Below are 144179 nucleotides of genomic sequence, written 5' to 3'. Positions count from 1 at the left end.
AACTCGACATACATAGTAATTTCCGCGTACCACTCCCCCGCCACCACTATACTGCAACAGGACCTTCAGGCTCTGCTAGGTACTGGCGTTCGTGTAATTGTGGGAGGGGACCTCAACTCGAAGCATAGGGCCTTTGGCTGCCGCGCCGAGAACAGTAGTGGCGTGAGGTTGCACGGACTCGTCGAGCGGCGTGCCGCCCTCGGCGTCATCGCATCCGACGAGCCTGCGCACATCCCCGCAGACACGACAAGCAATCCAGACGTCCTGGATATTTTTGTCGCAAAAAAACTTTGCTCTCGATGCGACAGTCACTGTGCACCACGAGCTGAACTCCGATCATAATCCGGTCGTTCTGGACATAGCCAGTGTCGAAGACGATGCCGGGAGGATGGCAAGAACAGAAGTGATAACAAACTGGGACCGATATAAATACCTGGTGGGTGAGCACGTGGAGGAAATCCCGCAGATGGAGACAACAGGAGAAATAGACGACGCACTAGCGAGCTTCACAGACGTCTTCCACGCCTGTGCTCGCGCTACAAGCGTCAGGCTTACCACAGAGCCAGGCGCCAGGGACCTGCCCCCTGACATCTGGGACCTCATAGTCGCCAAACGCCGGCTGCGTAAGCAGTGGCAGCGTCACCGCGACCCCGCTGACCGCCGCCTGCTGCGGAGGCTTGAGGACCAGGTGAAACTCCGACTACAGGAGCCGCTGCTGGGAGGAGATGTTACGAACCGCCGAAACAGAGAACAGCAAACGCAAGATCCGGCAAGTAGCCCGGCAGCGGAAAGCCCCCACCAGAGAGAACAGGCCACTCCACGGCGACAACGGTCTAGCTTATGAAGACCAAGAAAAGGCGGGAATAATAGCAAAATCACGAGAGTCACAATTCCGAACTCACGTCATCGATAACGACGAGAGTGAGAGGCAGGAAAGAATAGTCATCGGACGAGTGACTCAGATAAGAAATTCGCGCCCAAACACAGAATTCGTGCCCGTTAACGAGCCGACAATAAGTGCACTCATCAAGCGTCAGGGAAACCACAAGGCTCCTGGCCCTGACCGCATCCGCACCCCACTCCTAAAGCACCTTCCGCCTCCCGCCATAACATTTCTGGCAAGCGCCTTTAACGCTTGCCTAAAACTCACCTACTTCCCCTCAGCGTGGAAAACTGCTAAGGTAATCACCCTCCCCAAACCTAACAAAAACCTTCTCCTACCCGAAAGTTACAGACCAATTTCCTTACTCACTGGCATGAGTAAAATCCTTGAGCTGCTAATACTCACAACCCTCCAGCAATTCCTTACTGACAACAACATCCTGTTGCCTGAACAGTTTGGATTCCGCGCTGAGCACTCCACAGTCCAACAATGCCTGCGCCTGGTTGAGCACGCTTGTCTGGTCAGGGCAAAGAGAGAATCCACAGGAGCAGTTTTCCTGTACATAGAGAAAGCATTCGACCGCGTCTGGCACGATGGCCTAATATTAAACTAGATCACATAGGGTTCCCAGAACATATCATAAAGGTCATTGACTCATTTCTTGCGGAGCGTCACTTCTTCGTAAGAAATGGGACAGGATCGAGCCAGATGCGACCGATTGCGGCCGGAGTTCCGCAAGGTTCGGTTTTAGGTCCCGTCCTATACTCCATTTACACGAACGACATACCGAAGCAGGTCGGCGGGGAGATCGCTCTCTACGCCGACGACACTGCCATCTACAGGAGCAGCCGCAACCTTGACTTCATACGACGAAAGCTGCAAGCTCACCTCGACTCTATAACGCAGTGGTGCAATTTATGGAAAATTAAAATTAATCCGAGTAAAACCCAGGCCATATACTTCACAACCAGGCTAAAACTCCCAGACCAACAACTAACAATTGGTGGTCGGGACCTAGCCTGGCGAAATTGTATCACATACCTCGGGATGGAGATCGACAACCGCCTCACATGGAGACAACACATTAAGAAAGCGGCAAACAAGGGGTGCGCGCTCCTGTCCCAACTATACCCTCTTCTGAAGGGTGAAGGACTCACCTGGAAATGCAAAATGCTTCTCTGGCGCCAACTCATGCTTCCGGTCATCTTGTATGGTTCGGAAGTGTGGTCAATGGCGTCAGACACCTCACTTTCAAGACTACAACGGCTACAAAATAAAACCTTCCGGGTTATCACAGGTGCTGACAGATACGTCCGCAACACACAAATCAGAGATTTCTTAGAACACCCCACCATCTATTCCCTCATAAAGGAAAAATCTGCCAAACTTTATGAGAGGACACAAACATCGCCCCATCACCTCATTCGAAATTTAGGCTGCGAACATCCAGACCTTCAACATAAGAGACCTAAATTAACCCTCACGCGCCACTTTAGGGACATTTAAAACACACAAACACACACACAGAACAAACATTTACTCAAAAACACGCACACAAACCAAACCACCATCTTCATGAACCCCCTAGCGCATTCCAAGAAGTCAGACGGGCACAGCCCAGTGGTACTTCATTACAAAAGTGCAAACAGAAGACCTGTCCTGAAACTCTGAACAACCTCTGGTTTAGTCAGTTTATCCAGGTCCCATCTCCTTAAATTCCGACCTTTTTGCAGTTTCTTCAGATTTAATCTACAGTTTATAACTAATAGATTGTGGTCGGAGTCCACATCTGCCCCTGGAAATGTCTTACAATTTAAAATCTGTTTCCTAAATCTCTGTCTTACCACTATATAATCTATCTGAAACCTGTCAGTATCTCCAGGCTTCTTCCATGTATGCAAATGAAAGAAACTAGTATTTCAATAAACTGAAATAATCAGAAGAGAATTTTAAAATTAGCTACTGTTATATTCTGTTCAAATAATAGCGGAGAAAATGCAGTAATTATAAATAAAATGCATTATTAACATTCAGTGCTCATTGTGTTTACAGACAGTGAATACCCATAACAGGGAACTGGAATATCCAGTGTTTTCACAAAATAATGGTGCGTTTTTTAAATTAAATAACAAACAAACCAAAAAAGGTACAACCAAAATATTTAGTTTATTGGAATCCCCACAGAAAACAGTTAAACTATCTCTTAAATAAACCAGATTGCACATTTGTTGTGAGTAAATTATCAGCTATTTCTATGTTAACAGGATATTTAAATTATCTTTGCTATGGAAAATTGCAATCTGTTTCTTTTAAGAGCAATAATGAGGCAGTTTCCTCAGTAACAAAAGTCATGTTGCACCATGTTTGCGGTGAACTAGACCGTCATTTAGATATTTGCACAGCTGTAAATGATGGGCACATTGAAATGTAGTAGTCTTGCATATACAATTGCATTTCATGAGGGTTTCGATAAAATAAATGTTTTTGTTGATCTTTTTTGGTTTATTCGTTATTTGATGTGAAAACTGTATCATTATTTTATGAAAACCGTATATAATGTTTCTAATGTCCTACGTCAGCTACAATACCAAGTTAAAAGAGAGAGAGAAAAAACATACGAAACTTCATCAAAGTAATTGTTAATCTATAAACATTATATTTAAAAATATGTAGAATAATACAGTACATAATGAAAGTGTGAAACTAGCCCTTCTAATTTATTGCTTTTACATAAGTTGGTCGCGTCCGGCCATCCTGATTTAGGTTTTCCGTGATTTCCCTAAATCGCTCCAGGCAAATGCCGGGATGGTTCCTTTCAAAGGGCTCGGCCGACTTCCTTCCCCGTCCTTCCCTAATCCGATGAGACCGATGACCTCGCTGTCTGGTCTTCTTTCCCAAAACAACCAACCAACCAACCATAACTTGATCTTGCCATGGCACTTCGCCCTCCTCAGAATTAAAGTAAGCCACAAACCCATCACGAAAGTTTTTTGCTTCGTCGGAGGCTTGCGATCCAAATCGAGACACAGGCTACCAGCAATTCTTGTAGGATTCTACGATGGCCTCTGAAGAGGCCGTAGGTACCGGGTCACCTCTGCTTTGAAGGTAGTTGTGCAGGACTGCTGTAGCTTTTATTATTTTGTTTACTGCATCAGTGCTACAAGTCAATGGTCGAAAGTACACTCGCCACGTTTGTGCCAGTACACCGAAAGCGTTTTCAACTACCCTCCTCAACGGCATATCCTGTGATTATACACACGTTTTTCAGATGTCATTCTTTTGTCACGTGGAAAAGGGCGCAGTAAAAGTCGCTTAAGAGGAAATCCCTCATCTCCCACAATTACATGTGGGAGACTGCTTCCTCCTTCAACAATAGGCTCATCAGGAGGTACTGCAATACTGTAACTGCAGATCCTTTGTCCAAGGGCGCTTTCCGTGAAGATACTTCCATCACACTCTTTACCATATGAACCAGCATCTATTGCTATAAATTTACAATCTGCATCAACTAGTCCCAGTAGTACAATTGAATAATACTGTCTGTAATTGTAAAATCTAGAACCAGAGTGAGGGGGTCTTTGGACGGCAACATGTTTCCCGTCAATGGCGCCAATACAGTTAGGGAAATTTCATTTTTCTTTAAATCCCCGCTCAGTCTTACGCCACATAGCTTCATCTGGTGTTGGCATGAACTCTGGCTGCAAGCGTTGCCATAATGCGTCACAGACGTCTTCCACGATGTTAGCAACTCTGCTTATTCCAACCTTGTAGCTGAAGCTGATCGTAGTATACGTATCACCAGTTGCCAAAAATCTGAAAATAAAAAGTGTTTCAGAAAACTCCGTAAGACATCAGTGGAAAAAGCTAAGGGACTGCCACCGCCGAGCTTTGAATAGAAGAAGAACTACGACTGGGCAGGCTGCAAACAAAATAAAAAAATGGAAGTACGAGGATGATATGAAGTTCTTACTTAAGACGGTGATGCATAGACCGTAATTATAATTTGTAAATTAGGTTTTATTACACTCTTTAATTTGATAAATATTTTATCTTAGTGATCTGAAACTACTAACAAGTACCCAGGTGTATAACAAAAAACATCAGATTTGTAAAACAGTTATTTTAACTAGGGATTTGATCTAATCCTGAAATATTTCTCTTCTCGCAGTTGTACGGTAGAAAACAAACTTTCATTGTACAAAGTGAACGCTATTTTTTTAACTTCATTTTTGGTGATGGAAGGTTTAGTTTTTAAAAAATTATTGCGGACATTTTCGAATTTAGTAAAAAATTGTTTTGTCATTACCGGTAATCAATCTGCAGCTACAAACCAGCATTTAATAATTTATCAAAGACAGTGTGGTATAAAGTAAGACAATTATTTCATCAAACATTAATTTTATGTTTGGTCCAACACATACCAGGATAGTACTATTTCGTTATTATACTTTCAAGAGTGACTCTAACATTCCCTTGCCGGATCGAAACGAGGAACAAGAATTAAGTATTGGGGAGCTGCACGAAAATGAGGAACATGATGATCTCGATGGTGATATCGAAAGTGATGCCGCTGATGTAAAAAAAGTGGACGAAATGGTAGCAATGGGGAAAGAACGTCGAAACCGATCTTCAAGAGGCATAGACAAAGTTATAAATTTCATGCATTGCAAAGAAAAAAAATAAGAATTCTCGTACAAAAAGTGTCCCTGATGAAATAGACTTATTTTTTGCCAGTGCAGCCCAGTCCGTTCGGAAATTACCGCGGCGGTTACAAAACAAAGTAAAAATTGAGGTGCTAAATAGCATTTGTAAAGCGGAAGACGAAAATGATCTGTACTACCATTCAGCTACTAGTCCTAACTCATCTTTATCTTTTGTACCGACTCCATCACCTACCACTTCACACAATCAGTCCTCTTGTTCTCCTCTGTCAACTATTTCTGGATCTTCATCTATCCCTTCCCCAGAGTGTATTGCTTCATCCCTTTCTACAACTGGGTATTTCCTTAAATCTGTCAATGAAAACACCTTTGAACTACTTTAAGATTTTTGTCAAGAAGGTTAATTTAAGTTATTTGACATGTAACATTTTCGTATGTCACTTGAAGGTACTCAATTTCTCATTTACTTTAGTTTTTTAAATATACACTAAAATAAGTGTAATAAAACATAATTTGTCTAAATGTTACTTTTTAATAAGTTACGTAGTAACATAAATATGTTTGTTAACTATTAAAGAATAAATAGATACAATAATACTGTCAAAATTGATTTTTTTTCTTACCTTAAACAAATGGCCAGTCGTTCCCTGCTACCAATTGCTTCCCTGTAGGTGGTGTCTTTTTTCCTGATGACACCGTCAACCATTGTCAGGACCTCATTGATCTGGTCACGACCTAACCTAAAATAGGTGCTGAATTTTTCGTTATCCGCCTCCAGATCACGCATCAAGTGGTGGTATTCGCCATGCTTCTTCCTTTTCCTATTGATTGGATGCACCCACTCGTTCCTTGAAGCCAAAGTATACAATAAAACCAGCTCATCGTCACTACTGTCGCTGCTGCTGATGTCTTCAAACCAAGGTAAGCCGCACGAAAATCCAGACTGACACCACGGAACTATCGGAGTTGACGTATTTCTGCATACTGGCATAAAATGAGGCCAGTATAGCATTGCAACTATCGCCGCCATGTGAACTGGTACGTGGCTAGCGTGGTCGGCGTGGCGTACGTCCAGACACGCACGCCGCGTGCAGTGTGGAATGGCCTTCAGCGAGAATTTTATGTTCTGTTTCGTTTATGAACCCTTCAACCACGTCAGTATACAGTTTTTGTTTCCGGACGCAGTTTTCCGCTAGGATAAAGTCGCTGTCAAAGCCGCCGGCCCCAGCTCTTTCATTTAATCTTTTTGCATCCTTGTTGATACTTTCGTACTCGGTTTTCAAAAACGTTTGTCCTAAAGTCTGAAAGCCCTTAGCTTTTGTACACCATTCGGTAAATATTCATACTCAGAATTCATTGATATGTTACAACTGTTGTTACCACTTGACTTAAGCTATGATGTGCGCTTTTTAAACTACCGTACACCGTTGCAGGTTGCTCAGCTTGACTTGCACTTTGATCTTGCTCTTCTCTCTTACTAGAAAGTTTTCTGTGTAGCTGATTGTACATATCAGTAAATTTTATATCTAGTTTATTGGTCACGACTGTCAACTGTGTGTTCACGTTAGTACGCAAATTTTCGAAATCGTTCGAAAGTGTCGTGAATTTTTGGTTTAAGATACTGAGACTTTGACCTAAATTGCTGAGTCCAGTGGACACGTTTGTGATTGTTGTACTCAGGTCTCTCCGAAACTCTGTATTGATTTGTATTAATTTCTGTAAGTATTGTTCTATGGTTGATACCTGCGCATGATGATTGTCTTATGTGCGTATGGTCTGAGTACGTGTGTGTCCATTCCCTTACTCAGTATCGAGCTCAGAAAATTTCCTAATTCTGTTGCACTGTTTCTACTCAAATTATTTTGAAAGGAGACATTTCCTATTGAGAATTGTGAATCAACATTATCGGCTGTTTGCCATGTGACATCATTTCGTCTTCATTGCTCTTGAGTTTAGTTGCATATTGTTTTCGACTGTGACATTGTCATCCTTTTGTGATGCGTTAGATAATGCATTAGACTTTGATTCAGTATTTTCGTGATCTCTATAGTCCGTATTGGTTTTCACACTGACGCTTGATTACATTTTCACCTACAGGAAAAGGTACAGACTGTAACTGAATTATTGAAATATAACAGAAACTCGATTGTTGTGGAAAATTTCACTCGTGATACACGTTCGCATCAAGATGGCGTCTCATTCAAATGGTTCAAATAGCTCTGAGCACTTTGCGACTTAACTGCTGTGGTCATCAGTCTCCTAGAACTTAGAACTACTTAAACCTAACTAACCTAAGGACATCACACACATCCATGCCCGAGGCAGGATTCGAACCTGCGACCGTAGCGGTCACGCGGTTCCAGACTGTAGCGCCTAGAACCGCTCGGCTACTCCAGCCGGCAGGCGTCTTATTATTGTCGCTGTTACGTATATGAAAATCGTGTGCTATTGCAATGAAAAATCAACTCTGCCATAAATATTGCTGCTCGCAAAAAGGTTTTAAGCCGGAACACCTCATTTGGAGGAAGTAATAGGAAGAGAAGTGCAAGTAGACGAAGATGACATTCTGCAAGAAGAATTTGACAGAGCTCTAAAAGAACTGCGGGACAGTAAAGCAACGGCTACTAATGACATCTCTGCATAACTAATAAAGAATGCTGGTGACAGCATGAAAATGATGCTGCTTAAACTTATTAGGTCCATCTATAACACAGGACAGATACCGACGGACTTCCAGAAATGTAACATTGCTCCTATAGCAAAGAAGGCAGCAGCTACAAAATGCGAACAGTACCGAACTCTAAGCCTAATGTCACATGCACCAAAAATTATCATAGAAATAGTTCTGAAGAGAATTGAAGAGAAGGTGGAGGATATGTTGAGTGAAGATCAGTTTGGTTTCAGAAGAGGATTGGGAACAAGAGAGGCGATTCTGTCACTGAGACTCGTTATCGAAAAGCAATTACAGAAAAATAGACCAACTTATATTGCCTTTGTAGACATGGTGTAGGCGGCGTGGGTGCTATTCTGTCATCTCCGCAACGGATTAATCTGAGATGTGCCCTTTACCCTGTGGCTCCTGCAAGATGCAATTTCCACCCCCACACTACTAAAGAAGTCAGACACACGCTCCTAACGTTCTAAAGAGAAATGCCTGAAAAAATTTCAGCAATAACCATCTTCTGGAGTTGTCGGCTGTAAGGAAATTACACAAAAATTCAAAAAATTTCTTACGTAACTAATGGGATACTTGGGTACTTGAGTTGTGCTAGTTAGTGTAAGAAAAACTAACGAAAATTATTATTTATTTTGCTAAAATTCTGAGAAATCACAATGGCACCTTTAGTTATGAACTGAACAAGTTATTTCCAGGTTCTTATCAGAATGTGAAGTTACTTCTCAAGGATAGGATTCGGTAATGAAATTTCTATACAAAGTTTAAGATTGTTGTTGACTTGGTAGAACGGCTGAAAGCTGCTCCTACTCAACTTGAATAATTATCCGTTAGAATGTTGCTAGGTACGGTCGAGGCTGTCGCGTATGAAATGCAGTGAAGTGTACTGTTGTGGAGGAAATATGGGGCTCGCAAGAGCTGTAGCGCACAATACTATAAGCTGCGATGACTGCTGTCTGCGCCGCTCGCTGCTGACAAATAAGATAACTCTCGTTCTATCTGGATTGACCTTCGCCAATCAAACTCTCCCTACGCCTTGATGAAGTCAAGGACTCCTATTCGCCCCTAGTCTAATTATTGGCGTGGTACACCGGTCAGATAACCAGTCCACCACGATGCCACTCAAAAATTCGCTCGCAGGTGTTCAACTATAACTCTGTCCGTTCACACAACACAATAAGTGTGTCAGCCAACACAGTGAACAATGCTTAATTGCAAGGACTCAGTATAGAGTCACACTCAGATTCGCTCTCGACAGAGGTGCTCTCCCAGTGAAGTACTGAGGAGAGACTTGTTCCTCGCTCTTTGAGTACACGTACGAGCGCGCACGCTCTCGTTACGTGTTCTCGCTCCAAGATCGACAATGGAACCACCCCTCTCCATGCCAGACATGAAGGGGTATATCTTTTGGTCTCTTCCATTACTCCTTCAGCTCAAGGCGTAAGGAATATCGTCTGCCAATCAGCATTGCTCTTCTAAAACGGGAGAATGATGTTTCGTTTAAGGCGACCAATCCGGAAATTTGTAGCATCGGCGTTTGGCGTTTGCTGTCTCACTGTGAAAATCTTTGAAACTGTGTGCTGTATTTGTAAAGAATGCGTAGGCTGGGTGCTCCCACACAATGTAACGGAATTTGCTTCTAAGCCAAACACGCGGTCATTCTTCCTTTCACTCGGGCAAATGCTGTCCGCTCCACAGGCAGCCGAGGTTGACTTGTCCCCTGAAGGGACTGGTCTCCTGGTGTGTGGTCTGCCTCTCTCGAACTAAAAGCTCCTTTGACCGTCGTGTCTGGAATGTACGTGTGTACGCCAGCCTCAAGTATTTCAACCACGGTGTGCTTACTTGTTATTTGCATATCGTTTATATGAATTCATACAACACTGACTTTATTTTATCGAGTTTGGGTTCGAATGAAGCGTCTTGATGTGCGGAATATGATTGTGAGGGCGGAATATGTAAGCAATGAAGGTCAGGAGACCATGATGTCTTACAATGGAAAAGGCATTTGATAACGTTATCTGGCAAGAGATGTTCAGGGTGCTGAGGAAAAGTGGAATAAGGTACAAAGACATCCGTGTGATACTCAGTTTCCATAAAAATGAGGTGGCAGTGATTAGGAACTGTCACCATGAACAAGAAGCAAATATTAGAAAAAGGGTAAGGCAAGGATGTGCTCTCTCTCCTCTTATATTCAATGCTTACATCCAAGTTCGAGAAACTACTGAGGTTGGAATCAAAATTAACGGGCGGAAGATAGACATGCTACGTTATGCAGATGATATTGCTATAGTCACGGAGACAAAAGAAGACCTAGAGGAAGTCCTCAGAACAATGGAAAAATTCTATGAAATCAGTATGGAATGAGGATAAATAAGAAAAAGACTAAAGTTATGGTATGCAGTACAGGAGCAGAAGATGAACCTCTGAGAATGAGAATTGGAAGAGAGGAGCTGGAAGTGATAGAGGAATTTACTTACCTGGGAAGCAAAATCACAAGAGATGGTAGAAGCCGGAAAGAAATTGCGACCAGAATACAAAAGGCCAAAATTGCATTTAATCGGAGAAGGAACTTACTCACCAGCAACAACATCAGTCTGAAAATAAGGAAACGTATCATGAAAGGTTTTGTTTGGAGTGTGGCCCTATACGGATGTGAAACTTGGACAGACAGAAGAGAAGAGAGAAGATGGCTAGAGGCCCTGGAGATGTGGTGCTATAGAAGGATGATGAAGATCATCTGGAGAGACAAAGTAACAAATGAAGAGGTGCTTAGAAGAGTAGAGGAAACCAGATCTCTGTGGAGGCACATCCAAACAGGAAGAGACAAACTTGTAGGGCATATCATACAACCTCATTGGATCAATAGCAAAAGGAGCTATTGAGGGAAGGAATCGGCGGGGGCGACCAAGGATATCATACAGGCAAAGATCATGAGTGACGTTGGGTGTAACACACGTGGAAATGGAGAGGTGGCAGACAGAAGAGAGGAATGGCGCTCTGCTGCAATCCAACCTCAGGGTTGAACACTAAAAGAAAAGAAAGAAGAAAGGATCAGGATACTGTGGCGAAATCGCTTTTGCGTGCTATGATCAATAGATTACTCTTGATCCTACCTTTGGTTGACATACTTCGTTTACGTTCCGTAAAGTTCAGTTACTTGTCTCTGGAGAAAATTTTCTTCAGTTTTCGTAATTTTATTCCGTCTCTCATTGTGTCCTCGTTGCTGAATGTATGGAAGAAAGAACACAAGTAATATCTCAACAATCACTGTTACAATTACATTAGCTTTTTACTTACAATTCGAAGACTGCGGGATCTGATCTCTGCTCGGTCGCCAGAGTATTATTTTCTATTTTTCCTACTGGCTGGATAATGAATAGAGCTTCTGAATTGGAAATATTTTATGATTTTTAACTGTGAAGTCATAAATGGAAGTTAATGAAGTGCTTTTATAGCCAGCTCCCGAACAGACACCACCAAACATATCTGAAATAAAGTTTCTTGGAAATATAATAGTAAACGTTCTTAGTTGCATTTTCTTGTCCGTGGGAAACTTTCCCTTTTCTTTCTACTGCGATTGGTCGTCTTGAATACAGTCGCCGTAGAAGTTGCTAATTGTTGATCGTGTCGCCTAATGTATATTAAGCTAAAATCCAATATTAAAACAAAACTGTTACAATAGAAGAACGAATAAAATGTTCACGTTCTCTCTTCATCAAGACACACTCGCTCATCTAACAGCATCTCTGCTGCAGCACATAGCTTCTTTTTTATCTTACATATACCTCTTTGGAAACATCTAGCAAGTGCCATTACAACTGTCATGAAGTGTTATCTCTATGGACATTCAGGCCACATACGAAGATGTCGTCGTCAAACTCAGTCCAAGAAATGTGGGAAGGTGGGACACCAACAATGAGATTGCAGTAGTAAATGGTATAATGGGAAAGGACGGAATCTGAATACTGTATCATCCGTTAATTGGTAATGGGAGCCCCAGGTCCATCAAGCAGTGCTTGCTGTGAATTTTAATGCTGCAAAAACGTATGCAAGGGTTGAATATTACTTGATGGACATATTACACCTGAGGGAACGTGGATTTTTGCTAGACGCAGGTATTCACGAGTCTATGACAAGTCTGGATCTCATGGGAAAGAAACTGTTAAACCCTTCACTGTATAGGCTACGTGTAATTGGGGGTAATGATGTATAGTTGCTAGATTCAGTGAAGTTTTGTGTAGAATCAAAATAGTTCTGGTAAAGTATGGAAGTTTTGCCCCATATAAGTGAAAGGCACTGCATGATCTGACGACAAGATTTCCTGTATTTGCATCATAATACAGCTGATCCTGGACAATGCATGTGATGGACCACGACCTAATCTGGAGTAATGAACAGCCTAACATCGATGCAGCAAAATGATGTTATAAGGGGAGAGGTGCTGTGATCCTGATTACCAGGCTCTATGGGGTAAAAAGACACATTCATAGTACAAGGACACTCATTCAGGACGTTAATGCTTCGAGTCTCTGAAGGCCAAATTGAGGCGTCTTACAGCAGCGGCAGGGCGTCCAGAAAAGCTGAGTGCACGGAAGGACCAGGCCAAAAGGAGTCATCACTGCCTAATGGTTACAGCCGAGCACTCCAGGTTGTTATGATTGCTCGGCTAAAGTGTAGCCACAGAGAAAACACTAGCTGGACTGGCTCTCGTCAGTACTTCCTCTCTCTCAAGTGTTCTCAGGTCCTTGCTGACGTTCTGTGTTAACACTATGCCGGTGTGTACCTGATGCCAAACACCATGGTCTACACCAGCTGTTAACTTCGAGACAGAGACGACTGTAATACCAGATGAAGTAGCGAGCCGCCTTCAACGCACTTTGACTCTAGTCTCTGTAGGCGTCCACCTGAAGTGGAATTCGTATACAGACAACTTGCGGCTTCACACGGCTGGGTGACTTCCTTCTGCCGGTAACTATCTTCGTGGTAGGTTGCATGATCGAGCCTGAATTAGAGGTTGCACTGTTACGCTGTTGTTGTTCTCTGGTCCCTGTGAAACTTCACTGTCGCTGACACTTCCCAGTACAGACACAGGCTTTCAACTTCAGACATTCTGTCTCTTCTGGGGTTGCACACAGTGAGCAAGAGGCAGCCAAGCTGCTCTGGGACTGCGCCTGTCACACATTGCCAGCAGTACACACTAGTCGTCAACCATGAGCTGCCTCACTGATGCCAATGCGCATCATTGCTGGCGAGTGCTGCTCCCATGGCAGACATTTACTAACACTGGCACACCACACACGTGTGGCCAACTATGTCATCAGGGAAACAGCTTTCTCACATGCTCTACCTAACATGAAAAAAGGACTATTAAATTCAGGGGTGTTTCACTAATGGTCCACCAAGTGATTCCAGTAATCAACATCTCCACAACCCACGTCCAGGCGAGGAAGCAACGCATCATCCTGACCTATGAACGTCCGAGTCCTCTGTCATCCTTGGGGTCACTGCCCAATCCCAACAAAGGGTAGGATTCTGAGAAACATTGTTCCTTCTGGGGAAAACTGTTGTCAGCGACATACCTCAGCAAGGTTCATTATTCGTGGAATATTAACCGATTAAACTACTGTGTTCAAGATCATTGAGGATCAGTTCATGTGATAAAGTACTGATAGGTACAGGGAAACTACTGTGGGTGAACATGTGGGCTGAACTACCTGTAAACGCATTATGTGTTGTGGAATCACTGGGAGAAAACAATGAGCTAGGTGAAGTGTGGTGTTTTGTGTGCAGGAGTATTGTACACATACAGGAAATAGACAGTTAGCTAGTAGTGCTTCTTAGTGTTGATGATTTTGGGACCAAAAATGTAAGTGTGACTATTGGATTATTGGTCATCAATTTAGATATCCTAGAGGAATATGATCTATACAGGGCAGGTTCGGTCCTAGTCATGAGCAAGCCACCAGTGTAACTACGTTACACTCAAAATCCTCATACGGTGTTACCAGGAACCCAGGTGATGCAGCTCTGAATCAGTCGCCTGCGTACTATATGCCGTATAGGATGCCCCATCGCCTACAACTGGTAATGGGCGAATTCATTAAGCAACAATTACAGGATGGCATCATTGAGGAAAGTACCAGCCCTTGGGCAGCACATGTGGCGGTACTTCACAAGAATATTTTGGTCATGACAGAGTATCGAGTATGTTGTAACTACAGATACCTCAGGAGCCATATGGTTACAAATGTGTATCTGATACCGAATATAACAGAAACCAAATTTCATGAGAAGATTCCATCGCAATGAGAAACGCCTTTCTTTTAATGAAGTCCAGCCCAAATCCTGTATCATTTCTGTGACATTCTCTCCCATATTTCGCGATAATACAAGACGTGCTCCCCTTCTTTGAACTTTTTCGATATACTCAGTTAGTCCTATCAGGTAAGGATCCCACACCGTGCAGCAGTATTCTAAAAGAGGACGGACAAGCGTAGTGTAGGCAGTCTCCTTAATAGATCTGTTACATTTTCTAAGTGTCCTGCCATAAAATGCAGTCTTTGGTTAGCCTTCCCCATGTCATTTTCCTTGTGTTCCTTCCAATTTAAGTTGTTCGTAATTGTAATTCCCAGGTATTTCGTTGAATTTATGGCCTTTAGATTTGATTGATTTATCGTGCAACCGAAGTTTAACGAATTCCTTTCAGCAGTCATGTGGATGACTTCACACTTTTCGTTATTTAGGGTCAACTGTCACTTTTCGCACCACTCAGATATCTTTTCTAAACCGTTTTGCAATTTTTTTGATCTTCTGATGACTTTATTAGTCGATAAACGACAGCGTCATCTGCAAACAACCTAAGACGACTGCTCAGATTATCTCCCAAATCGTTTATATAGATAACGAACAGCAAAGGGCCTATAACAGTCCCTTGGGGAACGCCAGAAATCACTTCTCTTTCACTCTATGACTTTCGGTCAATTACTACAAACTGTGACCTCTCTGACAGGAAATCACAAATCCAGTCACATAACTGAGACGATATTCCATAAGCACGCAATCTAGATGGTGTTACTGTGTTTGCTAGGGATTTGAAAAGGCATGTACTGTGACTAAGGGAAGATTTGAACAGATTATTCTCAGTACACACAACTCTTAGCATAGAGAATTGTACTCCAAGAAGTGAACTGAAGGCCTTGGTTGTAAACAATGGTAAAGTGCAAGTTAGTTGTTTTCATAAATTGGTCTGTAAAGTATCAATAAAATCTCAAAAATAAGATATTTCAAGTTTATTCATTATGTTTTTTTTATTCAGATGAGTCATTATCTTCAAATATTTCTAGAGTAACGACTTTTTTTTTTTAAAAAAATAGTATATTTTACCAACATTTTTTTCGTAAAAGTATGCCAATGAGTACTTAACATTATTTACTTGCAAACTAAGTGCACTTAATACCATGGACTAAGCACTGACTACTTTCTGAGTGATTTAACAAAACATTTCTGTGAAATGTATCAGAAATAAAAATTTGATAAGTCCGAATTGTTTCAGTTTATGTGACTAAGATTTGCATTACTACATTTTGAAATAATGAAGAACAACTAACTCATGAATTAATCTTCGATATTAAGGATGTCCCTTAACATTTCTGCCGTCTCACTGCCAAGTAAATTTACGTAAACTATAGCATGGGACACAACATTGTTTAATTGTTTAATGACCTACTCACATTTACCTGATTAGCAACAACTTTCGAAGCGTATCTGCATTCAGGATCATATTCAGGATCTTTGTCTGAATCGTAGTTATGCTCATAATCCTTGAATTCGTCTATCATGGCAACTGCACGCATTACTACTAGTAGCAGTCATGTTTTCGGCACTTACTGCTCTTTATATGCACACCTCTTGACAAATTTGCCATTAGTGAGAATCTGAAATTAGAGACAGAGCTGCCATTTCTTGGTTTCCTGTGGAACTATTAGCTAATACGAATGAAGTACATCATGTACAATGTTTTACATCCAATAACTCTATTTCTCGTCGAATCTCCCCAAGGGAGTCAGTCAGTTGTATCATGATGCTCTCAGCGAATAGGAATTATTTGAGGAGTGTGCTCTATAGCGAAAGGACTAGCAAGTCTATAGCGAAACGGTAATCTTTGTTTGGGTATTTATTTATAAACAACTAGCTGTTCCCAGCCATTTATTGCTGAGGTACAGACTGATTAAATGCAAAAGAAAGACAAAAGGAAGCCTATGTTTCTGTTATGAATGGGAAGTGGATGTACATCCTACTCTCCTTCTCCCCCCAGTCGCTGTCCATCTCCTCCTTCCCCACTCTTTGTCCATCTTCTTCACCTTCCTCCACTCTCTGCCCATCACCTCCTCGCCCCTCTTTTGGTCCTTCTCCTTTCCCCCATCCCTCTGTCTAGCTCCTATTCCCCCATCTCTGATCTGGAGCTTTATTTACTGTTATTGCAAATTCAGATTCTGTAGTAGTCCTAATAATACACCTATATATATATATATATATATATATATATATATATATATATATATATGTGCTCATACATCTGTTACAGCAATGTTTAAACTGGTCAAGTGCTTTTTGAGATATTTGTTAACAATGTTTCTCCTTTACAAATTACATGTACATTTATGAATTATATGCAGGGTGAATCACTTAAAACTTGCACCACATATACTGAGGAAATGGAAAATGCTATTGATGTATGGTCTTCAGGGAATGGGTTGGTACTCAGGGGCTCATAGTGTTAGCCAATCAACAGACTGTAATAATACTTAGAAGTGTATTTTTGTGCAAACATACACTTTTTCAGTGGAACAATGCCTACTGACATTAACAAACTAAAAGTGTTGTAATTGGAATGTCAGTGGTGCTTGTTGCAGGATTCTAGTCTTAGTCACTTATGATATATCATATTTTGAAAAGTTCCCACACCGACACGTGTACAATACCTGTGATAGCATGTACTAAAGAACAAAACAAGTGTGTACACTAGTTACGTAAATTACGACCAGTAACGAGACACTGTTGTGTTCAAAATGACTACTGGCAGTGGCTGTACATGATTCCAGTCTGACATGGAACGACTGCTGCACATTTTCCAGCATTTCAGCGGAGATGTTGGAGCAGGCTGTGCTAACAAATCATTGCGTATCATTGGATGTAGGTGGTGTATCCTCGTGGACAGCGTCTTTCAGTTTTCCCGCAAAAAAAAGTCTGCAGGCGTCAAACCTGGGAATGGGCCAGCCAAGGTACAGGTCCTCTGCGTCCAATCCAACAATTTGGAAACAATTCATGAAGACATGCTGTAGTAGTTCATGCACTATGGTTTGGACAGCCATCATGTTGGTACTATAGGTTCCTCGTCGTCTGCAGAGGAACATGTCATCCGTGGAAGATGGTCAGTTAGGAGACTGCAACACTTGTGCATGTCCAGTGTTCCATCTATGAAAAACAGGACTGTGAGCTGATGTTTCACTATCCCACACCACACATTTACACTGGATGGATGCTGGCGTTCCACCTGATAAAGTCACGAGAGATTGTAAAAGACCAAAAGTGCATGTTTCGGCAGTTTACCTGGTCAGGATTGGTAAATGTGGCTTCACTACCCAAGATGCATTATACATGTGGAGTATTCTCTCTTAATGCCCATGTATAGAAGTTAAAATGATTCTCATGATTGTTTCCATGCCACTCTTGATGTAGAGAGATGTGATACGGATGGAACCTACGTCAATGGAGCATGTGTAGGACACTTACCTGACTCATGCCACTTCCTTGGGCGATTGCATGAGAGCTAACGTGCAGATCAACTGCAAAAGCCACAAGAACATTAATTTTCCCCTCTTTTATCGTCACTTGTTTCCTTCTGTTACTTTTCCTAGATGTTACACTACTACTTTCACATAAATGGTTGAATAAGTTGACAAATAATTACTAAGATAGTTGACATCTATCTGGATATCTTGCCATATACACCACACAAGGATTGGCGAGCATTCTTCCTACACACTCTGTACAGCAAGAGCATGTCGGCTTTTCCTGCTTTGGTATATCCCATCGTCCACTCACGACCTCGTGCTTAGACTGTCAGACGCAAACTGACCAGCGAGTCACAATGCATTCAAGGAACATAAAAGCACATTGTAAGCAAACATAACAACATTGTACCTAGCAACTACGCAGATTGAATGGTACAAACAAGTGTCGATGTGGAAACTTTTCAAAGTACGATATCTCATAAATGAGTCGCACTAGAATCCTGCAACAAACACCAGTGACATTTTGATTTACCCTACTTTTAGTTTGCTAATGTCAGTACGCACTTTTCCATTTAAAAAAGTGTATGTTTCCACAAAAAATACACATTATAAGTATTATTACAATCTGTTGATTGACTAATAATATGAGCCCATGAATAAAAATCCTTTCTGTGAAAATTGCACATCAATATTACTTTCAATTTCCGCATTATCTGCGTTCCAAGTTTTAGGTGGTTCACCCTCTGTATTAAAAGTACAGGGTGTACATAAAGTCTGGGAACACTTTCAGTGATTTATTGCACAAGAACCAAACATTGTACAGATATCATACCTATGTCATTTTCAAGAGAAACCCTGAAAGTTTTTTTGTTTTTCATGTATACCGCCACAGTGCAGTTTGGTAATTTGCCGATAGTAAGCGCTAGTCGCAAACATGGCGAGTTCAGGTGCGGAGCGAGCTTTCTGTGTGTTGGAGTTTGATACAAACAAGTGTGCTACAGCTGCTCAACGGATGTTTAGAACCAAACACAGTAAAAAGCCACCAAGAAGGAAGGCCATTTAACACTGACACAACAAATTCGTTATGACGGGTTGCCTGTGCCTGGCAAAGAGAAGCGGGCATCCCAGTGTGAGTGAAAGTGAATGTGGAACGTGTACAAGAGACATTTATAAGGAGTCCAAAGAAATCGGTACATGTTGCATCTCGTGAACTCGAAATGGTTACAGTGACAGCGTGGAAAGTCCTGCGACAGAAGCTGTCTAGAAACCATTCAAATTGGAGCTATTGCAGAAGCTCAATGATGACGACAAAGACAAGCATTCTGAGTTTTGGTAACAGTTGCAACAATTAATTGAGGATGGGGATGACATCGTTCATCACTTAATTTTTAGTGACGAAACCACTTTTCACTCTAAAGGGAAAGTGAACAGGCATAACTGTCGAATATGGGGTACAAAGCATCCACATGGATGCATTGAATTTGCGCGTGATTCCCCAAAGGTAAATGTTTTTTGTACCTTGTCAAGTCGAAAACTGTATGGGCCATTCTTCTTTGCCGAGAGCACTGTTACTGGATATTGCTGTTTGGACATGTCGCAGCAATGGCTGATGCCTCGAATGCAGTCAGACTCTCCGTTCATCTTTCAGCAGGATGGGGCTCCACCCCATTTTCATTGTGAAGTTCGTGGGTACCTGAACATGGGCCAATGGATCCGCTGTGCTACAGAAGGGGAAGCTGTGTCATGAAATGGCCTCCCCAATCACCAGATCTCACTCGGTGTGACACTTTCTGTGGGGACACATGAAATATCTGGTGTACCTACCACCTCTACGATGCGATGTAGCAGAGCTCCGGGAGAGAATGTGGGAAGCGACTGCCATAGTCGACAATGCCATGCTGGGACGGGTATGGCAAGAATTCGATTGCCATATTGACATCGGCTGCATCATTCATGGTTCGCATATCGAATGTTTGTAAAAAAACTTTCATAGTTTCTCTTCAAAATGCAATATGTATGACATCTGTACAGTGTTTAGTTCTTGTGCAGTAAATAACTGAAAGTGCACCTGAACTTTATGTACATCCTGTGTGTAGCCTATGTCTGCCTGAACACTCATCAGAACATTAAAAATTTGAAGTAAATTTATCAAGAAATTTTCAAGATTTTTTATAGTAACATTTCCCCTTTATATATTAGATATTAATTTATATATTACACAATAAAAATAGGTATATAAAAACACTGTGTATTCAAATGCAATTTTGTGTAAAATTTCGATGCAGTCGGTGAAGAACATTCAGAGATTTAAACGTCTGAAGAAACAAACATTTACATTTTTATATAGATTTTCCCTACAATTATAATGTATATATTTACATATTATATGGATGCTCCAGTAGGCATATAAAACCGTACATGTATTTGAATGCAATGTCATGTTAAAATTTCAAAGCAGTCATCGTAGGACTTCCAGAGATTTAAGATTTTGAGCAAATGAACATTTAAATTTTTATTTATATAGATATTAAATCTATGTCGCCAATTACTTAAAATATTGACACAACATTGCAGTCAAATGTGCATACTTTTTTATGCACCTAATGGAGCGCCATTTGGTATGTGTGTGTTTGTGTGTGTGTGCGTGTGTGTGTGTGTGTGTGTGTGTGTGTGTGTATGTGTGTGTGTGTGTGTCTATATATGTATCTATATTTAGTGGGAATCAGTATAAAAGAACGGATATTTGTAGAAAAATTAACAATGTTAGTTATCCACAGTGTCTGTGCTATAGGATGAAATGCAGTATACCAACAGATGCAGTCAAATGGTATAGCATTTGATGTCAGTAGTACAGTGTATCACAAGACATCAATGATTCAGGTGGTAGAGGGTGGAACGCAATACAAAGGCAGTCAGCTCTGTGAATGTTAGTGTGTGTGTGTGTGTGTGTGTGTGTGTGTGTGTGTGTGTGTGTACATGCCTGTACTGCAGATAGGAGACAAACACTGTGAGTTAACGAGCACTGCGCTCTCATTTAAATATATGACCGAAACAGTCGGCCTTCTGGAATTGTGAGACGAACCGTGTCGTCCAGGACCAGATGCCACTGAGAGTGAAGATTCACCACGAGATGGGGAAACTCACAGGCGTCTGTAGTCGATTGAAGCCTAACCACTGTAGTGTGCGAGTGAGACAGACGAGAACCTACATCATAGGGAAACCAAGTAGAAGGCTTTTGTGGCCAAGGAGACGTAGCAGTGTTAAATATGGCGAACCTAAGATCAGCCATAAAGGGCAACATTAATGAAAACTATTTAATTCTGTAGTAGAGCTGGGAATCAAGCCACAGTAATTTTAATCTGCCGTCCTCCATAGATTTTCGTGGTGATCCTAATAAAACCTGAAAATTAATCATATCTATAATAGTTTAGGATTTATTGTTAAAGTGAAATTCACAAGTTTTGTGACAAAGACCAGAATGCTAAACTCTGAACGCTTTAGTCAATCTTAACGATCGACGTGTCATATACTCGTAGAAGCGCATCATTAAAATGACAAATGTTATAAATATCAACTCAGTAACTTCATTTGTTTAAAAGATATAGCACATGTGAATTATCAGTATTTTCATTTAAGCATCAGATCATCATTCGTCCACCCAAAGCACATTGAAAGATGACAGCATGACACCTTATTGAATTATTAGGTAATAGAATATTTGTTGTAAAGTTCAGTGCATAATAGTTACTTGTGTTCTTTATTTATTTATCAGAAAGCACATAGGTGCAAGGCTACTGGCCGTGGCATTCAAAGCTAAGAACGAAATTGTATTGGTTTTATGTAAAAGAATTTAACATTTATTATGTAATGGATATTATTGGTACTTCATTTAAAAAGTGAAAGTGGTCAAGCTTTGATTATTTAAATATGTTAAAATGCAAAATAATGTAGAATAAGCTGTAGGCAATCAGATGGACGGCTTCAGGAAAGGGAACTGCCCTAGTCAGTTGAGCGACGATGTTCGGCGCGCGGAAAACGCGGCCGGCGACCGGCAGAGAGAGAGTTCGACTGGAGACACCAAAGTGGACAGTTCTGGTCTAGACACCAAAGAGCACAGTTCGGCTGGAGATACCAAAGGGTACAGTCCGGATTCAGACGTGAAAGCAGACAGTCGGTCTTTAACCAGCTAGGAAGTGAAACGACTCAGAAAATGTCGCGTTATATGGAGTCGCGGGACTTAAGCTCTGAGCGGTGAGCAGCCGCCCGCCAGCTGTGAACTCTTAACTTAGCGCATAGTTAACGTGGTGGAGTGTCGGACTTGCAATTCGTTATGAGATTCCGCTCGAGTGTAACATTTAACTCTAAATACGACCACTTTCGCTATTAGTTTACTTTCTGAGTAAACAATATTCTAACAAAATCGCAACTGTGTGGCTTACATAATTTATGGGTCGTTAATTTAGTTCCCAATATTATTATCACTGTTATTATATGTTATGTTAACTTTGTATTTCGTAAACTTGTCATTAAAAAAATGGTTCAAATGGCTCTGAGAACTGTTGGACTTAACACCTGAGGTCATCAGTCCCCTTAGAACTACTTAAACCTAACTGACCTAAGGACATCACACACATCCATGCCCGAGGCAGGATTCGAACCTGCGAACGTAGCAGTCGCGCGGTTCCGGACTGAAGCGCCTACAGCCGCTCGGCCACCGAGGCCGGCAAACTTGCCACCAGCCAGACAATTTAACCACCTGTGCCTAATTTAGGGCGTGTAATGCGACATGCGCGGTTCAACCCCTAGACGAGTTTGAGCCAAGACATTTGCACTGCATGTGAACCCAAACATCTATGGGATGTTAGCTCGTAACACCTTTAATGATAGTGGATATTGTGTACATAAACCATGACTCTGGCAATGCCATGCAGGAAACAATTATCATGTGATGAAAAAGCAAAAATTGATGCGTACAAGGAAAGGGGACTCTCTAACCGTCAAATCGCCAAGAAGCTGAACTGTTCAAGTACAGTGGTTGATCATTTCGTTACATCGGGCATACAACATGCACAGATTGGAAAGAAATAGGCAAAGTAGAAAATTATCTGACGCATCAACACGGTTACTTTTGCGCAAAGCATGGGCCACAGACCGTTTTTCTTCTCAACTTGTTGCTGATTTACAGTTGCCACACATGTATGTGAAATATTGTCAAATCACAAACAACTTCCATTCAAGAAACGACTACAGACACGAGCTCTAACATTCAAACATAAACAGTCTCGGTTCGAGTTTGCTGAAAAACATATTTCATGAACTTCAGAATGGGATAATGTGATCTTCAGTGAAAAGAAGAAGTTTAATTCAGGTGGGTTGGATGGATTTCAGTATTACTGGCATGATCTGAGAACAGAGCAGCAGGTACTCGTAAGAATAAGCATAAATTTTCATGGTGCAAGTGTTGTGATTTGGACAGCCTTCTGCACTAAGGGTAAATCACGAATCGCTTGGGGAACACTAGAATGGAATGACCTCTTAACATGTATGCTGAGATGCTAGAGACAGAATTGATTAGAGGATCTGAGGACGAACTGGACGAAACTCTAATGTTTCAATAAGATAATGCATCTGTGCATGTTTCTACTGCTAACAAGGGAACCTCCCCATCGCATCCCCCTCAGATTTAGTTATAAGTTGGCACAGTGGATAGGCCTTGCAAAACTGAACACAGATCAATTGAGAAAACAGGAAGAAGTTGTGTTGAACTGTGAAAAAAATAAGCAAAATATACAAACTGAGTTGTTCATGGGCAGATAGGCAACATCATGGACTATATGAACTCAGGAGCGCCGTGGTCTCGCGGTAACGTGAGCAGCTGCGGAACGAAAGGTCCTTGGTTTAAATCTTCCATCGAGTGAAAAGTTTAATTTTTTATTTTCAGTTTATGTGACAAACTCTTATGTTTTCATCACTTTTTTGGGAGTGATTATCACATCCACAAGAAAACGTAAATCGGGCAAGGTAGAAGAATCTTTTTACCCATTCGCCAAGTGTACAAGTTAGGTGGGTCGACAACATATTCCTGTCATGTGACGCACATGCCGTCACCAGTGTCGTATAGAATATATCAGATGTGTTTTCCTGTGGAGGAATCGGTTGACCTATGACCTTGCGATCAAATGTTTACGGTTCCCATTGGAGAGGCACGTCCTTTCGTCTACTAATCGCACGGTTTTGCGATGCGGTCGCAAAACACAGACACTAAACTTATTACAGTGAACAGAGACGTCAGTGAACGAACGGACAGATAATAACTATGCAAAAATAAAGAAAGTAAAATTTTCATTCCAGAGAAGACTCGAACCAAGGACCTCTCGGTCTGCAGCTGCTCACGCTACCACGGGACCACGGCGCTCCTGAGTTCATATACTCCATGATGTCGCCTATGTGGCCCATGGACTACTCAGTTTGTATATTTTGCTTATTTTTTCACAGTTCCACACAACTTCTTCCTGTTTTCTCAATTGATCTGTGTTCAGTTTATCAAGGCCTATCCACTGCGCCAACTTATAACTAAATCTGAGGGGGGTGCGATGGGGAGGTTCCCTTGTAAGTTGTAAAGCCAAGCGCCGGCACGCCAGTCGGGAAGAAGAGAGCAGAGAGGGCTGTGAGAAGAGGTCAGCCAACTGCACGCTGACCGACCCCTCTCCAGGACGACAACGCGACACCAGCGGCCTCTGTGCAAAGACAACATTAGCGCCGCGCCCGACTGGCCGCGGTCCAGTTCTACGAGAAGCTTCAAGACCAGCGACCTGAATAGAAGTGTCAGAGCTCGTCACTTACTGGTACATTCTATGTAGCTCAATCTAGGAATTTTTATACTGCAGAACATTGATTATTTTGCAAGTCGCACTTTTCTTGCGACACATATGCGTAATATTCAAAGTACTGTCAATTACTTTTTGCAATAAAACTCATTAACAGGATCTGCTTGAATTGTTTGTCTAGCGATCCAAGAAAGCAGGTCTCCCAGACACCCCACATTGACGGCTTGGCAGGATTCAACATCTACTATAACCAGAATATGGTTTGAAGATAAAGATATTGATGACTTGCCCTTTCCTGACGAAGCAAAGAGTTCAACTCTGTAGGAAATCTTTGGGGAATACTTGCAGGGAGTGTTTATCGCAATGGAATGTAATTTGAGGCCGTGTGTCCTGAAAAATTTCACTGCAAGAACTACAAACCAAGCAAAAGTAAAGCCGAAGAGAATTTTTGAGGTAATTAGGAAGAATGGGGTTTGTAGAAAGTACTAACAATGCACTAACACAATGGTGCAGTGTGCACCTTTATGCCAATTTCCTTCCAGGAAATGCAAAGCCCTTATTTTGTTATGCATGCACACACATACACACACACACACACACACACACACACACACACACACATACACACATACACACACTGCATCACACTTCAGTAGCTATATAACAATAGCACATGTTCGAATCGAATGTTGTGTCAAACTTTCAAAGCAGTTGCTGGAGAGCCTTTGGAGACAGACGGATTTAAAAAAAATGAAAGTATACATTTTTGTTTATATAGATAAAATATATTGTTTATTAAAAATAACGTCTCAATATGTATTCTTTAGAGCACAATTCAAACCCATGTCTGGCCATTCTGATTTAGGTTTTCTTTGATTTCCCTAAATCACTTGGGGTTAATGCCGGGATTGTTCCTTTGAAAGGACGCAACTGAGTTCTTTCCCCATCCTTCCCCAATCCGAGCTTGTATTGCATCTCTAATGACCTTGTGGTCAATGGGAGAGTAAATACTAATCTCCTCCTCATGAGAGCAATTGCACAAATCTAGGGAGAAGATCAGATTCATTTGAGGACCATAATTAAATTAGCAAATTGGATGTAATAATTATGGGAAATTAGCAAATTGGCAGTAAATTGATAAAATCATCATAAAATTGGCAGGAAAACTGCAAATTGTCTGTAAAATTAGCCAATTGGTCCTAAACATTGGCATTAAATTAGTAGAATCGGTAGTATAGACCAAAATGGACAGGTGTGTAAATGCGTCTGTTCTTGCAGAATTGCAAATAGTTATCTACCTGATGTTAACATAACAAGTTAATTCCAACATCTCCTTTCACTGCATGTCACACAAATGTCATACTGACATCATACTGATGTTCTACCGACATTGTGCTGATGTCATATTCATTCGCCTTATGACACTTTATGCTGATATTTAAATGCATCCATTCTTGTAGGTAATACATGTGCTGTGCAAAATGTAAATAATTAGCTGCCTGACATTAAGGTAACAAATTAATTCTAATTCCTTCTCTTTAGCAACTGCATTTATATGCTGCAGAGATGGGATTAGATTCCTAAGTAAATAATAACAATGGTATGTAAGAAAATGAGACACTTTGGCGTTATAAGCTAATGATGTCAGAATATTCTGTAAAATATCAGTAAGGCAAGCCTTGAGAGGCCGCCGAAACTGAATGGGCTGCTGCCCAAGAGAGCAGGAGAGGAGAGCGTCTGGTGGGGTCGGCAGCTGCCAGCAGGAGAGAGCGGGCGGCGTGTCCGCTCCCAGCGGCTGGCTGCGGACCCACCCCCACGTGACCACCTCCAAACCTCCCTATTGGTCGGCCACATCGTAGACGCGCAGTTCGGAGCATTGCCTTGTCAGCAACACGAGAGTTTAGCTGCTGATGTTTCAACATGTGAGTTTTAAAGTGGTTCTGTCCGGTTTTGTGCAACGTGGCTGATATACTGCAACTAGCCACCAGGCAGAAGGCACTGACAGACATCAAGTGAAAAATAAAAATCAAATTTTATATTATTAAATACATTCAGTATCGGCCCCCACTGTACCTCCTTCTCCCCTCTGCAGGAGTGAACCATTGGAGGAGGGGGAGGGGGACAAATTGACAGTTACTATGGAGCTCCTGTGAAGGATGGTCTTAGATAATTATAACAATACATTTTGGATTTTTTTAAAATTTGCATTGAAAAATGACAATAATGTGGTAATGAAATATTGCATGACAAAATTTGGACGACGGCGGATGGTGCAACGGTGGTGTGAGGCGCTGCGAATGGCTGCGCAAGGTGCGATGATCAGCTGTTCATGGTGGCAGCGGCATAGGTCGCTGGCCACGGCAGGTAGTGGCGTGCAGTGGCGCACTGCAGCTTCCGCCAGAGCGTGTAAGTGGGGGTTCCGGAAGGGGCGATGCTCAGATCTCAAGGGGGGGGGGGAGGGGTGTAACATGTTGCATCACTTCACACGCGCACAAATGGCACAGTATCACTTACATCTAGAGGAGGGCCATGGCATTTTTTTGGGGGTATTTTAATTATTTACTATTTCTTCTCTATCCATATGGCACTCAGACCATGGCTATCTTTCTACAGTATGGGGCAACAAGAAACATTCCTGCTCCCATTGCAAGACTTAAGCGTGATATTCCCCAGGAGGTTTCTGTTCAGGGACAGCAGGAAGGGGCGACCGGGGTAAACCAATCAGAACAATTATTAAAGGGACACATACAGAACTAGTAATAACTATACGACTGAGATACTGGTGGTGGTGCCAAACCGTGATAGGCGCGGTGGCACGGTCTAGCGTAATCTGCCCTGACTCTTTCTTTACCAGATCAGTTAAAGATTGGACCAGCTGGGAATGTGAGTGACTGGAGAGAGATGACCAATTGTCAGGCGACGGTAGTACCATCGGTTGCTCTCGTAAATACCACAGGAGAGCGGGATTTGCATATTATGGGTGTAAGACAAGTGCGCAAACACCTCCTCAGTGGGGGTAGTGATATCACAGTGAGAGCTATTAAATAGTAAACTGCTGCCGTTGAGTAGCACACGGTGGTGCTTGGTTGCTCGAAAGTATTCATAACATACGATAGTGGCTGTTACTGGGTGGGGTACGCTGTATAAAATACTGTTGCCTATAGCAACGATCCAATCTTGTTAGCTCCAGCTGGTAGCTATGTCATGAAAAGGAAGTATCACAGTGGATGAAAAAGTAGTAAGTAATTACCTGATGTTGTAGTGGTAGGTGAAAAGTCGATGGTTAACTTAAATGTCAAATGCGCACTATGACACTGGACAATCTAAACTGGCAAGTCCAAAGAATGGCAGGTGTATAAGTTAGTAGCAACGGGGTGCTGGGTGAAGGAGGAGGGGGGGGGGGTATGGTCGTGCTGAAAAGAGGCTTACTCGTCATCTTGATCAGTATGAGTGCAAAAATGTGGGGTAGCATTAATTCATGCATGTAATCGATGTGTAGGTGGAATTCGCGGTATCTAGTGGTTTCGTAAGTGATTTGCTGTATCAGAAGCTTTATAAATGGATGTAGTGGCTTAGGAGGAAGCGGGATTTGACCAATGAGAAAATTGTGTTGCAGGTAATGCAGGGGTTTTTCTGGGCATATCCGTGGACAGCCGTCCGCGATCGCAACGCCATGGTAGCTCGACATATTGGCCATCTATGCCAAGCGGCCCACCCGTGGCGCACCAGAAGGGTGCTCACGTTAAACAATAAGGAATTGGGTGTGGTTGGGAACAAGTTCAGGTAACGGGTTTCAGAATAAGATTGATTTAGCAGTGATATATTCACTAGTCGCAGGGATTTCTCTTCCCCCTCCCTCTTGGGGGAGGCAATATGTCTCAGTAGCATTGGCTACCGACCAGGGAGCAGACGAAGGTGAGCCTCGTCGTGATGTGTCAATGATGCATAGACGGAAGAGATAGGTAGGCGATCAGTTTATGAAAGTGAAAACTGAAAGAATAACCTGATCAGCTGGGCGCTCTTCAGGCACTAACCGCATTGTGTAAGGCACATGGCCCTGGAGGTGGGAGGTACAAAGTAATGGTTGAGGTTGGAATGCATAGAGGGGCGATTCAGAGCAATGGTAGTAACCCAGTGCAGTGAATGAGCGAGGGAGGAACTGTTCTGTCTCCATAGGGGCGATTATGTCTCGTGGGGGTTAACTACTACAAAATTCCCAAAATCCATGAAATAACAGGATGAGCCACGAAAAAGAAGGGGGGCGCGAACTACTGCGACATTGTACAATGAAAACATTGATTCATTTTGGTGGAACTCTTTTGCTGACTATATTCCCAAAACGACAACGCATTACTGCGCTTGGCTGATGACGTCACGTCATGGGTGCTAATCATCAGCAATCTAGTGCTTATTTCAGCGGGTGCTTCAATCTTATTACGTCATGGGCGTGATTGTTTGAATAAACAACCGGGGTCTCTCACTTCCTAAACACACGGCGGAGCACTGTATGCAAATGGTAGCAGTACCGATTTCCGCGCTCGCTCATAATATCTTCACTTCATCACCAAATTACTTCATAAGAAGAAGGGTGAACAATAATGAAATTTGTGTTTGTCTGGGTGAATTCTTAAATGTGCAAAACACATATGCAATGCGAGCTACTATTTTTCACTTACTTTGGTAAAACATTACTTTTATCCTATCACGTCTGGCAAATAACGCCTTTCCTCGAATAACCAGGAGTGTTCTTCCAAGACGGAGGGCCGGCCGCTGTGGCCGAGCGGTTCTAGACACTTGAATCTGGAACCGCGCGACCGCTACGGTCGCAGGTTCGAATCCTGCCTCGCGCGTGGATGTGTGTGATGTCCTTAGCTTAGTTAGGTTTAAGTAGTTCTAGGTTCTAGGGGACTGATGACCTCAGATGTTATGTCCCATCCGCAGGTAGATGAGCTAACTTATCTTTGGATTTGTCTCTGAGCACAGGAGCAATATGACATATGCTACGTACCGGAATCCGTTGTTTTTGGTTAGGTTTTGGCTTCTCTTGTACAGGACGGTTTTCTTCAATCTCGTGGCACCTAGCTATAATGGTGCCCCTAGGAATTCCTACCTCTTTCGTTTCGAAATTGTGCAACAGACAGGAACATAAAACTTATTTCCCTGCCCTTCCGCTGTCGTTAAGCCACGTTTAACATGTACCTGCAATCTGTTGAGGACATCGTTTTGACGGCAAGGGTCCACCAATACGGCTGTTCTCGGCAGTTCACAGGGTTTTAACCCAAGCGAGAGAATGCGTCCCGTGCCATTGCTGATCCCAACAGTGGTTTGCACGGAAGGAACCTGTGGAAGCGGCTGCTTTTCACAAGTACCTTCCGACGGAACGTCGTGGGGGCCGCAGAAACGGTGGGTTCCCTCACCGAGACGGACATTTTGCGTTCTGTAATCTACTACACTCTGATAGTGGTGAAGGAAATCACTCCCCAGGATGACGTCAAAATCTCGACTTCGTTTTCGAATTACGTTCATGTCAAAAGGGTAGTGCATAGCTCCGATTTTCAACTGAACTTGGCAACACCCAGCAGGTATGATTATCTCGTCACTCGGACCGTCAGTGTGGTGACAGGGTGGTTTTAACACTCTTCTGTCCCCACGTCCTACAAACAATACGCTGGTTTGCGCTCCCGTGTCGACAAGCACTCTTACATTGTTTCCTGGAACTTTGCCGTTGAGGAGGGTGTTCGCTGCCTCATTTACGACACCGCGGCGTATTGGGGGCATGAATTTCACAGGGAGCGCGGTCTGGCAGCGTGACTTGGCCCCCGACCGTTTCCCGGCTGATTTTGGAGTCGTGGCGAATTGTTGGTGAATTGTTCCCTCTGCTGGTTGTGCGACGGGCCCCAGTTTCCCGGGTTCTGCGGGCAGTTTCTACTCATATGCCCTATGGTTCCACACCGAGAACAATAGGGTGCAGGGCACTGTGCGGCAGCACGGCCTGCCGCTCGGCAGTGTTGGCATGCCTGCTCGTATTTAAAAACTGGACGCGGTTGTTCGTTCGGACGCACCGAACTGGCAATAAAATGCGCTACCTCCTCTCACAACATCGCGAGTCGTGTGACATCATGCAACGAGGCGTGTGATGCTCTCTATACCTCTCCTCCAACATACGTGTCGATTCCACGTATAAATACGTCAATAGAGCGGGCTTCCGCCTGCTCAATTAACACCTCGTTACGAGAGTGGTCCAAACCCGGCGTGTAAGTGCGGCAAGCCACAGCACGGATTCGGTCAGCAAATGCCTCTACATCCTCCCCTTGCTTCTGACAGAGGGTGGACAACTTGTCTCTGTAAAAGCGGGCGTCACGTCTGTCCGAATATCTCTCTTTCAACCCAGCTTCTGACATGGCAAAAGAGGTGGTGTCCCTAAGGGTGTGAACTAATTCGATATAGGTACGGGCGTCACCTGACAATTTAAGGCGGATTACAGTTAATAGGAAATCGTTTGGCCAAGCACAAGCGCGGCCTACACTCGGACAGTTTGTAGAAAGGAATTTATTTGCTCATTAAGTTTTCCAGAAAACGTCGAAATGAAATCGACTGCAGGGAAACTGTTAGCCAAAGTTGCAATGGGTGGTTGGGGTACCATGCTACTTAAGGTGCTTGCAGCCGTCATTTGTGGCGCAGCAGGGTGTATTTCTGACATACTTAGATTGGGAGACTGGATTTTTGGCATTCTTCTGTCTTCCTTAACATTAACCTACCAATATCTGCTTGGAGGAAGCTACTGGATCTGACTTTTCCGTAGGTGGGGAGCAGCAATTTCGCGATACGATAAACCGCAATCACGATAGGCTACAATCCGACCTTTATCAAAGTCGGAAACGTGATGGTACGCATTTCTCCTCCTTACACAAGGCATCACAACAACGTTTCACTAGGCAACGTCGGTCAACTGCTGTTTGTGTATGAGAAATCGGTTGGAAACTTTCCTCATGTGAGCACGTTGTAGGTGTCTCCACCGGCGCCAGCCTTGTGTGAATGCTCTGAAAAGCTAATCATTTGCATATCACAGCATCTTCTTCCTGTCGGTTAAATTTCACGTATGTAGTTTGTCATCTTCTTGGTGTAGCAATTTTAATGGCCAGTAGTGTATATTTGGTAGTGGAGTGGGACTGAGAGGTCCATACAGTAAGCAGAAAATCAAACTATTACTATTTGCCAAAGAGTCAGTGCTCACATGCACACTGCGGTCGCAGTCATCAATGTCTGGCATAATGTCGAATACAGATGTACTGGGTGGCCATAGTTCAAATGCAGCTGCTCACAAAGATCCATTGCGGGTTGTAATGACTGTGTGGCAGCGACACTTGATAGATATTCTACTGCATTAATGTGGAACCAATTTATGTTGAAAAAAAAATAGTTCCAACGTTAGCCACCAGGTGCAAACCTGGCAACCTGGCGCTGTGAATGCAAGAAAGATGTATAGAAATGTTTTCATATGTAATGAATTAGGATTGGGACGTGGGCAGAATAGGTCAAACAAGTGAAAAAGGTATAACATTGGTTTTATTATTAGCTGCCACTTAACACGGTTTGTTCAGTGTGTGCACCAGAGACACTGACAGGATGATGCATCCATAAAACGACATGATGAACAGATACCCACAGCATTTCCAGTGGAATATGGGCAATGTCTTCCCCTATACTGGCCTTCAGTTCAGATTAGGTAGAGGCTGATGATGTGTATCTTTTAGATATCCCCAGAGCCTAAAGTCACATAGCTTCATATCAGGTATTTTACAGGCCAAGCAGGTGGAAAACCTCTGGAGATAACACGTTTTTGGAAGGTTGTATTAAGCAGATCTTTCACCGGGCGAGCGACATGAGGCGTTGCCCCATCTTGCATGAGAACTGTGGTTTCCACACAGTTGCACTCTTCAAAAGCAGAAATAAAGTGCTGTACAAGGATGTTCCGATAAAGTGCACATGTCACAGCACACCTGACAGGCCCATTCGGTGTATTCTCATCGAAGATGAATGGACCAAGAATAAAGGTGTTTGTAAACCCACACTACACAGACACATACGTCGAGTACAATAGCTCTTTGTGTACAACACGTGGTTTAACAGTACTCCAAAGTCGGCAGCACTGCACCCTGCAGTGTAAACTGTGCCTCATCATTCTAGAGAATACTGCCTAGCCACATGTCATCAACTTTGATCCGTGCCAGAAATCGAAGAGTAAATTCAAAATTTTGTTGCGGATCATGAGGTTTCAGTTGCTGCACTGTCTTGATCCTGTACAGGTACAAGTGTAAAAGAGACCACAAAATTTTTAGTACTGTTGACCATGGGATGGACAATTCTCATGACAGTGTATGAGCACTAACACTACCTGGGGCATGTGCTGCATGGTCAGTTACAGCAACAGCAACCTTGTCAACAACTTAACTGGAATTGCTACTGTTCACATAAAACAGTTCCACTAACAGTTTCTCTCCATTCTCGATAGCCATACTGTTCACTTATGTTGTACCTTGTTAAATGGGAGCCTGTATCACATACTGTCATACAAACTGTGTACAGAGACAGAATTGCACCTAGTGGGAAAAACTGGAACTAATTCTTTCCATGGCAAATTGGTACCGCATTAATGCATTAGCATATCTACCTAGTTTCGCTGCCATATGATAATTACAGCCCACAGTGGGCATCTGTAACTACCTGCACTTTAATTATAACCACCCAGTACCTGCCTACAAATTTAACACCTCGAGCTGCCTGCTGTGAACTCTCAGCACTCCTCGATGCAAGTCAGCCAACACGAGTGCAGCAGCACAAATGGATAGGAATGCAATCGGAAGAAATATGTATCTGTACTTAACTAATAATTTTTTTCTACTGGCTATCAAGTGCAGTACGTGTTAGAGTAGCTGCCATTGATCTAACACTAGGCAGTCCACTAGCCGGTTTACTTCAGTTGCCACTGGGTGCAAGATGCATTGCTGCTGTTAATCCAGCCCTAAGGTGTAGCCTTAGCCAGTGCAGGCAACAGCAGCTAAAGATGTGAGTGCTCCCTCAGCTAGAGTATCTACAAAGTGTGTACTTCTTCTAAATGTCTGTACCATAACCACATGTGGAGTAACACTAAATTACAGTCATGGGGCTCAGTTAGAAGGGGGGCTCATCACTGAAGACAGTTCCACTCCAGTCACTTTGGTTCCAAGTCGGAGACGTGTATGGGGACACCCTGGACAGCAGAGAGATACCAGCCTGACTCTCGCACACCTTACAGCCCGGCAGCAATTACTGATGCTCTGGGATGCCGTTTCTTTTTATAGCACGACCACATTGGTTGCCATTCGCAGCAGTGCATCGACCATATTCTGCGTCCCTCTTTTTGCCTATCATGGTAAGCCATCCTGTGCTTTTATTTCAGGAAGATAGTGCCAACCTGCACACAGTTTCTACTGCTTGTCTTAATGCCTGCCAAACCATACCTTGGCCAGCAATGTCGCTGGATCTCTCCCCAAGTGAGATCGTTTAGACCACTATAGGTAGGGCCCTCCAACCATTTCGGGATGTTGACGATCTGATGCACAGATTATACAGAATCTGGCATGACATCCATCAGGACGGCAACGAATAACTCTGTCAATCAGTGCCAAGCCAAATAACTGCTTGCGTAAGGGCCAGAGGTGCACCAGTGCACTATTGACTTGCTGAGTTTGTGAAGCTCTTTAATAAATCACCAAACTATTTTGAAATTGTAATCATTTGGTCGTACATGTGCATCACATCAACTGGTTTCCGTCCCATTCAGGTAAGTTCTTCATGAGCACCGTTTTACTTTTCTTTTTGTTTTGTCTTATAGTGTATTTACGTATGCACCGTGAGAGTCGGCCTCGATAATGTCGCTGTATGAAAAATTATTCGACAACCTGCTTCCACACAATCTTCATATATTATACTTATATGGTCCAAACATAATATCATATCTGTGAGTTGGACACGCCCGGGTTCCCGGGTTCGATTCCTGGCGGGGTCAGGGATTTTCTCTGCCTCGTGATGACTGGGTGTTGTGTGAGGTCCTTAAGTTAGTTAGACAAGCTGTGTTAGCGTAATGATTAAAGTGTATGGATGCAAAGTGAAAGATTCTGAGTTCAATACTTGATCGGTGCTTAATATTTTCCTTATTTAAAAACAATATCAAAGTGTCTTACTTCATGAATTTTATTCGTTTGAATGTAATTTTTTGAAATTTCTAGTGGCAACTAAAATCGACCATACGGAAAGTATACGCTATAGACTTTTACCTCTGCAAACTCTTCAAATTTTCGTGCAATGGTTTACTACATCTAATGCTGCACAATAACTGCGTTGAACATCGAAACAAAATTAAGTCATTTATGGGGGGAAGGTATCAGTCAAGAAGATGTGTAAAAATCAAATTTTTGTGAAATTAAATGATAAAGTGTGTCAAAACAGTCGAAACACCATGTATCTGCACAGGCGAGCAGTGCAATGATGTCAAAATCGCGCGCATCGCGGAATGCGGGGAGCACGTCTCTGTAGCAGCGAAAGGGTTAATGCGGCCGTGGCGGCTTTACTTCATAAACTGCGCGCTCCCCCCTAAACGTAAGTTTGCGAACTATACAATGGCGCTGCTTCTCTTGGCGCGTACAACTGGCAACGCAGCAATCTCCCGCGTCTGGGCGGGCATGCACGAACCGCTAAGATAAAAGAATTCAACTATAGCACTATACAGCATGTGAGCCGGCCGGGGTGGCCGAGCGGTTCTAGGCGCTACAGTCTGGGACCGCGCGACCGCTACGGTCGCAGGTTCGAATCCTGCCTCGGGGATGGAAGTGTGCGATGTCCTTAGGTTAGTTAGGTTTAAGTAGTTCTAAGCTCTATGGGACTGATGACCTTAGAAGTTGAGTCCCATAGTGCTCAGAGCCATTTGAACCATTTTGAACAGCATGTGATGCGTAACATTTTCCTTCCACAAGTCAAATGGTTCAAATGGCTCTGAGCACTATGGGACTTAACAGCTATGGTCATCAGTCCCCTAGAACTTAGAACTACTTAAACCTAACTAACCTAAGGACATCACACACATCCATGCCCGAGGCAGGATTCGAACCTGCGACCGTAGCAGCCACCCGGTTCCGGACTGAGCGCCTAGAACCGCGAGACCACCGCGGCCGGCTTCCACAAGTCACTAAAGCCTTTGTCTATTTAGGCTAATGTTACATACCCCCGATGGTTTTAGTTACCTGTGTTGCGCCATTTATTACATAATCATGATTCAACAGACTTTGATTATAATGCAGATTTATTAGAACTGGCTTTTGTTGCTGGTACATTCACTTACACGCCATTTTTATCCTATCTCTCGCTCATTTCTTCACCGACGACACATAACTCGCTTAAAAACAAGTTTTCCCAGTGCAGGTTGTGTGTGCAATCGAACAGCTATACTGAGCTGCTCTCGCAGCGAAAGGAACCAGATCCGCCTTTTCAGTAACGCCAGACAGGAAAGAATGCATTACGTGGTATTGGTGGCACTAGTGCTCAGTGAGTGGCATAAACCCTGAACACATCCAGAACAATCATTAGCAAGTGAACTTATACATAACTGACGACCTAATGAGCCCCATGTCGATTGTGGAGACAATGCATACACATGCATCAAAGAGCACTTATGTACCTCACACAAATGTACACACACACACACACAAAACAATGTAATAATGTAGATTTATGACTCATATTGCCGGCCGCGGTGGTCTCGCGGTTCTAGGCGCGCAGTCCGGAACCGTGGGACTGCTACGGTCGCAGGTTCGAATCCTGCCTCGGGCATGGATGTGTGTGATGTCCTTAGGTTAGTTAGGTTTAAGTAGTTCTAAGTTCTAGGGGACTGATAACCACAGCAGTTGAGTCCCATAGTGCTCAGAGGCATTTGAACCATTTTGACTCATATTAAAAGTAATGTGGGTAACATAGGACTTCAAGATAAACTCATACTATAATATTAATTTTTATTTAGTGTCATACACAAAAAAAATCGTTTGTAATGAAGAACGGCACTAGGGAAAGCCAATAAGGCTTGTTTCAAGTGGTAATGCACTGCAAAGCACCTGAGAATCACTTTAGGAAGGTGTGGGCAAGTGACTAGTAGTTTGGATGAGAAGGGACTATGTGCATACATAAAACAACTAGCTCACCTATTCGTTAGTGTGATGCTGCTATTCATGAGAACATTTTATTTTACCGGCTGTTTTTCGTAGTGTGTCAATGTAGGTATTTCATCAGACATTGAGTCTGAGGTGGTAGTTGAGATAGGGGATGTGGTATTTCGAAGGAAGGTTCAAATGGCTCTGAGCACTATGGGACTTAACTTCTGAGGTCATCAGTCCCCTAGAACTTAGAACTATTTAAACCTAACTAATCTAAGACATCACACACATCCATGCCCGAGGCAGGATTCGAACCTGCGACCGTAGCGGTCGCGCGGCTCCAGACTGTAGCGTCTAGAACCGCTCGGCTTCGAAGGAAGGTTCAGTTCACATAAATGCAATGGTATCTCTTGTGCGACAGACTATTGCACATTGAGAGCTAATTAAGCAATGAGTCCAGGCCAGAGACAATCACTATCAGTGGTTTCTCCAGCAGCAGTAACGCTAACACCAGCAGCTACCGTCTTACTGCCTTAATAGGAAGTGTTTTTGGTGGCACAGTGCCAGGTGACATCAAATAGTGTGTTGTTAAAACAATAATAACCCAGTAATACCACCAGGGTTTGAGAGAGAGGGCAAGAGAGAGAGAGAGAGAGAGAGAGAGAGAGAGAGGGAAGGGGGAGAAAGAGAGAGAGAGAGAGTTGAAACGTGCAGTAATTAGTGCTGAATTCTGATATAACATTCCAATGGACATGATGATAGATGGATAAGTATTTATTTATAGTGTGTATATGGAACTAAATAAATTTGATTTTTAACAGTAATCCAGCATACCAATAAGCTATCCATGTCAGCTATGTCTAAGTACCAAATTGGTTTGGATATGCAATACCGATATCATCCAGTCCATGAAAGAAAAAACTAGCTCTCCCTATACTCCCGCCATTAACAAATGTTCCAGCTTCCCCGTTCGATCTAACTTGTACGATTTCACCCTGAAATCCTTAAATGTGCTTGATGATGTAGTTACCCAGATGCTACACGTTCCATTGTGCTGTGTGGAGTCTGGGGCCATAAACTGCTGTGCCGTGTAATGTCGTTTCCACAGCAGATACAAGAAGCAAACTAACGATTTCCACGTTATTATTTACAAGACAGTGATGCCCTGTTTCCAATTCCCCTGCTTATAAAAGCAGTAATGGCTCTATGTTTTAAAGAAAGAAGGGCAGTTTGTAGCCATATTGTATGTTGTGAATGAACGTAATGGGTGGTATTATACAGAATCCTTGAACACATTCGCAGGTTGAATATAATAAATTTTCTTGAGACCAAGAGTCTTATGTATACGAATCAGCATGGTTTCAGGAAGCACTGCTCGGGCGAAACTAATCTCGCATTTTTCTCACGTGATATATTGTGATCTATGGATGAAGAGCAACAGGCAGATTCAATATTTTTAGATTTCTGGAAAGCGTTTGACATGGTGCCCCATTGCAGGTTGTCAAAGAAGGTACGAGCATATGGAATAGGTTCTCAGTTATGTGAGTGGCTCGAAGACTTCCTAAGCTATAGAACCCAGTACGTTGTTCTCGATGGCGAGCGTTCGTCAGAGACAAGAATATCGTCATAAGTGCCCAGGAAAGTGTGATAGAACCGCTGTTGTTCTCTCTATGCATAAATGATTTGGCAGACAGGGTGCGCAGCAATCTGTAGTTGCTTGCTGATGATGCTGTGGTTTACGGTAAGTGTCGATGTTGAGTGACTGTAGGTAGATACACAATGACTTAGACAAAACTTCTAGTTGGTGTGACGTATGGCAGCCGTATAAAAATGTATGTTAATGCAGATGAGTAGGAAAAACAAACCCATAATATTTGGGTACAGTATTAGTAGTGTCTTGCTTGACACAGTCATGTCACTTAAATATCTGGGCGTAACGTTGCAAAGTGATATGAAGTGGAATGAGCATGTGAGGAATGTGGTAGGGATAGTGAATGGTTGATTTTCGTTTATTGGAAGACTTCTAGGAAAGTGTGGTTCATATGTAAATGAAAGTGCATGTAGTACGCTAGGGCGACCTATTCTTGAGTTGTGCTATTCGTCCACGAGACTCAGAGGGCCATAGACACCGGTTCACAGGTAGATGCCGTGTTTCTTGAGTTCCGCAAGGCGTTCGATACAGTTCCCCGCAGTCGTATAATGAACAAAGCAAGAGCACATGGACTATCAGAGCAATTGTGTGATTGGATTGAAGAGTTCCTAGATAACAGAACGCAGCATGTCATTCTCAATGGAGAGAAGTCTTCCGAAGTAAGAGTGATTTCAGGTGTGCTGCAGGGGAGTGTCATAGGACCGTTGCTATTCACAATATACATAAATGACCTGGTGGATGACATCGGAAGTTCACTGAGGCTTTTTGCAGATGATGCTGTGGTATATCGAGAGGTTGTAACAATGAAAAATTGTACTGAAATGCAGGAGGATCTGCAGCGAAATGACGCATGGTGCAGGGAATGGCAATTGAATCTCAATGTAGACAAGTGTAATGTGCTGCGAATACATAGAAATATAGATCCCTTATCATTTATCTACAAAATAGCTGGTCAGCAACTGGAAGCAGTTAATTCCATAAATTATCTGGGAGTAGGCATTAGGAGTGATTTAAAATGGAAGGATCATATAAAGTTGATCGTCGGTAAAGCAGATACCAGACTGAGATTCATTGGAAGAATCCTAAGCAAATGCAATCCGAAAACAAAGGAAGTAGGTTACAGTACGCTTGTTCGCCCAGTGCTTGAATACTGCTCAGCAGTGTGGGATCCGTACCAGATAGGGTTGATAGAAGAGATAGAGAAGATCCAACGGAGAGCAGCGCGCTTCGTTACAGAATCGTTTAGTAAACTCCAGTGGAAGACTCTGCTGGCGAGACACTCAGTAGCTCGGTACGGGCTTTTGTTAAAGTTTTGAGAACATACCTTCACCGAAGAGTCAAACAGTATATTGCTCCCTCCTACGTATATCTAGCGAAGAGACCATGAGGATAAAATCAGAGAGATTAGAGCCCACACAGAAGCATACCGACAATCCTTCTTTCCACGAACAATACAAGACTGGAATAGAAGGGAGAACCGATGGAGGTACTCAAGGTAACCTCCACCACACACCGTCAGGTGGCTTGCGGAGTATGGATGTAGATGTAGATGTTTTGGATCCATACCATGTCAGATTAAAGGAAGACATCAAAGCAATTCAGAGGCGGACTGCTAGAAGCGCTTGATGTTCTAACTTAACGGTATAACAGTATTTTGCACCATTACTGCGAACAGAACAGAGCACTAGCTCACTTCAGCCTATTTCACAATAGCTCCAAAGCATGTGGTTAGCGAATTGTGGCCATTACACACTCAGACCAACGTAACACGATTCAACACTTGTATCACAGACACAGCCATCTTGCTGGAGGCAGGAACAGTTCTTTGTACTGGGCTACAAATGTGATGGAACAGGAACGACAGGATACGACAACGAAAATAAAAGGACAAGAGAAAATAACTGTAGCGTAGTTGTTCTGCAAGCACACTGACAAAAGGTCACATCCCTCTGTCATTATTAACGATTTTGTCGGTTCTCCCTCAGCATTCCTAATATTCACATGTAAACTATTAGCTCAGGGGACAAATGCTTAACAATCCTCGTCCGTACGTCTTTAGCGTGAAACATCATTCTAAGGTTGTCTTAGACTTAGGGACATCCATCAGATTTAAAGTGCTGGATGTCAAGAATTATATCGAATAATCCTACTTGTGTCTTTCGTATGTGTCATTAGAGCAGTAAAAGCTCCAAGTATGTTCCCTCCACGACAGTGTCATGTTAAGGTGATGTACAAATCAGTTGATATTCGAACCACAGAGTCCTATTCAATACACTCATCAAATAGGTGTTTCGTAATATTATCTACGGGAAAAACACTATTACTCAGACTCACACCATTGTTATTTTAAAACCAGATCTACCGAAAATGCCATCACTGCATCCTGATTGAAGCTATGAATGCAGTTGACAATAAAATGAATATTCCTGCATTTTTTATAGAGCTCTCAGAGGCATTTGACGTCGTAAATCAATATGCATTTCTCACAGAGCTGGAGTGTGGAGATAGTAGCGGACCAGCCCATGGATTTTAAACCCGTATGTGCAAAATAGAGAGAAGATTGTTGAACTTGCATTATAAGAAAGGAATGACATAAAATTCTGTATGCAGAAATACCGTGTATTATGTATGTTGTCCCCCACATGAGCCATGCACCTTGCCATTGGTGGGGAGGCTTGCGTGCCTCAGCGATACAGATAGCCATACCATAAGTGCAACCACAATGGAGGGTTATCTGTTGAGAGGCCAGACAAACGTGTGGTTCCTGAAGAGGGGCAGCAGTCTTTTCAGTAGTTGCAGGGGCAACAGTCAGGTTGATTGACTGATCTGGCCTTGTAACACTAACCAAAACGGCCTTGCTGTGCTGGTACTGCGAACAGCTGAAAGCAAGGGGAAACTACGCCCGTATTTTTTCCCGACGGCAGCAGGAGAAACAAAACTGGCATTCTACATGTTGGAGCGTAGAATGTCAGATCCCGTAATCGGACAGGTAGGTTAGAAAATTTAGAAAGGGAAATGGATAGGTTAAAGTTAGATATAGTGGGAATTAGTGAACTTCGGTGGCAGGAGCAACAAAACTTCTGGTCAGGTGAATACAGGGTTATAAATACCAAATCAAATAGGGTTAATGCACGTGTAGGTTTAATAATGAATAGAAAAACAGGAATGCGGGTAAGCTACTACAGACAGCATAGTGGAAGCATTATTGTGGCCAAGATAGATACAAAGCCCACGCCTACCACAGTGGTACAAGTTTATATGCCAACTAGCTCCGCAGATGACGACGAGATTAATGAAATGTATGATGAGATAAAAGAAATTATCTAGATAGTGAAGGGAGACGAAAATTTAATAGTCATGGGCGACTGGAACTCGATAGTAGGAAAAGGAAGAGAAGGAAACGTAGTAGGTGAATATGGAATGGGAGTAAGGAATGAAAGAGGAAGCCGCCTGGTAGAATTTTGCACAGAGCATAACTTAATCATAGCTAACACCTGGTTCAAGAATCATAAAAGAAGGTGGTGTACATGTAAGAGACCTGGAGATACTGGAAGGTCTCAGATAGATTATATAATGGTAAGACAGAGATTCAGGAGCCAGGTTTTAAACTGTAAGACATTCACTGAAGAAACTGCAAAAAGGTGGGAATTTGAGGGACCTGGATAAAGTGAAAGTACCAGAGGTTGTAGAGAGCTTCATGGAGAGCATTAGGGAACGATTAACAATAATGGGGGGAAGAAATACAGTAGAAGAAGAATGGGTAGCTTTGAGAGACGAAATAGTGAAGGCAGCAGAGGATCAAGTAGGTAAAAGGACGAGGGCTAATAGAAATCCTTGGGTAACAGAAGAGGTATTGAATTTAATTGATGAAAGAAGAAAATATAAAAATGCAGTAAATGAAGCAGGCAAAAAGGAATACAAACGTCTCAAAAATGAGATCGACAGGAAGTGCAAAATGGCTAAGCAGGTATGGCTAGAGGACAAATGTAAGGATGTAGAGGCGCATATCACTAGGGATAAGATAGATACTGTCTACAGGAAAATTAAAGAGACCTTTGGAGAAAAGAGAACCATTTACATGAATATCAAGAGCTCAGATGAAAACCCAGTTCTGAGCAAAGAAGGGAAAGGAGAAAGGTGGAAGGAGTATATAGAGGGTCTATACAAAGGCGATGTTCTTGAGGACAATATTATAGAAATGGAAGAGCATGTAGATGAAGATGAAATAGGAATATGGTACTGCGTGAAGAGTTTCATAGTGCACTGAAAGACCTAAGTCGAAGCAACATTCCATTAGAACTACTGAGAGCCTTGGGAGAGCCAGGCATAACAAAACTCTACCATCTAGTGAGCAAGATGTATGAGACCGGCGAAATACCCGCAGACTTCAAGAAGAATATAATAATTCCAATCCCAAAGAAAGCAGGTGTTGACAGATATGAAAGTTACCGAACTATCAGTTTAATAAGCGACGGCTGCAAAATACTAACACGAAATCTTTGCAGGCGAATGGAAAAACTGGTAGAAGCCGACCTCGGGTAAGACCAGTTTGGATTCCATAGAAACGTTGGAACATGTGAGGCAATACTGACCCTACGACGTATCTTAGAAAATAGATTAAGAAAAGGCAAACTTACGTTTCTAGCATTTGTAGACTTAGAGAAAGCTTTTGACAATGTTAACTGGAATGCTCTCTTTCAAGTTCTGAAGGTGGCAGGGGTAAAATAGAGGGAGCGAAAGGCTATTTACAATTTGTACAGAAACCAGATGGCAGTTATAAGAGTCGAGGGACATGAAAGGGAAATAGTGGCTGGGAAGGGAGTGAGACAGGGTTTTAGCCTATCCCCGATGTTATTCAATCTGTATATTGAGCAAGCAGTAAAGGAAACACAAGAAAAATTCGGAGTAGGAATTAAAATCCATGGAGAAGAGATAAAAATTTTGAGGTTCGCCCATGACATTGTAATTCTGTCAGAGACAGCAAAGGACCTAGAGGAACAGCTGAACGGAATGAACAGTGTCTCGAAAGGAGGATATAAGATGAACATCAACAAAAGCAAAATGAGGATAATGGAATGTAGTCGAATTAAATCGGATGATGCTGCGGGAATTAGATTAGGAAATGAGACACTTAAAGTAGTAAAGGAGTTTTGCTACTTGGGGAGCAAAATAACTGATGATGGTCGAAGTAGAGAGGGTATAAAATGTAGGCTGGCAATGGCAAGGAAAGCGTTTCTTAATATTTGTATGGAGTGTAGCCATGTATGGAAGTGAAACGTGGACGATTAATAGTTTAGACAAGAAGAGAATAGAAGCTTTCGAAATGTGGTGCTACAGAAGAATGCTGAAGATTAGATGGGTAGATCACATAACTAATGAGGAGGTACCGTATTGAATAGAATTGGAGAGTAGATACATTTGTGGTACAACTTGACTAGGAGAAGGGATAGGTTGGTAGGGCATATTCTGAGGCATAAAGGGAGCACCAATTTAGTATTGGAGGGCAGCGTGGAGGGTAAAAATCGTAGAGGGAGACCAAGAGATGAGTACACTAAACAGATTCAGAAGGATGTAGGTTGCCGTAGGTACTGGGAGATGAAGAAGCTTCTGCTGGATAGAGTAGCATGGAGAGCTGCATCAAACCAGTCTCTGGACTGAAGACCACACCAACAACAACATGTATGTTGTACCACACAGCACCATTCTTGCGCCTGATTTTGTTTTTGCTCCTCATAAACGACCGGGAACCAACCAGTCCACATCACAAGTACATTAAATTTACAGATGATACAGATATGTAGATAAATGGAACAAGGAAACAAGGGTAATGGAATTAAACCAAAACCTGCACCTCAGATGTTACAAGTTGGTTTTCTGGAAACAGTCTAAAAATAAATATCCAAAAAATAGTTACTATGAATATCCTCACAGATGAGAATTCGCAGTCATTTAGGTCACCTACATAGTTATTCGCCAGAAACCTGGAAAATGTAAGCACTATAAAGTTTCTTGGAGTATAGATGCAATAGCATCTGATATGTGTCCAAAATATAAAATATATAATCACTGAATTGGACACCATCTAATAATGCATAAAAATTCTTTCAAGCTGCACATAAAATAACGATAAAAATGTGTACTTCACCAAAGCAGAGTCTCTACTGTGTTGTGGTCTATTCTTCTGGGGAAACTCGAGTGCTGTCAACAGTCACTTAGCAGCTGAAACGAACGTTCTATGAACCATGGAAAGTGCAGCTCCCAGAGGCTCTTGCCTGCTTATATTTAAAGAACTTCAAGTACTTCCATTGCCTTGTTTGTATATTTTACATATAATAACTAACACCTTGTAGTTAAAAACCAGGGTATTCATTCACTTAACACAAGAAGAAATCAATATACTCACGACTTGTATTCAAATACACCACTAAAACAAAATGGACAATTCCTGGTAGGAAACAAGCTGTATAGCAAACTAGCTCGTGTCTGTAAAGTGACCAAACGTATTTCAGCTGTTTGTGCCTCCTTATTCCAGAAATGTTATTATGGTGTAACTCAATATCTAGCAAGTTAAAAATCTAAACGTGTACATTATTATTGTAATAAGATAATCACCATAGCAAATTTGTATAGGTTTTCTTATGTGTGAAATAGCTGATTGTGTTGCATCTTGTGTAAATAGAGTTAATTGAACAATTGTATGAATACTATTGACTGCTATAATGAATATTATTAAACATGAATCTTTTGGTAATGACTGTGATATATCAGTGTAATTACTTTTGGATGTTTAAAATGGGTATGTTTTTGTATTACAAAAATAGTTAAAAAGGTCTAATAAAGAATACAATGAAATACACAATAACAAAAAATCCATCCAGGCCCCTGTTGAAAAAAAATACAACATACAACACAAAGGAAAAAAAGGATCTATATACTGTCTATACAATTACAACCTTCAGGCAGAATGACCCACTCCATGCAGGAAGAAAATATATAATGTATTACCTAAGCATATAAAAACAATAAAACAGACAACAAAATTCAAAGTGTCTGCGCAAACCTACCTCCTCGGGAAATATTTATACAGCATACTTGAATATTTGTTAACATAAAGAAGTAGAGTATCATTTAACACATTTTCATCATGATGAAGTATAAACTGAAATGTCTTTTTATTTTCAAATTTGTGTCTTTTACACAAAAACTGAAGTTCTAAAAAATGGCCATGAAGATGCTGTTGAAATTTTAAACACGTTTGGCCACGTGGGATTAGCCAACCGGTCTAAGGCGCTGCAGTCATGGACTGTGCGGCTGGTCCTGGCGGACGTTCGAGTCCTCCCTCGGGCGTGGGTGTGTGTGTTTGTCCTTAGGATAATTTAGGTTAAGTAGTGTGTAAACTTAGGGGCTGATGACCTTAGCAGTTAAGTCCCATAAGATTTCACATAAATTTGAATATTTTTTTTTGTAAACACGTTTTTGCGTTTTTTATGTGGATTAACTATGATAAGTTGAGAAGAAGAGTATCATGATATATGGTAAACTATGATCGACATGATGGTGTTAGAACGGCAATTTTTTTTGCTTCTGTAACTAGAATAACTGTTATAAGTTCATAAGAAGGGTATAAGTGTAGTGGCCCATGCACGTAACTTTTTCTGAGAGCTAATCACAGTCTGAATTGAAATGATCTATGCTTACAGGTTTTATGTTTGTACTCTTCTATATATTTGTAATAATGTCTATGTAATGATAAGGATAGATTGTTTCTCACCATTTAGAGGACAAATTGAGTCACAGACAGTGCAGCAGCGCGGTTTCTTTCATCCTTTACCTGCACCTACCTGTGAATTCATTGCAGCAGATCGCCAGTAGGAAAAGCTGAGCAGAAACCTACTGTACTGCAACTCACACCAGGCTGCATACAACATAAATATTCCAAGAATGGCGAAAAGGTCTTAATTTTGAATGAAAGGTTTAAATACTGGCAAAACTTTGGTAGATTCAGAACCTTGATAATGTATACATTTACTGCCAAGCCCGTGCTAATCTTAACACAGTCATGCACAAACTGTTTCATTCACGTTAGCAAGTTTATGGTAACGTATTTCCCGAAATCTGAACAGCTACTAAGCATGGATTGTTCTTAAATAAAAATGGTCGCCATACTATTAAGTTTATCTATGTCCAATGCACTCAGTTTTTTAATCACCAGCCTGCTTAATATGCCACATGGGATTACTGTCTTTTCTACTACACAAAATTACTTAAAAAATATCGATTCTTTCTAAGAAACACACCGGAATAAATATGCCTTCACTTTAAACACTTTTGAAGCATGTATCACAACTAAAACCGGCAAATTATAACTTCCTTCAGCTCATAATACACACGACTGTATTATTGAAAGGCTGGGCTCCGACTCCTTAGACTGCTGTGAGCATTCTATATCTCCAAGAGAAAAGACGTGTGGCGAATACTCAGGTCTAATAGGTCAGTATTCTTTAAGACCAATAGAAAAACATTATTCTCCCATGTTAGTCTGCGCTTTTCATGACTAACCAATTAACAAATAACACAGTTTCGAACTGTAATTTTTCCCGAAATAAATATTTAACATTCTGATATTTTGTTTATATTTTACATTATTAACCATTTTTATCTACACTCGAATTAGCTTTCCTTTTACCAGAAACTTACTTAAAATATTATTATACAAAATTGCCCATCATCTGCATTCACACAGTCTTGAAACTTTCTCACACTAGTTCGTACAGCGTTTATCATTAGAGCAACGATCTACATATTTACTTTAGACCAAATTCACGCATCATTCACGCCACTAAAAGCATATACAAAACTGTACAAAAATAAATAAACGAAAAAGCCCTCAAGAAATAAGCAGAACTATTCACAAAAAATTCTCTTGGCCTGTTTCTTGAATGCACTACTGAACTCTGGTGGTCAAAACTCTTAAGTACATTATAGTTCTTTCTGTTTAGTTCGGTCAGCTACTGTCCTCTAGCAGATGAAAATTAGAACTACATACTCGACTGAACCCTCCTCAGACCATCTGTCACTGTGCACACGAGTCATTCTCCCAATACACAGGCTCTGGACAGGAGTGATATAAGGTGCCACACCTCACATCCCCTATGATTATAAAGTTTTTTTTCTAAAAATTTTAGAATTTTACAAATTATCGATCCTGGCTTCAAATTATAAATCTTTCAAAAAATTCTCATTCTGGTATACTAAAGTTACAAATTTATTTCTCTGGACTTGACAGTCTACAACTAACGTAGCCTAATCTTTTAATTTCTTTATGGGAATCATTTCTTACTTGGCAAAATTGATGCAGATTTTCAAAATAAAGTTTCAACTTTTTAATAACTTTTTCAACATTTTTGAATTCATTTTTTATGAAAGTCTTTTAAAGTTAACTATTTATTTACTTTTTTAATTAAAGGTACTATGATTGTTGCCTTCCATTTAATAATGATATTTTATCCTACCTTAGCTCCAGCACATCACTATCATCTTTTCTTCACAGATATTTCCCTGGTTTTTGTTTATGGCACCTTCGCATTGTAGAGTCCAGAACATTTCTCGATTCTCCAAATATCTGTCCTTCCAGGGTTTACATGCAATGTTGGCCCTGAAACTATACTTCCATCTAAGACTACTTTCTTTACATACATCCTAATACACAAACGCTTATTATTACAAGAAATTATATACAAATTTCGTATTTCGTTTGACTTTTACTTTAATGAGCAAGATCAAATCTACTACAAGATTTATTTCCTTTAGAAGTCTTAATGAGTTTTGTAAAAAAAAAAACTAGTTGGTATTGAAAGCAAAACTTAAACTTTTTCTGTACTTTAACTCAACTTGAGAACATTTAATTGTGAAAAACGCATTTAAGACAATTTATAATATATATTTACCACTTTTATGCATTCTCTCTTTGGAACACTTCTTCATAATTTTTACCGCTATTGAACAGAAATCAACATTTTATATTTATAATATATATATAAAACCTCCACATTCATTCATATTCCTTTCATAATAAATGTTCTTCAACTTTATCCATGTATAAATTGTCATATTTGTTAAACTTCCTATAATTATGTGGCAACTGTGTATCCCTTTTCATCATTACAACACATTTTTTGCTGACCACTACACTTTAGTGTTCATAGCCAAAATCTCCTTTATTAAATGCACTTGTCACATCTGGTTACTTTCATTTGCCTACATTTCCCTCAGCCTCCAATTTATTTTTACATATTCCAACAGGATATTCCTTCCTATCTGCCTTTGTTTAACTGATACAGTAATGTTTTGTAGACTGCCACACACCATGGAATAACTTCTCATATTACTAAAGTCAATCCTTACCATCAGATTTCAGCGGGATAATGCACCCTTTTTCTACTTTCCCTTTACATCATCACCATCGTACCTTAATTATTTTCCTATGTAAACATAATTATGTCCTCACTTCACTGCATTGCAATTGGGATCCCATTTCTCTCACCATGGAACTTATTCCATCATAAGACACCATATCGCCCTCTGAGGCTCTCAAACACTTTGCTTTCACTGATAGCGAAGAAAATTAAAGATGATAGATTCAGCTCAGAATGACAGAAGAGAAAAATTGCCAATACAAAAAGAAACTGAAATAGCATTTTCAATAACTCAAGCACCTGGAGTTTGTCAGACCTAGCACTACATAGATTGCAATGCCCTCTGAGGCGTCCAAGCTTAGCTCACATCTAACTCTGGACTGATTTTTTTTTTAGATCAATAACATTTCTTAAGCCCAATGGTTATTGTGCTCCGAATGCTGTAGTGCCTGCTTATTACTTAAAGTATTTCTATACTATCCATCTCCTATTAATGGCAACAGAAATAATGGTGTTTATATAGTTTCCATACAGCTACCAGGGACCGACTGCATGTTGGCAAACATCGTAGTTAAGGCAGAAGGCGCATTGCTATTTTCCTTGTTTGTGATTTAAATCCAATTTCTTTTAATGTGTGGTGTAGGATGACAAAGAAAATTCCCAGCTCTGTCTGGTCCCTTAGGTTTCTCTGCTTGTAGTTGCTATGTCTCATATCCGGTCATGATCGAACATGATCATGACACAAATAAATTAAGTGGCAATGTGAACTCTTCTTAATCTTGAGAACGCTACGCCTTCTGCAAACGATTTCAGGTGACATATAAACTATCACATACAGCACTTAAATTTTTGAAAAGTCTTTGCTCTTCCCGCTAAGAAGTGGTGGAAATTTCACAACAGACTTCTTAATTTTCACAAGAGAATAATAATTTAATCAAAATATAAATATTAAAAAAATAAAAACACCACAACCCATCCACCAACACGAAAACGTATTCACAGCATCTTATGACACAGGTAATGGACTGAAAATAACACAGGGCACAAGGTACAATTTACTTTGTGGCTCAACACTATAATTTTGGTCTTGAATTATTTTGTTATTTGACCTGACTTTTTGGCATCTGTCACAGATTTCAACCCTTGTTTTTACATGCCTCCACATATTATTAAAGATCACTGTTTCAGTAATTTTGGCTACGCATTTTATGGCCCCATAATGCCCAAATCTTTTGTGTATATAGTCATTTAGTAAGTTAACATGTACAAGGAAGCAAACCTTCCATTGACTATCCGCATTTTTTCTCCTACAGAATAAAATGCTCTGATACATCTTATAATAAATGGCAACTTTAGGGTAAGCTGGGTCACATAAATAACTTTTTACTAACTTCGTTTTATAATATATGGCAACTTTAGGGTAAGCTGGGTCACCTAAATAACTTTTTACTAACTTCAAATTCTCATCTTGGTTTTGTTCCCTTCTTGATTCTTTACTCACTTTTTTCAACTGTCCCTCTTCATCAGTTTTCATTATGGTTGCAAATATACGGACCCCTCCTTTGTCTGTCAACATATTTTCATTGTTCTCATTATCTTCTACCCACCCTCTATGGATAATGCATCAGCTAGCAAATTCTCAGATCCTTTTATGTATTTAATTTCCAGATCGTACTGTTGCAAATATAAAGACCACCTGGTTGATCTTGTGTGTTTCAGTTTGCATGTCTGCAAATATGTCAACGCCCTATGGTAGCTGAATACAATTACTTTGTGTCCCAACAGTTATTATTTAAGTTTTTCCAAGACAAAAATGATCGCTAGCGCCTCTTGTTCCGAAATGCAATAGTTTTTCTCAGATTGTTGCAATGATCGGCTTGCGAATGCAATACCTTTAGGAATCTCTTCAGCTCCTTCTTCATACATTTGAAACAGCTCTACTGCAATACCGTATCCACACACGTCTGCCATTAAGCAAAAAGGTTTGGAAAAATCGGGATGATGAAGTATTTGGCTTTCACATAAAGTGTTCTTTAGTTCCTCGAATGCAATTTGAGATTCATCGGTCCATTTGTATGGTACATTTTTCTTTCAACAGATTTCTTCAACATGGTGCATTAAATAATTGCCCTGGTACAAAACGCCTGTAAAATCCAAATAATCCAATCATCCCTTTGGTACGTCTCTGTGAAGTCGTTTCATAAGACGCTTGTCGAATCCGGTACAACTTATTCACTTTACTACATGATTTTAGCACAATTCTCGAACTCTTCCAGAAAGACTGAGCACTCAAATAAGGCCTATTGAATATTATATGTGTGTTTTAATGTGGGGTTTCGTTTTTGTTTTGTGGGAATCGCTGAATTGGTCATTGTCTGCTGGGAGCAGACGATGTTGCTTCTCGATCGAAGGAGAGCACAGGACGATCAACTTAGGTTTCCAATACCTGAACAGAGAGATTTACCCATCTTAGTCAAGGGCAGTGTCGAAGGCTGTTTTTGTGTGTGAGGTTGGTGACGGAGGGCTACCCCTCTGGTAGCTTCCGCTGCACGGGGAACTAGGTAATCTCGAAAGAGGAAGCGGCACTCTTTGGTGAACGCTTGGTGAGTACGGATCGTAGCTCTTAAAGGCTCTATTTTAACAGTTTGCTTGTTTAATGAGCTACAATTTCTGCAAGAATATCTGTTCTTTCGTGCGCTTTCTACAAAGCAGCACAACAGTTTGATACGGAATGCACCACGTGCTCTAATTCGGCCATTTGCAAGCACCAGAGGCAGTTAGTATGTTGAATAATTATCACACAAGCTCGTGCATTGGTTAAACCTCTGTCCAGAATAGTGCATGCATAGAATCGCATGACGAATCTCACTGAGATATTTTTATGATATGAGTGCAAAGGAGATGATAGTATCATTGTTCCCACCCCCATGTTCTGTGTTTCTTGTTGCTGTAGTTAAATTGTGCTCTGTTACATTCTCATGTAATTGTTACTTAAATATTTCTAGTCATGCACCAGTTATGTGTAGTTAGGATGTGCAACCAAATACTTAGATACAATAAATAATCTATGTGAAAGATAAATTCTGTGGTGCTGATCTTACCCAGTTACTCTGATTACCAACACTGAATTAATCAAGTTGCTTCATGCACGCCATGGAGTGCTATTTATCTGGCTACTTAAAGAAATTTGCATAATTGTAATTAAATTATTAAAGTAATTAAACTTATAATTTTCCAGTTCCTTTTTTTCTCTAAATGCTTAGGAAGGGCTTGGACTGGTGGCGACCCTGAGTTTCTGAATTTTTATCATTAATTGTGTGAGAGAAGCAGCTAGAAATGCGAGATAACGTATATGGCTTGATGAGCAACATCGTAAACATAGTAATAAGTTACACCTTTTAAATTCATTTTACTATTCGGAGCTTTGTACTCCTTAATAGCCTTCAATTTTTCTGGTTCTAGCATTATCCTTTTTCCACTAATGATATAACATAAAAATTTTAATTCTTTCTTAGCAAAATTTCAATTTTAACTCCCCTTTTTCAATAGCGTCATAAACTTTATTTAACAAAATACAATGTTCTCCACATGTGGCAGCCGAAATTAAATATCATCTACATACATTGTCATTTTCTTAAGTAGTTCAGAACTCTGACAAATACACACACACACACACACACACACACACACACACACATATATATATATATATATATATATATATATATATATATATATATATATAAAAGGGTACCACCTTATATTGATAACATCCGTCTTCAAATAAAGAAGCAGTATATTTTCTAGATTCATGGGCCAGTGGCAGATTCCAATAATGACTCGTCACATCCATGGATGTATAATAAGTAGATCCATTAAATTAACACTAATTTATTTAAAGCCATAGTGTCCAGCATTAATCTTATGGATCCATATTTTTTAGTTACTACAATCAGCAGATTGATATATACGCTGACAGCCTTTTCTACAATTCTCCATTTAATCATATTTTGTATCAGATCTCTGACTGCTTTCCTGTGTAGTTCAGCGATGACTATTGGTGTTTTGAAAAAAAGGAGTGTCGTCTTTTACATTTAAATAGCATTCATGTTCCTTGATTAAGCCAGGTTGATCAAAGATTCATTTCGAGTAGTACTTCTTTTAAATTGTCCCTTTGATGCTCCTCTAAGGCTGTCACCTCTTTTACTTTTTGTTCTATTTTTTCTTGTATCACTTTCATTTCCTCAGGGTCCACTCCCACATCATCCCCATACTAATTGTAGCCCTCTAAATCTTCCATCCTTCTACAATACCTAATTGGAATACTGGCTACCTCTTCTTTGGTCAAATTATTTTTTCGAAAAGTGGTTCAACCACATCATTCCCATTTATTTCAAAAATTAGTACAGTTTCATTAAAATTTAATCTCCCTTTGTACTGTTAAAGAAATCTATATCAATTAGCATTTTTATAAATAGATAAGAGATTATAAGGAAGTTACGGAGTACTTGCATACCATTCATTTTTACTGGTTAACAGAACTTTGTGTTTAACAGGTTTTTATCTTTTCTGGTAGCTACAATTATCTGCACCCTCATTACTGGTATTATTACAACTTTTACTCACAGCACATAAATCACTGCCACTATCTGCTAAATGCTGTACTTCTTCGTAACACACTTGCATATTAATTTGTGGCTGACTCAACACCTTCCTTTCACTGTTAGTGCCAGAACCCTCATACAACAAATCGTTCACAACTTCCCTTCTACCGAAACCTTCCCTGTTTCCAGGAACTACACAGATTTTTGAAGAACTGCCCTCATCACTTTTCTTCCCCATACCAACTATTCTGTCCACTGATAACAGCTCCAAATTTTTTTCTGGCGTTTCGCCATTCTCCCTTTTCTCTCTCTCTTCCTGGTTTTTCAATTACGTGACTGTACCCCATTTTGGCCACCATTTTCCTGCCTCTCCCTTATAGCCTCACATATGTCGTCATTTATGGACGCTAGTATTTCTTCTACATTGACATCACTAATCTCCCGTAATTCTGATGCTTCTGTACTTTCTTCTTCGCCAAAACATGACTCGACTTCCTCTTGGTTGCTAAAGCCTTTCTGGCAATGAGGTTCTGTCACATTTTCCGCTAATACGTCTCCAATTTCGTCAGTTCTTATTTTATGTCTGCCCAAAAAATCCCCTAAACCTCTGTTAAATGTACGGTACAGATTTTTATGTAACTCGTTTGGACTGCTGTTATTGCCTTTTTCCGCTCCTCACTTATAATACCTATCTGTTTAGTGCCAACACGTACAAAAGGTTTTGCTAGCGGGTTCCAATTACTACTTCCCGTTTGGTAAACTTCACTTTCACAGGCCGCATTTAGTTAGACGGATTCTGGGATTCTGCGCCATTTCTTACAAGGGAACCTCCCCATTGCACCCCCCTCAGATTTAGTTATAATTTGGCACAGTGGATAGGCCTTGAAAAACTGAACACAGATCAAGTTGTATGGAACTATGAAAAAATAAGCAAAATATACAAACTGAGTGGTCCATGCGCAAGATAGGCTACATCAAGCAGGGTGTCAGCTCAGGAGCGCCGTGGTCCCGTGGTTAGCGTGAGCAGCTGTAGAACGAGAGGTCCTTGGTTCGAGTCTTCCTTCGAGTGAAAAGTTTAATTTTTATTTTCAGACAATTATCAAAGTTCAGGCACTCACACATAATCAACTTCGCTCTCCAAAATTCCAGGACATATTCAGATTTGCTTGGACATATGCAGCATTTGACGGTCTACATAAGGAAAAATTTGAAAACGTTAAAAACATACGTTTTGACAGAGCACAGGGAAAACTGTGCGACTGTGAAACTGTTGCATTCATTTGTTGTAGTTTATGTGACAAACTCTTATGTTTTCATTACTTTTTTGGTAGTGATTATCACATCCACAAGAAAATCTAAATCGGGCAAGGTAGAAGAATCTTTTTACCCATTCGCGAACTGTACAAGTTAGGTGGGTCGACAACACAATCCTGTCATGTGACGGACATGCCGTCACCTGTGTCGTGTTTTCTTGTTGAGGAATCGGTTGACCTATGACCTTACGATCAAATATTTTCGGTTCCCATTGGAGAGGCATGTCCTTTCGTCTACTAATTGCACGGTTTTGCGGTACGGTCGCAAAACACAGACCCTAAACTTACAGTGAACAGAGACGTCAATGAACGAACGGACAGATCATAACTTCGCAAAAATAAAGAAAGTAAACTTTTCACTCGAGGGAAGACTGGAACCAAGGACCTCTCGTTCCACAACTGCTCACGCTAACCACGAGACCATGGCGCTTGTGGACTCACGTCATCCTTGATGTTGCCTATCTTGTTCTTCCTGTTTTCTCTATTGATCTGTGTTCAGTTTTTCAAGGCCTATCCACTGTGCCAACTTATAACTAAATCTGAGGGGGGTGCAAAGGGGAGGTTCCCTTGTTAAGTTTACCATCATTTGCTGTCGCTTTGGCGCATCATCATCCTCTCGCACCTGCTCCCCATTATTTCGCCTGTCTTTTGCTGGATAGCACCAACCCCCGGCACCTCTGCTCCTGCAGTTTCCATGGTACACTCCAATTCTGTTAACGTTTACATTCTGTTGCGGTTCTGCATTCTTTGGTGGTCTGATATTGCGATTTGCATGCTCCTCCTTATGCAACAACTTCTCAACTCTCTCCAAATAACTAATGAATTTATGATCGTCGTCCCTCAGAGCTGTAATAATTTTGTTTCGCCAGTTCATGGGCAGTTTACCTTCCAGGCCCATAACAATTTGTTCTACCTCGACTTTATCATTTAAATCTGACAAACTTGTCATCCATTTTAACGCGAACTTTCTTACGCTTTCCTTCCTGGGATTAAACTTTTCCCCCGCCCAGAAGCTACTTAACAAATCCATTTGTTTTTGCTTGTACCAATATTCTTTAGAAAACGCCTCTTAAAATTAATCTAGTGTATCGTACTGTTCAGTAGTGATAGCCCCCCCCCCTCCCCAACTTCTAGTCTCTCTCAAGAATTTGGATGTAATAAACCCTATTTTTTTGTCTGTCTAATCACAAACTAGCTAGAACACCTTCAAAATCATTCCAAAATTGTTTTGGATGTACATTTCCTGTCGTATAAAAACGTAAAAACTGCCTGTTAGTGACATATGATATTTCAGACGATTCTACCACAAAACTACAACCACTACTGTCAATTCCATGTCTGAAGCTAGTTTCAACTTGATGTAATCTATTGCTATGCTCATCCAACTGATTTTCAAACTCTTCTGCATGGTTAGTTAGCTGAAGAACATTTTCTACAGACACACCCACTTGGTCAGACACACTTTTTACTTCATTCATACATTTGGCATATTCAGAACCGATTTTACTGTCTATCAATTTGTGATCATTTACACATATAGACTCTACCACCACTACTTTGACCTCTGCATTTGTTGTTTCCAATAGCAACTTTTTCAAGGCATTTGATTCAGTAACGCTACCAACACTGTCATCACTCAATTGGTTGTTACCGATTTCATGCTTAATGTCACTTTCAGGATTTATATTATCCCCACTACTTACAATAACTGACATCCTCGAAGCGGATTCGACTCTACTGTCTGTAAATAACACAGTAATATCGTCAAAACCTCCTCTTTTTCTTTAACATGTACTCCTTCCCTCTGTTCTAGTGTGCAAGTTTGTGAAGCACTTACACTGAATGAGAGCTCTTCCTCTTTTATCGTATTTACAAAATCTCTATCACTTTCCATGTTACTCAGTCTTTCAGCACACACACTTAACAAATGTAACAAACTTAGTTTCAGGGTCCCAGTTCGTCGTGTAAGTTGGCAGAGCTGCCCTGCCATACTGGTGCTCGTTGATACCACTATGACGCCGTCTGCTGCTTCGATGCACCCTCGTTATGTTGACTGTTTAACATCTTCTTTCTTGTCAGTCTCTCCGGCGACGCGACGTGGGTTCCGTTCAAAATTCTACGTGTACTGATTTACTAAATTTTTCATTATCGCTCACTATACGGTCTTTCACATAATTTCTCTCAACCATGGATTCAATGTTCTACGGCTTTTTAACTGTTTTCCCGGCACCGATGCACCATGTGTGGCGGAGCAGTTTCTTTCGTCCTTTACCTGTACCTACCTGCGAACTCGTTGCAGCAGATCGCCAGTAGGAAAAACTGAGCAGAAACCTACTGTACTGCAACTCTTACCAGGCTGCATACAACGTAACTATTCCAAGAATCGTTAAAAGGTCTAAATTTTGAATGAAAGGTGAAAATACTGGCAAAACTTTGGTGGATTCTGAACCTTGATAATGTATGCATTCATTTCTAAGCCTGTGATAATCCTAACAAAGTCATGCACAAACCGTTTCATTCACGTTTGCACGTTTATGATAGGAAATTTCCCGAAATATGAACAGGTACTACGCACGGATTATTCTTAAATGAAAATGCTCGCCATACTATTAAGTTTATCGGTGCCTAATGCACTCAAGTTTTTAATCACCGATCTGCTTAATATGCCACGTGGAATTACTTTTCTCATACACAAAATTACTTAAAAAATCCGTACTTTCTAAAAAAACACACCGGAATAAATATGCATTCACTTTAAAATACTTTTGAAACATGTATCAGAATTAAAACCGGCAAATTACAACTTCCTTCAGAGCTCATACTACACACGACCGTATCATTGAAAGGACTCCTTAGAATGCTGTCAGCATTCTATATCTCCAAGAGAAAAGACGTGCGAAGAATACTCCGTTCTGGTTGGTCAATATTTTTTAACGCCAACAGAAAAACATTATCTTCCCGCGTTAGTCCGCGCTTTTCTTGACTAACCAATCAACAAATAACACGCTTTTGTATTGTAGTTTTTCCCCAAAAAATATTTAACATTCTGATATTTTGTTTATATTTTACATTATTAACTATTTTCATTTGCACTCGAATTGGCTTTCCTTTTACCATAAACTTACTTACTTACAAAAATCCCCATCATCTGCATTCTCACTGTCTTAAAACTTTCTCATGTAGTTCGTACAGCATTCATCAGTAGAACAATCATCTATATAATTAATTTAGACCACATTCACGCATCATTCACACTACTAAAAGCATATAAAACTGTACAAACATAAATAAACAAAAAAGCCTTCAAGAAATATACATAACGAGAACATTCTCTGGACCTGTCTTTTAAATGTCTCTGAGAACTACTGGACTCTGACGGTCGAAATTCTTAACTGCATTGTAGTTCTTTCTTTTTAGTCCTGTCCGCTACCGTCCTCTATCAGATGAAAATTAGAGCTATGTACTCAACTGAACCCGCTTCAGACCATCTATCACTGTGCACGCATGAGGCATTCTCCCAATACACAGGCTCTAGACAGGAGCGATATAAGGCACCACGTCTCAAGAGGAACAGTATAAAAGAGTACTAAATGTCTGAGCTTCTGGCCAAAAGGCTTCGTCTATAGTAGACAACACACATACATTTATGCAAGTACAACTCACACACAATCTGATGGCCAAAGAAAGTAGTTACATCTGTGGTGTGTATGTGTGTGTGTGTGTGTGTGTGAGAGAGAGAGAGAGAGAGAGAGAGATATGCATGCTTGCATGAATGTGCATGTGTTATCTACTTTAGGAGAAGCTTTTTTGCCAGAAGCTCACATGTTTAGCACCTTTTCTGTTGTGGCTATTTGCATCTCAATGTCTCCTCCTTATGATGAGTAGCAATTTATCATTTTCGTAATATTGTCATTGTTTCATCCTGGATTTTCCACTGTTTAATTTTGCCTAATGGATTTTCCTCCATCCCACGTCCAGTGCTGTTTTCCTAACTTATTATCTATCCTCTAATCAATTACTTTACTCTGTGTCTTTCCTTTTGTTTCTCTTTTTTCCTGTATTTTCCCTTTTACCTTCTTATATATGGCCTCAGTAGCCAGGGACAGTTTTCATATCTGTGTGAGCTCTGTGGTTGTGTGAATGTGTTTGTGTTGTCTGCTTTAGAAGAAGGACTTTTAGCTGAAAGCTTACGTGTTTAGCAGGACTTTTGCAGTGATTTTTGTGATTAAACATAGTGAGTAACAATCTATCCTTTTCGTAATATTGTCATGTACTTCTAATAGATATAGAGTTATATATCATCACATTAATTCATTTGGTTCGCCTTATCATCTCATAACAACTTAAATGTCCAGTATCAGTTTTTATTTGTGTCAGAAAATAATGAAGCGGATCAGTAGAACAATATAGTACTCTCTGACATCAATGTACAACTTTACATCATAGCTCCAAACAAAGTAGTGTTTTCATTAGAAGTGTAAAAATATATGGGACACTTCTTATAATGTATTTCATTGTAAATATACTGACATAATTTAACTTACTGCGTGTATTCAGACCACCATTGACCCATGTCATACTAAATATGTTAAATATTACAGGATTCGAGTTAGCTTCTTATTTCTGTTGAGAAAATATGGAGAAAGGGGGTGTTGCCACATTTGTCAGAAACTATTTTAATTTCAAGAATACTGATGTTAATAAATTTTGCTCAGAGCAGCACTTAGAAGCTTGTGGAACAGAAGAAGTGTTTCATAATAAGTCCTTTATAATAGTAAGTATACACAGGGCATCTTCAGGAAACTTTAGCCTCTTCATAAAGAAATCTCAAAGCTCTGTGGTCCCAAATCCAGTAAAAAACAAGGGAATAGTGGCTCCTGGTGATTTTAATGTGGATTTATAGAAAAGGATTGTCAGTGAACAATTATTGCAGTCAGTAACTCCGTCATTCAGTTTAATTCCAGCTGTGAACTTTGCTACCATTATAATATCTTTGTAGCAAAATCTACTGATAAAAGTCATATCATAAAACCAGTAGTAAGTGGGCTATCTGATTACGACACGTATCATGTTGTCTTCAATGTTGTAACTTATCAGGATAAAAAATCTATTAAATCTGAGTACAAGATGGTAATAAATCACTCAATAATTGACAATTTTAGGAGGTTGCTCAAAGACATAAGTTGAATAGATGTTTACAATATTTCTGACTCAAATGGGAAATACAAAGCACTCATTAATAAAGTTATTTCGTCTTTTGAAAATTGTTTACCCATAAATGTAACTCAAATCAAAAAGAATTCTAAAAATAAACTGTGGTGGTGGTGCATAGTGTTTAACGTCCCGTCGACAACGAGGTCATTAGAGACGGAGCGCAAGCTCGGGTTAGGGAAGGATTGGGAAGGAAATCGGCCTTGCCCTTTCAAAGGAACCATTCCGGCATTTGCCTGAAACGATTTAGGGAAATCACGGAAAACCTAAATCAGGATGGCCGGAGACAGGATTGAACCGTCATCCTCCCGAATGCGAGTCCAGTGTGCTAACCACTGCGCCATCTCGCTCGGTAATAAACTGTGGATTACAGAAGGAATAAAGATACCATGTGGGACGAAAAGGAAACTGTATCTAATATCAAAGAACTGCTCTGATGTTAGCACTGTAATGCATTACAAAGAAGACAGCAAAGTATCGAAGCAAGTAATCCATTATGAGAGAAAGATAGTTACGTCTCACAACAAATTAAAAACTATAAGGGATATAGTGAAGACAAAGACAGGTGGGTCCAAAGAGGAAGAGGAACAGATAGCTCTGAGAATAAAGAGGACGTTGGTAACAAGTGCATGTAATGTCGCAAACCTCTTAAATAATTACTTTGTTTCAGTTACTGACAGCTTGGGGTTTTCAGGTTCTGTGAACTGTGCAATGGACTATCTGAGACAAGTCTTTACAAATATCTTCAGTAAAATGGAAGTGACACTCACATCTCCCAAAGAAGTAGCATCTATCATAAAATCCTTAAAATCAAAGTATTCTAGAGTTTAAGATAACACATCAACAAAGTAAATCAAACAGTGTCCACGCGAGTTGAGTTTTATCTCAAGTCATTTGTGTACTCAATCTCTTATCAGCAGAACATTTCCAAGCTGGCTAAAATATGGTGAAGTTACGCCTCTTTACAAGAAGAGGGATAAAGAGATACTGTCAAACTATCGATCAATTTCACTCTTGCTGGCTTTTAAAAAGTGATTGGAAAAATTGTGTTCAAGCATCTCATTAAGCTCTGACTGCAAATAACATATTGTCCAAGTCACAGTTTGGATTCCGTAAGGGTTCTGATATGTTTTTGTTGTGGTCTTCAGTCCTGAGACTGGTTTGATGCAGCTCTCCATGCTACTCTATCCTGTGCAAGATTCTTCATCTCCCAGTACCTACTGCAGCCTACATCCTTCTGAATCTGCTTAGTGTATTCATCTCTTGGTCTCCCTCTACGATTTTTACCCTCTATGCAGCCCTCCAGTAGTAAATTGGTGATCCCTTGATGCCTCAGAACATGTCCTACCAACCGATCCCTTCTTCTAGTCAAGTTGTGTCACAAACTCCTCTTCTCCCCAATTCTATTCAATACCCCATCATTAGTTATGTGATCTACCCATCTAATCTTCAGCATTCTTCTGTAGCATCACATTTCGAAAGCTTCTATTCTCTTCTTGTCCAAACTATTTACCGTCCATGTTTCACTTCCATACATGGCTACACTCCATACAAATACTTTCAGAAACGACTTCCTGACACTTAAATCAATACTCGATGTTAACAAATTTCTCTTCTTCAGAAACGTTTTTCTTGCCATTGCCAGTCTACATTTTATACCCTCTCTACTTCGACCATCATGTCTTTTTGCTCCCCAAATAGCAAAACTCCTTTACTACTTTAAGTGTCTCATTTCCTAATCTAATTCCCTCAGCATCACCCGACTTAATTCGAATACATTCCATTATCCTTATTTTGCTTTTGTTGATGTTCATCTTATATCATCCTTTCAAGACACTGTCCATTCCGTTCAACTGCTCTTCCAAGTCCTTTGCTGTCTCTGACAGAATTACAATGTCATCGGCGAACCTCAAAGTTTTTATTTCTTCTCCATGGATTTTAATACTTACTCCGAACTTGTCTTTTGTTTCCTTTACTGCTTGCTCAATATACAGATTGAATAGCATCAGGGAGAGGCTACAAACCTGTGTCACTCCCTTCCCAACCACTGCTTCCCTTTCATGTCCCTCGACTCTTATAACAGCCATCTGATTTCTGTACAAATTGTAAATAGCATTTCGCTCCCTGTATTTTACCCCTGCCTCCTTCAGAATTTGAAAGAGAGTATTCCAGTCAACATTGTCAAAAGCTTTCTCTCAGTCTACAAATGCTAGAAACATAGGTTTGCCCTTCCTTAATCTTTCTTCTAAGATAAGTCGTAGGGTCAGTATTGCCTCACATGTTCCAACATTTCTACGGAAAAGTTCGAGGTCGGCTTCTACCAGTTTTTCCATTCGTCTGTAAAGAATTCGCGTTAGTAATTTGCAGCTGTGAGTTATTAAACTGATAGTTTGGTAATTTTCACATCTGTCAACACCTGCTTTCTTTGGGATTGGAATTATTATATTCTTCTTGAAGTCTGAGGGTTTTTCGCTGTCTCATACATCTTGCTCACTAGATGGTAGAGTTTTGTTAGGCCTGGCTCTCCCATGGCTGTCATTAGTTTTAATGGAATGTTGTCTATTCCTGGGGCCTTGTTTCGACTTAGGTCTTTCACTGCTCTATCAAACTCTTCACGCAGTATCGTATCTCCCATTTCATCTTCATCTACATCCTCTTTCATTCCCATAATATTGACCTCAAGTACATCACTCTAGTATAGACCGCTATATACTCCTTCCACCTTTCTGCTTTCCCTTCTTTGATTAGAACTGGGTTTCCATCTGAGCTCTTGATATTCATACAAGTGGTTCTCTTATCTCCAAAGGTCTCTTTAATTTTCCTGTAGGCAGTATCTATCTTACCCCTAGTGAGATAAGCCTCTACATCCTTACATTTGTCCTCTAGCCATCCCTGTTGAGCCATTTTGAACTTCCTGTCAATCTCATTTTTGAAACGTTCGTATTCCTTTTTCCCTGATTCATTTACTGCATTTTTATATTTTCTCCTTTCATCAATTAAATTCAATATTTCCTCTGTTACCGAAGGATTTTTACTAGCTGTCGTCTTTTTACCTACTTGATCCTCTGCTGCCTTCACTAATTGATCTCTCAAAGCTACCCCTTCTTCTTCTACTGTATTTGTTTCCCCCATTCCTGTCAATTGTTCCCTTATGCTCTCCCTGAAACTCTGTACAACCTCTGGTTTAGTCAGTTTATCCATGTCCCATCTCCTTAAATTCCCACCTTTTTGCAGTTTCTTCAGTTTTAATCTACAGTTCATAACCAATAGATTGTGGTCAGAGTCCACATCTGCCCCTGGAAATGTCTAACAATTTAAAATCTGGTTCCTAAATCTCTGTCTTACCATTGTATAATCTATCTGAAACCTTTTAGTATCTCCAGGATTCTTCCATGTATACAACCTTCTTTCATGATTCTTGTACCAAGTGTTAGCTATGGTTATGTTATGCTCTGTGCAAAATTCTACCAGGCGGCTTCCTCTTTCATTTCTTAGCCCCAATCCATATTCACCTGCTACGTTTCCTTCTCTTCCTCTTCCTACTGACGAATTCCAGTCAACCATGACTATCAAATTTTCGCCTCCCTTCACTACCTGAATAATTTCTTTTATCTCATCATACATTTCTTCATCATCTGCAGAGCTAGTTGACTTATAAACTTGTACTACTGTAGTAGCTTTGCTTTGTGTCTCTCTTGGCCACAATAATGCATTCACTATGCTGTTTGTAGTAGCTTACCCACACTCCTATTTTTTTATTCATTATTTAACCTACTCCTGCATTACCCCTATTTGGTTTTGCATTTATAACCCTGTATTCACCTGACCAAAAGTCTTACTCTTTCTGCCACCAAACTTCACTAATTCCCACTATATCTAACTTTACCCTATCCATTTCCCTTTTTAAATTTTCTAACCTACCTGCCAGATTAAGGGATCTGACATTCCAAGCTCCGACCCGTAGAACGCCTTCTGTTTGATGTTTTTTAAAAACTTTTGTCGAGACTGTTTCCCTTTTGTGCAATAAATACATGGACCTAAATTGATGGCTGTCCAATACAGTCAATTACCCATTTCTTGCATTAATAAAGTTGTACCCATGCGATTCAGGTGTCACATCTTCTTTCCTATAATGAATATTGTGAATTTCTACAGATTTTGCATGATGACAGACTTGATGCATCTGATACATTCCAGCCACTATACTGAAGCTTTAACCACAGTATTTTATAAATATGGGTGGATATGATTATGGAATTATGGTAATTTATGCTTTGGCTAGCATAAATTGTAATGGATGTAAAATAAGCATATGTATATTCATATATTTGCAATAATTCAATATTTAATTAAATATTTCAAACTAATTATCTCTTGAAATACTAGATTGACGAAATCTCAAGTTCTTATCATAATTCAGACAAATTAGTATTTTTGTGATTATCAAGCTGAATTTCTTCAACTTAATGTATCCCAATTATTATTGATTTTCATTTTTAAATATGAGCATGAGCCTGGTTATTTTTATTACTTAAATATCACACACAACATGTGATTAATTAGAGGTATCACTTCTTATTATTAACTAAAAGTAAATGAATTATTTCACACATGCCACTTTTTAGTTTTCAAAACAAAAATTATTTTTATCAGAAAATGCACACAATACTATCGAATGCATAAGATGATCACTTCACTTCTTAGTTTATTCTACTCTTTTTTACCTTTCGTTGCTTGAAGTAAAGTTCAGTAGACTTGTAGCATGCTGAAAGCGTTTAATTTGTATTTTTGTAATCTCAAGGAAATATCTAACTAGCTTCTCGCCTCACGAGAGATTCAGAATGATTTAATTTAATCTCGTGAGTATCATGTTGACATCGTAAGAAAAAAATGTAGTAAAAAAAAATCTATAACATTCATAAATTGGGAATTTGTGATTGCTACTACGAAATGAAAGTAGAAATTTTAAATTAAGCAATTATCATTTAGCAAAATAATGTTTTGTACTGAAATCTAGCATTTTGTGAATAATTCTCACAGTTTTGAACATAACAAAGAATTGTGCTGTATTTCGGCGAAATACTAGGAAATTACAATAATCTTAGCACAACTCTGGATCGAAAGAATAAAGTATTCATAACAGGAATACAAGTTTAGTTCATTTGAACATAATGGAAGAAATTAGGAGCCTGATAGCGTAAGATGCTGTCAGAAAGGCGCGTGGTTAAAGAAGAAGAAGAGAAAGAAAAGACGAGCGTGCATTCTTATGTAGAACAAAACACAGACATGCCGCTCACATTATTCTGGGCGTACATATTCGCTGACTTCCAGCTCATTTCATTGACTTAGTGCTTAAATTATATCGTTAAATCTTAATAGTACGATAGAAAAAGAAAATAGTATGTTATTACATCACGAGCAGGGCTCAATATTATACCACCTGAGCTGCAGTCGCTATATGTGGGTAACTGCATCTTGCCTATAGAATATAGCACCCTGTACATCACTGAAAAATATGCATAACCCACATTTTATTGGTTCACTAATTGTCAGTCACTAGATTCCAAATTCTGGAACATATAAAACCTTTGTTAATTGTTATCAGTTTGTTATTGTCACCACTAGAACTTAAAGATTAACATTACCCTTTCAAACCTACTCAATACTGCTACAATCTGCTACTGTAATTTTTGTAATTTTTATAACTTCTAAGCTGTTGAGAATCTCTCCTTTAGTCATTATGTGCTCTGTGCATGCAGCAATCACTTTGACATGAGGATGCAATAAGAGCCATCAAACATTGTCATTTTCAGCTTTATAAGGGATTATCTGAATTCTGTTTGTTTGGTTTCTTTCTAGTTCTGCACTTATTCGACTAATGACGAATTTTCTGATGTTTGTAGCATTTTATCGACTTGGAATTTAGATAATTGCAACTAATGTTTACAGTTTTGGTGTGCTTACCAGCTGACAGTGCGAAACCTGTGGTTTTATTTGTCTCGGAAAACTGGTGTTTCTGTTCTTTCTTGGATTAACCAATGACTAGTTAATTACCACTAATAGTGACATCTTCATTCCCCACATTCATAATGAAGATTGGAAACTTGCTGGAAGTACACTTAGCATGATCAACGCAGACAAATCATTGTCTATTTTCTTCTCAATACTTCTCAATTTGTTGGGCAAGTTGCATAATTTTCGTTAAATACATTTCCAGAGCTTTCACTAAGATCAGTTGTAGATTCTTCATGTACTGTAGCAATCCAATTAAATTAGATAAAGTATTCTCTCAAATGATGATTGTTAATTTTGCTGTGTTTCTTTAGCAGTTGTTGCTCGACATAGTTTTTTATGTGGATAAGGTTTCCAGTACATTCTTTGGATCATTATCAGTACCAGCGATTGTTTCTCGCAATGTCTCATGCTGTAGGTAAATTTTAATGGCAGATTTTCAGTCATTGTAGTTCACTATACCAGTCAACATATCAAAATTAACCAGTGAATGTTCATCCAAAGCAATCTTAGACAGAATCAGATAGTTCAATAAATAAATTTTCAATTCTTTTGATGTGGGTACTTCATTAATCTCTTCTACTAAATTATTTCTGGTGCTCATAAATTATTGGAATGTTGACTCCATTCAACCCTTTCAACAGAGTATAAAGTTGATTTAGTGATGAGTTATATTCAAATACACAGTAATGTCAAGAGCACAGACAATGAAACTGTTATTTTATTCTGTGATAATTACAAAATAAACCAAAGAAAAAAGCAGCAAATCATCCAATATAGATGTTGCCAACCATTGCAAATACATTCATTTATTTTGCAATGTCTAGGATTTGGTTTTTTCTGTTGTTTCCCTGTGCAGAATAAGACAAATACCATGATAATTGTTTGAAAAGTCCATGGCTGATTTTTCCTGTTCATTATATCAAAGAATATTAACCTTTTACTGAGCATGTATCATCATTTCTGTCCATGTGCATGATCCAATTTGTACAGCCTGTCATGTGCCATGTACCATTGTTAACATTTTCAGCACCTTTCCACTCTTCACTTCAGTAAGCCATTAGTGTATTTCCATCACCCTGCCAGTCACCATCTAATTGTTGTGAGCCATGCAAGACATTTCTTACCCTATGCTCCTTGGAATGCATCAGTTGATATGGAGGTAACCTGCTTTTTTGAACTGAATTTCTCTAGGAATATTGATATAAATGATATACTTATTAATGAAGTACAATGCAATAAATACTATCATTATTTTTCAATCCTTTATTTATATTTAGTCAAATTGACAACCTTGCAGGTGCTTCATTATCACTTTTGCCAATGTATGAATCCCAGTCATTATGTTTTCTGATGGCTGCATTCTGCACAGCCAAAGAAATATGGGAGAAATTTCGTAGGTGGAGAGGGATGAAGCAGATGTACATGTAGGAGGAACAGATATAGAAGATGAGGACTATGAGCAGGAAAGCAAGCATGCTTCTGACACAGAACAAGAAGGAAGTGGGTAGAGTGCTTGGAGGGCAGATTTTTTGTATGCAAAGACAAGTCTATGAAAGGGAAAAAGGAAATACCAGCTGGAACCATCGAAACTCAGAAACATAGTCTCATAACCTATTTATCTAGAAGAAAGGCGTACTCCAAAAGTGTAGTGTGTATCATTTATTCATTTTCTATTTTATTTGATGAACATATAGTGATATCAGCTGTAAATTGCACCAATGTATACAAAGAGTTGGAAAAAAAATAGTGATATCAGCTGTAAATTGCACCAATGTATACAAAGAGTAGGTAAAAAAATAAGTATTCCAGTGAGTGGGATGCCAAACATATGACAAGAGAAGAACTACTATTGTTTTTGAGGTTACTCTTTTTGGTTGGGCTTCACAAAGTCTCTCATGTGAATAATGAGGGTTTATAGGAAGACATAGAAGTCTTTACTGTTGCAATGTCATGCAGATGATTTTTGTTTTTACGTAGGGTTATCAGATTTAATGACATTCGCACCTGTGAAACTAGGAGTGAACATGATAAATTAGCACCTGTGAGGAACTTTAGCAGTGGTCTAAATAATAATTGTAAAAATGAATTCAGCCCAAGTAAATACTGTAAATAAACAAACAGCTTATACCTTTCAGGAGCAAATGTTTTCACATTAGTAGATGCCAGAATGAATTATTTGCCCAACTTTAAAATATATGTAGGCGCACACATCCAGAGGGACCGTTTCGTCAGGACAACGCTGTATTATCGATTTTGACCAGGTTGATTGAACCTGTTGTGGGTATCAACAGGACTATAACTTGTGACAACTGATATACGAGTCACCAACTCGCTCAGATACTCCTTATGAAAGTGTTAACAGTTGTGGGTACCCTACGAGAAAATAAGCGTGAAATTCCGCCATAATTTCAGCCTACTAAGCATAAAACACTGAATAGCAGTGTTTTTGGATTCACTAAAGATGAGACTTTGGTATCGTACGTTATTGCCGAAAATAGAGTGGTAATATTATTATCAACAATGCATCATGATGCTGCCATTGACATATGAACTGGTGTGAAAGCGTTTTGTAACCAATCCAAAAGTGGGGTTTATACATGCGATCAGTTGCGTGCAAATTTTAGTGTTGGTAGACAAGGAAGACGGTGGCCACTAGCCAAATTTTTCCGTTTTCTAAATGTAGTAGGTATAAATACGCATTTGCTGTATAACATTGGCCCAAAAACTGATTACCTGCTATTACGGAATACCAAAGGAAATTGAGACTCGTTGGTTGAAAAGCACACAAGAATGTGGCTGTGTATACAGTAGATAATGTCCGCCCCCGGTAGCTGAGTGGGCAGCACGACAGGCTGTCAATCCTAAGGGCCCGGGTTCGATTCCCGGCTGGGTCGGAGGTTTTCTCCGCTCAGGGACTGGGTGTTGTGTTGTCCTAATCATCACCATTTCATCCCCATCGACGCACAAGTCGCCGAAGTGGCGTCAAATCGAAAGACTTGCGCCAGGCGAGCAGTCTACCCGACGGGAGCCCCTCGTCACATGTGATTATTATTATTACAGTAGATAATATTCCCAAGCCCTTAAGAAAAAAATACATTTGGGAGAAGATATAAAACTGTCAGGAGTTGGTGCTGATACTCCTGGACCTTTTAGTGGGAGGTGCAAAATGTGCCCCAGAAAAGATGACAAAAAACCTTCACAGAAATGTTCAAGATGCAAATCCTTTACTTGCAAAGCTCATGAAAACATAGTATATCGAGAATGTATTGATGATTTAGAATGAACTGTATTATCAGTTTTAATACAAATTCACTATATTACGGTTGTGTTACTGTTATTTTCAACTGCATTCAATAAAACCATTCATGTTTGTAGTTTTCGAAATAACTTATTTGTTTCCCTTATCCTGGAAGAATATTTCAAAGACCATACAGCGAAGTTTATCATTACTGAAAGCACCAAAGGACATATTGTACATGATGACATAAATGATCCCCAATGCCCATAAGTGGACTTCCACAGCATGCACCTATCTAAGGTTTAAAAGGGGAGAGAGTGTGACACTTTTCATTCATTCATTCACACATCATGTTCCATACCATGAAGGAGCTTTCAGGGTTGTGACATATGTCGTATTACACATTAACAGACAGAAGCAACCACTGCTGGCTTTTTAAGTAAAGTATAGTAACAACAAAGAATGACTAGGCTAATCAGCACGAATTAGTTATGATAATACTTTATATGTGTGTATTAGGAGTCACAGAGCCTCCTCCTGCCTAATCAGCTACTGTTTTCATTCAATATTTTAAACAAAGCGTTTATGTAACTTTAAAAAGACCACTGTCAGGTGTCACAGCAGTGGACTGGGGTCAGGGGAAACAACTGTAGCAGGGCTTCACTGACATTAACTGTAAAAACATACTTTAACACTAGAACACCAGAACTCTTTCATTTGTCACTCACTTGCATTATTGCCTAGAGAGTTGAATTTCTGTGAATTTTTAAGAAATAAGATAATTAGCAACTACACTTAATTTTACATTTAATGGGGAAACCTTAAAAGAGAAATATGAAGATTGACCTAGCACCATGGATGGGTCAGCTGTGATCCCTCTGCTACAGGCGCTCTAACAATCACATTTTTCGTGTAGCTTCATGCTTATTGTTATATTGTGTTTGGTCAACAATCGCAAAACTCCCTTATTTCTCTCTTGCTGATGATGTTGCAATTTTCCAGGAGGAGAGAAGAAGAGCAGGTTGAAACATGTCTGACCATGCAAGTGTTGCACATCCAGTGCTTTGTTTAATCAAATATGGGTTTAGTATTGCATTCTGACTGTGTAAAACTGTAAATAGTGCTTGCAACATACAAATTTATTATGGGCAAACTTCTATGAACAGAAGAGAACATTATAAATGCGCTAAATGAGATTTTGGATCCTGAATGTGAGGGCGAGCTGCTGGAGTTGCATCTGAGGAAGAATTACCACCACCTTTAGTTCAAGATTCTTCATCAAAAGATGATGTTACTCTTCAGGATGTTCTACTGAATACCGATGAGGAAGCTATGCATTTTGTTTTTATAATAATTATTGTTTACATATATGCTGCAGAGACAACAATTTCAATTGCAACAATTATGTTTATACATTGTTGCTTCCTTGAGTTTTTAAAAGTCTTACATTACACTTATAAACATGTCCTTTAGTTACAATATTCCACAATACATTGAATGCCAATATATGTCATAATACTAATTACTACGATTACAGGAACAGCTGCCAAAAAGGTTAGGTCAACTCATGGCCCTGGGTGTCATGGACTACGAAATGATCAAGGTTGTGGACTATTTCAGTTCCCTTCAGGTAGAGATAGCGTAGCACGAAATGGAACGACCTGGGAAGTGAGAGTTATAGGTAACTATTCAGCTGACGGATATGGATAACAAAATGTTTTATAAGACCATGCAGGACCATCTCTGCGTGCAAAAGAAACGTGAATGAGATTTGCTACAGTGCTTGGCATCTTATGATAATGGACAAAATTTTGAGACACGCTGTAAAATGCACTGGGACTGAGGTATGTCGAGTACTGGGTTCAGATGATTGGACTATGAACGTTGAGGGACTGGAGGCTTGTGTATCTATGTTGTATGTCTGTGGTGCTGTAGGAGCAAAGAGCTCAGAACTAGGCAGATTGTGGTCAATGAAGTGGGAAAATATTTTTGTGAAGTCAACAATGGCTCATGAGACACATTCAGAGAGATACTGCATTATCTCAGATTAGACATTAGATCCACAAGATAAGAATGACTGAAAGAAGACAAGTTTGCTTTGATATCAGGAATCTGATATGAGTTCATTGCGAATTCACAGTGTAGCCACATACCAGTTCCATATAAAACAATTGATGAACCGCTTTTTCCTTCAAAGTGCCTCTGGAGATTCACTGGGTTCACGGCCTCAAAACCAGACAAATACGGGCAAAAGTATTGTATGACAGTAGAAAAAGACTACAAATGTACTGTGAATGCTTTCCCTTATCTAGGAGAGGATGATAGTATGCCAAGTGATGAGGGTCTTGGCGATGTTGTTGGGAAAAATTGACGCAACCTTGTCTCAATAAAGGAAGAAATGTCATATGGAACAATTTTTTCATCTCCTTGGCTCTCTCTGAAACCTCAGAAGAAATGGTACAATCTAAAGGGCACGTAAATCGATCTTGCAGGGAAATTCCAGTCTTTATCAAGAGGGCAAAAGAAATGTTATACAGCACAGTACTGTTGAAGAAAAATGATACCACACTGACAATTTACCAGGAAACAGCAACAAGAATGTCTTGATTCTCAGCACTATGCATCCTTATGTTAAAAATGAAGGTAGTTTGAAAAAGAAACCATATACAGTTACATTTTATAACGGATTTAAATGTGGTTGACCAAATGGCTCAAAAATACTGTGTCAAAGCGCAATCAAGTCGTTGGCCTGTTCATACGTTTTACAACTTCCTGGATTTGGTTGGGATAAATGCCTGGGTATTGTACAATGCTCTAAAGATGTAAAAGTTGAAACGCAGAGACTTCATACTGCAGCTGGGGGAGGAGTTTTCTAAGACATATGCAGCTACCAGATGTGGCAAATGAAGAACAGTTTTCTATTATCCTCGGTTAGGTATATGAAGGAGAGGTAAAAGAACGATTTTTGGGTTCAGTAATATACATATTGAAAAACATACCTATGTTACTATAGGCCTTATCTGACACTTAATAAGAATTTGGAAGAAACGAAAAATTGATTGCACCAACATTTGACGGTGCAGTGATTATGGCGACAATTCTGAATGAGGTTCAAGCATTTATCAAAGTTACACATTCTGAAACCATATTTTTTCACTTGTGTTCAAATACCAATTTAGTTTTGTGTCAAAGCAGCAGCCAAATACTGGAGTGTAAAACTTTTTTAATTTGCTTAATGGACTGAAGCTTTTTTCAGGGTCTCCTAAATATTTTACATTGTTGAATAAGTTTTTGCAACATTGTGTTCTACACATTGTTCCAATACATCAAGATCAGTGATGAACGTGTCCAGGAAAATACCTTAACTTTGTGATTTGTATAGTGTCATGCTAGAACATCCTCTAGACGTTTATTCAGATATTTTAGCAACATTTAATGGCTCTTTGGCACTTTTAGAAGATTTGAAATTTGGTTTTCTCTTGACCATATTTGACAAAATATTTACTTTCCACGATACATTATACAACATCGTATAGGAACAAGGAAATGATATTTTGTAGTATGAGAGAAAAAAAGTGATAAACTTGCTTGTATCTGATGGCTGTGAACAAGTTTTCCAAGAATCTATGTCTCAAGTCGGTTAAATATCAACTATAAATGTATCTGTTGTAAAGTGTGTGATAACTTGATGGCCACTTGGATTGAAGATTTGAATATTATTCTAAACTAAAATTTTTTGTCACATAATGAAACTGGATAATAATCTAAACAGTTCCTTGAAAACAGCTTCCAAAGTCCATTAAATGGATACTGAAAGTTCTTTGATACCATTTGACTGAAAAATGAGCCGACTAATGTACAGTGTTGAAGAATTTAGACATAAAACTATAGGTGAACTTGCAGAACTACAGGGCATCAATTCAGTGCTTGATAAAAGTTTTCACCAGTTTAATATGTTAATAACATTACTGCATAGAGTTCCTGGAATAAATCTTCGGTAGAAAAATTGTTTTCAGTAGCAAAGAAATTCAAAAGCTACTCTCAAAATTCTACTGGCAAAGAGAGACTATCTCATCTTGGAATTACTTCAATTAAAGCTCACCTACTAGAAGAATTCAGAAAGAAGGAACATTTATTTAAAGAGGTGCTTAAGAAATTTGCTTCCCAGGAGAGAAGAATGGAATTTCAATTTTGTGATGAGATGATCTACCAAAGTGTCAAGATGTGTCCAAGTCACAGTAACCTAGCAAGACGCAGTATTCAGAAATGAGCAGGAGGAAAGCTACAACTCAACTACACAAAAGCATGTTGGCACACAAAAACAAACTTTTCATAGCTCAGGAGTAGCAAAATGGTATGCTGTACTAATTTAGACCTGTGGTAGATTTTGATTGGCAGCCACAAGACACACACTTGAAATGTAAAATAAAAGAAAAAACCCACTGAGGATGTCACATCTGTGGTGAAACAAGTATGGGTGTGAAAACAAATTAGTGTACTTGCAAAAAGGAGAACCTATCCTTAATTCATTATTGTCAAAGGTGGTTTTAAGGCCAGAAAATGGTTACTTCATATACAAGTTTTCTTGTAGTAACACAGATTGATATTAGCTCTAACTATTTCAGTGTCCGTTATTTTAACATTAACTATCACTAGCTGTGATTTCAATCTTTAATATTGGTTTTTTAATGTAAAATATTACCCATTGTATGTGTTATCAAGCTGAGTCTGTCCCTTGATTTACTACTGTTTTCTTAAAATTATAACATTAAAATTACGAATTAATTAATTAATTAATAATATAATTTGAATTAATGTATAATAACATAATTAATAGTATAATAATATAATTTGAATATTCAGTGCTGCAGCTATCTGAATGGTCACCACACATCACTGATATACAGGAAATACAGTACCTTTCTCAGACCAAAATTAGAGTTACGCAAAATATACGTACCTGAGTTAGAGTATTGTGGCAAATTCTAGAAAGTGTAGCTACTTATTTTTAAAAAATTGAAAATTTTCAATTTCCAGTCTTATGTCTACTGGCAATCCGTTTTTGCACTAGATGTAAAACTTATTCTGAAACCTGGAGGGGACTGTGTTGTCTGAATGGAAATTATTTCTACTTCTTTTATTGTGGTTATGAATTGTTGAGTTCATCCTGAAAACACTCTTATTACTGTCCACAAATACCGTTAGGAAGTATAGCCTATGTATTGGGATGTATACATAAGTATTTCTGGATTCCTGTGGTGGTTTCTGGCAGATGATTGGTTATCAACTTTACACAACATTCCTGAGGAAAAGTGTGGTTGAATTAATGCATTCTTCATCTTTAGCTGTAACGTACACACAGTGAGAGGAATTTCTGTTGCCAAGCAAGCAGAACTGACATCTTCAGTTAAGAGACCCATAATGCAGTGCAACCACAGTTCACTATCGACATGGGTGTCTAGGATCTTCACACATGTAGCCCATCCAATGTACATCCATTGATATTTATTTCTGGCACTGTAAGACATTAATTTTTTTTCAAATTGCCTAATATGATTTTTTGTAGCATTAAGAGATAAGCTTTTGATTGTGAACCGCTTGTTAATCTGTTGTATTGTTCTCCAGGCTGTGGTGGCCAAACTAACATATGTATCCCCAACAAACTGTACAGTTTTTGAAGATTGCTTCAGTGTCATTTTATAGAGCACGAGAGGAGTGGGCTAAACACGGAATCTTGTGGTGCACCATAATTAACGTCCCTCCTGTCTCAATTTAATCTTATTTCTGTAGTTTCATTTCCTGAGGTGACCCTCTGTTTTCTGTTGTTAAGATATGACTTTCCCAGACAAGAAGAAGGCATTTAATGCCATACTATTTTAGTTTTCCTAGGAGAACTTTATAAAACACGAAATCAATGGCCATGACAAGATCACAGAAAATTCTAAGGGGTTAATTTATTTATTGTTTTGTTTCACTAGAAATGATTTCGTGAGTACATATAGGGTATTGCGTTCTCGGCAGAGTAGTCTATACGCAAACAAAACAGAGCTGTTGTTTAATAGTTGTCCTCAGAAAGATGTTTCAGTCCGTTATTCTGATGTAATGTAGTTTTTCAAATTTGTCTATGATTAGATGTCAGTTGCTTTTGTCAGTTTGTGGATATTTGTGTCACTACAGCGTATACATCAGTGTTGCAGACAATATCCCTGGGCTCGTCGACTGTTCATAAAGATAACTCAAATGTACGGCAACTAGCTCATCTAGTTGACGAAAAATTTGCTTTCAAGGTGCACCTCAAAATCCAGCTGACGTCCCTGACTAGGTATTAGTCCCATCCACGATCTAGTTTCACATTTAGAAACCACGTCGTTGACGTGCGTTGTACTAGAATAATTCTTTTTCTCAATTTTTTATGTGTCTAGTTTGTCGTCCTATCCTTTATCTTGTTTAAATATTTATTATTTTTTTTAAAAATGTAGTCCTCATTTGCTCAGTTTATGCTTGTACTCGTTTGCTTTTGGTTTATAAGTGGATTTCTCTAGATAACTAATTATATGAATAACTATCGCCGAGTAATGTGGAAACCTTTTTTCAAACTGTTGTAGACCTAAACTGAAGTAGAATTATTCACTTGTAATTGACAATCTTTAATCAGATGTTATTCAATAAACTTGACAATTAACGCGCGTTGAACTAGAACAGTAAATAGAGTATCTTATATTAGAAGGCTGTATTAGTGATTTCCTTAACTCCCTGTTAACCTTCATGTTTACGTAGCCCATAAATTTGTACCTGTTCTTAGGTCTCTGTCTTTCTTTCTTCATAACCAATTGCCAGTTTCGGCGGGAAAAGGAATACTTTGATTTGATTGGCGCCCGGTGTGTAGACAACGGATGCCCGCCATATTGCAAAGCGGCGTGTGCTGGAAAATGTCGGCCGAGAAAGAAAACGCGAAAACGGAAGATATGAAGGTATGTCACAGTTGCATGATAAATATGATTGTGTAGGTATTGCAAACGCATAATTAATTATGCTGTAGAAATATAAGCGTACAATCTGCTTGTAGTGCTTGATGTTTAATTTCGAGCTGAAAGTTCGTTCCTGTTAATATGGCGTAGGCGGGGACGGATTGTTTATATCCAAAAACGCGGGAAGTGATTTCCTGTGTTAAGATAACCTTCTCTGCGTTGTATAGGTTTCCATTGTAATGTAGGAACTCAATTTCCTTTATTGCGTGTTAAGAACATTTGAATTTAAGTAGCTTTAGTTTCTATGTACTGTTTAAGGTTAGAGTACGGTCTCAGGCTGTAAGTGTGTTTGACTCGTCTCCGGTTTACGCGGCTTGTGTGCAGTGAACATTCAGTAGAACTGGGCTTTGCTGTCGAAATAGAATTGAAATTGTGTTAAATCTTTGTGTTGCGTAATAGTTTTTCCGTGCTGCGCACCCTGTCATTATACGTATGTTTAACCAGGAATTTTGCAGGGATGTGTGTATGTACGCCGTAACTTCTGTGCTTGTTCTAGTCAGTACAATACCCCTGTTATGTTGTATGATTGGAATAGCTATATCTTATCCTCAAAAATCGGGAACTCCCTTATAGTCTTAGAATTTTTTCATTCTGTTTGCTTGAGTGATCACTGTGCTTTGCTGACTTCATTCTGCATCTTCATTTGCAGGATGATGTGAGTGTGAAAAGTGAAGAAAAGGTAGATACTAATGAAGTAAAAGTTTCAGAAGACTCGAAAGAGAAACCAGAAACTCCGAAGAAGAGAGCGGCAAAATTAAAAGATGTAAAGAAAAAGGAAGAAAGTGAAGAAGAAGAAGAAGAGGAGGATGATGGTGAGGATGACGAGGATGTTGACGGAGAAAACGACAAGTCGGGGGATGAAAAAGGTATTAATACAGAATGTGTTAATGGAACTATTGTGCAGTGAAATGTATTTATAGTGCAGAATCCTTCGTACAGGCTCTTTCCCTGTATTATTTGGTGAAATATAATCTATTTTGTAGTTCCATTGCTGGATCAACCCCTGGAAATATCAGGTGCAAGAGAGAGGAAGAAGGTGGAAAGATTCACAGAAGAATTCAATGAGCCGAAAGAAACGAAGGCAATTGAAATACCAAAAGGCAAAGGAACCCCCCTAGGTGAAATACCAAGAACTGAGGCGTTTCTCAAGGTTTGTGTTACTTGATTGAAACCCTTCATTAATTTATTCCTATGTGTTATCTTTTTGATAATTGGTATTTCATACTTTTACTGAGAATTTAGGCCAAAAGTATTCACAGAATTAGAGGCAAACTTTGGGTACATTTGTGTTCTGCTCACGACTTGCCTAAATCTTGAATTAGTTAGGGTAAGGTATGATTCTTCTGCACTACCCATAAGGAAAATGGAAACATGATAGACAGTTGGGCATAAAAGGTGGAAATGTTATCAGTTGCAGCAGCAATAGCTGTTGCAGTTCTGTGTGCAATTCATTGCCCATCAACTTGGATTACTGAATTTGCTTTGCAGGATGGCAAAGGCTGATGACTTACGTGCTCTTCTGCCATCAGCTTCTTTGGGCATTCTGTTGTGTGGTGTAATGAACCAGCACAGAGAAATATGCCACATGACATATAAAAACCACAACAGTAAAGTAACGAGATAATTTGTCTGCAGCTGATTGTAATAACAATAGTGGATAGTGCAGAAAGAGCAGCAAAGCTCATTTTGTGGTTGGCTTGTTGTGGTAACTCTCCTGTTAACACCTAGCTGTCAGTCACTTCACTTATTTATTTCTTATGTAGTCTAGCTTAACACCATTTGTCTTTCCTTTTTCCGTTGAAGAGACCACCAATTAGGATGTTTTTCTGACAATGCTTCTTACACCCAAACCTTCAGATGTCATTCAGATTGGTACCAATTGTTGTATGTTAATAGATTATGAACCAGAATGCCGATGTTGTTTTTACTTCTTGCTGTCGTCCAGTAGAATGTGTAAATGGGAATTAAAAGTATCACCAGAGCTATGGAGCCCAGGAAAGCATAATTGTGAGTAGCTGAATCATAGATCTTGCGTGGGTGAGAAGTTAGAGCTTTCGGTCATCGTACTACTGTTCTCATGTTCTAACCCCACTGGTGACAATTCTTTTTACCTATTTAAGCAAGGGAGAACATTTTCCTGACATGTAAAAGGTCTTTTCAGTCTAGCTATGTTCTGTTGGAAATCTGTTTTCGCTTTAACTGAACATTACGTACTTATTATTGATCTTATTAGTTCGTTCATTGTTTACTATTACTACTACTTCTGCACATATAGTGCAATTGTTTCTTTATTTTTCTGTTCTGATTGTACATTGTATGAAACTACACATACTCCATAGGTTTACTACTGTTAAAGAAATGAAACGAAAGCAGGCTGCCAAGAGAACATTGCTGTAAACTGCAAATGGCCCTTTTACATGTCAAATGAGTTTTACCTTATTGACACTTTCTCGCGTAACACAGTAAAAAAAATTGTCATTATTGAGATTTGAACCCAGTACCCATGGATCGAGGATCTAATGCCCTGCCAACTTCCCCATGGAAGCAATGTGTTAGTTACTCGAAGTTATGCTTTGATGAGCTCCTTAAGTCTGGTGGTGCTTTTAATTAATGCGCCCATTCTGCTGGATGACAGCACATAGTGTGATCTGAATCGAAGTTTTGGTTGATACTCTTATCAACACACAATGTTTGATGCCGATCCGAGTGTCTGACATCCAGAGGGTTGGGTTGGGTGTTAGAAATTGGTTTCTGTGACTACTAGCGGGCTTTCTGCAACTAGTGGGAAAATTTTCAGTTGAGGTGCCACATTATTTACATTTTACTAAACCGTCCAAAACTCGTTAATTTAAACTGATACTTAATCCTCAGAGGTGCACCATTTTTCATAAAGAGTCCGCGCACAATGTACTTTGTACGCATGTGAAGAGAAGCTGTCTGTTATCAAAAGTAAAAATGTGTGAATCTTTTTATTGTGCCTATCGTGACTCAGCATCTCCGCTATATTGTGAGTAGCAACTTTCCTTCTCTCGTATTAATAAATGAGCTAAGTCACACAGTTGTTTTACAGTAATGGAATGGTACAAAACCATGTTTTTATTAATTTTTGTTTTTTTTTGTTGGTTTATTTTGGGGAGTGGACCAAGACAGCAAGGTCATCTGCCCCAATAGATTAGGGAAGGGTGGGGAAGTAAGTCAGCCTTGCCCTTTCAAAGGAACCATCCTGGTATTTGCGTGAAGCAGTTTAGGGAGACAATGGAAAACCTGAATGAGAATGGCCGGAGGGGGGGGGGGGGTTGAACCATCGTCCTCCCGAATGTGAGTGCCACCACACTGTTTTGTGATTGATGCACTTTATACATAGGTAAAAGTTGTATTGTCACTAGAAGTAAAATTTTACTGTCCATAATGGCAAAAAAGAGAAGCAGTGGGTGGAAAAAGATAGAAAAATGGAAGAAAGGAAAAAGGTCAGAAAAAATGAGAAAATATGTATGAAAATTGTAAGACAAGGGTTATGAAGAAAGTAGTGAGTGGGTGAAAATTTTCTCACCAGGAAAGTGGCCTGTAAGACACAGGAAAAAAATTGTATAAGGAAAAAAATTGATAAGGAATGTTGTGAAAAAGAGAGAAAATTTTAAAAACTGGATGGACAGAAAGAAGTAGACATCAGAGAAAATTTATACCACTGTGTTCGGCAAATAGAGTATTGTAGGGGATAGTGGTGAATCAGAGCGGTTTGTCGAAAAACAAACACACAAAAAGTGAAAGAATTAAGTATAAATAAGTGGAGAGTGAGAGAGAAAATAGCTGTCAAATCTGCAAATAAATTAGTGAAATGTGACAGGGAGAAGGCCCTGCAGTAACGTGAACTAGACGAATTATCGGCAAATTTGTAAATACCAGTGGACCCATCTGTGTGAGCAAAAATCAGTACTAGAAAAGATTTCGTGCAAATTATTGGTTTATCTAGGTGGTACAAATAAGAGTGGACTAGCACATAACATAGGAAACAGATGACAGTTCGAACAAGACAGACGGCAAATAGTAATGAGGGTTATGTAAGAAGGAATGGTGCCCACAAGGACTAATATATCAACGAAAATAATCAGTTCTTGAAAATATAATTGTATAGATAAAAATTCTATTTATGGATTCTTCTTTTACTACTTCGTAGAAATTCCATTAAGGTTTGATAACAAGTACATTGTTTTTGTTCTACTGATAAAAATATGCTCACCAAGAGGTGGCAGGAGAACACGAACATAAGAGGTATTATGTATGCAAGCTTTCAGAGCCAGGGGCTTCTTGTGGCAGGAGGATTGAAGGGTAACGAAGAGGGGTGAAGGAAAAGGACAGGTGAGTTTCAGGAAAGTCGCCCAGAATGCTCGGTCGTGGGAGACTTTCAGGTCTCGATGAGAATGTAAGACCAATTGTTGGGGACTGCACTGGATGAGATTTTGAAACCTGAGAGCTTAATTTCGCCCAGTCTGATTCCCAACAATCAGTCTTTCCTTCTGATCCCATAAGTTAGTGTGGACCCAGTGATCTGGGTGACTTTTCCTAACTCTACCCCTTTCCCTAAACCTTGCCTGTCCTTTTCCTTTACCTCTCACCCTTCTCCTTCAACTTTCCTGCCAGAAGGAGCACCCACTGGCTTCAAAAAGCTTGCGTATGTAATACCTTTTATATGTGTATCCCCTGCTGACACTTGGTGAGTAAATTTTTTATCTGTACAGTTACATTATACTTTCAAAAATGGGTTATTTTTGTTGATATAATTTTGATAATTTTGTACACATAGGCCTAGTTACTTTATTGATGTGAAAAGACATGCTTGTGTACCTGCTGCGATTTTTACTTATTATAATTGTGGGTGAGAAAGGTAACATGTGGAAATAAAAAAAACAACCTTGGCATGTGTCGCACATGGTGGGGGTCGTAGTTTTACTTTTAGTAATTTGAAAGTCGATGCCTACATATAAAGTTGAACACAGATAACCAGTTTACCAAGGGATGAAAGTTGAAAAGTTGTAATACACAGTACAAAACAAATGTAAACAGATAGTTAGGCATTAATCCATTAAAGAAGTTTAGACATTAAGTGTGTAAGCAACAAAAAGTTAAGAAAGGGTTTGAAATTATGATTAAAGTTTGTTGGAAGTTGCTGAGTACTCACATTGTCAGACAATGAATTAGTGTAGTTTTGGTACTTAAAATGTTTTGATAATACTTAACCCGTAACTGGTACACCTGGGTCCCAGGGACCCGAGCGAAATTTCTTTTTTCCAGCTCCGTGATGTGTGTGGTAGCACTGACTTCCCTCTCCCTGTACTCTCCTAACAATCAACTGGCTACCAGCCCACAACATTGTTGCAGGCGTTTCTTTGTTAGTTTTGTTTCTATAAAGGTGATCGGGTCCCGTGGACCCAGGTGTACCGTTAGTGAAAGTTTTCTTTTCGTGGCATTATTTCCGGTATCTTGGATTTACGGTGTAGTGCTTCAGAAAAATGAGCGAGGAAGATACTACAGATAATCTGAACGAACCATTGGACAGTGATATTGAAGACATAAGTGGAAGCGACAGTGACTATGAAATTAGTGAACATGAAACTGGAAGTGATGAAAGTGATGATGGAGACAGTAACAACGAACAATCTGGAACTAATTATATCTATGGAAGAAACAGATTCAAGTGGTCAACAACACCCAGCATACGTGGAAGAACCTCTCAAACCAACATCATTGCTCCAATTCACTTTCCTGGCATACGTAATGCAGCTAGACAGGTAACAGAAAAGACCCCTCTAGCATTTTGGGAACTACTTTTCAGCAAAGAAATGATTGCAGAGGTAGTACTCAGAACCAATGAAAAGATTATGTCATTGCCACCTGAGTCAAAAAAGAATTCTTTTTCAAATCTAACAGACAGTACTGAAATAAAAGCTGTCATAGGTCTTTGTTATTTGTGGGGAGCCTTCAAGTCAAACAACGAAGATCTGAATGGTTTATATGCTACAAACGGCACTGGTAGACCAATTTTTAGGGCAACTATGCCCTTGAAACGTTTGCTGTTTTTATTACGTTGCCTTCGTTTTGATGATGCAGCAACCCGTGATGCAAGGAAACTCACAGATAAACTGTACCACATCTCTTGGCTCTTCAATTCATTGATAGAAGCTTGTCAAGAAAACTATTCAGTCGGAGAGTACGTCACTGTTGACGAAATGCTTGTAGGATTCCGTGGTAGATGTCCATTTAGGATGTACATTCCATCCAAGCCACGGAAATACGGTATAAAAATATTTATTCTAGCTGATGCCAAAATGCACTACTGTTTGAATGCAGAGATATATTCGGGAAAATCAGCTGTAGCCATCCCGCGCCGTGTCCTCTTACCAACAGCTGTTGTCATGCGGTTGGTTGAACCAATCAAGGGAAGTAACAGAAATGTGACAGGGGACAACTGGTTCTCAAGTGTGGAGTTGGTCAATGAGTTGTCGAACTGTAATTTGACTTATATTGGCACCATGAGAAAGAACAAGGCTGAGCTACCACCAAGCTTTTCAACAGCAAAGGGCAGAAATGTGTCTTCTTCAATCTACGGATACTCTGGTTCTGTAACAATACTTTCACACGTCCCCAAAAAGAACAAGGTTGTCAACCTGATATCGACAATGCACCATGGAGAATGTATGGTGGAAAATAAGCCTGAAATAATCCATGACTACAATAAAACAAAAGGTGGAGTTGACGCACTTGACGAAAAGACGCATAATTACACGACTTCTAGAAGAACAAGGCGGTGGCCTATGGCAGTCTTCTACACTATGCTAGATATAGCAGGTGTAAATGCTTTTGTTTTGTACCATGGGAAAGAAGATACTGATGATGTGACACGCAGAGAATTCCTCATTGAACTAGGTACACAACTCATAAGTGATTGTATGAAAAGAAGATTGGATTCTCCATTTTTGAGAAAAGATATCCGAAATTCCATTTGTGATATTCTAGGCATGACCCCCTCCAAGGCATCAGGAACATCCCAGGTTCACAGTGAAGCTGGTGCTACTAAATCGAAGAGGAAAAGATGCTCAGTGTGCCCATCTAAAAAAGACAGGAAAGCATCCCGGGCGTGTGCCAGATGTCGAACACCATTATGTTTGGAATGTTCCACTGCTTTATGTCCAAACTGTTTCGGTAGTCTGGATGAATGAAATAACTGAAATGGACTGGTGAAGATGCTGTATAATTGAAACCTAATATTTTGTCATAATTTCTGCTATTTTCAAAGATCACATAGTCATTTAGCTGAGAAATGTACTAAAATTTATCCAAAAGTTGTGCCTGCAGAAATTTTTATATTGATTTTGAACTTTTCTTCTGGCTTACTGTTGTGAAGCATAGTACATTTTGTGTTTAAACGTGAAGTTTCAGTTGTCTATCTTACTATTTGTAACTGATGTGCAGGACTTTCCAAAAGTATATTTTTCACATTTCGTATTTTATGCAGTTTATTGTCCTTTTTTGTAACATCTTTAAGGTATGACCATAAATGAGGAATGTGGTTTTAAAACATTAGTAACAAAACATTAATAAAAGTTTCATATTTAAATTTCATTTAAATGTGTTTTTTTTACCAAAATATACTCAAAACTTGGGTGGGTCCCGAGGACCCAGATGTACCTTATGTGTTACAATTTATAGGTGTACCAGTTACGGGTTAATAATAATACAAAATTATTTCCTTGTTGTAGGTCAGTCATTAATATTCTGAGAATTAAAATGTATTCATCCACTATAAAAGAAAGTGTCTTAAAATGCAAACATTTAATTCCAAAAAAATGAATAATGCATTTTTTGCTTAATCTGTGAATTATAACAACAGCTTTCCAATGCAGTGATACGTTTTTGTCAAACAGAAATTCAAGGCTGATGCTCTAAAGCCGCTTCACAGAGTACTGTTCAACAGAGTTGGGAAGGTAACTCTTGTGAGAAACAACATAAGGAAATTCTGTGGGTTTGACTTTGACAAAGGGTCAGATCAGTATGAAAAGAAGAAACATATACTGAGCAAGTAAGTTAGCTTGTATTAGAAAGCTGTCTTTGCAAAAGTAATATAAAAAAATCTTATTCTTGTTTGTTTGTGCTGATGTTTTCAGAAATATGCATACTTCTTTCTCTGCCTTTTAAAACCCACATTTATTGTTTTTCAGGATGGAAGTGAGTGTCTTGAAAACAATTTGTTGTATTTTAGATGTTGAGAAAAAAGGAAAACGTGATGAGCTTGTAGAGAGAATTTTAACATTTTTGTTAGAACCCAAAAGCTCTGGAGCCCCTGTTCCTGACAGTAGACCAAAGCGCTCTACAGCCCAAAAGGCCAACAACAAGGGATATTCAGAGTAAGTTACTGCTTGAATCTTGACAACAGATCAAAGCTTTTCAAAATGATATGAAACAGTATATGATAACTTCTCAATATTTCACTAACTGAAAGTTGTTGCAAACATACTGTTGTTGAAATACGGCAGATAAAAATTGATTATGTATCTTGATTTACGAAGTCTTCTACCACTGATGGCAGTGAAACATTTTTTATGTTGGTGTATCTGCAATAACACTAATCAAGTGTCACCATGATCTACAAAGGAGTTTTGTTTTTGTGGATTTTTAAAATTGTTGTTACAGGTATTCCATTCAAATTGCCAGACCAGTAACTTTGCCAGGGTATTTGCAGACAAAATTCAAACAGTTACTAACTAAACACGTCGGAACCACTGTGAACTAGTCACTGACGAGTACTCCTTTTATACATTTATTTTCTAACTGAGGTTCAGTGCCCAAAGTATGAGAGCATATCAGAAAGTCTTTGCCCCTGTTTATTAGCCAGTATAAGGTACATACAGACAATGACATACACATCCTATTCTTTGTACTTTACACTATTTTTCCACACACTCCCCACACAAGTGATGTCGTAAGCACTTTGTGGAATGAGAGGCAGCTGTTGAATTGGAGATATTGTTGGCAGTTGGTAGGTTTGATGTGGACAGAGGTACTGATCTTGCCATGAGGTGATAGAGGAAGGTAGTTTCTTGGGCTGAGAACCAGGTGAAGAAATAGGGCAGGTGTTTCAGGTTGTGGAAGAATGTGGAGAGAGTCTTACCTTGTCATCAGTCTATCTGAGCCACGTGAGAGGGTTTGGGGGACCTGAATGGTTAGAAAGGATTACTCTGGACGTCCCATGAATTGGTCAGCATAGGACAGTGACTTAGGTGCCCATTACTGTATCATGGATTTGCTTGTAGGTGATGCCTTCAGATGAAAGGCAGTTATGAGTGAGGATGTAGTTGATCATGATTACCAGGAATGATGTTTTAGGTTTATAGTCAGTTGTGTGTTGGAATGACAGTGTTCAATAATGTCCTGTAACATCAACCTTGAGTGTGTGGGTTGTGTGAATGTGAGAGTTCTACTGCAGGAGAATGATTATTTCAGAAAGCTGTAATGTTAAAAGAGTGTTTCATTGTACCGGTCGAAATACTCAGTGCCTCTCAATTTGTCCTCTTTGTGTTATTGTTCCATGATAACTTTCCATTGCTTCAATCATTATTATTATTATTATTATTATTATTATTATTATTATTAGGTGTGGTTGGACACTGTCAGATCACGTAACAGTATTGTTTCAAACTTAAGTTTCCAAGCAGCTCTAATTTTTTTCCCCTGTGCCTTCTTCTTATGCCTTCAATTCTTTGACACTGGTGTGGTGATGACTTCATTCTCTGGCAGTACTTCCACACATACTAATTTTTTGTCTGTATAAGCTTCTGTTGAAAGTGTCTGCTGGGCTTACTGAGCCTTTTATAAATCCTTTTCGACCTGCCTGATCCAGAGTATGGTTTTGACATGTTTTACATGTGTTGCAACTGTGTGCGCGTGTGCGGATATGCTCAAATAATCTTCTCTTTCATATATCTGCCACAGGATTGTAGTCTGTATCCATCTTTTCTTTTGTGCTGAATATATTTCTTAGAATTTAATTTCTGCTTTTGGATGTCTTCCAGATAACCTTTTCTGTGGAGTGTGTTACGCCAATGTACTAGACTTTAGGCTCGATAACGGTAAAAATTCCTGATTTTTTTGTGTAAGGACATATTGTCGTTGTTGTTGTTGCTGCAGATTTCACTGTAAGAACTTCAGTTTGTGAATACAAATTTTGTGTCATTTTCTGTTGCCAGTAGGTTCAAGGATTTTGCTCAAATGCTCGAAGTATGAACATCTTTTATTTGACCAATTTGGTGATCAGTTTTTGAGTAGGATATGTCAGCCGATGCAGTTTTTTTAAGGATGTTTGAAGGCCAATTCTTCCAGCGCATTTCTTGAGTTTATCTAATTGCTGTTGCCATATGTCTTTCCAGTAGTTTTGGTAGTTGCTTTTTCCCACCATTGGATGACTTTGTCCAAAACCAGATTCAGTAGGATAGGAGAGAGATCATCCCTCTGCCAAACACCAGTTTTCATCTGAAATGGTTTTGATAACCATGAACTTTACTATGGAGGTTGTATTGCTGTGAGTTTGTTGACGAGACTTAAGTTTTTCAGGTTGATTCCTTGTTCTTGGAGCACTTTTTTTTAATGTTTTTTAAATTGAATATTTGCTCTGTGCAGTTTTGACCAGTGCAGAAATCAACTTCTTATTCACCAGTTTTGTGATAATTGCTCCTGAATTCTTAGGAGCAGATGTGCTGACAGAATTTTGTATTTGAATTGCAGAAGGAAGATTCCCTGCAACTTATGAAAATCTATTTCATCGCCTTTCTTGTGTAGTGGATGAGTTAGGAAGCATGTCCAGTCTGCCAAATTTGTCATGATGTGAGCAAGCTCTTGAAGGAATTTTGTCCAAGGTCTTTCAGCAGTTCTGCAGTGATAGCAACTTCTCCCAAAGCTAGTAGAGTATTGCAGAGAATCTTCTGTTACACTTGAGTAATCATGTTATAGTTCTCCTATCTATGTGGGTATAGTTTGGATACTCATCTAATAGCTCTCCTGTGTGTGCTGGTATAGTTAATTCATATAAGATAGCAGGCTCAAGTGAGAAGTTGTCAGTTAAATTGGCCAGCAGTCGAGTCTTGCAAGCCGTGCCTCCGAGTGTGCGGAAATGGCGGCTTCAGAGATCACACTGTAAGACCCGCTGGTGAGCTTAAAGCAACTATACATAGCTAATTTCTGATCTCTACCAAATGCTTATTAGTGGGCTTCCATATGGGATGTGTCCAGCTTCACCTTCCCACTTCTCCTAAAGTGGTGTTTCATTACTAACCCAATCTCCATAACATACTACAGTTGAGTAGGTGTAGTTGATCACTGACAATTGCACTGGGTTGGACACAGCAGCTTTGTGGACCAACTTCAACCAATAATGTAGTACAGTTTTGTATGTCTGTAGATCCATGGCTCCCTGACTGCTCCCACCCCAGCCCCCGCCATCCCGTCTTCCCGGCAATGCACGTGGCATCCTTGTCCTGCTGCTGTTTAGTCTCCGTGCATTCCTCGAGAGAGTGCTCTTCTCTCCCTCCACCTGTACCCTCCTATCCCAACCCCACCCCACTCTGGATTGCTGCTTTTGTTAAATGTGAGACTCGTGTTCCTGCTGCAGTGGTCCGAGCTAGTAGTAATTTGAGCAAGAGTTCTCTCTCTCTCTCTCTCTCTCTCTCTCTCTCTCTGTGTGTGTGTGTGTGTGTGTGTGTGTGTGTGTGTGTGTGTGTGTGTGTGTGTGTGTGTGTGTGTTTCTGAAGAAGACTTCGGTGGAAAGCTCTGTGTGTAACAGTCTGTATCGTGCATGTCTGCAACTCAACATGAACATGTTAGCTGCATTTCGAGTAGCACTCTATCCTTTTTATAATGCTGGTCCCCTCTACAATGTTTATGTGCTGGGGACACTTTTTAGTGAGGTGTCTGAATGTTGATGGAGGAATGACAGCTTATTCTTCATAAAAAGCCGAAACCAGAGAAGGTAATTACATCGGATGCTGGGGCCTGGAGTGAAGTCAAGTGTTCTAACTTATTCCAAAGGCGTTCGGTTCAGGTTGGATGTCTGGGTAGGCCAGTACATTTCAGGAATGTTACGGGCTACAAACAGTTGCCTCACAGATGCTGTTGTGGCAGGATGAATTGTTATGCTGATGAAGTCTCTTGGGACTGTTCCTATGTTGTACACAATGCTGTAAAATGTCTTCGTATTCTTCCACATTTAGTGTTTCCGTAAGTGCAGCGAGGAGACCATCCTATCCACAAGAAACAGCTCCACAAAAAAACAGTACCATACTGTAACATCACCTTCTCCACACTTCAGTGTTGGCATTACATATGATAGCGGATAACGTTCTCCAATCATTTGGCAGACTTAAATTCCTTCATCAGATTGCCACAGTGTATAGTGACATTTACCACTCCAAATGGAGTTTTTAGTCATCTACTGTCCAATGGCATCACCCTTACACCATCTCAAGTGTAACTTTGTGTTGACTACTTCCGACCATTGTACCCTATGGTTTTTAACGCCTCACTCACAATCATTGTTCTAGCTGGAGTGCTGGTAGCAGTTTGTAACTAATTCCTTCCACTGATTTAAGTGCATTTTCTATGACGATTTTTCACAATGCTTGACTGTCAAAGTCCATCAGTACATTTAGTCCACCTGCTGTTGGTTTAGCTATGGTTGTTCCTCGTGTTGCTATACCAGCAGTTAACTTAGTCAGCTTTGGAAAGGTTTAAATGGCCATAATGGATTTGTTACTCCTCCAAAATCCAATGAGTAGGCCACATTTGATGTCACTGAGCTTTGCCTACCAAGCCTTTGTGTTGGTACTGTTCCCCTACTGACGGAACACTATTCCCCGCTTCCCAACATGCTGATGGGTCTGCCTATTGGACTTCTAGTTGTCATTTCTGCATTACGTAGGGGCTCCAGTATTTTTAGTCATATAGTGTGTACATGATACCAATCTTCAGACAGGAAATATATTTACCTCCAAACGAAAGAAGTTAAAAAAAAGATGTTAAGAAAATGTGGGCTAACAGTTTGGAGTCAGGTGAAACTTACAATCATTGCAGATGGGCTTTGATGCTTGATGTAATGATGTTGAGCCATGTGGCAGCACACTTTGTCAATGCATTTGAATTGTGGTGAGTGTGAAAAGTGTGTCTCATAAATATTTGATAGCATAATGAAATATAATTGCTTAGGATGGAATATATACATTTAAATTTTAGGCCTGCTGTTAAGGTTCTAACTTAACCAACACCTCAGTACCGTAAAACTCTGAATTAACCTCAAAAATACCATAAAATCCCAAACTAATGAACCCACTTTTGAAGAAATATTGCTTTTAACAAATATTGCCATTGGTCCTGGTAAACGTCCCATAGGAACAATGTTGTCCTACTCACTTTTGAGGGCTAAACATAAATGATACATTCTACAAATTAAAAATCCAGTTTTTATCCAATTCCTACAACAGTCAAGTGAATTACCAATTTCTTTCAGTTTCACACACAGATTTTGTGTTATGCAAAGGTGAATAGATTCTTTCGATCAACACTTATCTGCGTCAAATTCTATTTGTGGTGGTACTGGAAGAAGCATCGAACGAATCAGAAATAATTTCCACCCCGCCTAAATTGCCACCCTGGTCACATGATCTGACGTCACACTCACTGATTTACGAAGCATGAGACGCAAAGCATTGTAATGTTGAATGTATTGGTTTTCTTTTACTGGAGTTGTGGTCCAGAATTGTAGTAAGCTTAGTGGTTCCACAAAAACTGATGATTGTTCACAAGCTTTCAGATATGATAAAGTAAACTCTGCCCAATCTTCATTATGCTGCATTCTCAAAAACGGTGAAGCATTGTTGAATCCTGAAGCTTGTGATTCCTCTGGATGCAAATGAAGAACTTTGGCACGTCAATGTTTAAAAGTGGAAAAGCATTCCTATAGGCAGAAGCATGATTCAAGGGAAGGTTCAGAAAATTCCCCACTGGATTGGTGTTGAAAATTTTGGTGTCTTTTACAATTTACTTCCTGCTTAAACATCTTCTGTTAAGGGAGAAAGTACCATAGTGGAAAAAGAAAAGAAAGAATGACTGTGCCATATGTTTAAATAAATATTGATGGAGGTGAGATATTTCCTCCACTGATAATGGGGAAATTTAAATATATCAGATGTTTTAGAACAGGGGTTCCCAACAAAATTTTCTCAAGGACCCCCTCATAGAGCATGATTGGTACCTTGTCATATCACAGTATCAAGTACCTAAAAAAGCCAAATTAAGTCTTTTTTTATACGTTTTCTATTTTTGGTACTTAGAAAAAACATTGACATATTTATTATTGAATAAATACAGAGTTTAAAACTGCTCATGCAGGAAGCGGCCAAAATAAAAATCTGTTGTCATACGAAATATATTTAATATATTTTTTGTTCTAATAGCATCTTGCGGACCCCTCTGGCATAGCTTGCAGACCACCTGTTGTGAACCACTGTTTTAGAAGCATAAAAGCTACCTTTTACCTATGAGCTAAACAATGTCATAAATCTTTACAAGATCTTTCATGTGTTCCAAGAGGAGTGCAGCAGGTAGGAAAATAGTGCTTATTATCGACTGAAGCCCTGCAGATCACTAGAAAATGCCATAACTGAGGAATCTAAATGTTGTGTTCCTTTCACTGAACTGTGCATGATGTACAGCTTCTGTACCTGGGCATAATAACATCTGTGACGTAAATAGTAACTGGTCCAAGCATCCATTACATTTGTTGAGGGGAAGTACCGTATTTACTCGAATATAAGCCTCACTCGAATCTAAGCCGCACCTGAAAAATGAGACTCGAAATCAAGGAAAAAAAATTTCCCGAATCTAAGCCGCACCTGAAATTTGAGACTCGAAATTCAAGGGGAGAGAAGAGGTTTAGGGCGCACCTCCAAATCGAAACAAAGTTGGTCCATTGTAATATGAGACACAATTTAGGTCGAATGAATGACGATACAGCTACAGTAGTTTGGTTCGAGTCGTAAGCTTAGCAGTTAAGCTTTACCAGGTAGGCATTGCTATGCGTCGGGCACTCCGTCCGTATTTATACGGGTACTCTTCCTTTTTCACGTGCTTCGTCTGGTTTGAATCTATTGCTTATTTTGCTTCGATCTGATAAGTGCCGTTTTCTTTGTTATAGGTGTTTACGTCACTCTAAGCTGAAAATACATTACTGTACTGTGTCATGCATTGTTTGTCGCATTCTGATAGTGCGTGTTTACGGACTGTCGCCGCTTGCGGCATGGCTTGCTTTTGTGCGCGCTACTGCCGCTAACAATAATTTAAAAAAAATGATCAACAAGAACCAAATAATAGACTGTGTATGATAGGACATGTTCTGAACGAGAGTTTAGCGAAAATTTTTCTCCGTTTGAAAATCTTTGCGGCCGCTTCTTTAGTACATCAAATTCTGCACAGAAATTAGTCATCTTAGATTTGAAAATCTAGTCAGTTGCCGTGCTTCATTTCTAACTGTATCACTTAATACGAATATAAACATGACACGATACATATATTCTTCTGCGTTTGCTGTTGTCTCACTCTAGTTTCGTAGTTTATTAGGCAGGCAAGATTTAAATGAGATAGCAGCAAACACAAAAGAAAACATGGCAAAATGTTGAAGAGAATACTGCATGTGATTCACAATTCATAAAAGTTCCTATTAGCAACCATCTCTTCTCACAGATAGGAAAAATTTCAGAACGTCGAGTTGGCCATATTGACAAACACCCCAAACAGTCTTGCCAGTCGGATTTTTGTAGTACATTGAAATTCTGCTACATTCGAAGATGAACAATACGGACTTTGTATTTACTTCGTTGGATAATATATGAAAATGCAGTGGTCGAAACTCGGGGCGGAGAAAAAAAGCTCGTCTTCCTTTTTTTTAAAAAAAAAATTGATTTACTGATGCAGAGGTTTTGGCGCCAGTATTTATCGTTGTGCCTACAAACCATGCCTGTGTAGCGCTACATATATTCGACAGCAGAAGTTCGTTGTGGCGGCACCTACCAACATTTTTCAGAACTCCCGCTTGCTTTGCACTCGATTCTAAGCCGCAGGCGGTTTTTTGGATTACAAAAACCGAAAAAAAAGTGCGGCTTAGATTCGAGTAAATACGGTAAGTGTTAAGAACAGGCTATACGTATATATGTTGCTGCCAGCAGTTGTGCAACACAAAGTATTGTGTTAAAATTGTTGTTAAAAGCTGGTTGTGTGGCATTGGTTGCTGTTCAAAATTACGTTGTTCCAGAAGAAGAATGGTGTAGAATCACAGATGTTCCTGATAATGCGACATTTCAGGACTTAATTCCTCCTCATGTCATTTTGACTACCGCACCTAATATGGATGTAAACATTATTATGAAAAGGATAGATTGCTACTCACCATAAAGATGATATGTCGAGTTGCAGACAGGCATGATGAAGAGACTGTTACATATAAGCTTTCAGCCAAACCCTTCTTAAGGAAAGAGAAATGCACATTCACAAAAGTGCACACATGACCACTACCTCCTTCCACTCCAGCTAGACTGCAACAGAAATGTATTGAACAGGAGCAACTCTCTGGAGCAAGATGGTGAAGGGTGAATGATAGCGTGGTATGGGTGAGGGAAGAGGAATCACTATGCCTGGTGGAGCATGCAGAAACTACAGCTGCAAGAACAGTGCTGACAGTTGCAGGGAGGCTGGGGAAGAAGAGTACAGGAAAATGGGAAGTGGAAAGGAGAGAAGCAGAAAAGAGGAAAAGTCTGGTGGTGTGCACAACAAGGGAGAGGGGAGGCAAATTTCAAGGTGGTGGTGGTGGTGGTGGTGGTGGTGGTGGTGGTGGTGGTGGTGGGCTGGGCTGGAGCAGGAAAAGTTGAGTTTGTGGGGAGTGTAGGTTACTGCAGGTTGAGGCCAGAATGGTTTCAGGAGTGGAGAATGTGTTGTAAGGATAACTCTAGTCTACACATAGCTGGTGATGGAGGGGAGGATCCAGATTGCCCCGGTTGTGAACCAGTTATTGAAATGGAGTAAGTTATATACAGCTGCATGTTGTGCCACAGGGTGGCCTTCTTTGCTCTAGGTCACAGTTTGAGTGGTCATTTATCCTCGTGAGTATATAGTTGGTAATCATACCAATATAAGAGGCTGTGCAAGGATTGCAGCAGAGCTGGTATACAACATGGCTGCTTTCATTGGTATCCTCATCCCTTCACAACCTCAACACCTTCTCTCCCGTCCACTTCATTTGATCCTCCTCAGTCCAGTTTGCCATCTCCTAGAATGTTGACCACCTCCTGGCATATGGCCCACCTCCTATCTGATGGCTCCATCCACACCTTTGTCCACATTAAACCCACATATCAGCAACAGTACCAGACCAAAAGAATTCTTCATACAGCCTGGTCACCTGGATGTGGTGTATCTGCAGTGGTGGGAGCTCCCTTTCCCAGTATGCTGGTGGTTTCACGAAGGCCTCACAGACGGCACCATCTCCCAGACCTAGTCTGCAGACAGATTTCCTATGCCATATCCCCAAATATGCCAAATCCTCCCCCACCCATAAGAACAAAGTACAGAGGATTGTCCCCCTTTGTGCCCTCTGGACTAGAACAACTGAACTATATCTGTCATCAAGGCTTTGAGTATCACGATGCCCTGAAATTAATGACATCCTACCCAGGATCCTTTCCAACACTCCTAAAGTGCTGTTCCATCGCCCATCCAACCTTAACAACATCCTAGTCAATTGTAATGCCACTCACAATCCTAACTACTTGCCACAGGGAACATATCTCTGAGGAAGACCCAGAGAGCAAGACCTGCCCAAACCACTCAGTGGCACTTCCTATTCCAGTCCTGTCACTGACTTATACCACCTAATCAGAGCCTGGGCCACCTGTGCAAGCAGCCACATTATGTATCAACTCTTCTGCAAACAGTGCACAGCTTTTTATATTGGCGTGACGACTAACCAGCTGTTAAAGAGTATGAATGACTACCACCAAACTGTGGCCAATAACAAAGTGGACTAACCTGTGGTGCAACATGCACCTGTACAGACATGCTTGATTTCAATGGCTGCCTCAAAATGCAGGCAGTCTAGATACTCCCTTTCACCAGTAGCTTTTGTGAATTCCACAGATAATTTTCCTTAAAACAAATTCTCTACTCCAAAAATCATCTTGGTCTCAACCTATGGAAACCTATTGTGTCTGCCCCCTCTGCCCTATCACCTCACAGTTCACCTCCCCCCTCCCCCCCTCCCCAATCACCCTTGCTGTGGCTGCTATCTGCTGGAGCATGCATCAATATTTTCCCCTTGTCTGCTCCTCTTCAATCTGCTCACTGTTTGTTTCTTCCTTCCACCCCCCACCCCCCGCAGCCACCTGATGCTGCATCTGTCAGCCCTCTGTCATCTAGTCACTGCATGCTCTGACAGGCAGTGAAAATTAGTTTTCCCTCACCAGTACCCTCCTGTCCCTTTCCCTTCCTACTCCAGAGCATTGATCCTGTTCAGTGCATTTCTGTTTGTCTGGCTGGAGTTAGTGGTCGTTCTGTGTGTGTGTGTGTGTGTGTGTGTGTGTGTGTGTGTGTGTGTGTCACACACACACACACACACACACACAATGGCAGCTTCTGGTTACTGAGGCCACACTGTGAGCAGCAGTGCATGATGGAGATGCAACTGCGTGGTGGGGGTAATGAGTAGGCTAGGGTATTAATCATTGTCCTTCTCCATCTCATCCCTGTGTGCTTCCACAAGCAGCACTTTACTGTCCTCCACTCCTATCCCGCTATCCCTCCCCCTCCCTGCCCTGTCAGCATCCTCCTTAGCCCCAGCACCCTGTTGCATCTTCTGTCATGCACTGCTGCTCACAGTGTGGCATCAGTAGCCAGACTGTGTGTGTGTGTGTGTGTGTGTGTTTTTTTTCTCTCTCTGGTGAAGAACTTGTTGGATGCAAGTTCATTTTCTGAAAGTCTTTTTGTTGTGCACATCTGTGACTGAGCATCTAGACTGTATGGTGAGTAACAACGTCCTTTTCATAATACTGTGACATTCCATCCTGGATTTTCCATTGTTGGAAATGCCATGTAGCTGTGGTACGTAGTAGCTGGCCAAAAAAAATTATTTTTAACTTACTGACACTGCCATAGATAGCTTTTCTGAGTTAGAAAACTTGTTCATAACGCTGTGAAAACATCAGCAATCTGATAGTAGCTGGAAAAGTTGTTGGAAACGTTTAGCAAACTTGTCCCCTTTTCATTCATTCATTCACTGTCGAATGACACTGTCATCTTTATTAGTATGTTTGATAGCCCATAAATGATTTCAACAAGAAATCCATATTTGTATCAGATATTTCTGGAACAGGAACATTCTTGTTCCTGTGATCTCTTAAACTACAATCTTCACATACACATTTACACCTGCACTTACTTCAGTTGGTGTTAACTTAGAATACAGTGCCCTTAGGAAATTGGATTGTGTGTAGGGGAACTGTGACTGTTAAGAGTGATGATTGAGGGTTGTATGTGCAAACTTTCGTTGCCTGTGTAATTGTGGGGCTTAATGTAAATGCAAAGAATGCTACATACAATGTAGTTACTTTTAGGTTGACAATGTTAGGAGACAAAGCACTGGCAGCACAAATATTTCTGGTTTGTATCAACTTATGCTGATTAAGAACAAAGGAGTCCAGGGCTAAAGAAAGTTATAACTGTATAATGTTTCAAAACATTACTTTGAAGCCAACATTTTGCATCATCATTTTATGTCACTTACAGGGTTTCCCTTCCATGGACATTTCTTAAAGTGTAATCAATGAGAAGTTTATAATTATAAAGGAAAAAAATGGATGTGAATTAATATTGTCAACATAAAAAAGTTGAAGGAACTAATAAAAAATGTAATAAACAGGAAAACAATAATCCTTGGGCTGTAAAAGTGGTGTTATACTTTACCTACCCTTGCCACTTCTCCTGACCCCCATCCATTTCCCTTTCCAGCTTTGTCTTGTAACTTCTTTCAAGCCTGTCTCATTACTGACACGAAGAGCTAGCTGTTGTCTCCTTTTGCCGGCTACGAATTATCTCCCACTTTCACCCTGCTCTGTTCATCATACTACTACCCCTCCCCCAGGGGCCTTTGCAACTCTGTGTGTGACAGACAAGCATGAGGTCTTAAACAGTTGCAATACTATTCTTTGTTATGCTGAAATCTTACTCTCCAATTGTATCTTTTCTCAACCCTGTTGACAACATAACTTGTCGGTAGGAAACTTTTATGAATTTTCCCATTTTATGTATCTCGAACCACTTATTTCAGTTATCTAATATTTGGTCTCTGGATTAGTTTGAGCACCATAAAAAAATGTGGGAAGGAACATATAATACATGTAACAAAATGGTGGTAGTCTCATGATTACGCAGGAAATGGTGTTGATGCCGAAACTGTTACTGTCCTGCACATGGTGAGGAGTAGATGCCTGTCCCTTTGGGGGCACCAGGACTCCGAATGATGGCCATCAAACCAAGTGGCCAATGCTCTGTGTGGTGCCTGTGGGGAGAGCCCTCATTCAGAGTAGGCAGCATCTCCCTCCCTCCCTCCCTCCCTCCCAACTTGAATTCCTCATTGCAGATTGTTATGACCCAAACAATATTGCTTTCTTAGTTACGCCATGAAACAGAGCAAAATCAAGCGGATTTGTGAAACCTACTGCACCCAGTTCCTGAAGAAACCTTGGTGTATCTATTACTGTAGCTCTCCATAATAGCCTGGACATGGTACAGGGGTTATTTTTCAGGATTTAATGCTGCAGGCCGGTGGGGAAGAAAACTTGAAGTATGGGGTCCACATTGTATGTTGTGTATACTTGAGGCCTGCCAGCCAGCAAGCTTAACAGTGGACCATTGATACTAATTTTTGATGGATATTTGCTTCTCAACGTGATGTCTCTTCTCTGATGACGTGGAACTTTAAATGCTAATGCTTTGGGAATAAAGTCTTCCTGGTGTGCAAAAAAACTAATTTGTTGTGAATGATCGGGGATGTGCTATCCTAATTATGGGATGCAAAATTCGGCGGTTGTAGGTATCTGATTGCCTCTCGCATTTTGAAGCTTGGAAAAAATGAGATTGCTTACATCTCTTCCCTACAGTGATCTCTGATTCTTGTGCAAATAAATTAGTTCATGGGGAGAAAAGTTTTCTGTGGTTTCTGCAGCACCATCGTGGGGACTTCAATTCCCTGCACCTGGCCAGAGACAGTAATTACATCCTCCTGTGTGTATTGGTGACAGGGCTCCCACAGAGAACCCTTTCCCCTGGAATATTCAGACCAACCACCTGACACAAACAGAAGTAGCCACAGATAGCAGGTCCCAGAACTTCCTTACACCTCTTCAGTCTCCCCCTCTTTCCCAGGGGGTAAGCCCTAGCAAGAGTCAGTGTTCTTTAGAAGAGATTGGTTAAAGAGAGGGGAGAGATCGATTAAAAAGATGAAGAAGTTGTGGGAGAGGGCTACTCCGGATGTGCCAGATTCCCCACACTGTCGGGCTCTGAACGTATGATTGTTGTTCCAGCACCACTGATTGAACTGGGGTCTTATTGACCCCTTCCCACCTAACCAGAACACCCAGAACATGACAGTTCAGTACAAATGTACTGTGTGTTACTGTAATTTGCCAGTATGGTGACAACTAAAATGTGGATTTTAAGATTTTCTGGAAGAATTGAATGTTCAAGTGAGTTTCTGGTTTGCAGTTGGTCATTGTCTAATTCATACCACGAAATTTTGACTGGCCACCTGCCAGTCACCTTTGGGTGAGATGTCAAAGACTGATCTTAGATGGTTTTGCCTGCAGATGACTGACAGATACCCAGTCAAAATATTATGGGATGAATTAGATGATGATTGGCTGCAAGCCTTGAAATTTGTTTGAACAAACTACCAGTATCTTTTGCCAACTGTCTCTCTCTCTCTCCAAAAAAACGTGTCTTCAACCCTTCAAGGTTAATGTGTATTCCCTCTGAACCATTCTGGCCCCTCAACCCTTCAAGGTTAATGTGTATTCCCTCTGAACCATTCTGGCCCCAAGAGTGCATCTGAAGGGGTCTGCAAGTTTGTTCGCACAGGTGTAGTCAATGAGTTGATTCCCCTCTGTAGCACATTGCAAGCAGTAGCAGAGAAGGTCCAAATGACCTCCGTGATCACCATTTGCATGTGTTTGCTCCTGTGCAGGGTACTAAAGTGCCTTGAGGTGCCCACCTTGATTCTACCACCTTTCATGTACTTCGGGATTTCAGTAAATACCTCCCTCTGTGGGGGGGGGGGAGGGGGGCAGTTGCAGTACAACATGGTCTGTTCCGGAGTTCTGATTGGCCAGCTTCTTTCCAATCATCTCTCTCTCTCTCTCTCTCTCTCTCTCTCTCTCTCTCTCTCTTTCTCTGATGACAGTATCCCATTTCAGGCACCTGCTGTCGTCTACAGTATCTCTACTAATCTTTTGGCTTAACTAAAATGATTGCAATACATTGTAATTTCACTGACTGATAACTACTTGAGGTTCTTGATCTGCCACATGATACAGTCCCAGGCCCTGAATCTCATTATCAGACGGTTTAGTTTTTAAATCTTTCTATTATCAAATTGTGTAATTTCTGAAACTGAGACTCTAATTACTCAGGATCTTTGCTGTATTTGGCTTGAAGGTGATTTTCTATCACAATATAGTGTCATTGACCCAATCACAAGGAATATTTACATTGCTTTATGTCATCACCTTTACTTACCCTTTACGACCGGAGCTCTCGAGGTTTCGTACCAGTTTTGCTTAGTGTCTGACAAGTGGTTAACACTCACACTGTATGATGTCGACTTCAGCATTCAGTGTAGCTACCAATATGTACCCTTGGCTGAATGCCGGCTCCAAAGAGCCACTTGAAGGGCCTCAGCTTGGAACATTTCCAATGGCTTCCAAGTTTCACCCACAAAAATGAATCTAGCCTTTGTCATCACACTGGTTCATCCTGACCTAGAACTCTTACTTGAGTACCAAGTGCTTGAATGTATGTTTGCACTCCGGATTTTTAGGACTTCCTTTTGATATTGACTGACAGGGCTGGCCCATTTTTGTCAAAATAGATTAACTGTGCTCTTACCCCACACCTCTTAGTATTCATATTGTGCTGCTCTACATGGTATTTGCTGGATCCTGGTCTCATCATGAATGGAGCATGTTTGCCAGGTTTATGGCTAAACAGTACCACCAGCTTTGAAATCGTTGGACCCAGTATGTTGTTGTGGAGTAGGACTGGTCACTGACACTTTACAGTTTAATTCCATAGACAGTCTCCTTACTGCTTCAGTTCTGATAGTACCAGCTCTTGCTCAGTTATGCAAGTACCGCACAATTTCCTAGTCATACGATTTATGAAATATTTTATTCATACAATGAATGTTGACCCGTGACACTTGCCCTTGGCTGTGTTTCTCTTAGGATCCTCTGCTGGAACCTCCACCTATCATCATCTTTTGAGTTCAGTCCCTGTATATTCCTGTGCGCTCCTTTGCTAGTACCCAGACCACCAATTAGGACCGATCTATTTCAAGGACTTAGTTTATCACTCACATGACCTTTTGTGGTTGTGTTTCTCAGATCTTCTGAAGTATTAGGGTGCTATAGTAATTACATGACCTGCTCTAAAACTGAGTGTAGGATGGGATATAATTTTAAATCTCCCACCAGTTGGAATATCATTTGTTGCTAGGAACGTGGAGCTGATAGCTATTAACAGAGCCCTACATTTCGTTAAACAGACATCCTTTGACCCTATTGTAATTTGTAGTGACTGTCAACGGTCCTCATGCTATTGATCAATGGTACTCGTCACCCCGCAGTCTCTCTGCTATTCGTGGTCTACTCTCATACCTTACCTCTGGGTTCAAAGTCATTAAGTATGGCAGGGAGTGGATTGGTTAAATAAGCCATTACTTGCCCTACATTAACTTTGTCATAGGCAGGGATTTGTGGATGCAAATTACCTTTATCCACCTTGAGTTGGTACAGCTGATTGGCTACTGCCCTGTCTGCTGTGTGCTATTTGAGATTACGTGTGTGTGTGTGTGTGTGTGTGTGTGTGTGTGTGTGTGTGTGTGTGTGCCACTATTCTTTCCATTCATTTCAGAAGAAATCTGCTGTCCTATGCTGCATCTGGATCAGGCGCACAAGATTAACTCATTGTTTTATCTTCTGTAAAGAACCACTACCACATTGTGGGACTCTTACAGACAGTAGTTGACATGCACCCTCCTTCTGGTTCTTCATGCCAAGCATGGTCTTCTTTGCCTTTGGTATTGGTAAATGATGTATGGATAGTTAGATGATTCCTTGTTTCCTTGAAGGAAATAGTTTTTATTCTCAGTCCTAACATTTTAAACGGCTTTTGTTACATGGGCAGGATGGTTTGGGTCCTGCATGCCGAACTCTGAGGCCTTCGCCCCTACCTCCTCTACCAGCTGCCATAGTCATCCCTATTATACTCTATTTTTAATTACTTTTAGAAATATTACCTCCTTTATTGCTGAACCCAATTTTACTTTTTTAGGAGTGCTCTTTCATATAGTGCCGTATCTTAAGCATTCCTCATCCTTGCTCCTAGATGATGATGATGATGATGATGATGATGATGATGATAAGTGAACATTTTAACAGGTCTTTATGCTCCCTCCAAGAGAGTGGATTGTATTCCCACCATTAAGACTTTGACTGTAAAAGATTGGGGATGGGACAGTTTCTGGGAAAGCACCCTCTTCTTTACCACATGCTGTTACCCAAGGGATGTTTGTGCTGTCCACACACCTACTGACATTATTTTGCTATTATCAGTCCTGGTAACATTAATTGCATTTGTAGCCTTTAATTTGCATTACTGCAGATCTCCTTGCTAAAAGAAATTATTTATTCTGTTATTGTTTTGCCCCAACTAAGATGAGGGTTCAGACTTGCAAAGATCTCTCTCTCTCTCTCTGTCTGTCTGTGTGTGTGTGTGTGTGTGTGTGTGTGTGTGTGTGTGTTTTGAGATCTGCTCTCTGAGCTGTAAACTGGCCCAACCCCATATACTTTTACCTCTCTTAATTATTTCTCTTCTCTGGCATCAGTATTGCTTTCATAGTCTTGATTTTAGCACCCCTGGTGGATACTAAAAAAAATCTGGCTGACTTCACTAATTCCAGATGGACACTCTAGCAAGGGACTGATGATCTCACAGTTCAGTCCATTAACACCCCTCCCTTTCCCCGAATGAACAACCTTCCCAATTTCTGTCCCCACTTCCATTTTACGTCCCTCCACTTTACTCCCCAACTACTGCTGCCACCAAATGGTTCATTCTGAAGATCTTAAGTTTTTTTATTTCTCTGAGTTCCCAAAACTCACTCCCATTAATTTCTCTTGGGCCCAAAATGGATTTGTATAATTGCATTTTAACCTTTAAACTCATTTTTGAGCACCAAAGTACAGGATTTAATTTTTGGATAGCTTCACTTCCTTGCCTAATCTGTTGTTCAATGTGTCACATCTTCCATTATATGACAAGATACTGACCAGATACTTGAACCCTTTACACATTTTAATTTGATGTCCGCCAGTGTCCACTTGCTAAGCCTGTAAGATATATTCTCTTCGTATTTTGCTGCAATGACCTGATTTTCAGTGTAGAAGAATGTGTTCATATGTCGGTTCCCTTCTTCAGTCCCCATGCTCATGCACTTTCTTCACAAGAGATCCAGTGCCTTCTGCACATATATCTTAGTGTGGCAGGCAGAAAGCATAATTGTTTTCATTATTTACTGGTTCTGAAGGCCATTCTTGATATTTCTTTCCCCACTTTAATGACACATTTTGCCGACTTAAAGGTCTGTGATACTTCCTACATAGGTTTTTGGCAAGTCACCTGATCACAACACAACAAACAATATCTTTATTGGCTCTGTCGTATGGTTTCCCAAGGTCTATGAAGACCAAATTATTGCCTATATCTGTTTACAATCTCTTGTCCATGATCTGTCTTAGGGTGAAGATGATACCTGCTCATGACCTTCCTCTCTGAAAGCTACTCTGTTATAATCTTCCTTTTTTATTTTAAAACCCTCCTGTACAGCCTGCTGATTGAACTTGTGACACTTAGGCAACTAAAATTGCTGCACACTGTCTTGCTTCCTTTTTTATGTGTGGGGCTTAGATATGCAAAGTTTAACTCTTCTGGAATTCCCTCCCCCCTCCCCTGCCCCCCCCCCCCCCCCCCACATACCACATTCATTTATTAAATATCTTGCTTAGGTATTCAGGCATAATGCTTCGGCCACACTTTGCTTACTCCACTGATAAATTTCCAAGCCCTAGTGATGTCCCCATTTTCATTTGTGTGACTGTCTACTGTTCGTTGTGTGGTTACTTTCTATACCTCTTCACCATCCTGGTTTCTACCATTTCCCCACTTTGTTTACTTGTACTGTGTCCTTTTTGTTAGCGGGCCTTTAAAATGCTTCTCCTATTCTATCAGACAAATAATTGGCAGCTTTGCTCTTTCTTTTACCTCTTTCATCAGCCCTGCATCTACATTCCATGCTGCTGCCACTTTTGACCTGTCCTCCACATTGGTTGGCTTCCTCGCATTTATCCTTGCTGGTTTCATTTTTCCTTTCACACCTGTCCACTTTTAGTGCTTTGTTCATCCTGGCGTACAAGTCTCACTCCTACTTTTCTCGTGTCCTCAGTCATTACTATACATCAGCTTTTTGAGTAGTAGTAGTAGTTGTTGTTGTTGTTGTTGTGGTCTTCAGTCCTGAGACTGGTTTGATGCAGCTCTCCATGCTACTCTATCCTGTGCGAGCTTCTTCATCTCCCAGTACCTACTGCAGCCTACATCCTTCTGAATCTGCTTGGTGTATTCATCTCTTGGTCTCCCTCTACGATTTTTAACCTCCACGCTGCCCTCCAATACTAAATTGGTGATCCCTTGATGCCTCAGAACATGTCCTACCAACCGATCCCTTCTTTTGGTCAAGTTGTGCCACAAACTTCTCTTCTCCCCAATCCTATTCAGTACTTCCTCATTAGTTATGTGATCTACCCATCTAATCTTCAGCATTCTTCTGTAGCACCACATTTCGAAAGCTTCTATTCTCTTCTTGTCCAAACTATTTATCGTCCATGTTTCACTTCCATACATGGCTACACTCCATACAAATACTTTCAGAAATGACTTCCTGACACTTAAATCTATACTCTATGTTAACAAATTTCTCTTCTTCAGAAACGCTTTCCTTGCCATTGCCAGTCTACATTTTATATCCTCTCTACTTCGACCATCATCGGTTATTTTGCTCCCCAAATAGCAAAACTGCTTTACTACGTTAAGTGTCTCATTTCCTAATCTAATTACCTCAGCTTCACCCGACTTAATTGGACTACGTTCCATTATCCTCGTTTTGCTTTTGTTGATGTTCATGTTATATCCTCCTTTCAAGACGCTGTCCATTCCATTCAACTGCTCTTCCAAGTCCTTTGCTGTCTCTGACAGAATTACAATGTCATCAGCGAACCTCAAAGTTTTTATTTCTTCTCCATGGATTTTAATACCTACTCCGAATTTTTCTTTTGTTTCCTTTACTGCTTGCTCAATATACAGATTGAATAACATCGGGGACAGGCTACAACCCTGTCTTACTCCCTTCCCAACAACTGCTTCCCTTTCATGTCCCTCAACTCTTATTACTGCCATCTGGTTTCTGTACAAATTGTAAATAGCCTTTCGCTCCCTGTATTTTACCCCTGCCACCTTTAGAATTTGAAAGAGAGTATTCCAGTCAACATTGTCAAAAGCTTTCTCTAAGTCTACAAATGCTAGAAACGTAGGTTTGCCTTTCCTTAATCTTTCTTCTAAGATAAGTCGTAAGGTCAGTATTGCCTCACGTGTTCCAGTATTTCTACGGAATCCAAACTGATCTTCCCCGAGGTTGGCTTCTACCAGTTTTTCCATTCGTCTGTAAAGAATTGGTGTTAGTATTTTGCAGCTGTGACTTATTAAACTGATAGTTCGGTAATTTTCACATCTGTCAACACCTGCTTTCTTTGGGATTGGAATTATTATATTCTTCTTGAAGTCTGAGGGTATTTCGCCTGTCTCATACATCTTGCTAACCAGATGGTAGAGTTTTGTCATGACTGGCTCTCCCAAGGTCATCAGTAGTTCTAATGGAATGTTGTCTACTCCCGGGGCCTTGTTTCGACTCAGCTCTTTCAGTGCTCTGTCAAACTCTTCACGCAGTATCTTATCTCACATTTCGTCTTCATGTACATCCTCTTCCATTTCCATAATATTGTCCTCAAGCACATCGCCCTTGTATAAACCCTCTATATACTCCTTCCACCTTTCTGTTTTCCCTTCTTTGCTTAGAACTGGGTTTCCATCTGAGCTCTTGATATTCATACATGAGGTTCTCTTCTCTCCAAAGGTCTCTTTAATTTTCCTGTAGGCAGTATCTATCTTACCCTAGTGAGATAAGCCTCTACATCCTTACATTTGTCCTCTAGCCATCCCTGCTTAGCCATTTTGCACTTCCTGTCAATCTCATTTTTGAGACATTTGTATTCCTTTCTGCCTGCTTCATTTACTGCATTTTTATATTTTCTCCTTTCATCAATTAAATTCAATATTTCTTCTGTTACCCAAGGATTTCTACTAGCCCTCGTCTTTTTACCTACTTCATCCTCTGCTGCCTTCACTACTTCATCCCTCAAAGCTACCCATTCTTCTTCTACTGTATTACTTTCCCACATTCCTGCCAATTGTTCCCTTATGCTCTCCCTGAATCTCTGTACAACCTCTGGTTCTTTCGGTTTATCCAGGTCCCATCTCCGTAAGTTCCCACCTTTTTGAAGTTTCTTCAATTTTAATCTACAGGTCATAACCAATAGATTGTGGTCAGAGGCCACATCTGCCCCTGGAAATGTCTTACAATTTAAAACCTGGTTCCTAAATCTCTGTCTTACCATTATATAATCTATCTGATACCTTTTAGTATCTCCAGGGTTCTTCCATGTATACAACCTTCTTTCATGGTTCTTAAACCAAGTGTTAGCTATGATTAAGTTGTGCTCTGTGCAAAATTCTACCATGCAGCTTCCTCTTTCATTTCTTAGCCCCAATCCATATTCACCTACTACGTTTCCTTCTCTCCCTTTTCCTACTACCGAATTCCAGTCACTCATGACTATTAAATTTTCGTCACCCTTCACTATCTGAATAATTTCTTTTATTTCATCATACATTTCTTCAATTTCTTCGTCATCTGCAGAGCTAGTTGGCATATAAACTTGTACTACTGTAGTAGGTGTGGGCTTCGTATCTATCTTGGCAACAATAATGCGTTCACTATGCTGTTTGTAGTAGCTTACCCGCATTCCTATTTTCCTATTCATTATTAAACCTACTCCTGCATTACCCCTATTTGATTTTGTGTTTATAACCCTGTAGTCACCTGACCAAAAGTCTTGTTCCTCCTGCCACCGACTTTACTAATTCCCACGATATCCAACTTTAACCTATCCATTTCCCTTTTTAAATTTTCTAATCTACTTGCCCGATTAAGGGATCTGACATTCCACGCTCCGATCCGTAGAACGCCAGTTTTCTTTCTCCTGATAACGACATCCTCTTGAGTAGTCCCCGCCCGGAGATCCGAATGGGGGACTATTTTACCTCCGGAATATTTTACCCAAGAGGACGCCATCATCATTTAATCATACAGTAAAGCTGCATGCCCTCGGGAAAAATTACGGCCGTAGTTTCCCTTTGCTTTCAGCCGTTCGCAGTACCAGCACAGCAAGGCCGTTTTGGTTATTGTTACAAGGCCAGATCAGTCAATCATCCAGACTGTTGCCCTTGCAACTACTGAAAAGGCTGCTGCCCCTCTTCAGGAACCACAAGTTCGTCTGGCCTCTCAACAGATACCCCTCCGTTGTGGTTGCACCTACGGTACGGCTATCTGTATCGCTGAGGCACGCAAGCCTCCCCACCAACGGCAAGGTCCATGGTTCATGGGGGGAGGCTTCAGTACTTAGAGTCCACCATTGTAGGAACCGCTTTCCTTTTTTTTTCTGTCCCAATGCATCGAATGCTGTTTCATGTATTCTTTTTAATTCCTTGCTACATATGCTCTGCTGTTCTTCTAGGTGCTTGTTTGTTTGCCAATTGTAATTGACTAGGAAATTATACAGACTTATTTCAGATTAACTGAGTTGCATGTCATACACTATCCACTATCATCATGGGAATATTTGCCTGTTTAATTTGTCTTGGCCCCTGTATATGCAACTACTATCATTGCACCTAACAGGAAGTGGTCTGAACAACATGCTACACACATGTTGACTTATCGATGGCCAGCCTGTACTTTCCCATTAAAATCTTCCATTAAAATTTGTTCTTTATGGGCAATTATTTCCTCTAGCACCATTGTTAATATCATAAAACGCATCTTCGAATTAACAGTAAACATCATTTGTAGGGGCGTAAGCCCTGATAGTGATAATTTTGTGTCCGTATTGTATTTCCAGTCATTATCTTCTCATCAATTTTATCCCAGCATTGTACATCTATTATATGCCTATTATGGACAGCTATGGAAATCCCTCTCTTGGTCCTTTCCTCATTTTTATGTCAGTGTAAAAATGAGTGTAATCTGCTATAAGCAATCAACTGAAGCAACAAATTAATTTGTCCCACAGCTGGGACTTGAACCTGGGAACCTGGGTGTCCTGCTTACTAGGCAAATGTGGTAACAATCGCACCACTGTGGCATTGTGGGCATGTGCCATCCCTAACACAAACTTTTCACATCTTCAGCTCATTTTTCCCATTAAATTGTTAGTATTGTTTAGGCTCTGCAGCACACCAGCTTTGTACATAATGGGCAAATCGTGCCTGTACCTCAGGCATAGGTGAACCATTGATCTGAAGGAATTAAATTTTCCTGGAGACTAAACTTTATCTTTGAGGGTAGAAGCTGAAGCAATGAATTAAAATTGATTTAGTGAAGATAATGTTAACTTCTATGTCTTCAGGGGAAAATGTAATTCTGTCGGATCTATACCTAAGGTACAGACAAGTTTTCCCTATTGCGTACAAAGCTGGGATGCTATTCCAGTGTTGGAGAGCCTTTGGCAATACTGATGATTTAAGTGGTGAAAAATGGGCCGAAGATGTGAGTCTTAAGTTTGTTTTAGGCATTGGACTAGGGTGATCCATGGAGCTGTGGTAGCTACATTGTTACAGTGATGTAGTGATTACCACAACTGCCTAGAGCAGGAGACCTGGGTTCATGTCCCAGCCAGGGCACAAATTTTAATTCATTGCTTCAGCTTGTGTTGTTGTTGAAGATAAGGTTGACACGCAGGTTTTCAGGAAAATGTAATTCCATCAGATTGGTGATCTGTCATGTTTTCATTTCCCTTCTACGTTGACCTTCATTTTATTGAAGACACAAGTCTTCAACCTCCCTAATTTCTGGAATACTTCTTTCCTTTGTGCTCAAAACCTGCCAATTCCACATTGTTATAAACAGTAGTTTCCTCTAGCTATGGTACAGTCCTGTTATTTTTTGAGGCTTTTGACAGATTTTAAATGGGGAAAACATTTTTTACAAGTGCTGGGATCTGGTCCAGCGATTCAACTCTCACTCCGGAGGACTGGGCAGTATTTTGGGTTGCCATCTGCGAGGCAGACAACCTTCCCAAGGCTTCCATCTTTGCCTGACTGAAAAACAAGGAAGAGAGAGATCAGGACCGGATGAAGGAAAGACACTCTTTGTCTGGTCTTATGCAGAGGCCTGGCAAGCTTGGTAGTCCCAACCAACAGCTACACTTCTGCCGGTATAGCCCATCACTTCAATGAAACACACGAACTTTTTTGTCCGAACAGACAGTACTGTGGTTAGGTACTGTCTTCTGAAAAGGATTTTAATTTGAAAATGCTCCTAGTTCAATCATTCTAATTTAAATCTCCACAATTTTACGAAGTTGCTGCCTCGCTTGGAGTAGTTTTCTTTCGTGGCGTTATTGGATTCCTATTAGAACTCAAGAGATAGTGCCCTTCCCTATCTCACATTGATAAAATGTAGGCTTAAGTAGTATTGTAGCTAGTTAAAACGAACCACTGGGTAAATAAAGTCATCAGTGACATTATTACAATAACCTTTTTTGGTTACCTGCTTATCATGAATTTTCAATTTTCAGATCGGAAGATGAAACAGAGAAACGAACACCACGTTCAAAGAGGGCTAAAGCGCATAGAAAGAGCTTAAAGGAAGATTCATCGGATGGTGAAGACAACATGGATGAAGATAAAAAGGATCTTTCGAAATCAGAAGATAAAGCAACAGACAAAGAAGATGAAAGTGATAAGGAAGATGAGGAAGACGAACCTGATGAAGAAGCTAGCAGTGATGATTCAGAGGTAATTAAACAATTTAATTAAATTTTGGGCAGATGTTATATTCACAAGTAGTAGTCTTTTATGGTGTTCGGTAAAGGAGCGAAAATAACTACCAATTATGCAGAATTATATTAATCTGCAGTGGTGCCATAAATTAGAGTGCAGCTGATCAGTGCTTATCTCTACTTGAGATAGAATGAAGGACCAATGAACTTACATGATTATCATGAATTCTCAATTTTGTTCTATGTGAAAAAGTATACCTTCCTCATAGAAAACATAACTTCTGGGAGATTTGTTGACTCGTATGGTTAGGTCTTGGAAAGAGATTTTGGGATGAACATCAGTGAAAGTAAAATAAGGGTAAGGGAATGTAATGGAGTCCAGTCTGGTGATATTATAGGAATTAGATTAGGAAATTAACTACCAAAAGTGGTAAGCGTTGTGCAGTTTGGGTCACAACATAACTGACTATTGGAGACGTAGAGAGGATACAAATTATAGACTGCAAATGGCAGAGTTTCTGAAAGATGATGTCGCTAGCAATGAATATAAATTTGATTGGAAGTCTTTTCTAAAGGTAGTTGTCCATAGTGAAGCCTTGTACACAAGAGAAATGTGGACAGTGAACAATATAGAATGGAGTATTGTGAAATTTGGTGCCACAGAAGTGTGTGCTAAATATCAAGTGGATAAATCGAGTAACTTATGAAAGGCACTGAATTTAGTTTGAGAAGTAACAGCTTTATTGCAAAGTTTGACTAAAGAAAGGAATATGTTGCTAGAAAACATCCTGATGCAACCAGAAAATAGGATCAAAACTACAGAGAGATCAGAGTTTCATTACAGCAAGCAGGTTCCAAGGATGTAAGGTGCAGTAAACACAGCAGTGAGACTTGCAGAAGGTAGTGATGTGGACAGTAGCATGAATCCAGTCGTTGGACTGATGATAATCACCTCCACCTTATCCCAGGTAAGAACAAAATATCAGGATGATATGCTCCTATTCCTAAGTGGAGTGTGTACTTAAACACCAGTTTGACTAGTTGAAATGGTGTGCCACAGTGGGACTTAAAAACATTCTGCAGGCAGTGCCTTATCAGTTAACAAAACTGGGAAGAGCCAGGCCTATAAGAGGCCAGTCATTGGGTTTAGTGTGGTCAGTGTGTGTTTACTTTTCTCAGTGCTCCTCAAAAGGGAGAGTTAGTCTAGTTTGATGCAACACTCCATGCTAGTCTGTCCTGTGGACACCTCACTGTGTCTGTGTTGTAATTACTGAATCTGCATTCATTTGAACTTGTGATGTATTTGTCAGCCTCTACAGTTTTGACCTTCCACACTTTTCTCCATTACTAAATTTATCAATATTTGATGCCCGAGGATGTATCCTTTAAACAGGTTCCTTCTTTTAGACAGTGATATGTCTCTTTTTCCCAAGTTTTATTCAGTACCACCTCATTACTTGATATACCCAACTAATCTCTAGCATTCTTCTTTAGCCAAATATTTCAGAGGCTTATATTCTCTTCTGTCTGAACTGTTTGTCCACATACCACTTATATAACAGGCTAACTTGGAAGAATATTCAGGGAAGTCTTCATAGCATTTAAGTGTAAAGTGATAACGAATTGGTTTTTCAAAAATAATTTTGTTACTATTGCCAGTCTGCATTTTAATCCTCTCCTAATTAACCATAGGCATTTACTTCGCTGCCAGATAGCAAACACTTCTAGTGTCTCATTTCCTAATTTTAATTCTCTGAACATCACCTGATTTAATTGGGTCATGTTCCATTACCCTTATTTCACTTTTGTTGATGTTAACGTATTTGATACTCTGCTGTGTGTTCTTGAAGCTACCCATTCCTCTTATTGTACTTCTTTCTGTTGTTTGTGTTAAATTTTCTAAAGCTTTCTTTCAAACTGTTAACATCCCTGCTTCTTTCAATTTATCCAGAGCCCATCTTCTTAATTTTATGAATTCTTCCATTTTAATCTGATGATCATAATCAGTAAATTATGATCAGTCAGTATCTGCTCTTGGAAATGATCTACAATTTAAAATCTAATTATATAATGGGAAGACATATTTTGAAGGCCATCTGAAATTTTTTATGGTGTCTGCAAATTTTTCTACATATACTATCTTCTTTCATGAGTGTTAAACCAATGTCCTCATCCCGTCCGGCAAGTCTCCCCTGACCTGCGGTTCTGGGTGACTTTACCGAAATCTGCCCCTTTTCCTAGACATCTCCAATTCTTTTCCTTCATCCCTCATCCTTCCCCTTCAGCCTTTCTGTCTGAAGGAGCCACTGGCTCCAAAAGCTTACCTAATTATAATCTTTTATGTGTGTGTTCTCTTGCCGCCCATTGGGTATATTTTATCTATCAAATTATCTTATTTTGTCAAATTGTTTCTGTTGTTACATTTCTCTTCTTAAATTCCTAACCTCCCTGCCTGATTAAGGGATCCAACATTCCATGCTCCAGCCTGCAGAATAGTAATTTTGTTTTCCCTGATGATGAAATTCCGTAGATCTGCATGGGAGACTCTTTTCATCTCTAGAATATTTTACCCAACAGAATAAAGTAGAGCTGCAAGTGCTAGAGGGGAAAATAACAGCAATAAGCCCCTTGCTTTCAACTTTTCGCTGTACCAATCTGGCAAGACTTTGTTGCCTAAGTGCTACAAGTGCAATATCAGTGAATAATCCACATGACCACCGCCCTTGCAGGTACCGGAATGGCCCCTGTCCCTCTTCAGGAACCACGGTTTTATGTGGCTCCTCCAGAAATACCTCTGTTGCGGTACCCTGCTGTCTGTATTAATGAGGCACAGAAGCCACCCCACCCCACTTCACTGAAGGTTGTTGGGGAATCATCTTATTACAAAGCACCAGTCCCAACAGGTGTAATAGTTAATATATCTGGACACCTGGTTTCACACATAAAAAAAGAAACAATATCCAAACTGCCAAATTGAAAAATATGCAAGAATAAGCATGGGTGGCTTGTGATTTATGACAACTTGCAATTTTTGTCCAGCCACTTAGGAGGGGACAGAACACTGCTGCTCTGAGAGAGAGAGAGAGAGAGAGAGAGAGAGAGAGAGAGAGAGATATGTGTGTGTCCTTGTTTCACCAATATTTGTTTCATAATTCTGTAGTTAATTTTTAGCAGCTGATTGTTAAAATTGTTTTTTCCTTCCAGTCAAAGTCAAAATCAAAGAAAGGTCGCAGAAGCCAAACTAAAAAGACATCCAAGAAAGCGAATGCTAAAAAGACTCCAAACAAAAAGTCTGAGAAGAAATCTTCGGCTAAAAAACGGAAAACCTCTAGCAAGAGTGATGACGAGTCTTCATCTGAAGATGAACCCCTCTCCAAAAAGACAAAAGCACCACCTACAGTAAGTAAATTTTTGCAGTTTTTTATTCTTCCCTAGACTGAATGTAGTCTGCAGTTTTTAGCAAAATTTTAAAATTGTTTCATATGTAGCCTTAAAATTGTTTCATATGTAGCCTATTTCACCTTTTGAAGACCTTTTTGCTTGTTTGTGTAATGTATGTGAGTGACTTTTTTTATTGTCTGTACAGGATGAAGAGATAAAGTCGTATGTCAAAGAAATTTTGGAAGGAGCTAACCTCGAAGAAATAACAATGAAGACTGTTTGTAAACAAGTATATGCTCATTATCCAGATTTTGACCTGGCCCACAAGAAGGATTTCATTAAAGTAACAGTAAAATCAGTAAGTATCTAAAAGGTACTTTTGAACTGCTACTTTTCCATTTAATTGTGCTGTGATGTTAATAACGTCTCCTGTTTTATTTCAGTTGATATCTACATGAAGAATATGCTGCTGCAAGTTTTAGTGATTATTGTACCTGCACTTCACATGCATCTTGCAGAATACTATGCAATTTTAAATAAAAATGACCACATCAAGAGAATGTTGTTTGACTTAATTTTTTGGTTTATAAAATAACAAGGAATAATCTCTTGCAGTTGTAAAAAACCAAAAAACTTTAATAGAAATACCATGGGAATGAGTCCAGATGTCTACTGAAGTGTGCATGTTTGTTTCAATGTTTCAACAGTCTACATTAATAGAACCATATACTTTTAAGAGCAGTTTTAGATTACCTTCATTAGTGAAAGCTTTTTCATTTTACTGATAAATTTTAGAAGCTTATTATTAACATAATATTCCAGAGAAGTTATAACTTGTCAGTTTCTTCAGACCTTGACGTTTCATACTTTATGTGAGATATTTTTTTATAGTCTCGCTAATACAGTGTTTCATTTTGATCCGTTCATCTTGAGCTATGTGCAACCCACCATAATAGATATGACTGCATTTGTAAATATTGGTACTCATACTTGCAGTATTTTAACTTTGCTGGCGCTTCAGTCTTTGAGTCCTGTATTGTATAAATATTTTCTGTTCAGTTTATATTTCAATTTATATGTCTGTATCACATTTGGTTGCTAAGATGGTAATAAGCTTTTGTGATGTCTTTTACAATAATTCTTACTTTGATTTATGCTTGATTCTGATGATCGTGTGGCAGTTTATATGTCAACTTGAAATTAGGATTGCTGTTGGATTCGGCTGCACAGCAATAGTGTGCAAGTTGCTACTAGTAGTTTGTTACTCCAGTAATTATCAGCAGGCGTATGGAGTCATAAAATCTTGACATTTGAAAGCCAATTTGCAAAATGTGTGGATGCCTTAAGGATTGTGATTTGGCTGTTCGTTGTGACATCAGATTTTATCACGGTTTCTACAGCTTCTCCAATAAGAGAACTTTTTTACAGTCTGGACTGATAAGTGTTCTAGAGTAATGCATCACATTTGTAGTGCTGTGTTTTTGGTAAAGTGAAACACAATCATGTAACAGATATTCAAATGTGCAGATTGTCTGAAATTTTACTCTTACTTTATATGTTTTATATTGAAGATTACTGAAAATAAATATTTTTAAGTAAATTTAGTGTGTTCTCATTTATGCAATGATTGAATCTGATTTGTTCTTTATAAATTGTTAAAATCTTACTTATTTTCATTATGTATAAATGCATGAAAATTGGGCACTTTTAGAGAGGGGAAAGTAAGTAAGCCAATTCATTTGAATAACCATGTAAATAGAGTACAATTTACATTTGTTCCTGTATCACTTGCACTGTTAATGGAATGATTACATAGTGATTAACTCTGATCACCATTTAGGGAGAGGTGAAGCTAGTAAGACTGCTATTCAGAGAGCTCATTTCTATCCTGTTTATCAAGTAAGGTTTTATTTACCATAGGATTACTTTCATAATTTATTTATGTAACTTGCCAATTTAATGGGTGGCGTAAAGAATAATATGAGTAAAATATAAACTGATAAAATTCATACCATAAATTACTTATGTCTTAGAAGCCACACTGAAGTTTTAAGTAACATGGATTAGCCACTTTGAAAATTGCGCAAGGAATTAAATTTCTTTGATGATTTCAAGGGTATGTATATCTTTGCAGTGTTTCATAAGATGCCTTTTAATGTCACGCAGTTTTAAAAAATCCACTCCGGTAATGTGTATTTCTGCCACATAAACTCATGTGAAGGAGTAACATTTGACTCAAAAATGCCAAGTGACCGGTAACTTATTACTTTTCTGTGATATGATTTGGTGTTTCATGCAAATGTGTAAAAGGGACATTAGATAGTGAGATGCTTTAAAGTTTATGATCCTTTATAGTGGCATTTTGTGGGCATAACTATCTTATTATACAAGCTTCGAATTAATTTTGGAGGTAATGGAAATACAGCATTCCAGATTTTTAAGGGCACTATGCTGATCTTCTTCAAAATGGCAGATTCAAGTGAGTTTAATGATGTGTACACATGACCAGTCCATTAAGCTTGTTCACAATTTCTCAGTATGTGAAAATTGAAATTTATCAGGAAACTCTTAAAATTGACTTTGAGTAAAAGGGACTAGTAATGGTTTTTGTTGCATCTGAGACATGATTGTATAACTATCTAATAGCATTTAGCAAAATACGTGTAGCTTGTAATAGAAATCGTGGTACCTATTGTTCTTAAACGTATACTTTTGCTTGATAAAGTATTATCTGCAGTTTTCCTGGAGCAAATGTTAAAATAAAATTTGTACTGAAATTAGGGACTCATTTCTCGTGTTGCCACTTATTTTCTTTACTACTGTTTAGTGGACTTCGGTTGAAAGTGTCTGTTGATACAAAAACTGTAGTTAATATGGAGACAGTCCTCCTTAAACTATTCATTCTGTGTGTATCACATGGTATCCCCCCCCGCCCCCGATACACCCTCCACCTGTTAAGGATATTTTCTTTGCGTTTGCAGTAATATGACATATCTTAGAATTGAAATCTGTGTACCACACTGAACTGTGTAAAAATATTTTTACTTGCATTAATAATTGGCTATTTTAATGAAGACGAGCCGCCTTTAATCTGAGACACAGTGTGCTTGTTATATTACTTTTATGGAAAAGCTAGATTGCTACGCTCATGTAGAGGTTGTCGAGGCATAGTGAAAGGACTGCTAAAATATTCAAGCTTTCGGACAAAGTTTTTACGAAACAGAAAAAACTTATTCACACAAACTCAAATTTGTCTCTCGTACACATGGCCATAGTGAATGTGTGTTTTCTATTTAGGGAGAAGGACTTTGTCTGAAAGTTTGAATATTTTAGCAGTGTTTTGTTCATTGTGCCTGCCTGTGACTCAGTGCCACCTCCATGGTGATTAGCACCTATCCTTTCCATATTATTATTGTTCAATCCTGGGCTTTCCATTGTTTGTATATTACTTTTATGGTATATGCAAGCCCTATACTCCATAGTGGTTCAGTTTTGGCTGTAATTTGCTGGGAGTCATTTTGTGTTCTTTTGTTTGTTAGCTCTTAAACGAGCAGCCGATGTGTGTAAATGTGTGAACGAGAATTTAAAGTACAAAGTCTGTAGACAATGGTCTCATTCCCATACTGAAAGCAATATATAATTAATGCTAAGTAAGATAAATTATATAATTGAATTGTGGGGTCTAAGGAATTTTAATTGTATAGTGTATTTGAATATGGCAAATTTCAATTGTGAAGTGTAATTTTTATAGCATTTTGGACATGAGTTTTGAAGGTAAAAACTGCACACAGGAAACCTGCCAGGAAGCTCCTCTACAGTGTATTAAAGCCTAATGTTATGGTTTGTGAACTGTGGTGGAAAATTTAACAAGAAATTAGTTCTGTTTAAGTGTAAATGAAGTTACTATAGTTTTCAAACTAACTTGAGGGTTGTATAAAAGTTTTACTGTAAGTGGTAGTATTTTTTAGAGCTAACGTTTGGACCACAACCCTTTCCTGTATATCTTTTTTAAAAATAAAGTTAATTTTACTGAAAGTGATGTCGTGTTTGCCTGGTACGTTATGACTTTGCAAGAAAAATCCCTGATTTACATGTGGGCATAAATCAGGAAATGAATGAAAAACTCGAAATTGACATTGGATGTTGATAAATTACTTTATATGTAAGAAAATTGAATTTTTTGGGTATTTCAAAATTTTAGGAAAAATTAATCAGTACATCTGCTTTACAATCCAAATTATCAATGTTCAGTGGAAGACTTCAGACACACGACTACTTGGACTGGGCTGATGCTCGTGCTTTGAGTTTTGTATTATTTCATTGTCCCTGCATTCCAGCTCAGTGGCTGAGAGGGAAAACAAGAGTGGAGATTTAAAGAACATGTAAACATGTGGCACAGGCTGTGAAGCTGCAGTTGATGCTGCATTATTTGGCCACAGTATGGTAGTGGCCATTTATCCAGCTGGACAGTTGTTTCATACTCATGTAGAAAAGTGTGCATTGATTACAGTGAGTAGGTAGATAATGTTTGTTTCAAAGGTTTCTGATTGGCTAAGAAATGTCGATGACTGCAGGAAAATGTGGTGGATATATGGCTCTGTGACCTGTGAAACATGATGGTGGAAGCGTCATTGTCATAAACAGAGAATAACTTTGCACTGGTTGGGTGGCAACAAAATTACAATGTAGAGTTTGGGAATATTATTTCAGAGCATCACAGAAGATAGCTGAAGAATGTGGTTCCACTGTTACCCTCCTGAGTAGTGGTCATGGAAGCTTCTTAAAGGCTGGACACTAAGAGTTGAGTAGGCCGGTCTGCGGCAATTATGCGTGCAAGATTGTTACTGGAGAAACGTGGGAACATACTCTATAGGGCTTGAAAAGACATTGGGTATACTGGAGAGAGGCTTCTTGATAAGCCAGCTATAGATTGGAAGGCTGCATATGAGGGACCTCGTCATGCTGAGTTATTTTTTTGATTGTTAGATATAATATGAACACAGGTGGGTGCTATCAGCAGGCTGCTGTCATAAAGGAATATTTTTGCAGTGCCATGGAGAATCAAGTAAAATGAATTGGGAAGATGGCTGATTTTTAGAGCAGCGAATGCGTGCTTCCTTTGCTGTTGTTAGAGATTGTGAGGTCAGTGTATCTGAAACAGATAGCAGGTTTGTGGGTACCTCAGAACCTGATAATACACAAATAAATTGGCATGTGACTACTATTCAAATGGGCAACACAGTGTTGCAGGCTTTTTTGTTGCCTTCAAACTTCTGGCATTTAGAGGTGAACATGACTGACAATAGTTACCAAGAAGGAAATGGAGAATTTGGAGTAGCTGGGAGTTGAAAGATCATGCTTGATGGAAGTGTGACCGTGGAAATTGGGGATGCATGTGTATAGAGGGTCAGGCGTGCCAGGTGTTATAACTGACAAGAACTACCTGGTGACCATGGAGGGCTTCTGTCTTTAATGTAGTAGAGTAAGCTGTGAACAATATGCTGAAGGTGCTGGTGCCAAAGAATAGAGGTCCTTTCTGTGGGATTAGTGGGCTGTCCTTGTCAGTTGGGCTAATGGACCTTGGGATGTGTGTTTCAAAATTGACCCTGCACTGGCTTTTTTTACCTTCAAAGATCCTAACTCATTAGGAACTTATGTTCAATTGACAGGGGTCTCCGCAGGCTATGGAAGGCATCTGCCATCAAACTCGGGTCAGTGACATAATTGCAGCAGTCCGTCTGTTGTATCACTTTTTTTTAATCACACTCACCATCACCATCATCATCATTCTCATTTCACAGTTGTGAAATTTATATCTTCATTGTGACAAATATTTGGCTTTTCGTGTTTTTTTTTAACGATATGTTGAGGTGATTATGGTGGGACATGAGAACACAGCTGGTTTTACACAAATACATATTGGATTTCGCTTCTATACTAGCGTGAGAAATTTATGTCTCTTGGTTATAAACACAGCGTCTGCCCAGCAGTTGACCACCTCCCTTTCCTTCCCATAAGAAGTCATGCTGAGTATTGAGAACATTGCAGCATGAAGTACACTTGGCCCACATCTAGACTTTTACCGTCACCTGCAGAAATAAATACTCTTGTTGAGTTTTAAAGTCGGTTCAATTAAGACTACAAATGGATTCAATCAAACTGTAGCTTAAATATTACCTGTTCCTGAAAAGCAGTAGGACACGGTATACATTACCGTGGCTGGTAAGACACCGTAATTTGCTGCCCACTCACTACTCACCTTCCCACTTCGTTGTCCTCAGCCAAGCTGGTATCACCGTCCCTCCTCCAAAGATTTTGTAGTGCTAAGCTGGAGCAGCTGTGAGACGTGGACTGCAATAATATATCCCGGGGTGCAATTCATATGTAACAACAAATACGCAAATAAAAAATCAGTAACAATAAGCTAATTAAAAGCTGGTAACGTTTTCACCCTGTATTCTAATACGTGAACAGCGAATGAATTTCTTATTTCCAACTCACTTAGTAAATCATTAGTCTCTCGTCAAATAAAATGCTGATCTGGTTTCAGAAACAAGTACCATTTTTTGGACAACATTTTTACTATGAACTGCAATTACAAAGCAGCATTATGTTTGTACATGGTTTCCATATGTGTCTGAGAACTTCTATTGCAAATGTGTTCAAACACAACAAGAGTTTCTAAGATGATAGAATTTGGTGCTGTTTCCTCCCGTGTTAAACAAAATTGTCAAATTTTAAGCAGAGCAATAGATTGTTACATTGGTTAGTTTATTGCTTCTCGCTTATGCCTTGCGCTAGCGGTGAATCAAATGTCGTGATTGATTGAACAACACTGATACTTTATCGGACACCTTGGCGTATTGGGAAAATTGAACCTGTTTGAAGGCAAATATGATTTGCCCAGCCCTACCTGACAGAGTTCTTAAAAATGCCCTACCTGACAAGAGTCCTTAAAAATAAATCTAGGCATGTCAGTAGCCAAAACATCATCTGTTGGCAGCAGTAACTTAATTTGTGAATATAGGAGGCCCATTATTTTTTGAATGACCATTGAGAATAAAAACATTTTATAATAGGGTAAATACAGTTGTCCCTTCTCAAACGCCTTTGTCATGTCTCTCTTTTTCTCTCCCCAGAATTGCACTTCACCAAATGATTCCCAACATTTATAAACCTCACTGTGGGACATCCCGCAATGCCTAGATATTGTGTTTCCAGTGAAAGGAGTCATACACCAATATGTGAATACATTCCAAATATCCATAATATTGCTGCCATCAAACATTTACTCTCTCGTTGGCAGATTCTAAACCTACCATGTCCTAATGGCAACTGTGGTGTAACAAAAAGTACTACTACTACTACTACTACTACTACTACTACTTCTTTGAACGTATTACTCACAAATAAATCAACAACCCTGCAACAAATGTTGCTTAACTTTAACTACAGGCAACACACAACATATATGGCAAAGGAATGAGGAAGGCAAAAATTCAAGAGAAAAATAATCCTAGTGAGAAAAATAAAATAAAAATATACTCACCATATTCTGTGTAACTGACTTATCTGGTTGTTGTCAATTGTTGGTCAGTTTTTACTGTTTGTGCATCAGTTGCAAGGGCATTAAATTGCCATTTGTGAAAGAATAGTAATTTTTATGTGGAAACACACTATGTAGAAAACGGTACTGTGTTTTTAATTCTAATGCCAGTAACTTAATACAGGAAAAAATAAAATTTTCTTTGGAACACTAGATATTGAATATATTATTTTACATATTTTCATATAATATTTACTAATCCATAGTTCAGGCAAGATCATCAGGATGAGAATGAATGATGTTCCTTGGATCAGAACATATCACTACTTCAGTACAACAATCAGATAATCCGATTTTTTGCACTTTTGAGTTACCTGTGTGACTCTTGCATATTTGATGTGCTCTGTTCAATATTACAGCTGGGTATTCTCAGGATTTACTGTTTAGATACAGTACTCGATTGAACAAAAGGTGATTATTAAATCAGGCTGTGTTTCTGGGCTACAAATAGATATCTTGAGTAGTCCAACTGTGCTGTAATGTGAAATGCCAATAATGAGATAACCGTAGGCTAGAAGATTTACTGAGTAAGCTGAGTAGTAAGAATTTTTAAAAATATAAAGTAGACAGTGTACCAAAACGTATTTCTGTTCTTCTGTAATTAGCATTGTTTCTTTACATGTTCTAAGGGAAAAGCCACCTGACACAGCCACTTTGCCTATTTTGCTTGTCACTGATGACATTCTTAATTCAGATTCGCCATATGATCTCTCTCCTATTATCGAATATCAACCATTATTTGATGACGAATCAGCTGAAGAGCTACAAAGGAGAGCAAATAGTAAACTAAAGCATTTACAGCTAGCTGATGATAATGAGGTGGAACCACAGCCATTGAAAAGAACAACCAAAGATGACATTGCTGATCTGCAGTTCTTTAAAGAACAGAATTTAGATAGTGTGGAAGGAACAGCTTCAAGAACAAGTAATGCTAGAAAAATATTAAAACATCCAGAACAGTGTTTCCAAAATCAGACAGTAGTGCAGAGAATCCTATGTTTCATGCAGTCAAGTACATGTTCAAGGAGTTGAATGAAAGATCCATGCAAAGACAACTGCAAAACGGAAGTGTTACAACAAGTTTACAAATGCAGAAAGGCTGAACATTTTGAAAGATATAAATTACTGAAATGTGAGAGAAAAAAGTTTTCTAACATGGACAAGATCATTAAAAAGAACAACACATGAGAGAATAAGTCTGTAACACCATGTTTTTGAATATGCTTGGAATCTGTAAATGTGTTGTGGATATAGCAATGAACATCCGAAAATCCAGGTGAGAAGACAAAAGGGGCCATCACATAAAGAGTCACCCCCAGGAGGCTCACCACTCTTGTGAGTTCATGCTTGGCTACCATGGGACCCCAGCCTATGCAGCACTTTTTCCCTTGTGTGCTGCATGTGTATCCTCTTGCAATTCCTTTTTCCCGCCCTTGGGGAACATATATGGGATATTTTTTGGAATGTGTTCTGAAGTTTTAGCAGCCTGACATTGAAACAATCCTTTTGGTATTTTTTCTTACTTACTTTCTTTCTTTACTCTCCATCTCCTATCCTTCCTCTGTTTCAGCGTCTGAGGTTCCTCTTTGCTTCTTCTTCCTCCCTGTGCTCTCCTGATGGCTGGGCCATGTGTCTGCCCCAGAGCAGGTGACTGAGTAACGCGTAATTCCCAGCCCCAGATCAGCAGGTAGGGTTTACACATACTCCCAGGTACAGGCCAGGCCCAAGGAGGGGTGATTGCCTGAGCTTTTACCTTCCCAAATTGCCAACTTGTCACTCTGCTTTGGGACGTGTGACCTGAGGTGTGAACAGTCACCTAAGGCAGATGACACCCCCCCCCCCCCCCCCTGTCCTCTCAGGGGAGACACGCAATCATGGGATATTTTCTCGCATTGAGCCAATCACCATCTCTTTCCACATCTACTAAATGTAGACAGGATGAGGCTAAAGATTCCAAGACTGTCCCAGCAGCACCTCAGTTCCTTGTCGTATCATGTATATCATGTATTGAAGGAGGTCAGTGATTTGCTACCATTAATCCGTATATTATTCAGAAAGGTGTTGATGCAATTGCAGGCCCTGTGAAATCCTGCTCTCGTTTAAGTAATAGCACTTTCCTTTTGGAGACCAATTGTGATTTTCAAGTCCAATGACTGCTTGCAGCTTTGCTCCTCGACAGCTGTCCTGTTCGTGTTGAGGCACATCGAATGCTGAATTCTTTGCCTGGTGTTATTTACACTAGGTTGCTCACTGGCCTGTTTGAGGGAGAAATCCAAACTTATCTCTGATCAGGACATCACTGTGGTCCATTGGCTAATGAAAAAGGTTGATGCAACCTTAGTGCATACACGCACTCTTTTTCTCATGTTTCACGGAGAAGTGCTTCCATCAAATATAAAAGCAGGCTATGAATCTGCCATGCTCTGACCGTACATTCCGAACCCGATGCCCTTCTACTAGTGTCAATGTTACAATTGCATACAAATATCGTGTCAAAACAGCCAAATGTGTTACTTGTGGTAGGGATACTCAAGAGTGCGATTGTCTGTCTCCTTGTCCCAACTATATCAATTGTGATGGCGACCATGCAGCCTAATCCTCAAAATGTCCCAAATATCTTGTTGATCCAGGAGATCCAGGTGACAGAAAAAGTTTCTCACCCTGTTGCTTGCAAGTTGTCGGTTAGTCGAAAGCCCTGGGTTTTATCATCTAGCACTTAACAGTACCATTCTTACTACATCTTGCTCCATGAAGGACACAACTATGTAGACTTGTGAGTACAAATTCAGCAGTGTGGTTGTCAAATTGCCCAGCATCACGGTAGCATTCACATCTCATTCTACCCCAGCTGTGCAACAAGCCACCAAATCTTTGGCTACGGCAGTGAAATGACCTGCTGCGTAACTGGCAGTCTGGAAAGGACAGAAGGAATGCCCCTGCAAAGACTTTTAATGTCCCTCCAACCAACAAACATCTGAGTCCATCTGCCAACTGCAAAGGCTCCAAAGAAGTCAAACAAAGACAAATGGTTTTCTCCTTTGCCGATTCAGAGACCCTCTTAAGTGGTGTCGCTGTGTGATACCCTCCGACCTCCGTGTTGATGGTGCGCACTGCCAACCATTTTTTGCCCTGGAGTCTGCAGGTTGACTCAGTGAGAATGCCAACACTTCTGTAGATCTCATGCAGCAGGACCCTCCAGCCTCTGGGTCCTGTAGCAGTGGGTCGTTGAAGGCTGGCACTCGGCAGCAGCCGAGGTGATGACTTTATATTTTTCCCCTCGTCCCCTTTCCCTCTCATGAACCTCCTCCAACGGAACGTTCACGGCATGAGATCCAACAAGGAAAAATTATGGTTGCTCTTTGGATTGCAGTGTCCACTTTTTTCTGCTTCCAGGAAACAAAACTGCATCCTCATGACCGCTTTGACTTCTCACATTTCTCTGCAGTCGGCTTTGACCTTTCCCTGAGGAAAGCATTCCATGCCATGGGTTATTCAGCTCATCCAGGATGATATTTAAAGTCAAACCATCTCACTGAACACTTGGTTGCAAGCTGTTGTACTCCATATTTTCCTTCCTCTCCATCATTTGGTGTCACCAGGGCAGACTTCCTCCACCTTACTGATCAATTCCTTCACTCCTTTTTGCTGTTTGGTGACTTTAATGCACACCATCCCCATTGGGCTCTTCCAGAACCTGTCTGACTTACTGACCTCAATCAACTCTGCCTCATCTACATTAACACTGGAGCACCCACATTCCTTTCAGACTCTATGCAGACCTATTCCCATTTGGACCTCTTGTTCGGCACAGCCCAGCTAGCCTGTTGTCTCGAGTGATCCTTTCTCTCTGACAAGTTCTCGAGCTACCATTTCCCGTGTGCTATCCATTTGCTAACTCCTACCACACCTACTTGTAAATCCAATTGGCAGGTTTCTAAGGCTGACTGGAGGCTCTACTCCTCCATGGCGATCTTCATCGAACACCATTTGCCCAGTTGTGATGACCAGTTGGAATACCTTACAAATGTTATCCTTACCACCACAGACCGTTTCATTCCTCGCACTTCATCTTTACCGCACCATGTCCCTGTTCATTGGGGGACTGAGGCATGCCATGACGCAATTCGTGCATGAAGATGTGCTCTCCAAGTTTTTAACCATCCTCCTATGGTGGCGAACTGTGTTCATTGTAAACAGTTGCGTGCGCAGTGTCGTCACATTCTTGGCAACAGCAAGAAAGCTAGCTGGATTTCATCGACTAGTTCTGTTAACAATTCCACTCCCTCTTCCATTGTGTGGGCCAACATTCGATGGCTATCTGGGACCATGGCCCATCCCCCAATTTTCAGCCTGACCATAGCAGATGATGTAATTGTGCACCCTGCTGCTGTCTCCAACACCTTAGGCTGCTATTTTGTAGATATTTAGAGCTCCACCAACTATCACTATCCTCCATTGGAAACAACTGGAGGAGGCTCAGGTGATACACATCTCCTCTCAGAATCATAAATATTTCAATTCCACCTTTACTATGAGGGAGCTAGATCATGTTCCAACTTCATCCCGATCTTCCACCCCAGAGCCATACGATGTTCACGTTCAGATGTTGCAGCACCTTCTTCTTCTGGGCAAGCACTTTCTCATTCATACATGTAATAGCTTCTTGGCAGATGGCACATTTCCCAAATGGTTCAAATGGCTCTGAGCACTATGGGACTTAACATCTGAGGCCATCAGTCCCCTAGAACTTAGAACTACTTAAACTCAACTAACCTAAGGACATCACACACATCCATGCCTGAGGTAGGATTCGAACCTGCGACTGTAACGGTCACGTGGTTCCAGACTGTAGCACCTAGAACCGCTTGGCCACAACGGCCGGCACCCATTTCCCAGACACTGGCATGAAGCCACCGTTGTACACATACCTAAGCCTGGTAAGGGACGAACACCTTCGTTCTAGCTACAGCCTCATTTCTTCCACCAGCTGTGTTCTAGCTATAGTCTCATTTCTCCTACCAGCTGTGTTTGCAAAGTGATGGAACATATCATTCATGCCTAGCCGGTATGGTGGCTCAAGTCTCGCAATTTACTAATCACTGCACAATGTCGATTTTGTGTGTGCCGTTCTGCAGTTGACCATCTCATCTTTCTCATCAGTCCATGTCATGAACAGTTTTCTGCAGAAATACCAGACTGTGGCCATGTTTTTATGATTTGGAGAAAGCATATGATGCCTGCTGTAGGACTGGTATTCTCCGTACTCTTTACACGTGGGGCTTGTGAGAACGCCTGCTCCGTTTTCTTCAGGAATTTTTAAAAGACAGAGTATTCAAGCTATGTGTGTGTTCTGCTTTGTTGGACACCTTTATCCAGGAAAATGTGGTGCCTCAGAGCTCCGTCATGAGCGTCATCCTCTTTTCAATAGCTGTTAAACCTATTATTGCCTTTGTCCCATCATGCATTTTCGGCTCTCTTTTTGTCGATGATTTTGTGATCTATTGCATTCTCCAGGGTCGTCCCTTCTCAAGCAGTGTCTTCAGTAATGTCTCGATTGACTTGATTCATGGAGCATCAACAATGGCTTTCGCTTTTCCACTGAAAAAACTGTTTATATGAATTTCTGGCAGTGTAATGGGTTTCTTCCACTGTCTTTACATCTTGGGCGTGTTGCTCTTCTGTTCTCTGAAACTATGACATTCCTGGGGCTCGTGCTTGATAGAAGACTTCCTTGGTCCTTGCACATGCCTTACCTGCCTGCCTGTTGTATCATGTCCCCCAATGTCCTATGTACCCTGAGCAATACTTCCTGGGGAATAGATCAAACTACTCTCCTCCATTTGTACTGACCCCTTGTCCGTTTGAAACTACACTGCATTTATGCATATGCACGTCCGTCCATCTTACGCCGTCTCAACACAATCCATCATCGTGGAATGTTTGGCCAGTGGTGCCTTTCACACTAGCCTGGTTAACAATCTCTATACAGAAGCCACTGAACTATCGTTGTTGTAACGACATGATGTTCTTCTCAGCGGATACATATTCCATTTATCTGCCATGCCCAGATATTCATCTTATGCCTCTGTCTTTGATGACTCCTATGATTGGCAGTATGGAGCACATCCCTCTTCTCTGTTATCTCCTGGAGTTCTTTTTCGGCCATTACTCCAGCAACTTAACTTCACACTATCTCGTACTTTCCTGATGGGTGTAAAGCCTTCATTACCTTGGCTTTGTGCGGAGATGCATGTTTACCATGGACTTCATTCACTTTCTAAGGAAGCTACTCAAGATTTGACCTATCACTGTAAGTTTCTCAACCTTGGCACGGAATTTAGCAATAGTACCTTTGCGTACACTGACGGCTCTCAGACTGACTACAGTGTCAGATATGTTTTTGTCATAGGCACTGACGATTTCCATTATTGGCTTCCGGAACACTGCTCAGTAATTACGGCAGAGCTCTTCGCCCTGTATCAGGCCATGCAGTATATCCAGCGACACAGGCTTTTTAATTGCGTCACCTGCTCCATTTCTTTCAGTGCCCTTCAGAGCCCCTCTGTGCTGTACACAGTCCATCCCGTAGTACAATGGGTCCAAGAAAGCTTCCATTTGCTCAGTCTTGAGGGAGCCACTGTGATGTTTCTGTGAACTCCTGGTCACATCGGTCTGACAGGAAATGAGGCCGCAGATGCTGCTGCCGTGGCTGCAGTCCTCGTACCTCAATCCGGTAGTTCTTCCATTTCTTTCGATGTTTTCCATATTGCTGTTTGTCAGCAGGTGGTGTCACTTGAGCATCACCATTGGTCTTCCCTCCATAGGAACAAGCTGCGGGAAATTAAACCTATCCCAGCAACTTGGCTGACTTCCTCTCAGCTCCCTCACCATGAGGAGATCATTTTAGCTAGGTTGCCTATTCGGCACTGTCGTTTTAGCCATTGCCATTTGTTAAGTGCTGATGCCCCACCACTTTGTGCTCATCGTCATCAATCTTTGCCAGTTTGCCATTTCCTGACTGAATGCCCTTTTTTTTAACCATTTATGTTTAAAAGCATGTTCACCGTCACTATCATCCATTTTAGCGAATGACCGTGTTTTACTTTTTATCTGTCCTAGCAATATGGTGAAGGACATTTAATCTTTAGTTCGGGACCTCCATTGTCTCTATGGCGTATTTTGTGGACCTTTTTTCAAGAGGAAGTCCTTGTTCTTAGTTCTCTTTCCTTCCATTGCTTGGACGTAACGTGTAGTCCGCCTTTAACTCCTTTTTTGTATTTGTGTTCTAAGGTTATGTCATGGGCGTGTGTGACTTTAGTTGTTTTTGCATCCCAAAACAAAACAAAAAAAAAAACTCATAAAGTCACATCAGAACTTTTGGACAGTGAGAGGAATCACACTGAAAGTTTTGCAGTTGTTGAATCTGTTTATTGATGCACTGGGACAAAAAGAAAATTCCTAATTTTGTTGCTTAAATCACACTCGTGCGCTCCCTGTACAAATCGGCACATTAAGAAAATGATCTTGAAGCAGCTAAGCCCATGTAACCAGGGCAATTTTTTCAGAGGAGTACAATCTCATCATAACAAAAAATGCTAGTTTCATCTGTGCATAGCCTACTGTACTGCTGGGGTCAACAAAGGTGAAGATACACCTAATTAGATTGATGAGCCAAAACATTATGACCACCTGCTTAATAGCTTGTTTGTACATCTTTGGAAGAAAATACATTACTGATTCCACATATCAGGGATCCGACAGTTTGTTGGTAGGTTTGTGGAGGTATGTGGCATTAGATGTCTATGCACAGGTCACGTAATTTACGTAAATAACAGGCCGCTGATTTGCGTATGCGGTGGTAGCACCTGATAGTGACCCAGATGGGTTCAAACGACTCTGAGCACTATGGGACTTAACATCTGAGGTCATCAGTCCCCTAGAACTTAGAACTACTTAAACCTAACTAACCTAAGGACATCACACACATCCGTGCCCGAGGCAGGATTCGAACCTGCGACCGTAACGGTTGCGCGGTTCCAGACTGAAGTGCCTAGAACTGCTCGGCCAAACCGGCTGGCCCCAGATGGGTTCCATAGGATTTACGTCAGGTGAATTTGGTTGCTGAGACATCAACATGACTTCACTATAATGTTGCTCAAACCATATAGCACATTTCTGGCTCCGAGAAATGGAAAAGTATACTGCAGAAAGATGACATCACTGTTGGGGAAGACACAAGCATGAAGGGATGCAGGTGGTTTGCAGCTGTCAGCGTGTCTTTGATTACTACCACAGGTCCCATGCAAGTGCAGGAGAATGTTTCCCACTGCATAAGACTGCTCTCACCAGCCTGCGTCTGTGGCGCACTGCACCTGTCAGACCGCCATTCACCTCAGTGACGCTGTCTGTGGAAACGAGCATCAACCTAGTGTAAAAAAAAAAAAAAAAAAAAAAAAAAAAAACGTAATTCAGCTGAAAAGCCAACACATTTCCAGTGATTGACATTGAATCCCGATGTTCCCATGCTGACTGCCATCGTAATTGATGATATTGTTCAGTATACATGTGTACATACAGTTTTGATCTACTGCGGAGCTCCATATTCAACAACATACCATGAACGGTGTGCTCTGGAACACTTGTGCATGCCCCAGCATTATGCTCTTTTGGCAGAGATGTCACAGATCACCATCTATCCTACTTTACAGAACAGAAAATCCTCCAAACGCCATGTTCTGTGAAGAATCATGTACATCCAATCACTAAGCGCCTAGCGGTAGTTTAACTGTCCTTCTACCTCTTTCAGTAGATGCTCACGGCAATATCACGTGAACATTGAACCAGCTCTGACATCTTTGAGACACTTGTTCACAGGGTTTGCGTAGTAATAACTTTCCCTTTGTCAAAGTTGTTTTTCTCAGCAGATTTCCCCATTTGCAGCCCATATCTTCACTAGGGTGATACTTTGTCTGTATCTGCTCTGCTTACATGCTTTTGTTACTGTGCCATGTGCCTGATACATCACCAGGTAGCATCCATCATTGTGGTGGACAGTGGTCATAATTATTTGGCTTATCAGTATACACTGTTCCCTTTTAGCAAGACATGCCTCAAGAGGAGAAGAAACAAGACAAAAAACAGATGGGACTTTTGTTAGCGGCAACTTCAACCTCCAACAAGTTTTGTTGGCCTCAAATGGTCCCACCAACAATGCTTTGTTTTATGAGGAACAATGGAAAATCCTGGGGTATTTTCATTCTCTCATTACAGCTACAAGTTCCTGCAGTTGTAACAACAGAACAAAAATACTGTCAGAAATTGTAAAGCAATTACGGACAATATGGCCACACAAGTGAAGAAAAATTCAATTTTTCTTAATTTTGCAGTGTATGTCACAAAATCAAAACAAGATTGTTTCATGTGATCAGAAATGGAGGGAAAAGCAATGAAGCTGTGAGATAACAAGCTGTTTGTACCAATATATCAAATCTCTCCCTGCAATGATATGAGTGCTGTTTTATGTTTTACTGATCGCTGATCACTCTATAGAGGACAAATTTGTTGTGCAATATGCTTTATCACAGTTCATGAGATACCTAACCTGTGAACAATTGTTTTAAAATTCATGGTTGTCGGTCATAACGAAGTGGAATTTGACTCAATGCATTCAGCAGTCACACAGAACATAAGACTTGGGAAAGTGATCTAGTCTTCTGGCTGGGAGACTACTGCCAGAAACACAAGAAGAAATGGTGACAAACCATATGTTGTTCACAAAATAACCGATGACAAGATTATCAATTGGAAGCATCATCTGAATCACCACATGATTATTAGGGAAGAAGTTATGAACAGGAAGCCAGTCAGATGGCCAAGGATTCACAAAACAGTGTTTATTTGTTATACGACTTAAAGAATACTTTGATGAAGAGTTTATATGAGTAGCTCTAGATTTTAGAAAGAAAGCACGAGAAAGTAAACAAGATCTTAGTGAAAGACACCAACTTTGTACCTGTCCATTCTGCTTATAACAAAGAAAAAGTACACTGATTTGATGTTTCTACTCAGCTAAGTGCTTCCCAAACTAGAATTGGAGTACTAATCATTTTACAAAAACCTACTACAGCAAGAAGATCCAGAAGGATGTGAATCATCATCTGAAGTTGCAGTGAATGACTTCTGACAATGGTAATTATTTTTTTAACAACTCCACCTCAAAAACCTCCAGCCTGTTTACCACCTATAGCTGCCTTGGACTACCATTATCCACCAGCTCCAGAATAATGTCCAAACCTCCCCTGCATCCCCTAATAGCTGATAAAACCTGTCTTGCAGACCTACTATGTGATCAAAAGTATCTGGACACCCCCCCCCAAAACATACATTTTTTGTATTAGGTGCATTTTGCTGCCACTTACTGCCAGGTACTCCATGTCAGTGACCTCAGTAGTCATTAGACATCATGAGAGAGCAGGATGGGGCACTCCACATAACTCACAGACTTCAAACATGGTCAGGGGATTGGGTGTCACTTGTGTCAAACATCTGTAAGTGAGATTCTGACACTCCTAAACGTCCCTAGGTCCACTGTTTCCAATGTGATAGTGAAGTGGAAACATGGAGGGACACATACAGCACAAAAGCGTACTGGCCGACCTCACCTGTTGACTGACAGAGACCGTCGACAGTTGAAGAGGGTCGTAATGTGTAATAGGCAGACATCTATTCAGATCATCACACAGGAATTCCAAACTGCATCAGGATCCACAGTAAGTACTATGACTGTTAGGGGGAGGTGAGAAAACTTGGATTTCATGGTTGAGCAGCTGCTCATAAGCCACACATCATGCTGGTAAACGCCAAATGACACCTCACTTGGTGTAAGGAGCATAAACGTTGGACAATTGAATGGTGTAAAAATGTTGTGTGGAGTGACAAATCATGGTACACAATGTGTCGATCCAAAGGCAGGGTGTGGGCATGGCAAATGCCCGGAGAACGTCATCTGCCAGTGTGTGTAATGCCAACAGTAAAATTTGGAGGCGGTGGTGTTACAGTGTGCTCATGTTTTTCATGGAGGGGGCTTGGACTCCTTGTTGTTTTGCATGGCAGTATCACAGGACAGGCCTACACTGATGTTTTAAGCACCTTCTTGTTTCCCACTGTTGAAGAGCAATTCGGGGATGGCAATTGCATCTTTCAACATGATCGAGCATCTGTTAATAATGCACGGCCTGTGGCAGAGTGGTTACATGACAACAACATCCCTGTAATGGGCTGACCTGCACAGGGTCCTGACCTGAATCCTATAGAACATCTCTGGTATGTTTTGGAATGCTGACTTCGTGCCAGGCCTCACTGACAGACATTGATACCTCTCCTCAGTTCAGCTCTCCATGAAGAATGGGCTGCCATTCCTCAGGAAACCTTCCAGCACCTCACTGAATATATTCCTGCAAGAGCGGAAGCTGTCATCAATGCTAAGGGTGGGCCAACACCATACTAAATTCCAGCATTACCAATGGAGGGTGCCACGAACTTGTAAGTCATTTTCAGTTGGGCGTTCTAATACTTTTGATCACATAGTGTATTTAACTCACCCTCAAAAACTCCCTCCCACCACCAAACAGAATCCAGAACCTAAACAGACGTGAAAGGCAGCAATCAACATTTCCTCCAAAAGCCTTAGCCCCACAGAAGTATCAGTCCTTTCCAAAGGCCTTACCTTTTGCCCCACTCCCAAATTCAGTCATGGTAGACTTGATGAAGGCCTTCTCTCCTCTCAGTCCCTACAGTGGAAACACTTTTAGCCATGAACACCACCAATTAGACTTAACTTAAGACTAATGTTGAACCCTGCCTGACTCAGTTCACTCCTCCTTACAACTGTGTGATCCACCCCCACTGTCCCCAAATCACCCGCCATCATTCCCTAAATCCCTGAACATGCAAGTTAACCTCACATCCGCAGACAGAACTACTATCCACCACCTGAAATCTGACCCCGACCTTATTATCCTACCTGCTGACAAAGGTTCCACCACTGTTGTTTTGGACCGCTAGGATTACCTGGCAGAAGGACTCCACCAGCTGTCAGAATTGTCCACCTACAAAACCTGCCATAGTGACCATATTCCAGAAATCCAGCAAGATCTCCAATCTTTCCTCAAATCCTTAGACCCATCCGAGAACCTCTCCCCAGAGTCTATCTCTCTGCTCATCCCTACCACTCCCTACACTCCTTCCTTCTGCGTGTTTCCTAAAGTCCATAAACCCAACCAATCTCTGTTCTCACAGACCAAAACTTTCAGCCTATTACCTACAACCTACCCTTCTTTATAAAAGACACAAATCATTTCCTCCACCAACTCTGCACAGTTCCTGTTCCTTTACCACGCATTTCCCTGCTCATTGCTATTGATGCCATCTTCCTTTACACTAGCATCCCTAATGCCCATGGCCTTGCTGCTATTGAACACAACTTTTCCCAAAGAGCGATGGATTCCAAACCTTCAACGATCTTCCTGATCACCATGACCAACTACATGCTCACTGAAAATACTTCTCCTGTGAAGGCATCACCTACAAACAAATCTGGGGTATGGCTATGGGCACCTGCATGGCACCATCCTATGGCAACCTATTCATGGGCCATCTAGAGGAATCCTTCCTAACCATCCAGAATCCCAAACCCCTCACCTGGTTCAGATTCACTGATGCCATTTTTGTGATCTGAATCCTATCAGTGTTCCTCCAGAACCTCAACACCTTCTCCCCCATTCACTTTGACAGCTGACACCCATTCCACACCAAGAACTTCCACACAGGGGACTTCCACACAGCCTAGCCACCTGTGGCCACCGTGTCTGCAGTGATGAACAGTCCCTCTCAAAATATACCAGGATCTCACTGAGTTCTTCACAGCCTGTAATTATCCTCCTAACTTCATACAGAAACAGATCTCCTGTGCCTTATCTCTCCAGTCACCCACCATCTCCCAAAGTCCCACTCTCCAGCCACAAAGGAGCATTCTCCTTGTGACTCAGTACCACCCAGATCTGGAGCAACTGAATCACATTCTCTGTCAGGTCCGCCCCCGGTAGCTGAGTGGTCAGCGCGACAGAGTGTCAATCCAAAGGGCCCAGGTTCGATTCCCGGCTGGGTCGGAAATTTTCTCCACTCAGGGACTGGGTGTTGTGTTGTCCTAATCATCATCATTCATCCCCATCGACGCGCAAGTCGCCGAAGTGGCATCAAATCGAAAGACTTGCACCAGGCGAACGGTCTACCCGACGGGAGGCCCTCGTCACACGACATTTCATTTCATTTCATTCTCTGTCAGGATTTTGACTACCTCTCATCATGTCCTGAAATGAGGAATGTCCTACCCACTATTGTCTCCACCCCTCCCACAGTGGTATTCCATCACCCTCTGAATCTACACAATATCCTCATTCATTTCTAGACAACCCCTGCTCCCAACACCTTGCCTCAATGCTCATGTCCCTGTAATAGACCTAGATGCAAGGCCTTCCCATTCACCATCCCACCAACACCTACTGCCATCTGGCCCCAAGCATCATCTATCCCATCTGTGAAACCAGTCATGTGATCCACAAGCTAAGCTATCTGTCTGCATCAATGGCCACCAACAAACTGTCGCTAAGAAACAGCTGGACCACCCAGTTGCTGAGCACAATTTCCAACACAGTATTCTTCATTTTAATGACTGCTTCACAGCCTGTGCCACCTGGATCCTCCCTACCAACACCAGCTTTTCTGAGCTGTGTAGGTGGGAACTTTCCCTGCAATATATCCTATGTTATGGTCATGTGTGTGAGAGCTGCATTTTCATGGAAAATATATAGACACACACACACTGCTGGATCCATGTAACTGTCCAGTCTCTGGAAAGTGTGGCTATCAAGACAAGCTTCTGTTCTTGACCTCCACTGTGCACTCTCTCGTGACTTTAGAGGACTGTCCAAAACAGCTAATGAGACACACATAGTAAACAAGGACACAAACTGAACCATCTCAAACACAGCCCATGAGATAGATGAATGGGCTAGCATCTAGTTCACAGCAAACAGTGTAGTTCTCAACCTCACAAAGACCCGCATCATACAGTTTGTCGTATGCAAAACATGCCATGCACACTAGAAACATGTCAGTAGTCATTCACTATGTACAAAATTCATTAAAGTCCAACTCAGTCACAAGTAAAAATTAAATTAAATGTTAATTAATCTAGAAGCTCAGTTGAACATGCTGAAGCAGACCTGTGGATGTCAGGCTACTTTTTGTGCTGGAATGAGTGCAGCCAATGTCACAGTGAGCATTTTTTCTGGAGGAAGCTTCAGTGAAACAGTAGTAACAAGACAAATTCTTCATTATGCCTCAAGCTGCTACAGATGGATGCTGTCGTGCAGTCGCCACACCCTCCCTTGGCACACGATTGGTCACTGTGTGTGGTATTTCGACAGCAGCTGCTCAGCCTGCAGCTCTGACGTGTGCCCGGGATCGCTGACATCTATGCTCAGCATAGCAACTGTGACCCAATATGGAGGGCAGTGCAGTAAACTTGCGGCCTCTTCGGCACTGTGGTTAGCTGGAACACTGGCAGGGAAGCCAGCTTCTCAGGGAGAAGTTCTGCCTCAACAGTTATCAGTTAGCACAAGAGAAAACAGTTGGGTGGGGCACCACATTAGAGTTGAACCTCTGTCCCCTTGGGCTGCAGTACCATGAAGGAAGAGTCCCCTCATTGGTATGGTACTAAGTCCCAGGAGTAGGATCAGTACCAGGTGAAACATACATGATGAAATTTTTACATACATTTCTCAGTACATTTATTTATTAATTGCATTTGTCCCTAGCAATAAAAACTTGTATTAGTTTCTTTGTGATTTACACAACATGAATAAAAGAATGCGAATAATTTCCACATAAACTTTACTCAACTTTATGGAAGATACAAACCCAGAAACTTCTCTTTTATGGACAGTGCTCTTAAAGCCACGAGGACAAGTTGTGATTTGTGCCAGCAAGTATCACTGGACAAGAGCATTGCCTGTGAAAGGTGGGGTCCTGTGTTTGAGTCCAGATCCAACACAGAGTTTTAATTTCCAGGAAAATTCAAAAGAACACACACTAAGCTGCAAAGTGAAAGATTCATTTGAGGAACGGTCCCTTGTCTGTGCCTCACCCATTTCTCTGCAGTATACTTTATTCCAACAGTACTAGTCATGCAATGAATGCAGAAGAATTTCTGTGAAGTCAGGACTATAAGAGAGAGTTACTAAAAAAATAACACTGTGTCAGTGAGTCACAAGTCATGCTTGGGTAGGTCAGTCAGTAAGAGCATTGGCCATTAAAGTCAGGGTTATCTATCCCAATGCTGTACTGGCGCAGAGTTCTGATCTGTCAGGAAGTTTCAAATTATGTACACTCCACTGTAAACTTTGCCTTGAGTATGGAGTGAATTTCTGCATTATATTGTAAAGATTGTCAATAAAGCCTCATTGTCTGTAATCACAAGAATTTGGGAATTATTATAGCACTAAAAATACATCAAACACTTTCTATCATTCCCTTGACCCAATGTGTTTGGTACCTCCTGCATTGTTCAAAAATTTTAAAATTCACACCTCCTGCATTGGTTGTTCAACATCCCTGTGTTCACTCCTTTGTTTCTTCTTCTTCTTCATCTGCTTCCCAGAAGTAGTTCTTGATACTTATGCTAATGTATCCATAGCACCTTGGAACTGTTGAAGACATCCAACACCTACTATTGTTGTTTGTGTAGGCAACTGTAACTTTACATTAATGGAAGACATAGTCTTCATCATCTGATATGACCTTTGGTATCTTGGAATGAAGTTTCTTGCCTTGCCCTTCAGAGTGTACGGGCTGGACAACAGTACCCATTGCCGTACCCTATAACAAGGTAACTTTTCCTTGTACTCCACTGCTGATTCCTCTCTCTTCAAATCCTTGTATTTGCCCTCTGCACTTGCCTCCACACCTCTTTCAGTGTTCTTACAAAATTTCGCACTGACTCCTTGTCTCTACCATCCTTTGTTTTTAGTCATTTCAGATGGCAATGATTTTTTTGTCTCATATTTTACCTCGTATGGGGATAGCCCATTATTGGTGTGAACCTCTGACTTGCAAGCTGGCTCTAAAAATGAAAATACCTTTCCCAGTAATTATGGTGTGAGGTTAAATAGTGACTCAACCTCTTCCTAATAGTATGATGTACCCTCTCTATTCTACTATTTGTTTGTGGGTGCAAGTGACTTAATTTCCCAATCCATAACAATTTGCATAACTGTTTCATTAAGTTGGACATGAAATTTGTCCCCTGGCCTGTCATTATGATCCCTAGCACACCAAACTTCAGTAGCCAACTGTTGATCATGGCTCACACCACATTACCTGATTTAGAATTGCAATCTTTTCCATACATCTAGAAAAATGATAAATAATTGTCAACTCAAAATGGTTCTCTGTAGGAGTCTGGTTAAATGGGCCCAAAACATCCTTGACAATCATTTCAAATTGTTACATAGCCTCCAGTAGTTTCTGCCATAAGACTTGTTTATGGCTAATTTCTGCACACAGTTACTCACATATTGGTGTGTGGTGTCACCGCCAGACACCACACTTGCTAGGTGGTAGCCTTTAAATTGGCCGCGGTCCGGTAGTATACGTCGGACCCGCGTGTCGCCACTGTCAGTGATTGCAGACCGAGCGCCGCCACACGGCAGGTCTAGAGAGACGTCCTAGCACTCGTCCCAGTTGTACAGCCGACTTTGCTAGAGATGGTTCACTGACAAATTACGCTCTCATTTGCCGAGACGATAGTTAGCATAGCCTTCAGCTACGTCATTTGCTATGACCTAGCAAGGCGCCATTATCATTTGCTATTAATGTTGTGATGCATGTACCATCAGACCGATGTTCACCAATTATGGATTAAAGTTAAGTATTCCAGCAGCTACGTACTTTTCTTGATAGTATAATTACTTTACCTGTTCCAGACCTCATGCCAGCCTGCGTGAGTTAAACGCGTGCCTTTCGGCTTCCTCCAAACCCTGTGAATGGGCTCCTGCCAATTCACAACATGGTGTACAACTTCCTTTCTTCCTCTCCACCAGCACTTCTCAGCTAACCTCTGATTTGTTGCCATACAATCTTCATGTCTGGATAGTATGTGATTGTGAGCTTTGTTTAGTACATCCTCCTTGAGTTTGGTCAGCAACCTTGTTACCTTACACAACAGATCATCATACATGCTGACCTGTTTGCTGTTTCCTATATAGCTTGCAGTCAGTGTCAGCATCAGCATTTTGTGTTGCTCACCTTTCAGAAAGGCCAAGCCCCTGTGTTTGTACTATGGCCACTTTCCTACTTAACCCACCTGCATTCCTGTGTTTCTTCCCTGGCCTATGTGTTACTTCATAATCAGATTCCCTGAGAAGCATCACCCATTTTGCTTTCTTTTCTGCTTTGTTGAATTGATGTGAAGCATAAACTGTCGAATGTTCATCACCATTACCTCTTGACTCAAAATGCACCCCAACATGTGATTATATACGTTGCATGATAACGTAAATTCTTGCTGATAGTTTGGGAATATCAAAACTGGGCTCTACTCTAACACACTTTGACACTCCTCCATCCTGTCAAATTTTACCTCTTTCTTAAACAACTGTGGTTGTGCTGTATCTGCAAAGCCCCTCACAAATTTTGTATAGTAATTTTTGAGTCCTAAAAATGACTGCAACTCTTTACCTGATTTAGGAATTGAGAAGCCTTGTACCACATGTACCAGCCTCAGATCTGTCTTGGCTCCTTCCCTGCTGAGTACATGACCAAAGTAATTCACATTCTGCCTGATGAAATGACACTTCTCTGGGTTCAATGCTAAATGTAATGCCTGCAGTCTCTCAAAAATGGCTCTTAATTCCTGCCCTTCTTCATCCATATTTTTTGAAACACATTTACATCATCCAGATATATCAAACACTGCCTACTTTTTAGTTCCCCCAAAACTCCATCTAATAAATGTTGAAATGTTTCTGGAGTATCCTTCAGTTCAAAGGCATCCTTCTACACAGATAATGACACCTGAGAACTGAAAAAGCTATCTTTGGTTGGTCCTCCAGAGCTACTTCTATCTGGTGGAATCCAGACAGAGTTCATCGTGGAGAACTATTGGCACTTTCCTAAATTTTCAGCAATTGTTAGGAATAGGGTATGCTCGGTCACCATCTTACTATTAAGGAATCTATAATCACATCAAAAACCTATATTTTTTGGGACCCATCTGCACAACTACTATAGTGCCACCCTGTGGGCTAACACTTTCCTCTATTATCCCATTGGCTCGCTGTTGGTCAATAAATTCTTCCATAATAAGCTGCAAAAATGAGGCAATTGATATGGTTTGTGGTATACTGGTGCTTCATTTCCCATCTGTATCCAATGTGGCATCACAGGTGTTACTGTGAACAATCCTTGAGGAAAAGACAAGTCCTCAAACTCAAGTAAATACTCCTCTGTTTTATCACTTTCTGTTCCTTGAAGATGTTCTATTTTCTTACATAATGCAGTTCTAGCAGCAGCTTGTGGCTGTCCATGACTTATATTCCATGCATCTAAATTGCCTTCCAGTGGGTCCACATTCGCTGTAATCATTCCCTTCATTTGCTTTATTTTATCTGCACTAAAGTTATTGAGATTCAAAGGTGCCAGTCTCCTGCTGTCTACCTCTTGTGCATTTATATTGCTCCTTCTAACAGAACACCATGAAGTATTGAATAGATTTCTCTCTTTCAGTGGTTCTACCACATTCAATTAACCAATTGATAAGTCCAGTTCCACTTGCACCCAAAGCAAATTTTTTGGGACCCTCAGTCTCTATATCATGCAAATCAAGCCTTGGAAATCTTGTGTGGTTGTTAGATAGTATGACCCTTAAGAGGGACAGTATTCCTCTGATGACAATTTCCCCTAGGTGGAATGTTACCCCACCAAATTCCACTACACATCATTGAAAGTCAATTTTGGCATAATGTTCATTCAAAAAGTCCAACTGCAGGGTCATACCATAACTGTAACTGGCATAAGGCACCATTTCCACATATTGTTCAGATGGTCAACTTGAAAACTTAATTCAACTGATCCAGTTGCTCTCAAATCATTACCTCCTACTCCACCCAATCTATAGCATGGTGGTTTCTATCTTTTTCGACCTGCTAGATCTCTAGTTGCTACTAACATATGCACCTCTGTATCTAAGAAAACACTATGTTTTATTCCCTTCACACTCACCATTATAGCATCCTCCACCTCTGCATATGTATTCACGGCATCAGAGTTTACTGGAAATGCCACTTAGTTGACTTAGGGTTCCCTTTGGTGTTAAACATTTGTCTGTTACCGTCTAGTTTACCCCTACTGCTATTTACATTTTTTCACTGCTAATAATCATCCTACCCACCCCACTGAGGATGCTGACACTGCCTCTGTGTGTGTTCTGTTTGACCACACCTATAGCATTTATTATTGGAGACAACCCCACACTTCTCGGGCAATGGCCTTGCCGCAGTGGATACACCGGTTCCCGTGAGATCACCGAAGTTAAGCGCTGTCAGGCGTGGCCGACGCTTGGATGGGTGACCATCCAGTCGCCATGCGCTTTTACCATTTTTCGGGGTGCACTCAGCCTCATGATGCCCATTGAGGAGCTATTCGACTGAATAGTAGTGGCTCCGGTCAAAGAAAACCATCATAACGACCGGGAGAGCGGTGTGCTGACCACACGCCCCTGCTATCCACATCCTCAACTGAGGATGACACGGCAGTCAGATGGTCCCGATGGGCCACTTGTGGCCTGAAGACGGAGTGCTTACCCCACACTTCTCACATACACCAGTTGCCATGTCAGTTTTCTCAAATTCTGTTGCTAACCTAACAGCAGAATATAGATCTCTGGGCCACCTGTCCACATATTATATCTGCAAACTATTGTACCATTTCCCTACATCTGTTTGTTAACATATTTAATTGCTCCTGAAGGAACTTTGCACTGCTCCAGCCCCTGTACCATTTCAGGATGCCCTGCCTCAATTGCTAAAACATTGTTGTGTCTTTTAACACCTCTTTACATCTACAAAACATTTTCGCCCTACCTGCCAATTGAAATTTTGCCACCCTTAAGGACTGACTATCTGACCAGCTACTGATCTCTGCTGATGTTTTAAGATAAACCAAAAAAGACACTACATCATCAGGTTCCCTACCAGAAAAGCAGAGATCAACTCAGTGGTGGCTGGGTGCACTTCAGATACACACAGCCAGACAGATGCTAATTGTTCATTCCTAGCTGTCCACAGCCATTTACACACCAAAAATTATTACATACTTGTAAGAACCATACTTACTTAAAAACTTACATACTTGTAAGAACCATGGACCTTGCCATTGGTGGGGAGGCTCGTGTGCCTCAGCGATACAGATAGCCGTACCGTAGCTGCAACCACAATGGAGGGGTATCTGTTGAGAGGCCAGACAAACGTGTGGTTCCTGAAGAGGGGCAGCAGCCTTTTCAGTAGTTGCAGGGGCAACAGTCTGGATGATTGACTGATCTGGCCTTGTAATGCTAACCAAAACAGCCTTGCTGTGCTGGTACTGCGAACGGCTGAAAGCAAGGGGATACTGCAGCCGTAATTTTTCCCGAGGGCATGCAGCTTTACTGTATGGTTAAATGATGATGGTGTCCTCTTGGGTAAAATATTCCAGAGGTAAAATAGTCCCCCATTTGGATCTCCGGGCAGGGACTACTCAGGAGGACGTCGTTATCAGGAGAAAGAAAACTGGTGTTCTACAGCCCGGAGCGTGGAATGTCAGATCCCTTAATCGAGCAGGTAGGTTAGAAAATTTAAAAAGGGAAATGGATAGGTTAAAGTTAGATATAGTAGGAATTAGTGAAGTTCGGTGGCAGGATGAACAAGACTTTTGGTCAGACGAATACAGGGTTATAAATACAAAATCAAATAGGGGTAATGCAGGAGTAGGTTTAATAATGAATAAAAAAATAGGAGTGCGGGTAAGCTACTACAAACAGCATAGTGAATGCCTTATTGTGGCCAATATAGACACGAAGCCCATGCCTACTACAGTAGTACAAGTTTATATGCCAACTAGCTCTGCAGATGATGAAGAAATTGAAGAAACATACACTCCTGGAAATGGAAAAAAGAACACATTGACACCGGTGTGTCAGACCCACCATACTTGCTCCGGACACTGCGAGAGGGCTGTACAAGCAATGATCACACGCACGGCACAGCGGACACACCAGGAACCGCGGTGTTGGCCGTCGAATGGCGCTAGCTGCGCAGCATTTGTGCACCGCCGCCGTCAGTGTCAGCCAGTTTGCCGTGGCATACGGAGCTCCATCGCAGTCTTTAACACTGGTAGCATGCCGCGACAGCGTGGACGTGAACAGTATGTGCAGTTGACGGACTTTGAGCGAGGGCGTATAGTGGGCATGCGGGAGGCCGGGTGGACGTACCGCCGAATTGCTCAACACGTGGGGCGTGAGGTCTCCACAGTACATCGATGTTGTCGCCAGTGGTCGGCGGAAGGTGCACGTGCCCGTCGACCTGGGACCGGACCGCAGCGACGCACGGATGCACGCCAAGACCGTAGGATCCTACGCAGTGCCGTAGGGGACCGCACCGCCACTTCCCAGCAAATTAGGGACACTGTTGCTCCTGGGGTATCGGCGAGGACCATTCGCAACCGTCTCCATGAAGCTGGGCTACGGTCCCGCACACCGTTAGGCCGTCTTCCGCTCACGCCCCAACATCGTGCAGCCCGCCTCCAGTGGTGTCGCGACAGGCGTGAATGGAGGGACGAATGGAGACGTGTCGTCTTCAGCGATGAGAGTCGCTTCTGCCTTGGTGCCAATGATGGTCGTATGCGTGTTTGGCGCCGTGCAGGTGAGCGCCACAATCAGGACTGCATACGACCGAGGCACACAAGGCCAACACCCGGCATCATGGTGTGGGGAGCGATCTCCTACACTGGCCGTACACCACTGGTGATCGTCGAGGGGACACTGAATAGTGCACGGTACATCCAAACCGTCATCGAACCCATCGTTCTACCATTCCTAGACCGGCAAGGGAACTTGTTGTTCCAACAGGACAATGCACGTCCGCATGTATCCCGTGCCACCCAACGTGCTCTAGAAGGTGTAAGTCAACTACCCTGGCCAGCAAGATCTCCAGATCTGTCCCCCATTGAGCATGTTTGGGACTGGATGAAGCGTCGTCTCACGCGGTCTGCACGTCCAGCACGAACGCTGGTCCAACTGAGGCGCCAGGTGGAAATGGCATGGCAAGCCGTTCCACAGGACTACATCCAGCGTCTCTACGATCGTCTCCATGGGAGAATAGCAGCCTGCATTGCTGCGAAAGGTGGATATACACTGTACTAGTGCCGACATTGTGCATGCTCTGTTGCCTGTGTCGATGTGCCTGTGGTTCTGTCGGTGTGATCATGTGATGTATCTGACCCCAGGAATGTGTCAATAAAGTTTCCCCTTCCTGGGACAATGAATTCGCGGTGTTCTTATTTCAATTTCCAGGAGTGTATGATGAAATAAAAGAAATTATTCAGATGGTGAAGGGAGATGAAAATTTCATAGTCATGGGTGACTGGAATTCGGTAGTAGGAAAAGGGAGAGAAGGAAATGTAGTAGGTGAATATGGATTGGGGCTAAGAAATGAAAGCCGCCTGGTAGAATTTTGCACAGAGCACAACTTAATCATAGCTAACACTTGGTTCAAGAATCATAAAAGACGGTTGTATACATGGAAGAAGCCTGGAGATATTGACAGGTTTCAGATAGATTATATAATGGTAAGACAGAGATTTAGGAACAAGGTTTTAAATTGTAAGACATTTCCAGGGGCAGATGTGGACTCTGACCACAATCTATTGGTTATGAACTGTAGATTAAAACCGAAGAAACTGCAAAATGGTGGGAATTTAAGGAGATGGGACATGGATAAACTGACTAAACCAGAGCTTGTACAGAGTTTCAGGGAGAGCATAAGGGAACAATTGACAGGAATGGGGGAAACAAATACAGTAGGAGAAGAATGGGTAGCTTTGAGAGATCAAGCAGTGAAGGCAGCAGAGGATGAAGTAGGTAAAAAGACGAGGGCTAGTAGAAATCCTTGGGTAACAGAAGAAATATTGAATTTAATTGATGAAAGGAGAAAATATAAAAATGCAGTAAATGAAGCAGGCAGAAAGGAATACAAATGTCTCAAAAATGAGATTGACAGGAAGTGCAAAATGGCTAAGCAGGGATGGCCAGAGGACAAATGTAAGGATGTAGAGGCTTATCTCACTAGGGGTAAGATAGATACTGCCTACAGGAAAATTAAAGAGACCTTTGGAGAAAAGAGAACCACTTGTATGTAGACAACATTCCATTAGAACTACTGACAGCCTTGGGAGTGCCAGGCCTAACAAAACTCTACCATCTGGTGAGCAAGATGCATGAGACAGGCGAAATACCCTCAGACTTCAAGAAGATTATATTAATTCTAATCCCAAAGAAAGCAGATGCTGACAGATGTGAAAATTACTGAACAATCAGTTTAATAAGTCATGGATACAAAATACTAACACGAATTCTTTACAGACGAATGGAAAAACTGGTAGAAGCCAACCTCGGGGAAGATCAGTTTGGATTCCATTGAAATATTGGAACACGTGAGGCAATACTGACCCTACGACTTATCTTAGAAGCTAGATTAAGGAAAGGCAAACCTACATTTCTATCACTTGTAGATGTAGAGAAAGCTTTTGACAATGTTGACTGGAATAGTCTCTTTCGAATTCTGAAGGTGACAGGGGTAAAATACAGGGAGCAAAAGGCTATTTACAGTTTGTACAGAAAGCAGATGGCAGTTATAAGAGTCAATGGACATGAAAGGAAAGCAGTGGTTGGGAAAGGAGTGAGACAGGGTTGTACGCTCTCCCTGGTGTTATTCAATCTGTATATTGAGCAAACAGTGAAGGAAA

General features: G+C 40.5%; 1 protein-coding gene across 1 annotated transcript; it reads left to right on the top strand.

Annotated features, from left to right (window-relative positions):
- The first annotated feature begins 76296 nt into the window (after window positions 1–76296).
- On the top strand, window positions 76297–116494 carry LOC126194692 (protein DEK-like). Its single transcript, XM_049932912.1, has 9 exons — window positions 76297–76439; window positions 77146–77362; window positions 77480–77646; window positions 84416–84570; window positions 84710–84895; window positions 108875–109094; window positions 112283–112477; window positions 112665–112817; window positions 112903–116494. Exons 1-9 carry the CDS (start codon window positions 76362–76364, stop codon window positions 112915–112917), a joined length of 1386 nt encoding a protein of 461 aa, XP_049788869.1. The 5' UTR covers window positions 76297–76361; the 3' UTR covers window positions 112918–116494.
- The last annotated feature ends 27685 nt before the right edge of the window (window positions 116495–144179 follow it).

Source organism: Schistocerca nitens, chromosome 7 (genome assembly GCF_023898315.1).
Source record: "Schistocerca nitens isolate TAMUIC-IGC-003100 chromosome 7, iqSchNite1.1, whole genome shotgun sequence".
NCBI classification, from domain to species: domain Eukaryota; kingdom Metazoa; phylum Arthropoda; class Insecta; order Orthoptera; family Acrididae; genus Schistocerca; species Schistocerca nitens.
Note: the sequence above shows the minus strand (reverse complement) of the source record. Positions and strands in the feature narration are given on the sequence as shown.

Coding starts and splice junctions, on each gene's coding strand:
- LOC126194692 (XM_049932912.1), top strand. CDS start 76,362: ATGCCCGCCATATTGCAAAGCGGCGTGTGCTGGAAAATGTCGGCCGAG. Junction 84,571..84,709: donor AAGAAACATATACTGAGCAA/GTAAGTTAGCTT, acceptor ATTGTTTTTCAG/GATGGAAGTGAGTGTCTTGA. Junction 109,095..112,282: donor CTAGCAGTGATGATTCAGAG/GTAATTAAACAA, acceptor TTTTCCTTCCAG/TCAAAGTCAAAATCAAAGAA.